General features: G+C 38.2%; 2 protein-coding genes across 2 annotated transcripts; both read left to right on the top strand.

The window, feature by feature from the left end:
- Nucleotides 1–9,472: 9,472 nt before the first annotated feature.
- LOC121949318 (tissue factor pathway inhibitor-like) lies at nt 9,473–60,713 on the top strand. The gene is made up of 7 exons (XM_042494980.2): nt 9,473–9,632; nt 38,435–38,635; nt 51,870–52,046; nt 52,957–53,031; nt 54,313–54,372; nt 58,193–58,381; nt 59,697–60,713. Exons 1-7 carry the CDS (start codon nt 9,545–9,547, stop codon nt 59,762–59,764), a joined length of 858 nt encoding a protein of 285 aa, XP_042350914.2. The 5' UTR covers nt 9,473–9,544; the 3' UTR covers nt 59,765–60,713.
- Nucleotides 60,714–62,804: 2,091 nt separating this feature from the next.
- Nucleotides 62,805–102,236, top strand: calcrla (calcitonin receptor-like a). Its single transcript, XM_042494572.2, has 13 exons — nt 62,805–62,974; nt 87,554–87,662; nt 88,316–88,469; nt 89,088–89,198; nt 90,221–90,333; nt 91,787–91,878; nt 91,969–92,095; nt 92,367–92,520; nt 92,829–92,889; nt 93,252–93,318; nt 94,874–95,092; nt 96,648–96,689; nt 98,535–102,236. The coding sequence occupies exons 2-13, from the start codon at nt 87,588–87,590 to the stop codon at nt 98,754–98,756; spliced, it is 1,437 nt and encodes a 478-aa protein (XP_042350506.2). The 5' UTR covers nt 62,805–62,974; nt 87,554–87,587; the 3' UTR covers nt 98,757–102,236.
- Nucleotides 102,237–109,613: the final 7,377 nt, after the last annotated feature.

Here is a 109,613-nt window from a genome sequence, read left to right on the forward strand (position 1 = left end):
CAGATTCCCAAACTACGCGACAATGCTGTAGGACAGCACGGACTCAATAAAACATCCTTAAAACAAGGTGATCATTTTGGTGCATACATGCAAAGAAATCATGTACTATCCATTATTTACTTTTTCTATCCAAAATCTAAGAGGAACTGGCCCTCATCTCTTTTACTAATGTAAAAGCCCACTCCAAACTTCCAGCAACCTGCTGATTCTCCACAAGGTAGAGCTGTTTGGTTGTCATGAGTCCAGTTTCTTCACCACCAGTTGAGAAGGAGTAAAAGAAGTAAAAGCAGCAGCAGTTCAGACCTCTAGATGTTGACATTTTGATGTCACCACCTAAATCACTGGTTCTACGCCATTTTGAATTCAATAGCCAAGCAGTCACAGGTTGCTCATGTCTACCTGGAGATTTCAAGCACCACCCAAAGTCAGTGGTGGATGAAGTACTGGAAAGCCACACTTGAGTAGAAGTACAGATTACTCAACAGAAAATGATAGGTAGAAGTGACAGTCACCTATGAGAATATTATTTGAGTAAAAGTCTTGAAGTGTCTGATAATTGCTGTACTCAAAAGTAATTCTATGAAATTAATAATACTTATCCATCTGGCCACTCATGCTGTTAGACATTAATGTTTGCCTGAATTTAGGTTGTGATGTCAGGTGACCAAATTTCAGTGTCAGGGCAACATCTAATGCCAGCGTCAATTGGCGTTGAATACTGAAAACAAATTATATTGTTAATTTTAAGTTGAATTTTAAGCTTTGACATTGTAAAGTGGGATAACATGGAAGCTACAAAGAAGATAGGCTGCATTATAATGCTAATAGCATTCAAACAGCTATTTCCAGTTTATTCATGATAACGACGAGCAAAGTAAACTAATAAGGTGATTTCAAAGATGTGTGTTTTAAATCACTAAAATATAACTCAAAAATAGCTTTACCTGACTTTTTATTGGGGTTTATGCTTAAAAAAAACATTTCTAACTAATCTAGGTCATTCTACATGGACAGCAGGTAACATTCAAACTATATTACACTACACAAAATATGTGAATTAATAAATATGTTTCTTACCTTTGCCGAAACATTGAATTTAGCCCACAGTGGATGTGCATTTATGATGTCACCTTGACAATTTATGTGATAAAATGATTTTTATCATTTATCAATTTATCAATTATTTTTCAACATGAGAAGCCGTTCATGTGAATTTTCCCAATGGGAGATACGTCATTCCAATTAGTCCAACATCACATGAACACAACACAAAAGTACACGTAAATGCTGGTAATAAATAAAGCAAGCACTCAGAATTCTGGGGTTTATAAAGTTTTTCCTCCTAACATGTACAACACTATAAAATGAAAGGACATTACACATGAAGACAAACAAGGTCTTATTCACAACTTAAAGGATTTAAAGAAAACATGACTATCCAGGGCTAGACCAGAGCAGTGAGTGGAGTTACCCATCACAAATCTGAATCCACTGGAATCTCCCTTTCTGCAGTGGGATCATGAAGTCAGTCTCATCATCAGGAAGGAATTCCACTCTCAAGCACAGGGTTTCCCAATACTCTCCTCTAGTACCACTTGCCCTGCATGTTTTAGCTGGCTTTGGCTTCTCCCTGCTTCAACACAGCTGATGTAAATGATCAGCTCATTATCAGCAGCTTTGGGAGTTCTTAATGAGCTGTTTATTTGAATCAGCTGTGTGGCAGCAGGGAGAAAGCAAAAACATGCAGGACAAGTGGAACCCGAGGAGAGGTTTGGGAAACACTGCTCCAGCATATAGCATCTACAAGTATACATATTATTTAGGAAATGTAGTGGAGTAAAACAGATTTGACAGAAATATAAGAACTCAAATAAAATGCAGATATTAAAAGCAAAAAAAAAACTTCAGTGCTGTTATGAAGTATTATAATGTTGTTACATTACATGACTGCCAAAAACTGGTGTTTCCCTCAAAGACAGTTATGTTTAATTTATTTTTAAACGGTCTGGTGGATGCTGAAACTCTTGTGCATTCCATAAGATAAAGCCAACATTGAAAAGCCAAAACAATAAACATAAAAGAAATACATTTTTGCAGTTTTTTTCTCCTTTTGTAATTGAAAATCATCTTCAGATTTATGTTGTGACCTCTTGAGGGGTCTGAACTCCTATGTTGGCAACCAGCTGCTGCATTTTAATAGTTGAGCCATCTGCAGGCAGTGAATATAAGTTTCAGTATGTTCTCTATAGATGAGTTTTCATGCATGTGTTTGCTATTTTAAATTTAACTACGACATTTCAATTTGGCACATTTTAAGAGGGATCACTTGCTGTTCATACAGGTTCTAGAATAAAGGTTTACAACAAAACAGTCTCATCACTTTTAATGGGTAAAAAAAGTGGCTACACTTAAAAATTATTAAACATGTAATTGATGTGGGAATATTAAAACTGTTAGAGTTAGGTGATCAAATAATGTTGGACTAGTGTCATCAAATTGTGTCAGAGTAAAATGATTTAAGTGTTTAATTTACTTTATTAAATTAAAAAAAAATGTCAATAACTTTGTATCAACACAAAGTATTAATGTTGATTTAACATGAAGAGTTGTGTTAATTAAACATAAGTCTGTAGATTGTTGTCAAGCCAAACAACCTGTGTGCAACCAGTGTTCACAATTGAATTAAATAAATCCAATGTGTTATTTTTTTCAGTGAAAAAAAAATATAATTAAATGATCATTTTCTTTTGATGTCTGCATTTCTAATATTTTTTCCCCCTGAAAGCAGATCAAATCAACGGCTTCCCTTCATCTCAGAAGTTTCTGGGAGGTCAGTCCTTGAGAACAGACTATGACATCATGTCATCTGCTACAAACCCAAGTGTCAGGAGTCCGCCCCTCCAACACATTATTTCAACTGGGGATTATTGGGGCCATGATATCGTGGGAAAATTAACACACAGGAAATTCCATCAGAGCTTTGCAGCAGATCTGACCATGTGACTTTTACTTTCTCTCACTCTAAGACTTTCCATGCAGAAGGTGGGGGACAACAGAGGCACAGTTTCCCTGAACAGTGTGAGTAATGACGCTTCACGATTAGTCTCACAGACAGGCACATTCTTGTCCACTGACATCCCACACATATGCGCAAATGTACAACCAAGCACAGACACACTGAGTGGCAAGGCCGTCGATTCGAGTGTTACAAGGGATTCTGGGTCATTGTCAGCCTCCCAGGCTCATTTTTCAAACAAGAACAAATCTGGTAATATGTTGAGTTAATTTAAGCTTGTTCTGTGTGTGGTTCATTTTCTTTCAGGGGTGTGAAAAAATGAGTCTTTTATCCTGAAAAAAGACAGAATGGCATTTGACTGCATATTTAATTACATTTTTTAATTCTTTCAGTGTAAATTTGTATATAAATGTACCACATTCGTACATCTTAAAACCAATTTGCCATTCATATCTTTTAATATATTACATATTTTAGTAAAAATAGCAAATAAAATAACTTTTGTACCTTCATAGTCAGGAAATAAAGGTGATCCAATAACCCACTAGTTGAGTTTTACTGAGTAGCCAAGCATCAGAGAGATTATGAGGGAAGTAAGTAATGCATTTTGGCGGAAATAGAATAATGGCTGGGTTGCATTATTCTTAACCCTATCAGACTGTTTTATTGAGATGTATACATCTGAAAAATGTACACTGCTAATGTTCTTGTCATGCCTTAAATAATGCACAGTGAATTAAAGTATGGTTAAAGATACTGAAATCACTTAATTATCTTAGGGTGAAGGAGACTATGATGAGATAAACCTGCATTAATTCCACTTGTGGCCACTTGGGGGCAGCGCAACAAGCTACCAACACAACATTTTTGTATTATTAATATATAAAGTTTTAACGTGTTAATAAAAGCTTGCAAATTTACCACAGACGGAGCTACCATAACATCACTCATTGGTTTAAGACTTGTATTATATTACTTGTATCCATTATTCTCTGTATTTCTTTAAACTCTGTTTTGGTGTCCACCAACTCTTGAGGCTAATGTCTACTTCTTTGCTAGTTGCTAACTGTGCATACTGTTTGGTGCTAAGCCAGTAATGCACAGTGGGGTTTTGGGAGCTTTTTGACCCCCCCCCCAAAAAAAAAAAAATTGTCACCACTGGAAACAAGGTTGGTAAGATCAGTGACAATAAAGGGGGAAAAAAGAGCTGAAAGATACTAAAACTAAATCCTATAATAGCACCACTGTTTCCAGTACACAAAGAAATTGTTGCCAACTCTTTTCCAATGAAAGCAGCAAGCTCTAGCTCCAAAAGTCACGTCTACACATTACAATATGATATGTTTCTGTCATTTTCTGACGTTGGGAGAAAATTACAAAACTGGCAACACTGATTTGGTTTGTATAATATAGAATATAATATAGTTAGGTGCAACTTTAATTAAATTAGAAAAAGATGTAAGGCAGGCCTGCCAAAATGGAAGGCAGGTATGTACACCACAACTCTACTTCCTTCACTGTCAATTAATGTTGCCATTATACCTAATTTGTTTTTTATGGAATAGCTGCAAAAGAACGTAATTCATAAGGCAATAGCTGCAGCTTGGAACCACTTGTGCTTTAAATGTATTCAAATACAGCAGACTGTTTGGACAATAAAGTATTTCTTTATGCTGCAAGTGTAGTGCTCGAGTTTTGTCCTCTTAAGATTTCCAATTTCCCCTCTCCATGTACCTTGGAAGTCGATGAAATTATGCCAGAAATCCCCACTCTGCTTTAACAATACAGCAGGCTGCACCTCAGAACATAACACCTCTATTAACGATGACACACTATTTGTCAGAATAACATTTCCTCAATCTGATGCTAACCCATGTAAAATGAAATAGTCACAGTTTACTCAGGGTGGGTTGATGTGATATAACTGAGTCATGCAGTCAATACAACACCTCCACGGGACTATCACCGTCAGTTCCTTAATGACATTTACAGAGATATAGCATGTTTTTATCTTTTTATTATTACATTTCCAAACCTTTATTTGCCCAAGGAAGTTGAAGTGAGCATCTTAATGCTTTTTCTGCTCTGCATCACAGTAGTAAACTTCTACACAGTCCCTCCTGGGAGCTGACCAGTATGACCACTTCTGCTGCTGGCTGTTTATGAGCTCCATGAGAGCAGTTGGGGTTTTAGGAGGCCGGCTTCATGGCACCTCAGCGTCCCTTCAGGGAGAGGAAACAAATATTAACTTTCCAAGCCTTCCCAGCTGTTGGGGGAAGTTGGGCCAGGACCCCATGTCTTGGTCTTGTCCAGAAAGACAGCTTGTCTTGGCAACAATGTGGCACCATCTGAGGACAAGACAAAAACATTCAAGTGTGGCCATCAGTTTTGGAGCAATCTTTCCCTTTCTTTGACAGCAGCTTGAGTTTATTAAGAATATAGAAACTAAAACCACTACAGATATTCAGTCAAACTTTTTAACTTAAAGTAGTCACATTTATCTAAAAGCCAAAGCTCTTTATCAAGATTATCATCTAAAAAACACCAGGCAGAAATGAAGTTAGTCCTTATGTGAGCTGCCATGTGATGTCCTTGGAAGGCTGTGGTTGTCGCTCTAAGTTGCAGTCGTTTGATTTTGTGGCTAAACTAAAAGTTGGGGATAGTTTATTTTTGGTAGTCAAACAATAAATAGAGTCCTGTGACTCCCGTGACATGTTGACTAATATTACAAGAATTTATTTCTGTTTAAAACACATAAATGTGCCCACCCGTCACAGAAAAACTTAATTATTGCTGTAAGCTACATTTTGCCACTGCTTGGTATGTTTTTGGTGTATGAGAACTATCAACAGTACAAATAATGGATGTAGTTACCATGATGTCACCCATTGGTTTGTGGACAACTCCCCAACTTCCCACGGTTGTTATGAGTGTTCAAAGTAGCTATAGAGACCAAAACTGTTCTAGCACCAGGTTGTAAATATATTTATTTCTGTGGTTAAGTTGGTCAGTCTAACATGGAGAGTTTATGGGGCTTCACTCTGTTTTAGAGCCAGCCTCAAGTGGCTGTTTGATGACCTGCAGTTTTTGGCACTTCTGCATTGGCCATTTTTCAGCCTCGGAGGTTACCACTTGATGACCTCTAGTTAGGCTTATATTATACAGACACAGTATTTGATATACTCAAAGAGCTGTGATGTTCATGTGCAAATGACTTATTGACACTGAATTCTTAAACTCTAACTCTACTGTATGATTGTTTTTACTGACCGAATCTGTGGCTTAATTCTTTTGGAGCTCTTCTTCCTTATACATTATGTTACTTCCTGGCTTGATTCTTTTTTTTTCTTCTTACTGGTAGAGAGACTTTTCTTTTTTTTTTTTATTTACACTTTTACATTTATACATAAAAAGTAAGATACACAAATCCAAACTACTACACACCCCTAAAGACAACAACAGAGAAAACATAACATGACATTAACTCGTTCATTGACAACATTTAACACAGAATGGGATGTATAGTTCATGCAATACCACAAACTAAAATAAATAAGTAAATATATTCCATTCATCATCATGAGGTTTACTTTATCTTGTACAGGGTCAACACAAGCCTCATAACAAAAACAAAAGCACTGGGCTTCTCACAACTGAAATTGATTACATTATTATTTTGGATGCTGAGACACACTCCCACACCTGGTTCCAATTGGCTTTGGTCTTAAGATTAGTGTCATTTAACATGTCAGCTATTTGCTCCATACCCAGAAGATTGAAATACTCAAGTAGCCATGTTTCTATTGAGAAACATTTTGGCTTGAGAGTTTTTCAATTTCATAAAATCCTACTTCCTGGCTAGAGACTTAAGGAAAAGCCATAGAAAAATAATGGTGTATTTACTTTGAGCAGACTGGTTGTTCCTAAGCTTTGAAGGTTTTTAACAGTGCTTATATCGGTCTAGTTTTGAACTGAACTGAACGAATTAAGTTTGAACTAGCAACAGTCTAAATTCATGACTGAACAGACAGCAGTCTTAATCTGTATATTCTCTTTCTTTCAAGGGTAAGATAGATCATAAAAAAGGCCACTTTGCTGCATGTAGCTACATGTTAAATGTAGTCTTGGTTGTTTTTAATGTCTCCCCAGTTTCGGTACATATTTCTGCTGGAATGTGCCCTGAAGATTTTGGTTTAGAAAATAATTATTGTTTTGTCCTGATAGATAGTGTTGCTGTACTCAGTTACAGTGATTTCCCGGCTTCAGTGATGGTGCAGAGACAATGATGCAGAAGCTGTTTAAATTGTGTTACATCTTACAAGCTTGTGGCCATGTGTTGTGTCCAACAACCAAAGCAACCCAGTTTACTGTGTGCCATTGCCTTTGCTTTTATGTTAAGACGAGCCAAGTCATTGTAAGCCCCCAAATCACATATTTGTATCAAAGTGGCTTTACAATCTGTTCAGTCGACAACAACCATTTTTAGACTGACTCACATACATAAAGTCCATCAAAGTGACTTGCATGATAGTGGAAGCTAGAGTGTTTACTCTGTGCGACCCGCAACTGTGAATCAAATCTCCAGCTTCAGCACTGGTGCATCCATCTGTACTTGTCTGTTATTGTACATTGCTGTGTGGTATTAAACTCAGTGTAATGAATTAATTCAAGTTATAAAAGTACTGGGTACAAAGGGGCTGGCAGACTATAATTTTTAGAGTATGTGTGCCAGCTTGAAGCTCAATTACGGTATGTGTCACTAGCAGAGGCCTGGAGGAGCTGAAAGGGGGTTCAAAACCTCTCCAAAGGCCATAACTCAGGTACGAATCTCCTGAATGAAACAGACAGCTCAGTCTGGGTAATGGGCTGCAGATGAGAAATTCTCATCACTGAGAGATGAATCGCAGAGGATTAAAGTGCCGTTGAGGGGTCGAAAAGATGCAACCTGGAGCTTGGCTCGCTACAGTTCATCAACTGCAAAATAGAGACAAAGAGAGAGAAAGACACACACACACACACAGAGTCTTAGACACACACACTCACATACCAACAGATAAAAACTGGAATTCATCTCCTCACAGCTCACACTTTGCTTTTTTTTTATTCTCTGCTCCATGGGTTTTGTTTTGATATGTATGATTTTGTATTAATATATTGTTGTTAGTTGTTTCCTTATTAACCCTAAACAATCTTACATTACTTATACAGAAGATCTATAATACACATGCAACATTTATATGTAAACATATATGGGATATATGAGATGTCTGTGTATATGTATGTTCATATATATGTTATTCTATTGTGTTAACTAATTTAATTACCTATTTTATTCTACTGACAAATATTGTTCTTCATGTGATCAGCTTTTACTTTCATTCACTGGCTTAAATTATAATTGTGGTTTTGCAACACATATTATTGTTGAACCAATAAAGCCTGTTGAAATTGACATTTAAGGGTGCCCAAGCTCACCTGGAAGAGTGGGGGTTAGGGTTAAGGTTAGGGTTAAACACAATCCATGCTGCAGCGGCTATGGTGCAACTCCAAACTGAACATTTTGTTGCATGTCATACAATCTCTCCTCCTTCCGCGCCTAATTTGCCCTATACATCATGAAGGCAAAAGTCGAAAAAATATCTTTAATGAACGAAATTGTAATTTAGACAGAGAGAGAGAGAGAGAGAGAGAGAGAGAGAGATTAAGTACACACACACACACACACAGTCTATAGATACACATGCACACAGCAATACATAACAATTCACAGCTCACAACCTCCCTTTATATTGACTCCTCTACTCCATGCTATGCTTATATTACTTATACAGCAGATCAATAATACAGACATCACGTTTATAGGCAGTCATATCTGATAAATGTAACATATGTTTGAATATATGTAATATGTATGTTTACTGTATATATTACTCGATTTTGTAAACTAGTGTGAATATTAATTCAATAATATTGTAACTCGTGATCAGTTTTCAATTTCATTTAACGGCTTTAGCTGTAATTGTGCTTTGGGAACACATATGATATTTCATGCTAATAAAGCCTATTTGAAAAAAACTGAAACTGGAATTACAAACGGAGAGAGAGAGAGAGAGAGAGAGAGAGAGAGAGCGAGAGAGAGATCCAGGGGGTCTTTTTTTTGCTTGCTGAGATGCCATTTTTAGTGCACAATCCCTTTATTATTAAAGCGTTTACGTCATGCTCCTAATGTGGCACAAATGATAAGACATGAAAACGTGTGATATAATAACATACTATAAATAATAAAACATATCTTCATTGGTTTTAATGTTAAGCCCTCGGTAAACGTTATGAGTCAAGGAGAATATTTTATTTCCCTAAATATCCCCCCAGGAAATTACTGAGAATTTCAATTTCATAGTGCCTGCAGACTGGCGTTATCAAACGGAAGTACGCACCCACACACACACTCACAACTTCAGTCCTACAACTTGATGAAGTTTTCCTCTAACTTAACATTCAGCGCGGAGCAGCCCCCCGTACAGCAGCATGGCTCCAAGCAACAAGTGGTGGATTTCGTGCGTCCTTTCGCTCTCTTGTCTTGCCCGTTTGGGATCTGGCAGAAGACACGGAGAAGGTAAGCTGACTGAAAAGAATTAGTATATGTGTGCAGATTTTTATTTTAAGTCTTCTGCGCGTTCAAAGTTCGTCGGAGCTGTTGGACACCGAAAGGGAAAGACTTCGTCACGAAAGTCGTGCGTAAAGAGGAGCTGAAGTTTGAAGCTATATATCGTCACTGCGTTAGTTTATTCTTTTTTGGACTTTGTTTTTAATATGTTATCTTGAGAAAAGTTTTAATGTCGATATAATATTAAGTTAAGATTATTTTTTTTGCTGTGATTTGGGCTTTCAAAATTAAAGCGTAAATAGTATTTATAAACAGAATACGCGCGCCTTAAAATGACATGTTTTGACCAACTGTAAAATGGACAGCTATATCAGTTTGTTTGTATCAGTTTTTCATAATGCCTCACACACTCAAAACAATTACATTTTATCCAGTGATTCGACTGAACTCCTGCACCGTATCCACGCCACATCTGACGCGCTACTGCGCTTGCTGTGCTGTTCTGAGAAGCCCCTTTCCGTCCTCAATAGTGAGGGGAGTTGTGGCGTCAGGCAGGGCCAAAGTCCACTGTGACGGCAGTTTCTCAGACCAGCCACGACCCACACCTGAACCGCCTGGCACTCCTCCTGTCCTGTCATGTCGCAACAACAGCCTTACAGGCAGTAATGAGGCTGTTGGGATTGGATGTCAAATACTCAACAAGCTGAGAAAGGTCTGAGTGGAGGCAGGTCTGGTCCAAAGTGCCTGAGAAACTGTAATACTCCTGCCTCTGCAACTCCTCCATCCCTGAGAGCAAATACTGAGCTGGCCTGGCCTCACTAATGAAAGCTATGTAGTTAAGAGGAAAGCCTAGAAAGGTCATTGGGAGAATGGTGGGAGATAGTGGCTGAAGGCAGCTGAGAGGTTTGGTGATGAACTTCGCTGACACTGTATGCCTTTAATGTCAGTGTCTGCCTTCTCTTATCTTTTAGTGACATACAGCAGCTTTTATTCATCATTTCCCTATATGGAAGAAACATTTACAATCTGTGAGCAGAACTTGCACCAAAGCATGACGGCTGAGAATCTTCTTATGGAGTGAAAATGTTACATTTAGTTGTCTGTAGAAACATTCTGCTAATAAATACAATTATTGTTCAATAAATGAACACACATTGTCCCCAATGTTAAAAACAGTTTAAAACATGTATACTAAGGCAAGTTTTGTGTATTAAGAACCTACAGTACTGGCAACTCTTTATGCTTGGTTACATTTTGGTCATCTTGGCCAGGGCCGGATTAGCCCTCTACTCAGCCGTGGGGCTAAATTGAACAGTGGGCCCCCTTTGACTCCCTGGTTCTTCTCACTCTCTCTACACAAAGTGTATGTGTATTCAGGTACAGTGCACACTGCAGACAACATGACAGTTTTTGTAGTATTTTTTCCCAGAAACCAACCACTACACATGGAATGCTGCCTACTATACTATTAATTAAAGTACCACAGAATAATTCCCATAGTCCTATACTGTAATGGCAGCAGGGAACTTTTAGTTTTGTTATTTTGCATGTGTTTCTATTGTATCATTCTGTGTCTCCTCTCTAGATTATGATGTTTTTGCAGGTCTATGAACGCAGCGCAGGGGGAACTCTTCCTGAGTTCTTTCTATCCTCAGTAGCAGATTGTTGAGTTTGGGTTGTGGGGTGAATAATTGGTCAGATTGCAGCTGATCAGACTAGACTGATGAATGAGAGGAGAAGCTGCTGCAGAAGTGAGTCAATGCAAACTTAGACCTTAATCAATCAACCTCAATTTCACGTTCACTGCACCTGGTATTCTGCTGCTAAGTCTGTGCCTAAAGTACACACAGTGTGGTGAAATGAATAAGCAAATGACATGTATTTATAGACAATTTAAAAAGTTACAGGATGTCACTCTACATTGTCATCATTTACACAGTTATGCACTGTGACCAGGTTCCCAGTATAAATAATAAGGCATCACATGTTTTACGTTAACTTGTTTTCAATCGTCAGTCTTTACAGGGTTGAATATTTCCATTGCCTTTTGTTAAACAAGCGTTCAACATATTTAGCATTTTTTCATCCGAGGCTCCAGATTCCCACAAGTCATCAGCTGACATGTATTGATGTTTCACATTTGTGAACACCACACGTTTTGCTTTTTGACCTTAAAGCACATGAGGACAAATACGGTTAGCTGTTTTAATATTCCAAAACAAAAACGGAGCCCCCAGGCACTATTACAAAAACGCATTACCATTAGGGAATTATAGTTCACATCCATCAGAGATATGAAGCTATAGGTAAATAAAGAGAGGCAGTGTGAGGGACTTCCATTACAGCGGCCTTCATCTGTGTTTTGTTCATAGAGGAACATTAGCTTTTACTATTTGCATATCATTTAGGTGCTCTTGAGAGGTGAAACAATAAGGGATTCACTGGGCTTCTTTGAAACTAAACATCAGGATCATCTGTGCACGGTCTTAGTAGCTTCACTAATCGTCTCATGGAGGAGTAAACATTGTGTCTCATTAATTTGTGAAGAAATTTAATTAGATGCTCACTTGCTGTTTGAAGTGGTCCTTTTATTAGGGAGCCTGAGGCCATAGGCAGAGAGGAAACTGTGCAGCATGTGCCATCTTAATTAGCATTTGCAATAAGGAGATGACTTCAGAAAAGTGCTCGCCTAAACTGTCACTAAAAACTATTTGGAGTCCATTAGGTGAACACACCTATAACTGGAAAGTGTAGACTCTTCTTTGTCTTGCCAATTAGGTGTTACCTAATGTTTTCAGCACTAACCAGTGTGCAGGCCTTTAGCTTTTTTTAATGAGAAAATGCTGCTGATTTGCCTCAACACGACTCTCACGTTGAAGGAATTTTACTGCAGCAGCAGCAGCTCTTTCTAGGGGCGACAGCAGCATAATAATACAGACTATTAATGAATCAAACAGTAGGAAATTTTCTCAGAAAGATGCAATTCACTACCTCTGTCAGTTCTGTTTGTACATGCACGCACCCACTCCCATTTTCTATTTAAGCTTAGTCTCTGCCTTCAGTGTGTGATATTTGTTGAGTGGTTTTTCCTGTTTTCATTTATATGTTTTGTTTGTTGTGGCAACCAATTTAATTATTTCTCAGTTGGGTATTATTATGACTAACTACTGCAGTCTTTGCTGTCCTCGACTAATCCATCCTAGTGTTTACATTTAATTACAGCTGTAGACTTGAGACTTGAGCATGAGTTGCAAAAATGAGGACTAGGACTTGTCTGCTGTGAGACTCGACTTAATTTGAGACTCGAATATAATAAGATAAGGAGATTTGACACGGTGACCCATAAATATTTAAAAATACTACTGAGTTTAGCTGTTTCTTTTGGAGCTCTTCCAAACTGTCATTAATCATTAATAACATAAGAAGGATGAGTCTTTGTAACCACTATACCAGTATACACTTGTAGTGACTCAAAATTCAGATTACGGACTGGGCAGCACTCCAAAGCACACTGTGAAAATATTAATACTAATTAATGACACTGTAAATACCAACTTGTTTCAACTTAAAAATATGAATGACCTGTCAACTATCAGATTTAAACTGAGCTAAACTATTGCTGAAAATTTGTAGGTGTACTCTTTAATAGGTTAGACAAACTGAAGTTGAGCTAAAAACTGTTAAACTATTTTTCAAAAGAGCTGCCAGTGAAGCTTGATATGCAGTTGTGTTTTTTTCTTCCCAGTAATAAAGCTAATATAATTACCTTGAAAAGCATTGATAGACTGTAAAATAAATCTTACTTTTCAACTAACAAGTTGCGTAAGTATGTAAGGACTTGAGCCTTGACTTGAACTTGCCCTCCAAAGACTTGAGACATAAGTTGGACTTTCGTCCTTTAAAGACTTGAGACTTTATTTGAACATGACCTATGTCATGTGTTAGACTTTAACTTCATAAGACTTGAGACTTGATTTAATATTGCCCTCTAAAGACTGGAGACATAACTTTGAATTTAGGCTCAAAAGCCTTGAGACATGAGTTGTACTTTCACCTCTAAAGACCTGAAACTTGACTTAGACTTTTGTCTCTCATGACTTGAGACATGAGTAGGATTTTTGCCTCTAACGATCTGATACATGACTTGGACTTTTTAAGACTTGAGACTTGGCTTTAACTTGTCCACCAAAGACCTGAGACATGACTTGGAGTTTCACCTTTAAAGCCCTGAGGCATGACTTTTCAACTCTAAAGACTTTTGACATGACTTGGACTTAAGCCTTTAAAAATTTCAGATAAAACTTGGACTTTTCACCTCTGAAGACTTGAGATATGACTTGACTTTTCTCAAAAACCACTTGAGACCTCACTTCAACATGCTCTCTAAGGACTTGAGGCAGGCCTCACCCCTTTGCCTCTAAATTACTTAAAACATGAGTTGGACTTTTATCTTTTAAATACCTAAAACATGACTTGGATTTTTTTCCTCTACAGACTCGAGACATGAAATTTTGGAATTTTGTTTTTAATCTCAAGAATTCACAGGAACCTGCTCTCAAAAGACCCAAGACATAACATTGATTTTTGCCTACAAAGAGTTGAGGCTTGACCTGGACCTGACCTCTAAAGACCTGAGGCTTGACCAACACTCACCATTGATCTACTTGTGACTTGACTTGGACTTCATCCAAAGGACTTAAAATAACTCTGAATTTAATCTAATGAAAACTTGGTATAGCACTTATTATCATCATACACTAAATAACCCCAGAACGTCTGTCTTTTGTTGAAGATTTCTAAAGAAGTTTGCTGTCTGTGCTGCACTATGCTGCATGGAATAAATAAAAATGTCCAGTAGTGGAAATGAGTTGTGTGAGTCATAATAACACCAAGAAATATATAATCTTTGCTGCAACCAAGCACATTTTGTTCCCATTAACAACAGCTGTCAAAAAGACTCTCCAATCTTAGTGAGGCTTATTTTCACCTTCCATAACAGGACTACTTGTACATCACCAAGAATCTGAGTATAGGATGTTGTTTTGAAAAGGAAACACAGACTTGACTGAATCCCACTGTGCCTGTGGCCCAGCATTGACATTCCCAGCTTGCTCCCCAACACAGCATCACTGTAAGTCACTGTACCTCTCAGGGGCAAAGGGCTGAATTCTGCTTAAGGGAACACTTTCAGCTAGTACGCCGGTTGTCTAGTTTTCATAGGTTTGTTGTACCTGTCTTTTCTTCCCACCATCTAAATAAACACAGAGTCTATTCCCATGTAGCTTATGTATAATATATGCACAGATATGCTACATGAAGGCACACCTGAATAAGGACATCCCACAGTGGAGTGGGACTCATGGACTCATTATGACAATCAAGTTATGTAATCTAAATGACTAAGAACAACTTTTTTCTTAAAAACCATAACATGTCACAGACTTTAGAGTTCAAAAGTCCTCGCTGAATCATCTGCTGCAGAGTATAAAATAATATGACAGCAGGGATCCATGTTTAGAGCACTAGTTGACTGTGTTTTTGGGCGTGAGTGGTTGTAATGGACCAAAGCCGAGAATTCATATGGTGAGTTAGTGAACTCCAAGCAATTTTTCATAACAGTGTAATGTAAATAGTAGTCTAAAACAACATTTCAACATGTAATCTATCGTACGTAGAACATAAATGTACAGGCGACTTTGAATTGACTTGACTTTGCTCCAGGGAAATTGGTTTTGAGCATCAAACCTATGAATCTAGTATCTTCCTTCCTGATAAAGGCTGACTACGTTGCATTATGGTGAAGGCATGTGTTGCTGTGTGAGAAAATGCCTGTCCTTTGGAGGTTGACAAGCAGGAGAGATGACAGATGTGTTCGGAGGAGCAAGGGCCACAGGTTAATATGTGTGTCCTGTGCACTGTCGCCTGTAGAGATTGGCAAAGGATACTTTTCCGGCTCTATATTTAGGGAGAAGGTACGGTCTCCTTGGTCATTTCTCCACTAACTTGACAAAATGGTTAAGTTCGCTTTTTCTCTCGCAGCTACAGCAGGGCATCCTCGATACTAAGGGCAGTTTGAGAGCAGACTCATTTCCCAAACCGACAACCGAGAAATCTCTCTGCCATCTTATTTGCTCACTGGCAAGAGGAGATAGGACAGCTCGCGGGCACTCGGCTGATCGTGATAAACCAGAGCGACTGCATACAAATGATGTAATGTTAAGATGTAATGTTAGTGTTGGAATTATATGGCTGCAAAACAAACCAATCGTTGTTATTTCTCTGCATGGAAAGTGTCTTAAACATTCATCCTTTCCATAGCTCCCATTAGTAGTATGCCAATATCATGAACTTTCCATTGAAATGTGAGCATTTAAGTAATCAAGGATGTAATTTACCGGTTAAAATGAAAAATTACACGACAGGTTTATGAATAGACTCATGCAATGTCTTTAAAACTCCTTCAGTTCTCTCATTGAATATTCCCAATATAAAACACCTGTTAGGTTATTTTGAAGTGAGAATTTTTGGCCACCTATGAATCAACATAATTTTGTACCATCTAGCCAGTCAATATAACATGATGTGAACATATTATGTTATTCAACTCAGTTTAAAGTTACATGGGCAGTGCACATTAACAGACATTTCTGTAAATGTGACAGACATTTCTGTAAATGTGACAGCAACTATAGTTAACTACAATACGAGATCGTTTGATACCAGCCGGCTATTTCACCCACCAGCGAAAGTTTGTACTGGTCTGATATGGTGCAGTGTATTCTGGTAGTTCTACGTTTTCTACCTTTTGAGCAAGAGTGTCCTTTTCTCTGTTTTCTCTGGTCATGCAGCACCAATTTCAGAAGTATTTGCTTCTTTCTGTGGGATAGTTTTATGAGGACCCTCTTTATATCTGTGAAATACTTCTATAATGACATTTAAAGACTTCCTTTGACTCTGGCTGGACTTATGCCCCTTCTTTCCTATAATTTAAAAGGCTAGCATTTGTCTTTATTAATAAAAGAAACAAAAGGTGTAATTGATTATTAGGGTTTTTTTTTTTGTTTTGTTTTTTAAATAATTGATCGTAGCCTTCCTGGTCATGTCATCCCCTGGAGCAAAGTTGAAGCATCAATATGGCATGCCATAGTGCCCCTGTTTTTGTTGATACAGTTTTTTTGTTCCATTGAGAAAGTAGTGCATTGTATAGCCCAAAAATGTATACAACAAAATCAGACTTTTAAATGAGATTTCAACAATAACTTCTGAAACACTGGCCACACACTACACTTCCCATGCTAGTCGTGCACCTGTTGTAGAAAAAACATAGGCTTTGACAATAAATGTTTCTTTAGTCTTTTTTATTCCTTTTGACTATGGTTTCTTTTGGTTTCTGTTTGAGTTGGAAGGATGGGGTGCTTTGGGATAATAATCCAGTGTTAACACAGATCGGGCTGATTATAGCTCTAAAACAGGACTGATTCAGCTTACGTGGATGGTGCCAAATGACGTTGTCTCAGAATTTTCCAGTTCAGATTACCTAAATGTGTGCAAGAATTAGGGTCTCATGTTCGTTTTGCAGGTCTTGATGATGCTTGTGGTTGGCTTAGACTGTGTGGTCACTCAGTGGCATGTGGAAATTAACTAATCAGTCTGTGAACTCTCCCTCTCTTGTTTTTTAGCAACCTAGCTAGCCAGGTTGAGGTTTTAAAATGTAAACATCAGTAAATATCAATGAAAAGATGGAAAAGAATGGGATCAAGCTTAACTAGCATCCTGCTAGAATTGTACAGGCTGAAAAATAACTAAGATGACCTTTGTACCGCATCAGTTTCCAATGAGTTATCCAGAACTATAATATTCTTTGATTGACCAATACTTGGCTAAAGAGAAGGAGAGGAGCCGTGTGCTTTATGGTGAATAAGGACTGGTGTGATGGTGGCAAAGTGAGGTGTTGTCGTGTTCGTGCTGTGAATCACTGTTATACGCCCTTCAGAGGCAGCTGCAGAGCGGAGTTGCTTCCCGTTTTCGGGAGAAGTGATGATGCGGCTGTCTTGTTGATGCCACGATGTGTGGAAGCTTAAAATTATTCCTCAGACAGAAACCATTGATTATCAGAACCATCATGAAGCAGCAGCCAATAATCAAAGAAGATAGAATTCAGTTGCACCTTGGTTAACTCCATGTGAGAAATAAATGATTGATTGATTGATGATTTTTGTTCTAAATCACTCTCATTGACCTGATGAGGATGTTGAATTTAAAGGTCAGACTTCTGTTAAGGAAGATTTTCTGCTTTTCCATGATTCTTACTTTGAAAAAACAAAAAGAAATGTGGTTATGTTGGTTTGTTAAAAAAAACAGCTCATGATGCCTGTGCAACTTATTACTTATTACAGTACTTTATGGTTTTGATGATGCTGCTCAATTATTTCAGGGGCAAAAATAGACAACAGTAAGCCTTTTGTTTAAATGTCTCTTCTTCTGCCTGTGTGCACAGTGTGTTGTGTCTGTCAGGGCCTCGTGTGGACAAAGGAGTCTGCAGCAGGGGATGCATTATTAGTGTCTCTCTGTAGCGTACATGACGCTTTAATCTCTCGAATGTCGACACATAATGGGATGAATATTTCGCATGTCGCACAGGGGGTGAATGACACCAACAGGGACGCTAATTAGGGATAGTCGTGTCCTATTCCTATGACTCATTTTCTTTGGTATGTTTACAAAGATAGTGGTATCTTTTCTGAGCCTGGAAAGTTCTTGCAACTGGCTGTATGCAGATGGATAAGGCTATGCTAGTGTTTCCTGTATGAGACATTCTGACGATAATTGTAAGCTTTATTTATGGGAGAGAGTTTCAGGAAGTGATGCATCTTACAGGATGCTGAACATGTGGGAGATAACAAGTGTAAGTCAATCGGAAATTAGAAATGTACAGATGCCAAAAATGTAAATGGAAATATGTCTTAAGATATTTAATGGTGCTCAGTTTCTTGTGATACTGTAAGAGGTGGGGCCAAGATGTTGTTATATAAGTCACAAGTAACTCTGAAGTCTTTGCACTCAAGTCCCAAGTCCTAAACTTTAAATATCAAGTTAGATAATGCCATTTTTACATCGGAGTAACAGAAGTTTGTTAAAACAAGTGCAGCTGAACGTAATCTAGTAGTAGTGCTGACATTGTATTGTCAAAGCATATAGTTCTATTAACCAGTACCACAACAGAAAAAAGATATTTTTCTGTCTTGTTGTGTATTATATGTTAATATTGTAATTTTCAAGCATTTTTAAGTCAAAAGGCTCAAGTTCAAGTGAAATCACAATTTGTTGTTAAAGTCCAATTGGAGTTGCAAGTCCTTTAAAGTTCTGTGAAGTCTAGTCTAAAGTTACTAAATTTGTGACTTGAGCCTAATTCAAATCCAAGTCATGTGACTCTCGTCCACACCTCTAATTATTGTGTCATTTTTTTTTTAAATGTATTGAGCAAGGAGTGTAAGATATTGCAAAGAAAATTTCAAGGTCAGCAAAATTAGCAAATTTTAGTAGTACTGCCACAAATATCAGGCCAATATGTCGTAATATAACAGAGCAGAAAGAAAACTACCCCTCACTGTGAGAAGGTTTGGAGACTAATTGTAAACTTTGCACTCAACCATGGCAGCTTATCCCAGTGGTGTGGACAAAAGGTTTTAAAGAAAGCAGGAAACTAAGTCTGAACTTGTTGAGGAAGCACTTGAATGAAATACATGATGAAAGAGTGATGACTTTCTCTTCACTCTATGCCAGTTCAGACAAGGCATTTGTGGACAGTGTGTGTGCTCTCCTTAAGTGCTTGGTGTTGATTGTCATTGAAGTTGAGACTACTTCACTTCTACACTCCAAAGCTGCTCAGAATAAGTGCAGGTAAGATTGAGATAATATCCACTTTACAGTGAAGGATAGAGATACCGGCTGTCGTGGCTGCGTGTAATGTGTTGGTATCAGCTTTTGTTTACTGTCAACTCTACAATGTATAACCTAAAGAACATGCAGGTGCAGAGCTGTGTCAGGTTCAATGCAAGTCCATCAAAATTAAACAAGGCTGCACAAGTCTTTCCCACAATGCTATGCTTTATTCACCAAATCTTTTCAGCTATCTTGCCCTCATAAGGGTGGTATTATTACCTGCACAACCTTTAAACAAACGAACATTAACAAGATTCAACAAAAGAAAACAGGAAAAATGAAAACCATGTCATTAAGTTCTTTCTCTGACAGTTTTCCAGCAGTTATACATAAAAATAGTGCTGCTGCCTTATAATTCAAAAGTGGTTATATGTATAACATTGTGTGACTCTCTGACCATGACCATTGGAGCATAAAAATAAAACATTTTATTATTGGAAATGCTGTACATTAAAATGCAAACTGAGATGTGCAAAAATGATAATTGGGTATGGGCATATTTAGGTTTCTGAGCAAGTGGAATCTTAAAATATCCCAAATAATGGAATGGAAATTTGTATCTGAACACCATGTTTTTTACAGAATGACACAATGCTGTATCATCTGTCTGCTACACAATAAAGTTCATCAGGGATGATGTTTTTTTTGTTTTTTTTTCTTTGGGCCAACAAGGATGTTAGCATCGCCATGGTTTACTTTTAAAAACGCCTGTTGGATTTCCCCATTGGATTCTGGATTATTGCAGAAAGTAAGCTTTGTGGCAGTACTCGGCCTACATGTTTTGTTCAACAAGATAATCTTCATAAATGAACACAACTTTTAGAATCTTTGAAGCCTAAATGCAATAACCAGAAGTAAAAAAGATAAGATCAGGCTATTAAAAAAAGCTACACCACCCTGTGACCTAACATGTTTTGCGTGATGACATTCTGAACTCTCATTTAGCCACTTCGGCAACCCACATTTTTTTAGACCTAAAACCTTAAACGTTCATGAGTGGAGCGGCCTATTTACTGACATATGTTATGTCATAGAATAAAACATAAAGGTCTCTTAAGCCTGTGTTAATCACAGACCTTATTTTTAGTATCTGACAGGCTTCAAAATGGGAGTCAACAAACCAACAAGTGACATCACAGTAATATCTTCCATTATTTTGCAGTCTATGCTTACATGCATGCTGACTACATGATGACCATGCTTATTATGGTCATCAAAACCATAACGTACTATATATAAGTTGCACAGGCATCATGAGCTGATTTTTTAATAAACCACCATAACCACATTTCTTTTCATTTTTTCAAAGTAAGTAAGTTAGCTACCAACACACTGTTTCTGCCTGTGTATTTTCCTTCAGGTTGGCCTTTACTGAACCTAGAACTCATACATTTCCAGGCCATTTCCACTTTCTTCTCTATATGTTTATGAAGGAAATTCATGAGTTGCAACATTTTCAACTGGTGCTGTTGCATCTTCTTGTCAATTCGTGCCATCCCAGGAGAATTCGTGTCTAATCATGGCTCTCCATAGACTCTATGTCACCCTCCCCCTGTGAGATTGGCTTTGTGTTCTTTCACAGTTTAGTAAATCAAGAAATGACTTCCAGTTTTAGGGTTAAAATGGCTGCTTGCGCCAGTTAAGAGTGCCATTTTCTTGTCTGTCCAACTGGTGACTTTTGAGAGAAATTGCAGACATACTTCAGTGAAATTTTTTGTTTTGAGGCATCGACAATAATGATAGGGACACAGTGATAAGATGCTTTCAAACTAAACTTTCAGTTAAAAATCACCAATTTCCAGTATGGGACACTTTCCCCTTTTCCCCCTTTTCTGTACCATTGGAATGATAACCTGCATTACAGGAAAAGACTGCTTTATTGATCCCCTCATCTAATCAAGAGTGCATCTACAGTACAATCAGTCGAGGATGACATTTGCACAGATGGGGAATGAGCCACTTGCTCTTGCTTTCTGTCTGTCCCATTGATTAAGCTGCTTAATCACATCCACATCAAAAGAGAGGAGGCATAGAAACAAACATTCATGGCTGCAGCCTGTAGAGTCCCTTGAAGGTTTGTTAGGTGCTTGACAAATAGCAGCTTCATTGTATGCAGAGTATCGAAGATGCATTTAGAAAAACAAGTTTTAGCTTGGCTACTCAAGCTGGACAAAATAGTAAATTACCAACCTGTGATGTGCAATACAACAGGTTATTATTTTCATGTGGTAAGAGCTCTTAGTGGTTGTTCGGCATCCTGCGGCGCGCTTTATGCTGTTGGAATTATCGACTTGCTCAAGTCTTTTTCTGATTTTCTGGGAGCAAAAAGCATGCTCTGAAAACACTGCTTCTACTCATCACAGGGTATAATAGTCAAGATCGGGAATCATCTTAAATTCATGATATTGCACTGGAATAACTCAATATCACAGTATTACACTGTACTGCATTGACCGCAATATGGATGTCTCAAAATTAAAGTTTCCAATGAATTGTGATCACAAAATAAAATCCTAAAGAAGACAAGATTATGCAGATGTGCGTCATTCAAAGACCAATGACCGAATTGCACCTTCCCATGTATGTTACGTCTCTTGTGGGTCAAAACTACAAAAGCTGTGAGTGGCAGGAAGGGAACTGTGTAGTATGAACAGTTACCTGCTGGTAAAACATTAATGGGCCCTGACTTTGAGCTAAGCAGCTATAATTTTTCATATATTGCTATGGTATGGGCCCATTACTTAGACCAAAAGATAATGTGCTGTTGGCCTCAGGGGTAGTGCGATATGTCTTTAATGCCACTTGAGAATGTACTTGTTTGAAGTGGCGGTTGATGTGTGTTTATAGGCTTATATACTCATTCATCATGCTTTTGTCAGTGTTATATGTTTACCTACATGGCTTCTAATTAGAACTCATCTACAGTTGCATGAGGCCAATAAAGGTTTCCCTCACAGGGGCAATAAATAGTGTGAGAGCCAGAATGATCGAGCGTAATTTTTACATTATGCACTGCAATAATGATTTTGCAATTAGACAATTATTTTCACTTAAGCTGAATTGTCTAACAGGCTCTTGTAACAGCAGGAACTACATTTAATAAACAGCAATTCACATTTATTTACATTAAATGCAAAAGACATGGGACTGGTTGTCACATAGCAAATAAATCAGTATGAACTTGTGGGTTTGCATGTTGCATGAGAAAAACCTGTGTGCTCCAACCTGCATCTGATCCCTGATGAGATACAAGGAGGAGAGCCACCTGCAATGCTTTAAGCTTGGCTGGTCCCTCGTTTTTTGGCCCTGTGTGTGAGACAAATGGTGATATTGGCAAGATGCCAGTTTATGTTCTTTGCCATTTTTAGCTGGGATTTTCTTCTCTCTTGTTTTCTACTGTGGTTTAGATGATCTAAACTCAGCTGTTTCCCTTGACAAGGAGATTAAAAGCATAGTTTCAATTTTTTGAAGTGGGCTTTATAGAAATACTTATCCATTGATAGTGTATTGGAAACAGTAGATGTCAGTTAGCATGCCTTCAGTTTGGAGAAGCAGGCTGAAGTCCGACATCAAAGCTCAGCAAACTATTTAAGATCTCCCAAAAAGGACACACCCAGAAAACTATCAACCACAAGATAATGCACGAGTTTTATCACAGCAACTCAGAGTGACCAAACAAAAACTATCCATTTCAAACAAAAAAGAAATCCCAACCAAGCTGCTGTGCAAAGTACAAACACTAGAAAAAAACAAGGTGTTGAGGCACCCCAACCCAGACCTGCTCACCAAGATAGCTAACTAATCTTCGTAGTGTTCAGTGGCCTGCTGAGGCAACGTTAAATGCTGAACTCAGTGCATCACTTAAGACCACAATTGTCGCAAGCCGTAAAACACTGAACAATGCCCCTACCACCACAAAACAAAGTGTCAGGTAGGATTGGACAGTATGTAGTATCTCATACCTTCCTGAAATTTCAACACCCCCCCACCACACACACACACACACACACACACACACACACACACTCCACCACTGACCCAAAATGATCATAAAAGACACTTTTAAAACTATCAAATCCATGGGATTTATTAACAAAAACATGAAAATAACACTACATATTCCAGGCAGATAGAAGGCAAGATCTGCAGTCCCAAGAAGCAGAGGCCTCTTTCTCCTCTGCTGCTGAAACAGGAGCTCTGAAGCGGCTCCTTCCCAGACCAGGTGCACCTCGTCAAGCAGTGTACCTCATTATGTGATGCAGCACACCTGAACAGAGCTGCAGGAGAGCAAAGGGACAACATCACAGAACACAGAAACAACCTGTTTAAATGTGTCCTATATTTAGGATATTTTCACAGCTTTACCTTAATCTTTACCTTAATGTCAGAGAGTGATTTCCAATCAAAAAATGAGGCCTTTGTGGCACTCTATTCAGAGCCAGACTCCATTAAGAGAAGTTATTTATTATTCAGTTGTTTAACATTGCTTAACACATGAGCTGGTCCACTGCTACCTTGAAAATGTATGTTGTTGTGTGACTTTGGCATTTAAAATGATTAGTTTGGATTTACCAAAGTCAAACAATAACACAAACTAATTGACCAAGGAGGTAGGCATGGGCAGTATCACGTTATTAAAAGCAGTATAATTTTAAATAGAATACGGACCCTCATTTTTCTATTAACTTCATACTGGAAAGGCGTTTTTGAGGATGCTTTGCATGCTGTGTGCATCACGTGCCACTGGGGGTCAGTGTGGTGCAAACAGGCAGCTGAGCTGACTATGAGTGTTGAAGAGAACAAGACCGGAAGCAGCTGGTGTCGCTGCAGAGAGAGAGAGCAGGGAAAACATCTTATTTTTCACATTTAACTCTGTGATTTAAGTGATTATTTTGACCAAACCAGAGTTGCTGATTGTTGAAACAGTATAACTAACCAAATGACTAACAGGACTGACCAACACGGTTTTGGTGAGTTTTATCTTGTTTATATCGAGTTTGAATGAAGTGTGTTTGAAGATTAAATGAGCTAACGAGGCAATTAAGCTAGCCTTAGTTTGGTAAAAGAGGGAAACGTGAATTCAGAAGGTGTCTGGTTGTCCTTTTCTGCTTAACAAGGAAAATAGGAGTAAGAATACTACCTTTTGTTGACATCTCATTGTATTGTGTGTTGAGTTGACTGGGGCGTATATACCATATACATCGGTGAAATTCCAGGAAGGTATGACCGTATGATAGTAAGTATGAAGTATGTCTAGATACTGCTCAAGCCTACAAGGCAGCAGCAGACCAGCAGTTCCAGTGTTAAGCGACCTAAAACTACTGTTTTTTGGGCTTTGACAAGAGCACAGATGGAAACTGAAGCACGTAACAGCCTCTCCTTCGAAATGGCTGTCTGATCGAACGGTAAAGTGGTGAAAACAGTCACAATATAGTGTTTCAGCGTTGGACTCCAGCCTGGGGGCAACTGACTGAATGTTTACTGCATGTAATTAACTGACTAATAACCCACTTCAAAACTTCTGAACTTTCCCTTTAAATCAAGTCTCACAAGCCCAACTATCTGAAACAATGAAATCATATTGGACATGAGAAAGGGAAAGAAACCTGAGAAGCAGTCTGCATATGAAAAGCGATCCGGATCCACTCACAAGTGGGTTTCATTGGGGCTTCGTAAACCTTGTGAGAAAACAAGTGAAACATTTCAGAAACTGTCATAGATTTGTACTGCCTAGGTGTTTAAGGAAGTTGTTACAAAATTCTGTCCCCCTTTACTTAACAGCCTTCCTGTCCAGGGACTGAATCACACTGTGACTCTTCTGTCTACTCTTTCATCTATTCCTTGTAACTCTCTTTTGTATCATTTAAATAGGTCTAGCTTTTGGGGGACCAGCGTTATGATAATATATTCAACTGGCCTACATTTCAGAATGTGCTAATTATTTTTTTACCACCAAAATGTACATGTTATTTAAAAAAATTATAATATACCAGAAAGAACTTGTTTCTGGTGTTAAAGTTCAAATTAGATCCTGGTATTGAATGCAGGGAGCTGTGTAGCCTTTAGCTTACCAATAGGCAGCTGCTCACAAATTGTTACTCTCCCATTGTGTGAGACTTAAATTACGTGGTTGCATTAAATTCCCATAACTAAAGGTGTTATGAGCTTCTGTTTCACTTTAGGCAGTTACAAAAATCTAATCTCATTCAAATATGCCTTTGTTCTCTGAATTGAAAGCCCTTAGATTTTTACAGTCTTGAACATTTCCACAGATTCCAACACCTCCATTCTTGTGAATCTGTTATTGCGAGTGATGTGATGAATAATTCACCGGGTGTTTTGTAATTGGGACTCCTTCAATTTGGCAGATGGTGCCTTGGTGCTTTCTCCCCTACAGGCTTGTGCAACTTATGGCAAACTTATGCCCACATCATTGTCCGCCATATGCTCCTTTTGGACTGAGAAGTGGCCAGACACCAGTTTTGCTCCGACAGATGCACGCTTGATTTCCTGCAAAGGCATGACCAGGTTTGAAGATGTCTGTCATCAACCTGCAGTAATCATATTCACACCCTCCCCCCATCAGAGCGCTACCCAGAAAACCCTATTTGTCCAATTGATTGGCTCAGAACCAGCTGAGACGGACTCTAATTGGCATTGGGCGGGATTGTTCAGTTCGGCAGACTTTGCAAATGTCAGAGCGCGGATTTGGCAGAATCACTGAAGCGAGAGGGATTTCTGGTTCCCACTATTGTTTTGTTATCGAGACCAAGTGGGAAACAGGTAGGGGCTCAACTTAGATATTGCCAGGAAAAGATAATGCCATTGCAGAGGGGGAGTGTGGAGATTTACACCACTGAGCTGACATTGGAGAAAAGTCGGTTGATAAAAACACAGGCTAGATATGTGGGAGAGGGTTAAAGCTACGAAAAGGCAGACAGAAAGTTTGATTTTTTTGCTTTGTTATCTGTCCAGAGTCCCCTGCTTGAAAGAGAGAGTAAAAAAAGAACACCTTCAGATATTGTGAGGTAGAAAAGGCAAGCTGAGATGAATGGTAAATCTGCTTGGCAGGGACAAATGGGTCTACAAAAGCTATCGAGTTGTGGAGCGACAATTAAGTAGCTCATTGCCTCTCTCCTCCCTCAACACCTGCTTTACCAACACACAGGCTCTGATTAAAAATGTATGGGTCTCACAAGCCTTTCGGATAATTAAGAAGGTTTCCCTGCAGTGCAGCTGGTAAGAACAAAGGAGAAAGCGTGGTTGCAATCTTTTAGCAACACCACATTCAATAACAGCAATAGCTTGCACAGAGTAAAAAGATTTTGCACAGTCTTTCATGTAACTGTACCATGAGTGCAAACTTTCCACTTGGGCGTCTCCAGCAACAATCAAATCACAGATCCTGGTGGAGTTTTTGTTGTGCTCTATGCACTGAGCTACACAGGACCAGGCCTGTTTGCTGCCCAAATACAAGTAGGTTCAATACTCACTCAGCCTCCAGGGTAGCCCCCAGTCTGTTTCCCCGACCACACAATGTGAGCTCTCAAAGCTTTTATTGTTCGAAGAAATGGAAACAGATTTCTCCTGGAGGCACGAACTTGTCCGTGTTTCAGTGGGATTCCTTTGATGTGCTGAATAAGTGCTTTGGAAGGTGCTTGAAGCCCACTTTGATCTCCCAACATGAAGCGCCATAGGAAGTGCTCTCACTGTCTGCAAGATCGCTGAAGGAATGAGGTGATCCCTCTATAGCTGCTCAAAGGCCAAAGTCTATGGCCTTAATGAGCTGCATTTGAAGTGATTTGCAGGATTATTGCCATTGTTTCAAGCTTTCCTGTACAACCTCTTTCTCATGTTCACTATTATTTTGCTGATCTTCTTTTTTTGCTCTTGGTAGCCTCATAGTCATGCTAATTAGATATCAATCTGCAGACTTGATTGAAATGTTGTGAGTGGAGCTCTGCTCATCCATTATGACAGACGTTCTCATCATAATATCAGAAGAGAACTTTTTAAAAGCAGTAGTGTAAAACATTGTGCAACACTGCCTTGCAACCAGGCCACTGCTTGCTTGAGCAGCGCATGATGGCAACCTCCCTGAACCGTTTCGGCTTGCACGCTTGTTGTGGCAGTGTTGCTGCTTTAGCGCTGCTGCACAGCCTGCCTGTTGTCATAACTACTCTATTTCCAAATTAAAAGCACATACTCCACTCATCTATGAAGCTGTGCAAGCTGTTGCATTGTCAACTATATGGTCATGCAAATGTTTCACAATAAAATGCCTTGTGTCAACAACTGAAAGGACTTGACAGAAATGTTGTGGGCTTTTACTTTTATATATTTTTTTATTTTAAAACAAAAACAGGACAGGTTGAGTAAAACAAATATAATTGTATTTCCTCATGTCTGTGATGGAAAAAGACATTGAAACAGTTGATATAGTGTCATTGGAACTATCAAAAGACCATTTTCACTCTCTTTTTGCTGAAAACCACATGGAAAAAATCAGCAAGAGTCTGTTTCTGTAGATGTGTCGCAGATGAGCACCAGCTTAGATTCACCTAAGCAGCACTGTTTATGATGGCACTGTGGTTGCTCTAACCAGTTAACACGCTTCAATAAAAAAAAAAAAAATAGATTTTATAATGCACACAGGCAGCGAGACCTGGGCATTGGTCAGCTGAGTGGTGCTAAGTGAGCTAGCAGTAGATAGGTAGCACGCTCTATTCTGTGCAGTGATACGGTTGGCCTCAAAACAAGGTCTGTTCAGTCTGTCATCAGTCTCAGACAGATAGCCAGCAGGTAGCTCAGCAGTGTAGGCTAAAGGGTTGGGAGGTAGGTTAGCATTTTCTGTCTGGTTATTGACAGCCTGTGGCGGACAGTAATGAAGTATATTTACTATTATTACTATTATTTATAGTTTTTAAGTTGTTTTTTTTTTAACTTATTTCTTTGACTCTACCACATTTTAAAGACAAATATTGAACTTTTGACTCCACCACATTTCTATGAAGGCTCTTGTTTCTTGTAACCGCAACTTACTCTTGTTGCATTGAGGTCAGCTAATGATTTCTTTTTCTTTTCTGAAGTGCATAAGTCCTGTTACCGTGACCAAGCATTTCTGCGTGTGATTTGTTTGTCAGACAGATGTTCCCATACCTCTACCTCGTGCATGTGGTACTTAGATTGGGCAGCTCATCTGTAGAGACAAGTAGAGGAGAAGTCATCAGCAGGCGGTTTTATTTGCATGCAGTGTTAGTAGCGGGTGCAGCAGCAGATGGAGATCCCCTTCCAGATCACCCATGGCCATAACTCAAGTCCATGTTTGAAGTTTTCTAAAGTGAAAAATGATTCGTATTTGCATTCATTTTAACCGATTGCTCTGTTCATCTTCATCACTTCATCACCGCCTGCAAGATTTTTCATTCTTCTGGTTCTACAAGCAAGTCATTGCATTCAGTGGGTTGTTAAAGAGTTATTATGTAAATGTATTGCAGCAGTATACAACAATGCATTGAAAATGAATGTTTTCTTCACAACTTTAACTCAAGCAATAATTTAACTTAACAACTTTCTCTTGTAATTGAGTAATATTTGACTAGTGTCTATACTTTGACTCAAGCACTAGAGTTGCAGGTTTTTGCGCTGTTGGCAGTGGTGGACAAAGTCAGCAAATAAATTTGCAAGCTTATTTCAAACTGGCCTTAGTTAGTCTTTCAAGTATTACAACAATCACCAATTCGGTCAAAATATAATACATTGTACCGCTGTCTCTGCCATTGCTCTGACTGCTGAGCATTATCATCATTCTTTGAAAGGCAGATCATTCAATTAGTAAAAAGAAATGCCAAAAGTTTAATCAAAAACTGCCCCCCAGAAAAAAAGACAATCTACTAACCCAATCACCAATCAATGTATCACACAATGGTTCGTATGATATCCTAAAGGTTATTGTCCCATAAAAAATGATATATCCTTAATGTAAAGTTATGTAATTGACATAAAGATACAGAGATTAGCTTTAGGCCAAGTTACTGTGGTTAGGCTCAGAAAAAGAAACATGGTGAGGCTTTATCTTAAAATGACTCAGAGTTCAGTCAAAGTTCGTACAATTCTGAACACCCGGCTCCGTCATTCAGTCTTGTCAGTCACATAATTGACACACTCTCCTGTCACACTTTTGGAAACAGTCAAGGAAATCAAGGGAAGATTTTCTCTGACAGTTCACATTTCTCAGACTTCCTTTGTGGCCTTGCCATCTTCTTACATGACACATGGTGACACCAGATTTTTTGGACACTTAACAGGTGAAAATATGTGCAGCAGAGACACTTGGTGGGATGTTTAATTTTCTCTGCTGTAACATTAACAAGCATAAAACTGGACGCACTTTGGTGTTGACTTATTCCAGCAGACACACAGTTGCGATATGAACAAATAAAAAGTAGTGGGCAACATTGAGGCTATAAATAACCCATAATGCAGCACTTTTTAAAATTGGCTCGCATTGTACTTTCTCCATTAAAAGAGAACATCTGAACACATAAATGTCGAGAGCTTGAATTTAATAAAAGCACCACTTTTCCAAACTTTACGTAAAAAACAAACAAAATGTTGTGTTCTTTGGGCCATTACAGTAAGCCCCAAAAAGAAAATGACAGCCCTGAAAGAAACATAAAACACATGCTCACACACAACGCGCAGAAACAAATATATATAATGAGAGGAGCATCATTTGTTCTGAGCTGAGCTGTAAAACGTTGGGACAGGCTGTGACTCACCCTCAGCCCTTTGTCCACTGGCCTCAGGGCACAGCTCTGATATACTCTGACAGCATTTCTTACATTACAGGCCTATCTGCTCTTGCACGGTTGATGCACCCTTTTTTGGGTCTCCGCCAAAGCACACGCACGCTGTGTTAAGCGAATGTTGCAATCCAACGTCTTTTTTATTTCACGGAATTTGTACTCGATGCTTCATGAACCGTTTAACGTAGTGACTCATTAAAGACATGAGTGTTCCAGTGGTGACTAACTTGACTGTTTATGTTTGCATTTTACACAGAGATAAATGAGGTTCATCTATTTTTGAAGCAATGTTCACTTCAGCTATTTTTCCAGTTTCAGTGACATAACCACATGCATATGCCTCTTGTGTCATGAGTCATGAGTGGCAATGGTAATCTTTTTACCTTATTTCACCCTTTGAAAATAACCGTGATGACCTCAGATGAACCTTTTGTTAAAGATTTGTTAAAAGAATTGTGATAAATTGTGAGATTGAACTTTTTTCTGTCTTTTTTTTTCTTGGTCCAACACACATAGACTGGACAAAATTTCCAATGCAACACTTGTTTTGCTCCTATTTTTCACCAGTCTAAGTTAAAGATCTAAAACTTTTTCATGCACTTAATATATATTTTTTCTCAAATTTTGGTGGCAAATTTGTTAAAATCCATGTCAGTGAGCACTTCTCCTTTTGCAAGTTAATCTATCAACTTGACAGGTGTGGCATATCAACATGCTGATTAAACAGTCATTACCACACAGGTGTGCCGTGGGATGGTCAGCTAAATTCTTAAGTTCATAAAACCTAAAAACCGCCAAGAGGTAAAAAATGCTACATGGCTTTTTAATTAGGAAGTTGCAGCATTCACTCAGTCATGAATTATAGCGCTATAAGCGTTGGACCTGCTGTTGTGCTCCAGCCGAAAAACTGCATATAAATAGATGTTAAAATAAAGTGACGTACACTTAGACACAGTCACGCAGCACAAGGGACCTGCTTTCTCTGGAACTGTACCTACTGATCAGCTTGGTAATACACATCAAGTGACTGTCACTGAATGCGCAGCCATCGGATACTATCAGGGCCAAGTCGCAGATAATGATAGTTTGTAAAATGTTTTGCAGGCACCAATTAATCGGCCAAACCAATAAATCTGCATAACCTAAAAACTGAAACCTACTTTAATGAGTACAGATCAGAATTTTGTATTCTTTTCAGATACTTGCACTGTTTTCTTCTCATTCCACTTCTGTTCTCATTATTTTCTCTTTATTGCTTCTGTTGATGCTGAAGTGTCTGAATGTGGTTGTTGTTTACACTTATTAAACTTTGTCAGCAAAGTTTTAAGCATACCTTGTACTTTTCCTGCTGTTTCTCACTAAGTTTCCTTCTTGACACTTTTCCATGCTGTGCAGTTGAGTTGGATACTGTTAAGAAAGCACTGAGACAACTTTCTCTCGTTGAGTGCAAAGTCATATATAGTTAGGGCTGCAGATGACAGAACCACTGGGAGCTGTCAAGACTTTGGCATTGCTCTGCTCTTTCTCAGTGTGTCTGTCTACATCAGTCTCACTTTCTCCAGCTGTTTTATTAGTACATCACACCTTCCTGTCGTCCTGTTAACAGTGTGTGCGCTTTGGTGTTTTATCTTTTGCTGAGTCATCAATAATGGGCTGTGTTTTGTTGTTTGCTACTGCATGGTTGCTGTACAGTTTGAACTCAAGTCCCCTTTGCTAAAATACCTAGATATGGAGATACACGATAATCCGCTGGTTTATTAAACAAGCTGGGACTGGGCCTCCAAGCGACTCAACCTGCCCATCTTGGGAATTACAGAGGTGCTTGGCACAGCGCACATGTTGAGCAACTCAGATCTTTATCCAAACGTGTGTGTGTGTGCAAATCTTGGCTGAGCTGAGCCCGCCGGCAATACCCAGAAGGCTAGCTGCCAACGGAAATTTGATGCATCTAAAATCTGTTTCCCTTTTCTGCATGGACTGTGTTTCAAGGAGCTGGCTGATTTTTTTTGGTCACCTTCCAAGGGTTTTGCTGATGCATTGTGCGAGTAGGACTATATTTATTTACCTTCTGTTCAACAACATGGAGGTTTCCTGATGACAGATCTGGAGCTTTGGATGGATTTGTGGATTGCTTGGAAAAGTTGTTTGCATTTAGAGCTGTTGCAAGCAGTGTGCAAATCTGTTTTTTTTGTTTTGTTTTTTTTTAAACCCAGTTTACTTTAAATGTTAATGTCTTGTCTGCAAACTGCTGTCTGCTGTCTGGTCTGCAAAAAGACTTGTTATTGCACAAGTGCTTCCTAAAGTCATTTTCTAACAAATGCTGGCCTGTAGTACAACTGTTCTGCATTAAATGGGGACAAACAAAAAACAGAAACTCACTAATTATTCATGCTTTTCATTCCTTTTGTTTTAATGGTTAATCATCATGTAGCCTTTAGCACTTCTATCTGTGTTACTATGAAACTGCATCATGCAACTCGAATTGGAAGTGGAACTATGTGTTTTAAAGCTAACATGATACAAAGGCTGCCACATTATCCAAAAATTCACTACAAAATCACGGTGTTTAAATAAAGCTGATCCTCAAATAATAGCTGGGGTGAGGCCAGCCAAAAACTTTTCCATATCTGATCTCAACCGTGTTTAGAGGTTGTTTGAAAAGGCTTGATCCCTATCAGATTTCTAAAAATGCCTCTTAATCTGAAAACTCTGGCAGCTCAAACCGGGTATCAAAGTGTCTTTGAACTTAACACACAAAGATAATGTCAAACTCAGTGACAGACATGTTGTGCAGATCAATACTGCTTCTAGAAGAGAGCTAAAGAGGACAACATGAAGAGCAAGTTTGTGGTAAAACGCCAAAATAAATAGTTTGGATGGTGCTGTGATAGACCTGTATTTCTCATGCTTCCATATTGGAAAGCTGCATCAAGCCTGCAACATTGCAGACAGATCAGTGATGTCTGGACATACAGATCTGATCTTAGTACTTTAATAACAGTATACTGGCTTCAGCAGGAACTGTCTTCAAAATCTGATTTGAGAAACAAGGCTGGTTTGCCTGCAGTTTGAACGTAGCGTAATTGAGGCTACAGTGAAAACATTATAGCTTGCATGGTTAATTTATTATGCTAAAATCTGCACTTCCACACCGTCCAGGCAAAAAGGCAAAATACTGATTGACATGGACATTGTACTTAATTTATCAAGTTAAAAGGATGACATGATGGACGTTTTAAGTTTGCATTAACTAGGCAGCAGGGGGTAATCAGAAATAAAGGCTTGTGTGTAATTATAAGTTATATGTTTACTCACCAAAACAACCAACTCACCACCATCCAGCAACAAAATCCACCATACCAAGTTAAATCAGTACCAAATAAAATGAAAAACAAAAACAAAAAACTTTTTGCACAATCCCCAGTTTGGTACTTTTGAATACAATTATAGCTACCATTTTAGGTTCACTCACAACAGCTGTAGAATGACCCGCGGTGCTGCTGATCGATCATTGCAAGTCTGTTCAGCTTCCTCCGTATTACATTTCATTAAAAACATCAGTATTTCAAAATATCTGATGGTTAATGGACAGAGGGCGCCTCACTTATAAAGTTTTTTGTGCACAGGTTTAACATGCACTCCTGGCTGTGGTTCACAAAGTGATACACAATGATGTACTCTATAACACTAGATGAAAGTACTGAGTGGTCAAAACCTGCAAGGGTGCCCTTAGGTGTCACTAAAAGTTTGAAATAGAGGAGCGAACACAGATTAAGCTCAAAGTTCCAAACTGGCTTTGACATTGTGTCTTTTCATCCATTAATGTTCACTAGGCAACATTACTATTCACAGGATGATTCTCCCATGGGTGCTCATAATTTTACATGGGTGTCTATGCTTGAGCAGCGATGCAGTCAGCACCTGTGTGTTGTGCTGTTGTTCTTGTGGTGGCTATATTTGAAATTTCACTGGAAATAAGATGTTTAGAGCCTACTGTATGTTCAACATTGACATCCTGAAATGAGGTCTAAAGTTTTATTTTTTTTAAAGATTTACTTTGTGCAAGCATGTTTGCACGTGTTCAAGGAGCATTTCTAGTTTTCTTGCAGAGAAAATGTTTGGTTTCTTAGGGACTGCCTTACAAAGCCTCTGTCTGGATATTGAAAAGGAGTGATTGAAGAACACACTGCTTATTTTGGCTTTGCTCTGTCTTAGACAGGAAGAGCAGAAATCAATCAAAGGACCCTGTTTTTTTCCCTCTCTTTGGGCGTCCAAAGTTTGGCTTATTGAACGCTCTTATTTTCAAGATTTACAAAAGACCAGTCTGCACCATGTTTGTGCTTTTCATTTAACCCAGAAGGGACCTCACTTGCTGGTAGCTTGAGGCAGCCAGGGAGTGAGGTTCAATGTGGTGTGTTAGCATAGCTACAGTGGGGTTTGGTACTAGACGTAGACCCAGATTCCCTGTGTTGCTATATAACTTCTCCCCTGCCAGATAACCCAATCTTCTACTTCTTATCAGACACGACAAGAAGAACGTAAATAAAAACTGCCACAAGTCTCTGCAGGGAGGCCCCGCTGCCCTCACCACATCTCCCACATGCAATAGCAATACCACAGTTGAGGCGGAAGGAAGGAAATTGGAAGTATTTCGTTGGTGTCCCCAATCCCTGGTAATAAATAAGAATTGGACGGGTGAGGGAAGAGGGCAGGTTGTAGTGGTGAGCTGCTGCATTAATTACGTCGCCTAGCAGAGGGACTGTTTGCTGACTGCTGTGCTGATAGGACAGGGCAGGGTGGTTCCCATCACATGATGTGTTTTGATAGAACTTTGCACCTTCCTGTAGAGAGAATTTTATCTTTGTTTTCCAACTTTGTAGTCACACCAGAAAAACAAACAGAATTGGATGATAATAAAACCAATAAAACACATTATTAGTTTGGTGTTTGTCAAAATCTCAGTCCAAAAAGTCAAACAGTCTGCAGCTATTCCAGCAGCTCTGTGAACCCCCTTTCCCACTGCACAAAAAAAACCAATAACTGCCTTTAACATCTGGATTTTGTTTGTAATGGGAACGGCTCCAATAGGCATTCACACTTGCATCAAATGACACTGCAGTAGGTACAGGTTTTATCGGCTCTTACTCTAATCGGCTTCAATTGAAATACAACATCTAGGTAAACGCGCTAATTTTACTGGTGAGATGCAATGATGCACCACCACAAAATGCTACCCGTCTGCACCCAAACAACACTGTTCCAAATTATTTTAGACCAAAATTTGAAAAAGAGACTGAACAAGTACGAAATATTAAAAGCATTTAAAAAAAAACCCGTAAAGGCATATTTGTCTGCTGAAGAGCTCTGTACACAGCTCTGATCTCCTGGCAATCGGAAAGCAGTCTATAGCCTATTTTAAGTGGGTATACCCGTGGTAAAAAACAAAACAAAAAAAAATGTGTACACATGATTATTCACTCTAATTAAAAAAAAAAACGAAATTAAAGAAACTAAAGAGGTCTGATCAAGATTATTTGTTTATAATGTGTCTTTGTTAACTACTGACAAAAAATAAACATCAGCTTAAAAAAACAGCATTGGTCGAACTAGGGAAAGTATAGCTCAGCCTCATGGAAATGTGATTTATTTTGTAGCATTTTTTCAAAATTGAAATTTTTGTCCTGAGATGAAAAGTCATGGGAAGTTATCATAGCCCTTTTCTTGGGTAAGATTTTGAAGTTATCCTTCTAATAGTTGTTGAGCCAGTTGCATTTTCAACCTTTCCTTTTTCCTCTTTTTAGGTCACTTGCCACTTCATGCTTTTATCATGAAAAATACAAAGACAATGACATTCATTGGAGGATCACATAACATCAAGATTATTGAATGTGCAATGTAGGAAGGCATTTTTTAAAAGTGTCACTCAAGCCCTGGCTATCTGCAAATCCTTTTGGACAGAGATCCCTCTCTTCTCAGTGGGATTCGAAGTAACTGCACTGCTACAGGCAGGCATAACAGAGACCTGACCTAAAAACAGCAGGGATGAGGGCTGAGGAAACCATTTCCCAACAGCACACTGAGATAGTGATTTAACATTGGCAGCAGTGGTTAGCAGAGCTCACAGGGTCTCATGTCCCCTCTTTTTATGGATCTGAATAAGCCAGCTTTTATGAATGATAATGACAGCAGAGAAGTGTGAGAGCTAATTCATTGTTCACAACTGTATCTGATCTGGACAATTATGAATAATGGGAATTTTGTCTTCGTCCAGCAGAATATTGGCCGTACATCAAACATGGTGTACGCAACATTATTTAAAACACAGTGTGATCATGCAGTCTCTCAAGCTGTGCAATACACTGCTTGATGTGCTGCAGTGCAAACTGTTGCTGTGTGCTGCATTCTGGGAAAATGTGTGCAGCTTTCACTCACTGTTCTCTTGCCAGCTGCCACCTGCCTGGATCTGCTTTCATGTACTGGGGGGGAGTTAGGTCCTCCCAGATGGTTCCTTAGTCTCAGAGCAAGTCTAAAACAAAACAAAAAAAAAACAAAAAACAGCAGGCTTGTGTCTCAATCAGAATAAGAAATAGCATATGAGTGACTTTATATTCAACATATCCTCATAGAACGATTTGTAGGATATACTATAGTTATGGGCATCTTATTTTTCATACTTTAATACCTTCCTGAAATTTCACCTTGGTAAACGGTATATGACAATATCAGTGCAGCGCTAAACCCCACCCCCACCCCTATGGACGGTGAATTCACTAATTGTGTCCTACTTTTCAATCAAACAAACAATAGAAATCCACAATGTACCAATATTACTTTTAAACCATGTTGATAAAAGTAATATTCTCTTACCTATTTTCCAAAAAAATATAATTGTACATCTTTTGAATTCAATTTTCTCTCAGTCATGGGAGACTGACAAGTATTTATTGCCTTGTTAACTCATCATTAAACAAACTTCATTCAAACTTGACAAAAACAAAATATAACTCACCCCAAACTTTTTACTTTTGATATTAATATAGTTTGTCAATGCACTGTTCCAACAATCACCAGCTCCATTTTGGTTGAAATAAATCCTTAATTTGTTAGATGTAAAAAAAAAACAAAAAAACATGACGTTATTCCCATGGTCTCTTTGCTGCCGGCTGTTTACAGTCCTGTAACCTATCCCTCCACCACTATTATCAGCTCAGCTGCCTGTTCCACTAGGAGGGATTGGAGACTGAGCTCTGGTGGTGCATGCTGTGCACTACATACAGTGAGTTCAATCAAAAGAGGAGCGCCTGTATTTATGATAATATTGAAAAACATACCTTCAGGATTTCTAAATACCCTGATATACCCGTATATACCCTGATATACCCTCATACCATGAAACTGCCCAGCCTTACATCTTTTGAATTAGCAACCCACAAATGCCATTGCGTCCTTAATGTAAAGTTACGTTTAGGCATGTTAAATTACTATGGTTCGGTTTAGGAAAAGAAACATGGCAAGGAAGTGCCTTGAGTTGACTCAAAGTTCACACTATTCAAAATACATGACTCCAGTTCCTGAGAAAAGTCACAATTTTTATGACCCATCCCTCAACCCAACCTACCACCTTATAAGAGCACATGGGACTGATTCTTTGTTTACTCACATCAGCGCATTGTTCATTTGATCGCCTTATGAAATACATGGTATAGCATTTGTACGAATTTGGGTGTATTAACAATTTGTAAGGATAGCCTGAATTATTGCATATTTTTAATGAGTCAGTCTAAAAGTTCAGGTCAGGTCACACAGCTCATCATGCTGTGCCGTTAACAAATCCTTCACAGAGTGAAGCCTCGCTCTATCTAAAAACAGTAAGCTGTCAAACCATATACTGAGGTCTTTTTTGGAAATTATACTGTCATGCAACTTTACCTTATCTCAAAGCCTGAGGTTAGGGTTTGATGCTGTGACCTAATTTCTTCCCAGACAACACGAAAAAACCTTTTCACAGAGCGCCACAAGAAGCAGAACGCTAAAAGTTGTCTTTCTTTCCCACCTCAACAGATGGAGTTCAGCCTGAACTCTTTATCTTCAATGAGCTGTGCGCCCTGAAGGATGAGCCGGGGCCCTGCAAGGCCATTAAGTACCGATTCTTCTTCAATGTCGACACGGGAAACTGCGAGCTGTTTGAATACGGAGGCTGTGGGGGAAACGCCAATAATTTCGAGACCCTGGAGGCATGTGAGGAAACTTGTGTTGTCTCAGGTGAGTTGGACCCTTGTGGCTGTTTTTGACATGTTTCCAATGATTCACCTTGATATTTCATTAACAAATATCCACTTAAAAGTGACCTCAACATCACTGACACAAAGAGATTCAAAAGGCTTATTTTTCATAATCACAGGACACAGGACATAGATGTATTGTAGCTTTGCATTGTTATTTTATAAGCAAATGATCAGTTTTGTTTTCAAGGACCGTTGTTCCTCATTAGACTTTATTGCCACCTTGGGCATAAAATCCTATTACAAAGTCATTTTGTTGGTATGCGGCGAAAATGGAACATTGCCAGCACATTAATTCTATTTTCCTGGAGGCATTTGGTTAATGAAAAATATGGGCACATTTAAGAGAGGCAGCCAGTATTCTATTATTTATGGGTTACACATACTAAACTGATGATAAATTGATGTTGATGTTTAATTGATTATAACTAATAACAGAGTCTTCAAACTATTTTGAGTCCCCAATTCTCACGTCTCAGTCTTTAAATGGATTTTTAAGTCCCCCTCCACTCAAAATGTCTGGGCTTTTTATGTTTATGTTCTTCAACAATGTTTGACCTTGATTCTACTGACTGTTATTTTGTGCAAAGTTTCTCACTAGAGAGGTGTTTTTAGATTGCAGTGTTACAGCATGCTTTCCCTTAATAACTTTTATTACCGGTATGTGGTAGGAAGCTAGTTAGTGAGACATGCTAATGTAAACACTGTCTTCTCTCAACATCACTTTTTATCCAGTCCTCTTTCGATACCAAGTACAACCGTGTCAACACGTTCTCAGTCCCGATTTGTCAAATATGGCAGGTGGTCAGTGGCCCAATGCTTCAATCTATAACGCTCTATGTACGCCTCAAGTGTCAGTTTTAGACTCTCATTTCTCATGTCAATTTTGACCAATTACACGTGATATATTATACACAATATTCTGTGAAAAAAAACCTGTTCCCCTGTCTCCCCTTCAGCCTTGTAGAACTTCAAATAACCTTACTGCATGCATATAAAATCATAGCCAACCGGCTTTGATTGGTTGTTTTCGATGTGCCATGGTCATTTTTGTAAGTGCCATTAGAAGCAGAGGGAAGGGGAGGAGGGATATAATCTGTCATATGTACTTCTTTCAGAATATAGTGACAGTACCAGTAAATGTGAGTAAAAGATTTCAACAGTAGCTTGAAATACAACAAAGTTTACAAAAAAAAACAAACAGTGGTCTTTTGGGTGAAAGTCCTGTGTTTATTTGAACCCATCCACCACCCCACTGTTCAGCCCTCATCAGACTTTCTCACTCTTTTTCACAATTTTTATTCTTTATGGGTTTAAGTTAGAGTTAGTGTATATCTAATACAGTCTAAAGGGTCTAAAGGTTGCCTTGTGCAGCGGAATCAGACACCAAAGGCCATGAACTAGGCTGCCGTACTTGATGCCCTGGAAATATGAATTGGCTAACCATGTCGAGAAGACTTCAAAACTTTCTATACCTGCTGCATGTAATTATTGGACAATCACCGTTATGGGAAGGAATGTAGAGAAGGTTCAATTGCTTTGAACAAAAAACAGTTTAATTCCCAAAATGTAAAGGCACTGAGGAAATCAAGGTGACAGGAATCTGCATCAACATATGGTCACCTTAAACAACCAGGTGGTAATCATTTAATTACTGTCAATAAAATATCTTATGAAGCAGCTAGATTAGATAAAGGCTGTAATTGGACAAAAAAAAATCACAGCAACCAAGTGCATAAACAAAGCAATAAATATCACCCAGGGCATAGAGCACATTGATGGCTGCACGTGTTCTACATCTGGAGTGTGTGCATCTTATCTATACTATATGTGTTTGTCTATATCAGAGACTGTTTGTGCTGCCTGTATGTAGGAAAGGGTGTGCATTCACCTCTTTGTAAAAGAATCTGATTCAGGTTGTTTTTATCGTTCAATTAGAGGGAAATGAAAAATGTAGCAAAAAATATATTTTCCCAACTGGATTCTGGGTGGATGGGGTGAGGAGCTATGGCAGTGTTCCCAGGTAAGAGTTGAGTTAAAAACATCCAGATATTTATAACATGGATTCGCTTTATTTCCTCTCACACTATCCTTAAATATTGGGGGTGCTATGCTATGCTATACATAGATTGGATTGCAATTAGATTGCATTCATTATCTCAGTGGTTGAAAGTTTTCAGTGGTGTTGCATCACTGAGGAAAATGGAAACCCACTCAAAAGGCGAATTTTGGATAAACACAACATTGAATTCTGAAGTTTTATAACTATGTAAGGGCAGCTGGGAATGACTGAAAGTAGAGGGTCAAAGGTCACTGCAATTGTGTGTATGTGTATTTGACTTAAAGATGGACAAAAAGTTGCACTAATAGATTCTGTTGATTGATTTTTACTGCATCAGTTGTCTTTAAGAGCATGATGATACCTGCTAAGTGCAGTCTCCCAGCACAGGGAGACATGCACTTAGTTTTTGTGAGATGTCAGTTTTATATATTAACTGCCGCTGCGCTTGAAAGCAATCAAAGCAGCATCAATTTGACCTTTGACCCCTGGGAGTCGGATTCATTCACAGTAGGACGATCTGTTCTGTGCTGGTTTTGGCTCAAAAGCACTTTTGGTTGAGTGGAACAGTGCTGAGATATGTGTCAGAAAACACAAAAGGAGAAGACATGCAGAAGACCCCTTTCTCTCTGACACAACAGCTTTATGTAATGGTATCTGTCATTTACAGCAGGAAAACAAAACACCTTTAATACTCGAGCTTGTCTGATCAACATGAAATATACCCTTGCATGACAGCAGTGACACATCTATCAAAGTATTTAGATGGCGTGTTATTCTGCGGTGTGACAAAGTGCTTTCTCCCCCTGGCAAAAAATAACCTTCACCTTCTTATTGCATGCCATGGGATACATAATGCAGTCAGACAAGAGGAGCATGAATTACTTTGCATCCTGCAGGCAATGCCATATGCAGTAGGTGCCCGCATGCGATGAACCATCGTCCGTCTCGACACAAACAAATTTGTACCTTAAAGATGGAGTTGTGGAGTTTCTGGCTCCAGCTGATCTTAAGGTGACATTAAATAAAAATGGCTTTGGCAGAAATATGAAGGTGACTGTCAGATATTAAAGCTGCTCTGAGTGTGCAGTCTTACTCATGAGTGAGAAACATGCTGCTTTTTGATCATAAAGAAAATGACACTGCATTAAACAGAGTAATAAAACTTGGATTTGTTCCGTGGCATTTAAAGGGCAGTTTCACAACAATTTTTATTAGTTCTTGGTTGAATAAGAAGGTCAGGTTGCAGCACATCTTAACACCTTGCAATGGTTCCTTTTATCTAAATTGAACACACTTCCATGTGTGTTTCAATTTTTACTGTGCTTGGTGGTGACTTTGGCTTCATAGCCAAAGTCAAAACTAGAATAGAAAGAAGTACACGGTGTCCAAATTCCAGCACTACATACTAATAGTTTTTCACTGTGTACTTTAGTGTGTTCACACTGAAGAAGTGTCACAGTTCTGCATTCCTGGCCACTTGCTCACTTCTGCTTGCCCAGTCATCCAGCTCACATTCAGATCTTTTCCACTCACCCTGATTTCCCGTGTCACAGCTTCAGTCACGTCAACCTCATAAAGGCAATTAAGTGTACCTGTTCCTTATTACACACAGCCAATAAATATACTCCAGTCTTACATATACTCTTTGCCAAATTGTTCTACGCCATTTCCATGAAAGACTCCCCAGCACTTTATTCAGGACTGATTTCCGATAAATGCGTCAGCCTTCTGTGCCTGACATAGCGATCTGCCTCTGTGTCTTTGGTTCTTGTTTGCCTCTGACTGCTTGGCTTGATCATCTGACGACAGTGCTACAGTGTGAGTGTTCCCATTTGCTTACCTGTGGTTTCCTTCAGTCCTAAACTTTTACCATGTCGCCACACTCACTTTGTGTTTGTGGGTACTTAATCCTCAATCCTCGTCCTAACTTAGACCTACCCTCTGCCTGCCCCGTACCGGGTCATCTGCTTGGACAGTGTATCTGGTTCTGGATCATCAACCTCTATGACTGCGTCCCCTGTCTGCCCATACATGGTACTGATGTTTGTTATTTAACTGAACTGTATAAGTGTGTGGAAAACTTGTCACTGGCTGCTTGCCAGTTTCGGCCTGCCAAACCAGCCGGGGCTGCCAAAGACTCTGTGAAAAGACTGCTGTGTTCAACTGTACTGTGTGCTGATTACCTGCCCAGTACTGTTCCTGCTGTGTTGTGGCATTAAGCATCATTACTAACTATCTCTGGTATCCAGTGTCCTGTGTTTTGGTCCTAATACGATCCCTTAAAAGAAGTGGATTTATGAGGAGGGGCCTGTTTTGTTAGTATCACACACACACAAAGACACGTGTTCATGCACGTGAGCATGGGGGCGACGCTTTTGGTTGCTATTGGTTTTCCACTGACCAACAAGCAGTGGAGGTAGTGTGCAAAGAAGAGTAGCAATAAGCAATGACAAATTGGTGACAAATTAAAACATAAACCTGAGTAAATGAGTGGAGAAACATAATAAGTAAAGGAATTAAGCTGTGGGGGGCATTTTACTGGCATAGTTTGTGTCCACTTGTCCTCATGTACCTCTTTTCCACCAACTAGGAAGTGGTTACGTTCAGGTTCGACCCAAAAATTGGTTCTCAGCTGGAACCAAAACATAGCAGGTTTTTTTGGACCTGAGGTGCAGCATCAGTAAGTGTGTCATATTCTACAGATTGGAAGGAGAAAATGGAGAAGGCAATAATGCAGAAGTCTAGTGAGACTGTTGGAAAAAAAATAGTGTGAATTGGTGTCATTAATAGCTGGCCAATGCACAATGCAAAAACAAACACCTCTAATAAAACAAAGGTTTGCAGGTAATTAATGCAATGTGCCACTTTGTTTCTGTTGTTTGCTCCCGTTGTGCACTGTGCAATACCATCCACTGATGACACATCATGATCATTATGGTTGTACTCAAACAGGTGAAATGTGGATTGGTTCACTAGATAGCACCAAGGTTCAAGGAATCCTGAATGGAACCATTTCAAGAACCAGCGCTTATTTGTTGGAAAAGAGCTATTAGAAGGAAGGGCCAATGATGGAACCTTTTTATCTTGGTAGAAGTGCTCTCCTGCAGGATGACAGTCACTGAATGGATTGATGAGTATGACAATGATGTGACACATATGCTGTGGCCTACACAGTCACCAGATCTCAACTCAATTGTTCAGCTATAGGAGATTTTAGACCTTCAAGAAATAGGAAAATATATTTTAGATGAATAGTGTTCATCCCTGCAATAGACCCCTACAGACTTGTAGATAGGCGAGGTGTGTGTCTAAGATGTTATGGCAGTATACAGTGGCCCATCCCCTTACTAAGATTGTAAATTTTTCTCACTTTGATTTGTCACCTATTAGGGTATATATAATGCATTTTAAAAAAGTATTTTCGTAAGAAACACTGATAGTTAATGGGAGTTTTGTTTGTTTAAAAGAAAACTTCATAGTGTACCCTTAAATAAGCTTGAAACAGTTAGAATGCATGCAGAAAACTGCTTTATTTTAACACTGAAACCCCAGTGACATCGTTTTGATCTGATGCCATTTAGTGGGACTCTAGTGAGCGTGCTCTATGTGCCCCATGAGCAAAATCATGACGAAGCCCGCGGCAGATTTTCATCACATGCATCCAATGAGCAACTTTCATGAAGTACATTTTATTTGTACATTATATTCTGATTAACGTAGCAGCTGGAGCTGTTTATGCAAATTTGCTTCTTTGTATCAAAATAGGATTTTTTGATGTTTTCCAGCAGTAGTGAACTTGTTGGACCTATAGGCTGTAAAAATAATGGATTTAGCTACAGTGAGGTTACCCATTGGTTTGGGAACACCCGTTTTGGAGCCTTAAGTTCAGCATTCTGGCTGTTGCCATCTTGGTATTTTGGAGCAGATTTGGGCAATAGGGTCGAACTGTGGAGGGGCTACGTGTCGATCTGACTGAACAGTCAAGGACACTATCTGCATCCATCCTGTCACTTTAAGTGTCCCTCACTTATTTATGCGCAAGTTTAAGCCTTAGTAGAAACAGGTGAAAAAAAAAGAAAAAAAACACCTCTGTATAGTTTTCATGAATTATATGTATGTAGTATACACACTGAGTGTGTAGTATGACAATGAACCACAGCTGTTTTTTATTTATTTATTTATTTATATTTTTTTTTACAAACAACAGACATAAGTGAGATTGATGCAAACAAATAAAACCATTAGTGAGAATATTAGTCAACCTTGAGCTCCACTGCAGTAAAATTAGTGCTACAGTAAAACTAATCTTGTCTGGCTTATTAAGTAATGCATTTGTAGATTAATTTTAAATTAATCTACATTAACAAAAACATATTTGCAATTATTGTGACACACTTTCTTTTTAAAAAAAACTTTGTACAATATGATGCTGAAAGTATGTTACATATAGTAACCACATGCAATAAATTATCACCTCTATGATTAACAAGAAGGTGAAGTGTTTTTCAAGAATGGTTTTATTCAACAGCAACATACATTTAGAAATGTCATCACACTTCTGCCTTAAAGAAATCAGATCTCAAGGGCCAATGCGCTGTGATATTACCCATCCTGCAGCGGGGCTGTTATCATCAAATCAGTGACATTTAAATTCCTACAAACAGTGCACACTACAAAAACTGCTAGTTCAATCTAAAATGAATGATTGTTCAAATAAGACTGTGTGTTAGTTGTACTTTCTCATGGGTCTTACACGTGACAACACGGCTTGCGACTGCTTAACAAGAATGTTCTTGTAAAGGTCACAAACCAATGTGAGGAATAATCTGTCTTTCTGCCTGGAAAACTTTCGTCTATCTTTGTAAAGGCTTTTGCTATCCACCCCCGATGTTCCACTGAAACCTCGATGAGTCATAACCATTGTGTCCCAAACTCTCCCTTTGGACTGCTGTCCCTTTTTCAGCTTTGCTTGAAGAGGTCAAAGACACAAACACAGTGTTTCTTTCTGACAGTTGCACTTTCTTTGTCCTGAGCTCAGGGCTGATGCTCAGTCTGTGAGCACAGACTTTGTTAAAAAGAAAGTAAGCAAAGGAAACGTGTCAGAACAGCACAAAGAGCGTGATGTTGTTGGAGGTGCAAAACTTAAGGAAATTTCCAGAGCTGAAACAATTAGTCAGTGAACTGACAGAAAATTGGTAAGCTACTTTGATAATTAACCATTAATACACAGTCACTAGAGTTTCACCATCTCTGTGTGAGATTTCATGTTTTTATACCTCCGTGCTGGCAACAACCGTGACCACAGGCACTATGTTTAAGGGTTATCCATCCATCCCACTCTCGCGGACTTTGGCAGAAAACATCCACTTGGACTCAAGCATGGACTGATTCAATTTTGGTGGCCAAAATTAAAGGTCACTGTGACCTTGTGTCCATCTCATTCTCATAAAGTCAATATCTCAAGGACACTTTAGGGTAATTTCTTCAAATTTGGCACAAACATCCACTTGGACTAAAAGATGAACGATTAACTTTTAGTGGCAAAGGTCAAGGTCACTATGACCTTGCATCCTTCTCTTACTTGTGTTAGTAGTAGCTTGAGCACCACTTGAGGAATTTTTTTCAAAATTGGCACAAACGTCCTCGCCTTTGATGGTTGAAGGTCAAAGTTCAAGGTCTATGTTACCTCACAAAACATATTTGTGGCCATAACAAAAGAATTTATATGCTAACAAGGGCAAAATTTCACACATATGAGCTTCTGACTTTTTATATTCATAAGATCAAAGGTTAACTTCATGTGTGACATGTGATATGTGACATCACAATGGTCTACTAAAACACTTTTCTTGCCATTACTTAACATTATAACTCATGAACAGAAAGGGAGACATTTGAACAGACACTGAATTAGTGACACAAAGTGTGCTGATTGTGTAACTCATTGAAGGACTTATAATAAACCAGCAATTTGGGGTTTTCAGCTGTTCATTGGACAAAATAAGTTTTTTTTTTATTAGATAAAACTCATATTTCTCTGCAAACATTGTGAAATTGGTGCTTCGGTCCCATCAGATCTTTACAATAAGCAAACAGTAACATAGAAACAAAGAAATTAGAAATGCAATAGCCATTTTTTATATGGATAGGTTGCTATTGCTGTTGAGGTTGGCGTCTTTCTATGTGATAAGATTATGTTCTTCTCCATCTAGTGTTTACTATTATTCTTACGCCTGAGTTCACTTACTTTGCTTTAATTTCTCTACTATTAGAGATCAGTGTCCTTTTCCTCCATGGGAGGCCTGCCAAGATGGTGTCAGCACTTTTAGGGGCAAAACAACTGAGCCCTTTAAAAAATATGTTTAAATGTACTGAAGAAAACTTAAGGAAAAAAGCAGTGAAAAATCAATGAAGCCAGTGAAGTGATAAGGAGGATTTGGGGTTTTTGGAGATGGGTTTTTTTAGTTTGTAATAGATGAATTGTGTTATGTCCTAAAACCTCATCTTTTTGGGTAGGACATTCCAAAATGTGCTAATATGAATATGTATTCTACATACACAAAGCAGGCTCCCTTTCAAATCATCTGAGCCTCTTTTAAATATTCTATGTTGCTAAAATATTGAGGTTCTCTTGGAGAGCAGCCAAAACTCCCTGAAACGACGGACCGTATGATTCACACCCAAACACCTAAAAAAAAAAGAGCTGACCGATAATTCTCCTCAAAACACAAATCACCTCTTCCACCTTCACAGCTCTGATAGGGAATTGTGTTTCTGAATTATTCATCACTGCCTTGCTCTGGAGAGAGCGGTAGAGTACCCTTTGACACATCTCTTTGCCCACACTTTCAAGTCAAAGTCACCTCGTAAAGTGTATTTGGATGTTACAACGATAGCCTTTTAATCATGGTCACCCTTCAGTGGAGTGTGGTTGTACAAAGACTTAACAGATAAACCAGATAGTGAGCGTGTAGCCAGTGTAAGACATCCTCTGGCAGCTGTTGGGGACACATTGTGTTAAGTCTCAGCAGAATTCTAATTTAGTTTCGAACAAGGGTGATTGATTTTGTGTTTTGTCAGCTTGTTAGCCAATAAATCTTGATGTCTGGTCAGCCAGTTGTTGTCTTGTTATAAACCCATGTTTGCTGCATGTCTTTTAGAATCTAGTAGATAACATTTACAGCTTAAAGCGAAAGTTTGACATTTTGGGGAGTTAGAGAATTTGTTGTGTAGAAAAATAGGGTAGATTCAGAATTATCCGTAGTGGGGTCACTCCTTCAAAGTCAGAGATTCAAGTTGTAAATCAGGGCCCCTCAGTTAACTGAGATCCAACATTGCAATCCAACATTGCAGAAGGAAAACAACCAATCAGAGCCTCTAACGCAGTGTCAGTCATTGCCTGTGCACAACAGCCATACAGTAAAGACAAATTAACAGAGAAGATCCAAAAATGATGACCTCCCACTTTCACCAGAGATGACCATCATGCAAACTTGTCTTCGCTGTGCATTCTGGACTTTTTAGACTTCTTAGCTCTGATTGGTTGTTTTTGTTCAGGTGGAATGGATGCTAGTAGCACTAGTAGGAGCCTGAGGAACCTGAATTGTTTCACAGGTTATATGTCTCATGTACCACTGTCAGGATGTGACAGTTTTAGCACTTATGAGACAAAGATTTTTTTTTTAATGAAAGTTAACAACTGTAGCTTTAGGAATTTTTTACACTCTCACATTAAATATCATATATTGTATCATGTTGCATCAGCTATTTATTGAAGCTATATGATGTTTTCACCTTGTGAAATACTATTCAAACCCATGTTTCAACTATGTTGTATGCATTGTGCAACATTTTTGATGCATTTCCCCAAAATACAGCCTGGGATTTATTTTTTTTTTTAACTTTTGGAAAGCTTCAAGCAAAGTTTTGTGGGTTTGATTGAAGTTTTGTTTGTACTGACGGGGCTTAAGAGGGTTTCTTATTTATTTCACCGTCTCAACATCCTTTGGATTATACATTCATAAAGTCAGATGCCTCATCAATGCTGTTTTTCATGTAAACATGAAGTATAACATTACCAAACTTTACACATTACAGACAAGGAGTGAACGCTTGTGAACATGATATCTCAAGAACGACATAAGGGAATTTAATTTCCAAACATCCACATAGACGCAATGAACTAATTAGATCTTTGTGGTCATAGGTCAAAGATCAAGGTCACTGTGACCTGGTCTGCCATTCTCGTGTACGCTATATCTCAAGCACACCTTGAGGGATTTTCTTCAAATTTAGCACAGAAATTCAGTTGGACTCAATGATGAAATGATTAGAATTTGGTGGTTGAAGAATTGGAGGGATGAACTGATCAGAATTTCAGGGTCAAAGCTCAAGGTCAGTGCAGCGTTTTGTACATTTCTCATGAATTTAATATCAACAAGAAGACCCTAATGAAGGGTTTTCCTGAAATTTAGCACAAGCCTCCACTTGGACAAAGGATAAAATGAAGAACTTTATAATCAAAGGTCAAAGTCACTCAGAAAGCATGTTTTTGGGCATAACTCAAGAATTCTTGCATTAATGAAGAAAAAAATTCAGACAATTGTCTAATAGGATATAATGATGAAATGCTGACACTTTATATCCCAAACTTCAAAAGTCAACTTCACTGTGAAATCATAATGTTCTGCAGAAATACTTTTCTGGCCATTGATCAATATCATATCTTATATATCATATAGGGGGAGACATTTGGTCAGAAACTGAATTGGTGACACTAATCTTAGGTGTCCACCCTTAAAACTGTGCTTATTGTAGAGATCTTCTGTGCTTCTGGGGGAAGATGTGTGTGAAGCATCCTTGTTTTCACAGACATCGATGTAAACTGTAAGTGCAGCTTGACTGGTGCACTGAGGCATTCAATCATGTGGTAGTTCTACTTTGATAATTAAATCATTATCCATCTGTGTAGGGACCATACTACCCTGTACTGTACACTTTCCATGGTGGGATACACACACACTCTGCTCTGTTGTTGAGAAATGTTGATCAACTGTAGTCACGGCTTGTCAGGTTGCACCTGTCTTGGTTGACAATCCCAATACAGTATCTTTGAGACTGAGCCAGTCCACTGGAAGTGATGCATTTCACACCGCAGTTGTTACAGACTCAAATCAAGCATGAGCCTGTCACTAGTTTGTAAATGTTTTAGATTTCTTGACGGCGTATTCAAATAAACAGCAGGGTTCCTGACAACCCCCCACAAAATCTCTACTGTCTTTACTGTCAAGCACTCTTCGCTGCAGAAAGTGAGAACATTTAAAGTTACAGATTTCAGATTTAAGAGACTCTGGATGCGGCTAGTATGACATATTTGATGTATAAATAATCTCTAGTTTTTATTATTTCCTTTCAAAAGCATAAAGGTTGGATTGCCAGATGATAACAATTGCCATCCAGTAAAGGCAGACAAACAGGAAGTAGAGATGCAGTATTACAACAATCTTACATCAACCTTACACAATGAAAAATGCAGAATTTAGATGAACATCAAACTATAGCTCAGAGCTGCAGTGCCCCAGTCCCAATACTCCGAGACCCGAGGGTGATAATATATGCAACGAGCTCTAAGAAGTGAAACATGGGGAGCGAGAGCTGAGGTAAGAGATATGACAGAAAAAAAAGCAGAGAAGGAAGACATGACAGAGGAGGTGATGTGGTTCACAGGGGAACATAGGGAAGTTCTTGCTGTGCGTGTTGACTTTTCAGCTTGTAGAGGAAGATTGGGACTGTATCTGAAACCTGACTGGAGTGGAAATGTCGCTGTACCGCTGGGGAGACAGGAAGTGGGCGAGCTGTGACCGAGCGGCCAGCGATTACAAAATGTGTCCTGGCCTGTGATTCATTTATAGGACCTTTTACCGTACACAGACTTTGAGTGGCTTTATCTTCCCTCCCAATTTATTATTACATCCATACCTTCCCTTGGCTGGGTTTTCCTTCCAATACATTTTTTTCCAGTGGACTGTCTTGGACTCTTGTTCTCTCATAAATCTGCCATTCACTGCTCTACCCCTTGAATCTTCCAGGGTTGTAAGTTTGTTTCACCTTTGGAGAAGACACATATCAAACAAAGGTTTGAGGGTCCAATGCCAGAAAATTCTGGGTAACACTGAATTTCCTACATTATAGTGAATTTTCAGCATCAAATTTGTGCCTTTTTTTGCTTCAAGTCATGGTGTAAATGTTTTAAATTTTTATTGTTAAAGTCCTCTGCTACTTTAATGTTTTATATCTGGGGGACAAATGTGCATGTTCTCAATATTGAGGTGGCTGTGTTCCGTGCATCTCTCCTGAAATCTACACATATGGCGTCATAAGTAAATAAATAAAACAGCTGTCACTATTAGACACTGAAAACTCAGTCAAGGCAATGACGAATGACACTTTATTTCCAGAACACTTCTGTCTTGGTCAAACAAACCTTAAAAGAAAGTTTGTCTTCATGAGTATGAAGCAAAACTGTGCTCTACGTTGCATCTTGATGTGCTTAGACAAACAAAGGGATTTTTCCACATTTACTACTTATTTATTAGAAAGGAAATGAAATCATTTGGGATACAGTTGGTAACTTTTATATGATAGCTTTTTTTTTTTCATATTTGCGAAAACTGTCACCATATCCTGACAGTAGTACATGAGGCAGCCACTCTCTTGAAAAATCATGTTCCTCGGCTTCAACGAATTGCTACTAATGGCACTGTCCCATGTGAACGAAAATAACAAATCAGAGCCAAGGAGTCTCAATTGCAGTGTCTTGGGCACAACAGTGTACACAGCAAACACTAAAAAAAGAAAACGATGTAGAAACACATTCACTTTTTCTTTCACAGCAGACTATCGCGTTTACTTGCCTTTGCCATACATTCAAGACTCATTGGCGTTGAATGGAAGTTTTTATTCAGCAGAGTGTATTTGTGCCACTGAAGCATTACAAGGATGTAGACGCAGATTTTCACAGATTATGTGCCTCATGTACTACTATCATAATATGAAGACATTTTCAGCAACTATGACAAAAAAATATTTTAACAAAAGTTCCCCACTGTCTTTTCTTACTTTCTTACGATTGTTCTGTTTCTCCCTTTCCTAGATGACAAGAACCCGTGCCATTTAGCTGAAGCTCCGGGTCCCTGTCGAGGGCTGGTGACGCGTTACTTCTTTGACAGCGAAAGCCAGCAGTGCAAGCACTTCTTTTATGGTGGCTGCTTTGGCAATGCCAACAATTTCAGGAGCATGGCGGAGTGCCAGGCGAAATGTCAGAACCCAGGTAGGCCAGCGGGATCTTTTGTCCTTTTACAGTAAAGACTGGGAAACTTACAAGCTGTCCAGACAGCAACGTTGTTAAGTTCTATTCAAAACCACTAATTAAGTCTATTGTGTTCAGCAGATGTGAAAGCTTCAAAGATGCTGTCATTTAGTGGAAAATGGACTATCTTTAAAAAAGAAACACGCTATTCTAAGGCCTTATCAGAGCCAACACCTCTGCCTTACAAGTCAGCCGTACATGAACCAAGATTTGTAAGCTCCTTAATTTGGCCAAATTACTTTTCCTGCCTTTACTCCAAAGCAGTATGCAACTTGTAATGTACTGTATACGTCTTGGTCCACTGACAGCCGAGGCTCAGCAGATCACAGCTGCTCCACAACACATGTAAACTCATTCCAGAGTGGTGACATAATCAAAATAGTTCCACCTTGGAAAATTAACTTTTTGATGAATTTTGGCTGACCATGAAATCACATTCCACCTTGATTTAGCATTTAAATCGTTTCAAAGTGACCAAAGCACACTCAATTATGCTAGACTTAGGCACGACTTAAAAGTCATTTAGATATTGAAATTGTCAAAGAAAATAACGAGTAAGTCGCTCGACTGTGACCAATTCTGCAGACAGCCTGTGTTGTACTGAAAATCAATTGGAAAAGCTTTTTTTTTTGCATAGCAGTTTCATATAGATGACTCTGTCTGGTTTCATTAGTATATCATATGAGTTTGCGGACCAACACCCCTTCTAGCCTTATACTAATGAAATTAAACTTGCTATAATTATGATTGATCACTGGGATTTAATGAGATCTGTTCTAAATATAGGCCTGAATTCCTCTCATTCATGTTCTGTAGATTGCCATGGTGACACGCCGTCTCTAATGCTGCTTTTTTTTGTCTGTCAATACAGCAAAATCCACTAAGGCACCAGAAGTCCACTCACATTCTGCTAGAAAATCGGTTGTGCAGCCCACCATAGTAACTGGTAAGACTAAATGTACATGGCACACTACTTCAAGTTTTGCTTTTTGTTGTTGTTTAAAGACAATTAACAAGTAGCAGATTACTGGTAAGATATTAAAATTGACAATTACATCAGCCTCTTTAAATAGGATAAAGCTTTAAATGTTCACTGAAATCACCAAAACATGCATTTAAATATGTTTTTAATTTTGGGCCATGTGTAATTCAGGTTTAAATGTGCATACATGTAGAATGTGCAGTCTGATTACTCTAAAGGAATGGTTCAACATTTTGGGAAACATACTTTTCTACTTTTTTTTCTGAGGGCAAGATGAGATGACTTACACCACTATTATCTGTGTTAAGCTTGGAATAATGCAATGAACATAGCTTAGTTAAAAAGTGGGTGGAGGAATCCGAGGGCAACGTCCACAGTTTGAAAATAAGAACAACAGCAGAACAGAGATGAGTTCCCACAGTTTTACTGTCACAATAACATTGCGGGATAAACTGATTTGTTAGAGTTAGTTAGTTAGTTAGTTACATCACAAAAGTCCACCCAAAAATTGACATTTTTACAAATTACGTGCATTATGTTTATTAGCAGTACTGGGAGTAATGCATTACATTGGAAGAGTTACAGAAGTAAATAGAAATGTAACTTATTACTTTTGCAAATTAACTAATTAACTAACTAACTAATTTATTATGCTTACTGGTTAGTTAAAGTTAAAGGGGTACGTTACTTATCACTTTTGTCTTGATCATAGCAAACAAGTGCAGTCTATTCCCTTAATTTTTTTGTTTTTAAAAGTAATGATCTAATATAACCCAATCTTATATGGTGCAATAAATTACATGAATCAATTAATCAGCAGTATGCTGCATTCACATGAATTCAGATGATGGCAGATGGACAACACCTTTTGGATGGTACAAAAAAACAATAAACAAGACAATATGTTGCCATGGTGATATCGTGTTGTTTACAAAGTAACAAAAGTTACTTTGTGCTACTTTGGAATTTACCATTTGTCAAAGTAATTAAATTACTTTTTAGGGAAGTAACTAGCAACTGTGACTGATGACCAATTTTAAGTTATTTGCACAACAAATAATTCAGAAGTTCAGATCCCCTGATTCTAGTCTTCATGCTAAGCTAGTTCTGTACCTAAGAGAGTAGGAGAGTTGTCAGAATCTTTTTATTTCACTCTGGGAAAGAAAGCAATTAACTGCATTGTCGAAGACATTTTTAACTATTCCCTTACAATGACCGATCCCCTCATATATGTATGTTTATTAGGGGAGATGGCTGTCAGTGAGCGTCGGATGCAAGCGAATGACACCAATCTGGCACCAAAAGGTAAGAGAGCATGACTCTGCATGTCATTATAATGTAAATGGAACAAACCACTCTTATGGTCGGGCATGAGTTACTACAATGGTTAGCATACACCTAACGTCTGTACAGTTGGTATGTTACATTGGCTGTGTGGTGCAGTTAAATGCGGACAGCAAAAATCAATCCTGAATCATGACACAACAGAGATCACCTTTCTGCGACACTGTTGATGTTTTTTAGTCCAAAAACTTAACCCATTACAAAAATTAATTTAGTTACAAAAACAAATGTTTCTATGTTATGTTTTATGTTTTTGGGTGAGGGAATTTCTTTACATTTTGACACTAATGTCCACCTTGACTTCAGGGAGGAACTTATTAAATTTTGGTGGTCATGGGTCAGAGGTCAAGGTCACAGTGACCTCTTCATTCTCATTCTTGTGAATGCACTATCTCAAGAACACATTATGGAAATTTCTTCAAATTTGGCGCAAACATCCCCTTCAACTCAATGATGAACTTGGTGATCATAGGTCAAGGTCACTGTGACCTTGTGTCTATTTTATTTATAGAAAATAAAATCTCAAGATCCTCAAATTTAGCGCAAACATCCATTTGGACTCAAAACTGAACTGATTAGAATTTGGTGCTTGAAGATTAGAGGTAAGGGTCATAAGTTAAGCATTCATACACACACTCACATAAATTCCAGTTCAGATGTAGTTATGAAGTGATTATATTATATATCCAAAGGTCAAATGTCAACTTCGCTATAGCATCTTAATGTTCCGCAAAAACACGTGTCACATGTGAAGCATCCATGTTTTCACAGAAATTATTTTTAACTGTAACTGCACAAGAATTAGATGAAAAACAACTCAGCAACTCTTCTTTGTCTCATCACATAGTGCAGACGGTAAGGCACGAAGCCAGAAGCAGTACATTCTGTTTTAATTTATTATAGAAATCCAAGAGTACCAGACATATGAGATAAATTCACTGTTGTAAAACATAATTAAATCAATCATCCTGTCTTCAGAGGAACAACCGGTCAACGCTGAATTCTGAAATATGCTTAAACCTCAAGATAAGCGTATGCAGTTCATTTATTTAACCAGCATATGCTGCCACTAACTTTACTGTGATAACATAAAAAAAGTTAAGGTGCAGTGATGCATACATGGCAGACAGCTTGCAAAATTGCTTCTGTTAGGTAAGCCAAAGGGCAGAAACAGAGTGCATCAGTGTCTCCTTCCCACAGCCTATTCGTCTCATGTTCCCACTTACTAATTTTCTGTGTATGAGGAGTGAGGGAGCATATATCAGGGTTGTCGTGTTCCAAGGCCCTTTTGTGCCGCAGCAGGAGAGCACAGGGAGACCCTGACCTGCCTCCCTCGACTCATTCAAAGAGTTATAATTTTAAGAATCCAATTTCACCCTTGTCAGAAAATATTGAGAGAAAAAGATTCAGGATGAGTTAACCTCAATACAGCCTCACTATCAATCTTTTTTTTTTCTTTTCTTTTCTTTTCTTTTTTAATGCGATGAGATCTCCAGCACATTACCAAAAAAATGTCTCTAAGAAACAATTCTGGCATGAAAGTCCTTGGAGCACCAATGAATTATTCAGACTGTAAATCAATCAGACAGATGTTAAGGATAATATTTGGTAATGAATCGTGCCAGTAATAAATAACAGGTGGCATCTGTTTTTACTACTCAATTTAAGAGGGGCCTTTGAATGTCAAAGTCACAAAAGCTGGAAAAGGAGCCTAATAGAATTGGTATACATCTTGAGGATTGTGTCTGTCTACCAACCATATATTGCTGATGGCTCGAAACCAAAGACTGACATCTTGTGGTGAGAACATGATGCACACTTTTAGTGTCAGTGGAAGAAACAACTAAACTAAGTCAAACCTTTGTTGGAATTATGTTTGCAGGCAGTGGGCCAAAAATACTATGCATAATACTATTACTAGTACTATAAATGCTGCATAATGGTTACTGGCATAAAATAAATAAATAAATAAAATCTGTATCCAGTACAGACTGAAGGCACTAAAGTAAGAATTGAGAAAAATTATTGTCTTTCTCAAATTTGATCTATAGATAGAGTTGACAAGTCATAGTCAACTCTGGTCAACTCTCTCTTAGGGTCCTGGTGAGGGTGTATATGGTGAGGTGAAAAGGTCCCATTCCCAACTTACACAAGATACACTTACATTTGCTATGGATTTGATTATTCAGACTTACCATAATGGCATTCCCCTTCAGCCATTAACACTATGATGTATTAAATTAGCATGTTTTAGTGAATTCAATGCACATTTCAAGTCAGTACTAACTTTAGCTTAATGCCCCTAGCCTATATTTTTATTTTGTGCTAATGTTGTTACTCAGGGATTTGCAGGTCCTGCAACTTCAACCCGTGGCTAAACAATCAGAAACTGTTTGAATAAAGCGTCCTTTTTATTTATCAAGAAACAGCCCCGACATCACCAGTGCCAAACCCACAAAACTCCTTTACATAAAGAGCAATTTTGGCGTGTATAGAGTCAACATATTTTCACATTAAATAAAGGGTTTATTTAAACCCAGCTAGAGATGGTGATTGCTGGAACAGTTGGAAGATGAACCAATTTGGATTTCTGAGTTGTTTTTTGTTTCTGTTGACTTTAGGCAAAGTAATTTTTACGATAATAAAACTTCTGTTTTTTCTTTTGTTGTTGTTTTTTAATGGAACCTTGTGGGTAGAACATTTGGGGCTGTCTCTGGTTAAACAACAAGGTTTATCGCTATAGGAATCTTTTCAGTCATATTATCGGACACATAATAAAAATCTGGGCCTGTTATTGGCAAAAACAAGCACTTGGGCATAAATTGACAGTATGGATGAGCCCTGAGTAGTTACAATGCAGCCTGGCTGCTGCTGGCTGCAGCAGTCTTACTCAGTACGTAGTAAACATGGTGAAATAAGGGCCAGGATGAATATTGGGGTTGGGGGGTTGGCATTAGAGTAAGGGTTATAGCACAAAAATAATGTTAACAAAACCGTTCATGTTTTAGACGATATCCTTAATGTTTGGTATCACATATTTCAAGAAACTGTTCTCCTTCAGATATCATGTCCATGGTTTTGTCTCAATTAAGAACTGTTAAACTGAAGAGCAGAGCAGTTAAAGGGGATGTCTTCTGGTATCACATCTCTCGTATAATATCTAGTAATATCTAATGCATTGTTACTGTCAATATTTATGGACAACTAAGGCGCAATTAATCCAGTCCTCAAATGCTCTAATTGGTCTAATTGACCCCAGCTGACTCCTACAAATTAAGTCGCAGTAATTTAATGCTGGTCCTTTGAAGTCATAGTGATTGCCTACAGTATAAAAATCCACGTCCTTCAGTTGTGGGAAGATCACTCGTGGCTGCTAACAAGCGTTCCTGTGTCTCTCCCCACGAAGAAAGCCGGGGAATAAATCAAAGAGGATAGCTTACACAGCCCTGTGGGGAGCCGTGATAACAACTCTCACTTTTTCAAATCTGTCAGTTTAAGTCTGAGAGCCTGCAGACACTGGACTTAATCTATTCCAAAGTCAGACTGCAGCTTCATGGCTCAGGATATGAGCCCATGTGGAGTTTCAAGCTAAGAGGATGTTTATGAGAAGTAAACAGGCGTCACTTGTCTTCAGGTGCTTTAGAGCCAAAACATCTTCCGCCCCCTCCTGAGCCTTTTATCAAGATATCACAGCTCAAGATGATATCCAAGAAGCTATATATGATTTTGTTTACCCCAATTTAAAACTATTTTTTTTCTGGCTCTTACTTTGGATGTACAGACTTGAAGCCTACCGAGGTGTGCTTCAGTCCCATTGACAGGGGAACATGTAACGATGTGGAGAGGAGGTTTGCCTACAACCCAAAGACCAAGAGATGCCACGTGTTTCACTACAGCGGCTGCGGAGGGAACGAGAACAACTTCAAGCACCGGAAAGACTGCATCAAGAAGTGCATTCGAAGCAGAAAGGGTATGATTGTTTCATTTATTATCAAATGCATATTTAAAAAAATGGAATTTATCACTGTTTATGCTGATTCAAGTAGAAATCTGTAAGATTTAGGGGGATTTTGTGGCGCCTAGTGGTAAATTGCAGATTGCAACAAGATAAAATGTCCTCCGGTTAAAATTTCTTCAGTCTTTCTTGTTCAGGAGGTTTTTATTAGAAGCTGAATCAACTGCAGAGGTCTCTTTTTCTCAAAAACAAAGAGACCTGGTGATTAAATCAGCTAAAAACACTGAATTAAGCATTTTTATGCTATAAATTAGTGTTACTCCTATGACGGTTGGCTCGCCCACCTCATGCTATTGTGTGCTAACCCCTTTTCTCTGATAAGTTAATGCGTGCTCACCTTTTTCTGATCCAGGTGTTTAGGGTTTTTTTTTCTTTCTTTGTTTGTTTGTTTTAACCAAATTATTTGCAGAGAGACTAGACTAGACTGACAAGACTAATGGTTTCCAAAAACAAACAGACCAGGTAATTCAAACATTTGAAAACAAGGAAGTAAGGATTTCAAGTCTCAAACTAATTTCCAACACTTAAGAATCAGAGCTTTAGGAAGTTTTCACTGGAAGATGAAATATTTGCACAGGTCTCTTCCTCTGCAAAACAGACCCAGTGATATAAACAGATAATAAAAAAAAAATAAAAAAACAGTAAAATCTGTTTCACATTACATGTCACGTGTTTCTGACGCTGTTTGGCATGCTGCTGCAGGTTGCATGTCCACCCCCTGCTAGTGTGTAGTCACCATTTTTTCCTCGATAACTTAAGATCCAGACATTTAAGAGGTTTACATCAGAAGCCGAATAATCCACAGAGGTCTCTTTATCTCCAAAACATTTGGAGTAGTCCAGTGCTGTTTGGGTCGTCATGGAGGGGCTGCTAACCATGGTGGCCAACATGAAAACGCACATGGCCCTTTCTAGAGTCAGTGTTTGGTTTGTCTGCGCTACTGCAAAAACATGGCAGTGCAACATGGCGATCTTAACAGAGGACCTGCTTCCTATGTAGATATAAATGGGTCATTCTAAGGTAACAAAAGCACATCAGTTATAATTTTCAGGTGACTAAGAACCAAAGAAAAAAACTTTTTACATTGCAATTCCATTTCTGGCAGTATATCCCTCGAAATCCCACACACTGTACATTAAATAGTAGGAAGTACATGTAACAACTGTAAAATTTTAATTCTAGATAAATATCTCCCAATGTCATTTTAGAAAAAAATACTGTCATATAAAATCATGGATTAAAATGATTCAATTTTGTTCTTTTGTTGCAGCTCATGGGAAGAGGATGATTCGAATAAGGAAGAAAAACATAAACAACATTGTGAATCGCTCAGTCTGAACACTTGGCTTTAGATCCTGCACTGCTGTGGAGCCACCTGTATTTATGTCTATATGTTACATTTAGCTTTACTCATATCTGTTGTTTTGTAATGCTGCAGTACTTGTATAAAAATCACTTTTAGTGTGTGGGAGTTAGTTTTTTAGTGACTGAATGCGATTATCATCATTATTCACATTATTTCGATATTTTCTTGACAAAAAACTGTTGTTTTGCTGATGTCGATTATAGTAGCTCTACACTGATGCTCTGAGTATCAATGCTTTTGTATAAACAATGTCTAATGTCTTTTTAATTTGACAGTTTCGGGGTTCTGTTATGATCATGTACATTTCACTGCGACTTTTATGGGAAACACCAAAGTTGCAGCAAGATTTTTGTTCATAACAAAATGAATGCTTATCCTTGTTTAATTACTGTCTGTACAGTAACTGATGCTTTTCTGTGGGGGTTTTGGTGTAGCTCCATCATTGTTAATCAATGTAAACAACAGCATTAGCAGATTAAACTGGTGGACACTCGTTTTTTATTTTTTTTGTAAGGATCAGTCACAACAATATATATAATGTCAAGCAAACACATGAATCAAGATGTCCTCACAGCTATAATTCAATGTGAACAAGGTAATGACTGCTTTATATTTGTCGGATTACACTTACACTCTCTCTCTCTCTCTTGCTCTCTCTCTCTCTCGCTCTCTCTGTCTCTCTCTTTTTAATCAATATGATGCAGTTTTGTAAATCACTATTCCAGTCCTGCTGGTTGTCGTTGTTGAGAAAAACCAGAAGGGAGCAGTGTTGTATTAAGTAAGTTTTCAGAGAGGTTGTCAATGCTGGTCCCTGCTGGCTGCACAAGATTTTCTTCACCGTCTCCTTTTATAACCATGGCTGTTATGTATTGGATTGGATTGGATTGAGTTTATATAATAAACTTGAACAATTTAACCATCTTTCTAATTTTACCTGCTTTGTTTCACATCATATGTTTCACAAAAATATATCTATATAAAATAATTTTTTAAAACATTCATTATAATAGAGATCCCTCAGATTTTATAGGCCGTATAAAGCCTTTTCACTAGAGAGACACAGTAAGGGCACAAATTCTTTTTTATGACTTCAACCATTTAAAGTCATAAAAAAACAAACTGAATTTTTGAAATGACAATTTAAAAAAATAGAGTCTGTATTTATTTATTTATTTATTTACTGTTACTAAATGGAATTCAGCCCTAAAGGTATTCTAGGCCTAATTGCTGTTTACTATTTGTAAACAGTATCACTAACAAAAGTGAAAGCCAGCCTCAGATAAACTCTCATTCTGGAACAAGCTTTGTCTGCTTGGCAGTTTTCCTTGCTATAGCTGCAATTTTATAGCACTGTTTCTTCAATGTTTGTAGCCTTGTCTTGCTTATGTGCTACCACTACTTTGTTTCTACATTTTTAATAATCCCACAGTCAGTGGCACAATGTGCACATAAATGTCTTATACACACCAAAATAATATAAAAATGAGAAAGTACAGGCAGTGGGCAGTCTCTGCAGATAAATACACCACCACACACAAGTTGGTCACAAGTGACGAGTGAGAGAGACTACTTTTGTATGAGTCTGTTTTTTGTTTGTTTAAGGAAAATCCTGCATAGTACACCTTTAACCCTTTGAATCCTGGAGAGAAATCACCTTTTTTAGTGCTTTTGGGTGCATTTCACTGTTATTACTACAAATTATAAGAACTCAGTAGAACTCATAAAATGTATTTGTTTAAAGTTTTGGAAAAATAATTTAAAAAGAATATATTTGTAATGATCACAGTGCCATATTTTAAATTATGTTACAAAAGCATTGGGATTTTTTAAGCCCATTTTCCAGGTATTTTTTAAAAAACTTTTTCAAAATTATTTTTGAATTTATGTATTTATTTTACAAATTGAAGTTTTGGGTAATTTCTTTCGTAACTTCTTCTTTTTTTTTTTTTTGCTCATTGCCTTCTTTCCCTGTTTTTGAAAGAAATAAAGCTCAGGTTATAAAGTGTTAAAAGAATGCTTCACTTCCAAATGATCATTTTTGTATCACTTACTCACCCTTTGTTACACTTTCTTGATAAATTGAAGTAATAGGGGTCCATGTTTAACAACGGCAAAACTAAACCAAAACATTTTTGTTCAACTTGTGCAGAATAACCCAAGAATCTTTTATGCAGCCATATACTCAATACTTCCCAAACAGACAACTTTTGGGCTTTCATTTGATTAACTCTTTAAAACTCTAAAGTTGCAAAAAAAAAAAACAACTCTCATGTTCAGCAAGGTAAAATTACTGTTTCTTTGTGAAAGGAGTGTGGCTTTGAGGAGAGCATAGATAAGTTTCACATTTAGTTCAGTCCCCTGTTGGAAAGGGCTGTCTGTTTGGGAAGTATTGAGCATAATATGATTGGATAAATGAGACTGAAATTATACTGCACAAGTTTTGTGAGCGTTTATAACTAGATGTTTTGACATAGTGTTGCTGCTGTTAAATGCAGAACCCTGTCACTTAAATCAATCAAGATTTTTCTCCTTTTTTGGATTCTTTGTTTACTGTGGAAGCATGTCAGAATTATTATTTTTTTATGTTTTTTACACAAATTTAGTGTAACAGGGGCTGAGTAATTGATATACAGTATGATTTGTCCTTTGGAGGGGATAAGTATTTCTTTAAGCTTACATGGTTTGGCCTATCTTCAGGGCACTGTGGTCATGCATATGTATATCTGTATTTTTGAGTCTTGGTAAATTCATATCTGAATTATTCAGTCCTATAAATACATACAAAAAGTAACCGATTCAGTATTATTCCTCTGTTGAATTCCTGGCAGTGTGGAGAAAGCTTAGCATTTAAATCTTGATGTTGACAAATAAAATGTACAATTGACAGCTGCTGGGGTAACATAAATCCCCTCTATCCAACATTTTCAGAAGAGTGTGGGAGTTTAGTGGCAAACCATCGTGCGCTCTCTCAGCTGTAGGCTCCGGTGTGATGTAACAGGAAGTAGTGGGTTGCCTTCCAACGTCAACCTGACAGCCGCCTCAGCTGCGCTCACTGAGCGCCGGAGATTCGCCGCGTTTGGTGCTCTGAGTCCGAAGCCGAACACAGAAGACACTTTACCGGATTGCCTCGAGAGTTTATTCCGGTTCAGACGCCTGCAGCTGCGGTTGGATTGTGTTCTCTGGTAAGAGCGCTGACACGGAGTGTGAATTGTGTGTCCATGTTTTGTGGCCAATGCGACTGGCCGTAACGTCGAGTAGAATGAATGCAGAGAGTTGACAATGCATTTTGTACATCGCTGAGTGTTTATCGAGGTCAGTTCAGATGGTATCTGCGTGGATTACAGAGTCGAGGCATGTGCATTAACAGCATGCTGAGATGTCCTCAATCCAGCAGAAAAGAGCGGAACACCAGTATGAGCATCAGTAACTGGATCCAGTTAAACTGCAGTGTCCCTCTGTCAAGAGAAATGTGAATCTTATTGAAGAATACAGTGAAACAGCAGTCTTTAGTGGATTTTGGGCACATTTAGGCCATCAGAGCGCACCATGCGTGATCACATACATAATGCATAGTGCCCGTAATACATCCGGACTCACCTTTATCGCTTTCTGTACATTGTATATATGATTGCACGTCGAATGGGGGTTTGCTCAGCTGTTGCCAACAGCACAGTCACGCTTTATGGAGACGCGTAAACACCGTTTGAAAGGAATGAAATTACGCAGCATTTACCAAACGCACAGATTAAATAGATATGCTTGGCACATTGCTAAACCATAATGATCAGTTTTAATATTTGCATTTGTGGCTGACTCAGCTGACTGTAGCTACAGCCACGGATTGCTCCTGCACAATCTCCCCAGACTTGACATCCACTCAATGGATTAAATCATCAGCATTAAAGTGTACGCAGGGATGAAATACACGCAGGCTTTTCAGTTTGATTGAACTGGAAAGCGACGGTGATTCAGCTCCATTCAGCAGTGAGGCTTTTGATGGGAGCGATGCTTGCTAAATCATCTGCATGGTTACATAAGCAGCAGATTTGGACATGCTGGAAGTTTGTGGGCTGGACAGTAAAAATGAAAAGGATGGTGGTGGTGGTGATGGTGATGATGATGTGTAGGAGGATATGATGACGGTGCTCTGTGCAGAGGAAAGATGCATGGTTATAAGGGAGGCGGCAGCAGCACATTGGTTGCAGCCAAGTTTGTGGACATGAGTGAACTTTTAGTGTCAACAGGTCAGATTTTATGCAGTTCTGCTGTTGCACAATGAACTGTAGACTCTTTACAGCTTGAAGTTTTAGGTTCTAAAAACGTTCAGAGAATGGTGCAACCACTGAATGTTTTAGTAACATTTTCAGTGGCAAGTTTTCATATGTTCCCAGAATGTTCTCATCAAACATAAAAATGTTATTTATTTAATTTTTTATTGTTAATATATCACATTACATTAAATTGAGAAAAACGTTCTGTAAGTTCAGTCCTCAACAACTTCTCTGACTCTCCCTTCTCAAGTAACATTGTAGGAATGTTTTATACAACCGCATTCTATGATCTGTCACTTCTCAGCATCATCAAAACATCCTCAGGATGCTGCAGTTCAAACGTTAGGTCTTAGTCAGCATTTAACCTTACAGGGACATTATCTGAAATGATAAGCGCCCTTTAATCGTTCTTTCCACATTAGATTAAAATGTTTTCTTTAGAACTTTATTGCAACTTGTAGGTAACATTAGTCAATGTTGTCAGAATGTTCCCTGCTAGCTGGGTTCATGGGTTTTGTAATAATGTAGTGTTTCCAGGAAGCTAGTTATGAGTATAACAATAATTTACTTTAACACTTCTGCACTGATGAATAGATAAACACAGTCATCATGACATCAAATTGTGTAAAATCACCATCAGTTTTCTTGTGCTGCACTCAGACGCCTTTCACAAGTCTTTGAACTCTGAGCAAACTGATTGCATTTCTTTCGAAAACATGCAGAGAGAAAAGCAATGAGCAACTTGGTAAGAAATGTCACGCAAATTGCAAGATATTAGCCGACTTGGGACATTTTCATGAAAGCTCATGACAACATCTCACCCTTGATACTACTGAGTAGTAAACAACAGAGACAGAAATATGGAAATGTGTCATGTGAAATACCCTAAAACTGCAGATTATTTGGTGTTCATGTGGACGTTCATCACTCATAGTAAGATGGTAATTGAGGAAATAGGTTTTTAAGGAAGCTGTGTCCACCTGTAACCTCCATCACTAGATATGTGTGTGAATGAGTTGTGAGCAGTTCAATCAGAATTTTTTTTTTAAAGATTCTCAGATTCTCTTGTGTTGCTTATTTCTTGATCTAAAGTGCTTGATTTCACCTTTAGTGATGTCAATATAATGACGGGGTAACATACGTTCTCATTTTACAGCTAAACATATCACTAAAATATGTTTCTATGTGATCTGCTTGATCAGTTGACAGACTGACCGTATTTTATAAGTCATGATTGATGTGAACACAGCTCTGTTAGAGACTCCTCAGCTCTGATTGGTTGTTTTTCTAATTCTTGCAAATGCTTTTAGGATCACTATGAGGAGGCACAGCAGTCTGATTTTTTTCTCAGATTTTCTGCCTCATGGACTACTGTCAGTTTAAAGTGAAAGTTGTAAAATATGCAAAAAAAGTTACCTACTGTTGCCCTAGGCATATTGTTAGTTGTTAGTTGTTCAGGGACCCAAATATTCAGAAATACCAAAGAATAAGACTAGTGAAACTGGGCTTTTACTTCACTGTCCATGCACGTCAGCCATCAGGACACTTTGGACGGTGAACGTGTTGAAGCTGCCAGTTGGCAGCGCCACCAGATGAGTCTGTGAGGCCTTTTTGCTCTGTCATCTTCCAATGGTCTGGGCCTACACTAAATACATGAGCTGATTGAGCAGTGGGAATGTCATACAACTCAACAGATTCCGCCCCCTAACTATCACGCTGTGTGTTGACTGCCTGAGTCCAGGAAACGGTTGTTAAATGTGGGCCAGACAAAGGTACTGGCTGCATAGCTCCCAAAGCCTTTGCGATCTCCATGGTATGGTGGATCTCTTTCTAAAGCAATGGCATTTAGGAGGTTGTGCCAGTGGAATCTCATTCACACAGTCGCTGATACTGTCATACAGTGGCTGCATGTGAGGTGCATTGGGGTTGAATTTAGGATATATTGTTTGAAGTAAAGCGGCAAACCCTGGTTTGGCATTTGATGTGAAATATAAATGGCTGTTGACACTGTCAGTATATCTACATACACAGTAAAGTTAAGTGTACAAACATTGGGAGAGAATCGATTTATTGACAGACGTTTGTCTGCGGTAGGTGGAAATATGCCCCCTTTCAGCTAGTTGCCATTGGACCTTCTTCTGACCTATTTCATCACATACCAAACAAGTTGGCAAGCGGCAAATAGGTTGCATGTCAAAATGATGAAAACATGGATAACTTTTTAGTAGGGCTGTCCTGATCAAGTTTTTTGTCCCAGATCCAAGTAATTTGTTTTTGATTTGTCGATACAGAGTTCTGATGATGCAGTACCTGAATTTACCTGGATAATAGAGCTGCACAATGCACACTTCAAGTACTTAAAAGTTATTCAAATCAATCCAGTGTATATGCCTGACAGTTTGATAGCTCCGCAATGCAATAAAAGAAAAAAAATGTCTGCATCCATACAGTTCCTAAGGGTTTTTTTTAATTTTAATTATACAAAGTAACAAGAGTAAACAAACTAAAATGTGGCTTCAGAAATTGCTGTCAAATATATATATGAAACCTTCAGCAATCACACAAGACAACATAAATAACATGAATCAGCAAGTCATAATAAAAATAGAAATAATAAAATACAATTTAAAAAAAAATAAATAAATAAATAATTTAAAAATTTAAAACATTTACTTAATGTAGCATTGTAAAAAAACAGAGTACTATAAATGACCAAAATAATCAAAATCCCACTTCAAAGTAGTGTTTTAACTGAACTTTAATATTCCCAGTCAAGAAAAATCAGTCACAGTTCTGCTCATTACAGCATTAGAGTAAAACTTGTTTGCTAAAAAAGAACAACAAAAATTATAAAGTGGTGCAGCAGCTTAAGTTAAACATGAAAAAAGAAATTCTACCTGTTGGAGGAGCAGCATTACAATAAAAACTGAATATCTGATGCAAATTGTTCTCTCCTTTTACGACACCTATTGGACGGCGGACATAAACAAAGGATCAGTTGCGGTGCGTGCTCAAAAAAATGATCTCGATCAACTAGAAAATGTGTTCGTCAGGCCTGATACTGATTAGAACACCATTGTGACATCCCTACTTTTCGGCATCTACTCTGCTACTTTCTGTTGATACCTTCGTCTTGTTTTGTTTTTCCTCCCTTCTTCCTCTTCTTCACTTTTTCCTGGTTTTCTTTTAAAACTTTATGCTGTTCGACATCCACCACAAAGCCCAGCATGGGAACTACAGCGCATGTGCAGAATGCCTAGGGCATTTATAGCCCGGTTGAGTCGTATAAATGAAAGAGTAAATCAACCCCCAACTGCATTATCAAGCTGTATTTGTCCAACTTTGAGAAATTTAATTTAGTATGATTGCAGTCAGGCTAACATGTTAACAAGTTCAGTTTTAGTCAGACTAACATGATGATTCGGCCTTTTCTAACATCATGTAAATGTACTGACTGCGGGCAATCTTACATTGATATGTGCATTTGCCTGATGCAGTTACAAGGGATCCAACTTCCTACAAACACTACTGGCAGCCAGCTTCGATGAGTGCAAAGGCCACTCGATTCACTGTCACAAAGGTAATGATCATTCTCGTGAAACTTAACCCCTCATAAATCATCGAGGCAAACTGGACTTCTGCAGCCTGTGCCTTATTGATCAACCTGCTGTGTTCCCTGCTCTCTTGTGGACACTGCAAGAGCTCTCATGTATATTTATTAACCCTTTGAAACCTGAGCAATTTAGCTTGATATCTTTCGAAAACATGGGAAGAAGGCAATTAGCAGTGGAAGAAGAAAGGAATTTAAACTTTGCAAGATATGAGTAAAAAGTACACGAAGGATACCTGAAAATTGGTTAAAAAATAAAAATAAAAATAAAAATAAAAATAAAAATAAACAGGTAAATAAATAAATAAATAATAAAGAAAGTTTAAAAAAACATGGAAATGACCTGGAAAAATTGTAAGATTTTAAGTAATGAAATGGATGGATGGATGGAATTGTAATTTTTCCCTATAGCTTTTTTCCCAATATTTTCTAATTTTCCCTAGACATCTTTCCTAGCTTTTTCTAATGAATAAAAAAAATAATTATTTTTAAATCTGATTTCTTGCAATTTCTGCTGCTCATTGCCTTTTCCACATACTTTTGAAAGGAATCTCACTAGTGTGCTCAGCACAAGAAGGGTGATGTCGCTCCAGGTTTCAAGGGGTTAAGGGATGTGACGACCAGTTTCATATCCTTCCTTCTTTTACTATCCGTCAAACTCATTGAAGTTGAACCTTCATTGTGTTTCAGCTGGGATCAAATCAACAACCTAAGTATACAATATATGTTGTCTCCTCACCCTGGGCCGCAGTTATCGTATTACACAAAAGCACATTGATGCACATATGCACCAGTCTCACAGCACTCCCCTCAGGTTCTGGATTCAGTTTCGGGGACGTGAAACCTTTTGAGGTAATTTTTCCACTCATACATTATGGAGGGTCATATTTTTTCCCTCCCCAGTTTAATTTCAGCACACAAGGTGCCTGATGAGAGCTGTCAGGGGCTAAAGTCTCCAGAGGCAGCATCTGGGGAGCTTTGTGTGTGTGTGTGTGTGCAGTGGCTGGCAGTGTGAGCTGCAATGCTTTGTGGAGGATAGGGGACAGTGGAAAGAGGCTGCGCGGTTTCTAAGGGTGTTCCGTGTTTGTGTGAGCTAAACAAACCATCAGTGACACAGGCTTCCTGATTTACTGCCTGGCAGGGGGCTTCTGGCGTAAAGGATAGAGGAAATAGTCTCTGCGCCCGTCCTTTTGTCTTCCAAAGGTGAGCCTGCAGTACTGTATAGTGTAGTGTTTTTTTCAGTTCTTTCTGCCTCCAAGATACACAGGAGTTTTCACACACTAACAAAGCACTTTTTTTTTTTCTTTGTAACACAACTTCCACTGCTCTGGACCTCTCTTCCACACTGCATTTTCTGCTGCTGTGAGCAAATGTCTGCAGCAAATATTTCTGTGGGATCTCCAATTAGCTAACTTACTCTACTGTGAAAATGTGACTGTTATTATTGTCAAACTCAGGCTGCTGTGACTCTGCCAAAAAGCCTTGCAGTTAGTTGGTTTCCAAGCTTAATAAAACTCCCGAATTACATTGTCCCCCTCTGTAAAAACCTCAGTGTATTATTGTGCGCACTCTTTACATCGGCCATTATCACAACCCATAGCGTGACTTGGATGAATACTAATTTTCGACTGCCTGGAGGGTCTCTCTTGTTATTTATGTTATACCACAAACCTCCAGCAGAAGGTACATTTTCCAGTTCTCTTGCAACATGTAATATCTTCTTGGATTTCTCTTTGAATAGGCAACATTGTCATTGCGTTCATTGCACTGCATCATCTGAGAAGGAAGAAAAGAGTCTATATTCACGTTATAAAGTCCAACTGAAATTGCATGTAAGCAGATATGTATATGTATCTGCTCTGTAAATCAGATTCAAGTAATCAATTCCTCAGCTCTCCTGAGGAAAAATCTGTACCCTAATAACAGACATTTATATTTCATATTTTTGGCTATCATGAAGGCGCCCCATGTTTTTGCATTTAAAAAAAGAGGGCTCCTGTTTCTCAGTGTGTTGTTTTTAAGTATAAATAAGAGCTGTATTTATATTAATGAAAAGCTAATACCAGTGCATTACGGCTTGCATGTCACTCATACTCTTAGCTACCCAAAATTAATTCCTGTGATTCAAGTATCTTTACTTCCTTCTCACACAGGCAACTACTTTGATTGTGTTTTGGGCTGTGCACTCTGCCAAAACACAGGTGACCTCAGTGCTTTGCCTGCCTGCATCCAGAATTAAACCAAGGACTGAAGCTCTGCTAACTTGCTACTTTCATTGCAACAGCAGACTGCAACCTGCTGCACAGCCCACAGACTTTAAACAGCCCATATTAGCTTTCCTGCTAATGTCTAATTCTAGTCTAACTTTCAATAATGATCACATCCTGCCCTGCACCTTAGCTTTTTGCTACTAGCTGCTGATGCACGTTTTCAGGCCATGTAGCTAATCATATGCATTTTTTCTTTTTTTTTCAAAAGGATAAATAACTAGATACAACACATTTTTTAAATCCCTTTGACCTAATGACGTTTTAGGATAACATAAGTTAACGATAAGTTTTCCTGAATAGTGGAAATTGAGTATTTCAAACATCTTAGCTTAGACTTTTGTTTAAATCTTGATAATCTCATTGCTCTTCTTAAATATGTGTTTGTGCCTATCATGGATGTATCATTAGATATGGATGACAGACCCCAAGATGGTGCCTATTCAGTCCAATGACATTTGCTCGCCTGACAAATACAACGAAAAAGTTTTTAGCTTCTACTTCCACAGCATGAAGCCCACTGAAAATGTGCAGTAGTGTTTCTCCCACTGACCCCACCCACAAGTTTCAACTCCACCCCCAAACTTTACATTTTGACATCACAGATTTTAAGGAAACTATTCAATTTTAAACTCCATGGATCAAAACTTAATATTAGAGTTATAATTTACCTTATTTGCAGTTCAAGGTGTCCTTATATAATGTCCATTTATAATGGTTTTCTATGGTGAGAGATTTTTTTGCTGCGAGTAGCCACTAAGAAAAATTAAAGCAAGACTGAGCAGCGTTCCTGGAGGCCTGGCACCTATTCATCAAGTATACTGCTGTTTTGTAGTCTTACCTACCCATAATTCCACCCACAAACTTTGTTTAACAAGCAGCCTTGTTTTATTGGCTGCTGTGAGTGGCTACACTTGTGCTTTTCTTGCGATTGTTTGCATTTGTGATTGTTATCAACAGTTTCCCCAGTTCAGATTTTTCCAAAACCCCTCATACAGTATTTCAGGCTATTTTCACAGTATCTTCTCCATGTAAGCAGTTAAGTGTTTTTGTAACCCAAACCCAAGGCACACAGAGCAACTTGAGCCTGTTAGTAATGACGTGAATCGCTCCCTTGGAGGTCAAGTCTAGGGCCCACATCGAGCACATGGAGGATATTCCTCGGCTTCCTCGGGGCCCTCTTAAAGCAGCAGTGAATTTGTCCGAGCCCCAGGGTTATTTTTGTCACAGCAATACCCGAAGGGAACCACTCACACAGCCCTGGAAGCCCACTGGGAAGAGTTCACTGATTGTGTGGTCAGGCTCCAGTGTGTGCTAAATATATATATATATATATATATATATATATATATATATATATATATATATATATATATATATATATATATATATATATATATATATATATATATATATATATATATATATACTATTCCATGTTTTTGCTTGTGTCCACGTGTTAAAGTATGCCCCATATTTTGGCTTGGGAATTTGAGAATTCCTTCCATGAGAATATGTGTGCTATGGGGCTGTGGGAATGTCCGGATGTATAGAATGACAGTGAACATGGGGAGGATTAGTGAGTGATGCTTGACTTGCATGCAGAGAGATCCATCCCAAAAGGCCATTTTTTTCTGGGTTTACAATGTTTCCACTGCCAGAGCAAGAGGTGGGGTGGGGTGGGGGTGGGGGGGTGATAACTGAACTGCAGCATCATTGATGAAACCCACTGATATGAAGAACCATTTCCTTATCCCCAAATAAAATCTGGGAGAACATGTAAACACCCATTAGACTCCCAGGGCAGTTTTTGGCCTGAAAATCCCTTTTCCGGCTGTGTGCCAGTTTAATGACTGTTAATCGCTGCAACAAACACAGCCATGAAACTAAAATCTGTCAGGAGCAATAGCCAGGATGCAGAAATGTCACACAGGAAAGAACAAAAACCAAGAAAGCTGAACTATTGTGTAAGCTGTCAGCCTGTCAGTGCACTTAGAGCACTCGACAAAGAAAATCTAGTGACCTGTGAAAATGCTCCTTGTAGTGGAAAGAATCGGTGGAATTAGCCATAGTTTCCCACCAGACTGTACAGTGTGCCTCAGGTGAAAGAGCGAGCTCATGCTTGGCAGGTTGAGCTATTTTAAATGTGGCCATAGCTGCATCATAACATTTACATTAACAGCGAAGAGTATTACTAGTAGCTATACAGGTGCAGTGCATGAGTGAGCCAGGTTTATTTTTAACCCGTTTATTTTTATCTTGGTATTTGTACTATTTTTTCCTTTGCGTAGACTAGAGGCCTCCGGAAGAGGATCCATCTCTATGATAAGACCTTTAGTACTCGTAACCTCCTTTTAAAAAAGTAACTGAAGACAACCGTGATGTTTGTCCTGTACACATAATGATGGCATGGTGTTGAAACTTACGCCATTTCAGATTCACAGGGCAAAGGCAACGTTATCTCTTCAGCAGCTAATGAATGGCATGCCTGTTGACACACAGCGGGCGTGTTCCTCACTGCTTGGTACTCTTATATTTTCCTGCCACGAGTTAGATAAAAAGATAAATACCACTCTTATATCTGTATGGTAAATATGTACAGCCTCGAGAGAGTAAATGGAGCAAAGCATTAAGCCTGAGAGCAGTAAATAACAGTTAGCCTGGCTCTATCCAAAGGTGCACAGTCATAATCGGAACCTTTAAAGCTCACCAATTAACATGTTACATTTTGCTGTTGAATCCCAAAAACTGAAGTGCAAAAATAATGAAATTATGGCTTTACGGAGTTATGTGCTGGACTTTAGGACTTTTTTTTTTAAATGCCTTTTGGTTTTTGTGTGGATTAATCAGACATAAATTGTTAATTAGTGAGCTTTAGAGGCCCTGGTATGCAATTTTGTCACCTTTGGGCAGCCAGGCAAAGGTACAGGCAAGTATGAATACTACAATGGAAAAAAATCCCAAAAACTCCATTACAAGTAAAAGTGCTGCAGTTAAGATCTTACTTAAAAAGTACACATTTTCAACTAAAGTTACTTACTTATTTACTGTAGCTGGACCAAGTGAAGTAAGTTTTAATTTCTTTATATACCACTCTGTAGTTTAGTTCAGTGGTTCTTAACTAGGGAGATCAGACCTCTCTAAAGGATCACAAAATCATTGGCGCATCGAGACATTTTTTATAGGGGTGACCAGATTGGACCACTAAAATTCTTGAGTAAGGGTCTGCCAATATTGATTTTTCAGGGCTGATACAATACAGGTTATTAGTAGTTAATGAGACCAATAACTGATATTTGGAACTGATATTCATTTACAATAAAAATGAAAATAGTTCTGTTGAAATTTAGAATTTGGAATATAACAAACTACAACACAAAACTTTGTTTCAATGCCTTTAGCAAATGTTTAATCAAAACTAAAGTGTTCAACATTGTATACAACATGAAGTAACTTTAATTTATAAAGTCATGTGAAGATTTAAATAAATGAATAAATAAAGACAGTTCTCTGAAGTTTTACAAAGTAAAAGTTTCTCCCATGCAGACACTTTCTTTGCATTTTCAAATTAATTAGTTTTATCGGCAATCATTAATATAAAATGCATAACAAATTATCTGCAAAGGGCCAAATATTGACCCTAGTCTTCGGCCAGACCGATAATCTGTCAACCTCCAATCTTGAGGTGGCACAGCAAAACCAAAAGCCACAGCTACATTTCTGGAATTTTATTATGCTGTTATGTGGGCTAGCTGAAAAGCATTATTCCAATATGGAGAGTTTAGGAATTGCATACTGATATACTTTAATTTATTCTATTTTGACAAATGTTGCATAGACTAATACTTACTACTACAGTTAACATTTTGATTTCCTGTTATGGATGTATAAAGATTTGTAAAAATGGTTGTCATTAAGTTTAGTGCTACTTTTACTTCCTGAGTTTTCCCGCCTTTTTTGATGACCTCATGAGTTTCACTTTTGTTTTGTTTCACACACCTGTGTATAGTTAGTAATCAGCCCTTGTGTATTTAAAGCTTAGTGTTTCCCCCATTCAGTTGCCAGATTGTCATTGTCGCCAAAGTGTGTTCATGCTCTCCAGCCTTTTCCTTGTGTTTGCTTACGTGGTTTTGACTCTGCTTGGATTTATGGACTTGTGTGATTTCCCTGAATGGATTTTTATACCTTCGCTAACTGCCTACACGTGTATGACACCCGGTAACCAAAGTAATAATTAGAATTTGATAAGCTGTTCTTGGTGTTTTGGTGTCTTGGTTTTTCTCTGCATCTGATCCCCACTATTTTGTCCCAAATCCTTACACAAAGTGGTATTTTGATAAAACCGTCGAGCAGTGTCATCAACTTTCAAGCAACAAGCTAGAAAAATACTCAGACAAAATAAAGAGCCTCAAAACTGTACAGTTCCTAAGCCAGAAACTTATGCTGCATTCTATTTACCCCGGAAGTTGTAGTTTGGAGTTGGGAATGATATTACACCAGAGTTGCTTGCGTTCCAGTACAAGTTGGAATACCAAGATATTAGCAATACCTGTCTGTTTGTTTGTTTGGTTATTAAAATACCCATTAGCTCCTGTTTAGTAGTTACTTTTCCTGGGGTCTCAATAGCCGATAAAATGAAATACCTGGAAACCATCAACTAAATCACAAGAAAAAAAATAGATGGATAGCTCAAAGCTTCAAAGCAAGTTAGCTCTTGTAAGCAAAACCAGTTGATATTTGGAAATCCTGACTGCAGTACAAATTAAATGCACCATTAGAAACCATCACTAGAGCCAGGCTAGCTTTTTTTCTCATTTCCAGATACTGAGCTAATCGTCTGTTGGCTCTAGCTACACTTTACTACACAGTGAGAGTTGTATCAATCCTCTCATGTTTCTTGGAAAGAAAGTGAGTACATGTATGTCCCCAAAATGTCAAAAAGTGAATAATTGGTTGAAACAGTCAATGAGCACATGGTTTAGCTTTTCAGGGGCTCCTGTTGATTATCTTTTTGGATAACAGAACAATTGTGAGGCAACAGTATTTGCCGCAGGTGTTAATTCTGTGTTCATTTTTTAGGGCAGTTTTGTTCAGCACAAGCAGTAATCTTGATAAAACAGCAGTGCATCTACCTCCATCAGTGAGCTGGGACTGGTGCCCACTGTGACTCTCTGATAATGTGTTTGGCAGTTTTTCACACTCTTCCCCTCACTACATGGAAAAGCTGTGGATCTCTTGTGACTCATGTACCTACTGTCGAGTACAGGCGCTGTGTATTTGGCATCATTGGGACTTTGTTAGGTGCTTTATTATGTTTTGAAAACCCACATTAAACTCACAGATCTTTTTTTTTTTTTAAGTTGAAACATACTTGACATCCAACAAGGTATGAATCACATGTGCTGCTTTCTTTTTTAGGGATGCTTGAAAGTGCAAATACGTGATATTTTTGCTCATCTTGTACATTCTGTAGGTGGTAATAAGGCTCTGAAACCATATCCTGTAGGATATAAATAAAACAACATAAGTACTGAAAAGCACTCAGTTCTTTTGTGGGGGATTTTAAGCTGTTTTGAACTATTTCAGAGCACCTTTTTCTCACATTTTCCCTATCACTACCAAACTTGGCGGTAATTTTCATAGTCCAACCTTTTGTTATAGTGATCATGTATGTTGTCAAATTGATCACTATAAGCGAATGATTAATAATCAATTTTATTTTTTTCCCTTTATTTCTCATGCAGATTACAATCTAATTGACCTTTGTATTACATAATTATAAAGCAATATTATTACAATACTTAAAATACAATATTATTGCAATTTTAAAGGTGTTGTATTGTAGTAACATATATTATTTATTGCAATTTGTTTATGAAGGCGGAGCACTCCATTACTTCTTTTTTTCCCTCCGCAACACTTTGTCCCCTGCGGGAAGGATAATTGATCTGTGGATCCTTTCTGAGCTGATCAAATCAATAGATCAATGGATGAGAGAAGCTGCTGTTTGTAAGTGAAAGCAAACTTCTTCTGTGCCCCAAGTGCACTATAAATAGCCGAAAGGTGTATATATTCCAGTAGTGCACCTAATAAACAGCTCAGCTTCAAAAATCAATTTGTGGCAGCAGATGTTTTAATTGCGGTGGCCCAATGCAAACACATTAATTTGTGGGAAACCCTGCATTTACTGTATTTTTCATACTTTAAGAGAAAAATCTCACATTACTTTAAGAGCAAGAAGAACTCCAACACCACCAACCTTCCCTCCACACATTTACTATGTGCCATGCTATAAAAAGAGCACACTGTGTTCTGCACTGGCGCTGAACACTGGCCGTGGAAGAAGATGGTGTGCGACAGAATCTTTCAATATTCATCATTCCTTGAAATACTGTGCTGCATCATCTGCCCTTTAACCATAAGGCTTGAGTGACCACCGTGCATGGTTGCATATCGCACATCTGACATCATCAAACAATATTTAGCAGCTGTATGAGCCTTTCTTCCCCCACAAGCCACATATTTGAATGCAGTCTTTTCCTCTTTTTCAACACCATAGTTGTAAGCAGATCCATGTGCTTGCCCTGAGAGCGTTGGCATGCTGGGAACGAGAGCGTGAATGTCATGAATACTTTGGCATCTGGGTTGTTGTCTGCAGTGCAACGGCTGGAACACAGACTCCCTCTCACCATGTTAATGCAAAGAATATTGCGTGCATCAGTCAGGGTGGGAGGAGAGTTGAGGAGGTTTGTCTATGAAACAAAGAGGTCTCCTCCCTCACATCTGTGTGGGATTGTTATTGTTTTCCCTGACATCTGGTGGTGCCCTTGGCAACATAGAGGCTTGCATGAGGCTTGCTCTCATCTCCTGGGCTTGCTTAGATCAATGGCTGAGATGTACAACTCTAATTCATTCACACGGGAGACATTATCTGAATGTACAGCTGATCCCATGGGAAAGGACCACCAGCTATATTTGGTCTTGTTGATTGAGAGAGGAAGCTCTCAGAAGGGGTCCGTGTTTCCACGTTCGTTCTTAAAGGCTTCTCCTCCTGTATCTTGCATTCACGTGCCTTGCATCCACTGCAGACTGAGTTTTTCTTAGAATTTCCTGTTTCATAGACCTTTTTTCTATCCACACTATTCAATCATCAGCTTACATTGTGCTCACAAAATGACAGAAAACAGTGGGGGACCGAGCTGGCTGGAAACTGAACCTGTTCCTTCCTCCCCGTCCATGTCAAGACTTCCTTTTCAGGATTACTGTTTTAAAAGAGATTATATACAGGTAGAATATCACAGTGAGTAAATATACATGCAAGGAAATACATTAGACCTTTATAACCTGAACAGACTGGCTTGGTTTCTTTAAGAAAACATTACAAGACAATGAGCACCTTAAGAAGAAATAACCCCAAAATTAGTAAGAAATTCATCTCAAGCAAGAAAGCAAGAAAGTCAACTATAAATAAAAAATCCTGGAAATTAGCAACAAAAAAGGGGAAAAAGGGAATAAAGAGAACAACAACAAAAAAGGAAAAGACCCTAAAATGTGATTTAAAAATAATAATTTTGAAACATAATATTAAATATGTAATTGTGATATTTTATAAATATACAATTCTGGACATTTTCCCTCAGCTTTTTAAAAATAAAAATAATTTTCTCAAACTAAAAAAATGTTCAAATTTCAGGATATGTCTTCCCAAGTAGCTTATTGCCTTTTTAACCATGTTTCCAAAGAAGAAATTAAACCAATTTGCTCAGGGTTCAAAAGTTTAACCCTTTGAAACCTGAACAAAGTGGCTTGATTTTTTTTTAAAACACATGAAGAAGGCAATGAGAAATGAACAAAGAAATTACCCAAAACTAGCAAAAATTAGTTAAAAGTACAAAAAAATAACCAGAAAATTACTTTACATAACAAACAAAACAAGGAAAAACCCTGGAGTGCTCAAAAATATAGTAATCATTTAACATGACCTGTAAAAAGGGCTAAAAAAATAATAATCCTGTGACATAATTTTAAATATATATTTAGGATAATTATATGTTACATGTGTTCCATAGCTTTTTTTCTGTTCCCCTTGCTTTTAAAAAAATAATTGTCTGAATCTAATTCCTTGCAAAATATAAACCATTTCTTCCCAAGTTGCTCATTGCCTTTTTTCCATGTTTTTGAAAGCATTTGCACTAATTTGCTGTACTTAACCATTTGCTAATGATTAAATATAGCACAAAATAGTGATGTCGCTTCAGGTTTCAAGGGGTTTAAAATTGTAGGAAACACAAAATTGAGAGAGAGGATAAAAATAGTTCTCTGTTATCTGCATCTTATTTTAATTGTAAACATATATGCACAGACAATTCGGGAGGATGCAGGGTATCGGCATGCTCATTAGGTTTAGGTAATGTACTAACAACTGTTATCCTCAAGCCGTTTCCTAACACAGTCTGATGTGAAGGTAACATAGCTGATAAAGACTCTGGACACGTGTTGCACGTGCTGCATGTAAAGCAAAACTGGGCTGTCTGAGTAAACACATCATGAGGGAGCACTTTCTCTCTGTTTCCAACATGGAATTGAACAAAACGAACACAAATAAATCCATATGATGGGAGGCAGCACACATGCAGGGAATGTTGAAATATCTCAGTGGGAGCATGTTGTGCTCATGCCAAAGGGGTGGTGTTCAATTTTACATCAGCCCATTTTATCCAGTTGATCATTGTCTTTTTCTTTCATACAAACTTGATATGTCACATCTTTCAGTAGCTGTATTTTTTAGAGATATATGTTGTGCTTGCACTTGGCCTTGGTTAGAATGTTACTCCCATCATGCTTCAGCTGAACTTGGCAACATGTTATTCCCCTTCCATTCATTCACCAGCTGCAGACCGCAGGTACTGGAAAAGCTCCCAGCTACTGAGCAGCTCAGTGTGAGAGCTGTCACTGTTTCTCACAGTCCAACCAATACTGGATATTTTAGTCAGATACTGATATTAGTATTTGATTTAAATTAAGATCTTTGGGAGTAATTTTTATCATCCATGCCAGTGATAGCCAGAGGCATTATGTCTTTCCCATTCTCGTGAATGCGATATCTCAAGAATGCCTCTAAGGAATTTCTTAAAATTTGGCACAAACATCCACTTGGACTCAAGGATGAACTTCGTAGAATTTGTTGGTCCAAGGTCAAGGTCACTGTGACCTTGTGTCCAACTCATTCTTGCGAACATGATATTTCCAAAACACTATCAGGGAATTAATTCAAAATTTGGCACAAACATCCAATTGAACCCAAGAATAAACTGATTAGGATTTAGTGGTCAAATGTCAAGGTCACTATTACGTCACAAAACATGTTTTCGGCCATAATTCAAGAATTCATACGTTAATTATGACAAAACTTTAGACAAATCTCTAATTTGATAAAATGAAGTGATTCAATTGTATAAAAGGTCAAAGGTAAACTTCACTGTGACATAATAACATTTTGCAAATGCACTTTTATGGCCATTACTTATCAGCATATCTCAGAAAAAGAAGGGGGGGCATTCTTTTCTGCTGCTGTGCAGAAGATGTGTGCATGTGTCCACATTTTCACAGACATGAATGTAAATTGTAACTGACAGCTTCGTGAAGGCATACAACCTTAAGGCTGAAATTCTATTTTTTGCAAACATTAACCCATAACCCATTTTCTTAATTGTAATTAGGAGGCAGTATTATGGTATTACAATATACCGGGGTATTTAGAATACTTGACACTCTGATTTTCTATACAATCAAAAACACAGCTCATCTTTCTAATAAACTGATATGGAAAGGCTATACTGAGGATATCTCAAGGGTCACCAGTTGTCAGTTTCTGCTGGTGGAGCAGGCAGCTGACCTGGCAAACATGGTGACTGCCATTGTTGAGCAGAACGTCACAGGACTGTTCTACTGGTCTACTTCTATTATTTTAAATTTTACATAGGAATGAAAGAAGGTGCAAGGTAGATTCATTTGTCATTTTTTTAAACTTAGTTGAAATGTAATAATAATGATAATACCTCTAATAATATGAATAGTAATAAAATATAATACCTTTGTAATTTTTATTCTTTTAGCCGTTTCCATTTCTTTCAGTAAGCGAGGGTATTGTTGCTCGCCTAGCTGATGCTAATTTTACGGCCCTCCCACTGTCTGAGAATTTCCTCTTATTTTTTTTTAGATGTTTGTAACTGGAAGAGAAGTTTTGGACCCATCAGAATGAATAGTGAAGTCTCACTTTCAGTGTGTCTGATGTTCAGAGGTGCAGTCTGCATGGTTAATATAAATGCTATATGCTATATACAGTATACAAAAGCAACAGTGCAGGCTATCTGAAATCAGATCCAGACAGCACAACTGCGCTATTTCCCGTGTTGGGTATTTTCTTGTTTATACAGCAAGCACAAGATACTTACCTCAGTGACCAGTTTTGTGTTTGGCTTTCAAAGACTGATAACAGAATCAAGCAAACATTACAGAGCAATAGTACAATGTTTATTTTTGCCTTCTCAGCAGATGCTGCTTTATGCATCAGAAGGCATGCAGTACCCATAGAGATTGTCTTAGCTTTTGGTAAAAAAAGGAATCGTTTGCTGAGTATTTGCACTGAAAAAATATCATTTTCAAGCGACTGTTACACTATTATGGACCAGTGAATTACTTGTCAAAATCCGTTAGGAATCAGAGTTACTTTATTTGCCATGCATGAGCAAAAATTACAGAGACACTGGGCTTATTCTCATATTGATGTCAGTGTCTTTGCATTAGAGGGCTTCATCAGTTCTCCTAGTGGCTCCCTTCTCGAGCTGAGACTGTATCCTGCAAAAGAAAATGATAGTACTGATATTAAAGGCCCTCACCAGCCTAATGGACATCCGAATGCCACCGAGCGGAACTTGGGAGTATGGGGCGCCAAACATCCTGTGAGGGTAGAAGGATGTTTACAGCACAGTTCAACATCTCTGCGGGGACAGAGGGAGTAGATAAGTACAGGCTGAGCTCTGGCACTGGCCGAGAAGACAACAGCTGTTATGCATAGACTGTTTTTCCAGGTATCTCTCCGCGTGCCGGCAGATGTAATAGGTGATGTCAGCTCTTGTGCAAAGTGTACATGACTAACCACTTCTGCGAAACACTCGGAGGTACTACAGATAATAGTGGACCACCCACAGTTTGCACTGGTTTGCGGCTGGATGAAGTTGACCCAAACAGATCAATAATCGAGTGTTTTGCCTCTGGAGAGTTTTCTCTCTTAGCTCTGAGCTGAATTTAGCAAAGAATATTCATGAAGTGTATGATTTTTTTTTTCAGGATTTTCACCGACCATCATTCATTTATCTGTTCATTCTTTCCTTGAAACGGACTCTGGCATATTCCTACTAAGATGCCTAGATCTGTGTAGTAGCAGGAACAGTCATGAGTTACAATTATAATGACCATGAGGTTGTGTGTGACCGCTTTAGCTATGACAAAACTTTGCACAAAACTTAACACAGATTGAACTGAATGCCAGTGCTGCTATAGACAACTGCTTACTGTTTACAATTTTATAAAAAAGATCATAACTACCACGACATCATGGTGACAACCAGCACTTGATTTCCATGGTGGAGACGTGTGACGTGTGAAATTGGCAAATATACAAACTTTGCTGTGCATATTTTATATACTGCGTTGCCTGGCTAGTGTCTTTGATAAACCAAATGTATCAGCATAAATGAGGCCGCAGGAGAACAAATTTTAGTCAATTACAAAGTCCTACCCAAAAAAAAGAACATCAGTTAATCAGCATGCCATATTTGGAATATTTTCTGAGCTTTACCTTACACACTAACCGATCTATGCCACAATAAAACAGCAACTCCTGTGTTCTGCAAAGTAAAATAGCTGTTTTTATCAGCTGACCTTGATGGCTTTGTAATCATGTCTTCAGTTTCCTGTTAAAAAGGGCTTTGTGGCGGCAAGGTAAAGCAATAAAAATATTCTAAGTATAGCGTACACCTCAATTAATATTAATTGGTCCAATGGCAATTTTTTTCAACCTTTAAGTTATTGTAAACACACATTGTGATTTGGTTTATATGCCTGACAGCTGGTTTTGGAGCTCTGATTCCCCTCTAGTGGAAAAAACACATTTTAATGTAGCTTTAAGGTAGAGAATTGTAATGATGATAGTGGTTATAATAATTTCTGTTCGATAACAGTTAACCATAAAATGTAAATGTTAGTCAGTTACAGGGCAATGAGCGCCGTTATTATAAATGAAGCAGTTCTGTATGGAAATGAGAAAAAAGCACTGCAACGCTTGTTACAATGAGTCAGTTCACATGGATTCACTGCATTACAAACTAAGCGAGTTACAAAGGTGAAATATAGTCCAGTACATTGTTGCTGCAGTGAAAGACTTTATCCTCTTTTCAGGACAGATGCTTTCTAATGATGTCTTGTTAGGGTCTGTTGAAAAGAGACATGTGATTGGTGCAGAGACTGCAGGGACTCTAGGCACTTTGTGTTCCGTGCGCATGTCGTGTGCAAGGCTTTGTACTGTGCAGGTGAATGGATGACCTTCTGAACAAATATTAAGGTCATGTGCGACTATGCAAGTACAGTATGATAATAGATAGACTGAGACTTTCCACTGCTTCCTGCACTGTAGCTTAATGTTGCCAATGACCGTAAATTGTTAGAATAATGAGTAGCATACTTTATCACTGCAGGAGACAAGGTTGGTTTAGGACATGTTGAATCGAAACCATATTCTCTTTGCAATACTCAGTGTCATTTGGTTCAAATAACCAATATGATCAATTCAAAGTTTTATCATTCACAAAGAGCTGGCCTGGAGCTGATCATGCTCTTCTTTGCTTATTTACTGTATCCTGCTAATCACTATGAAGCTACAGCATGTGTTTTGGGGTTTGACACTATTAGTAACGCTGACTGTTCGAAGCATGTTTTGTTTTTGTTTTTTCCCCATCATAAACAAGGTATTTATGGCAGAAGTGAGCGAAATGTTATGCTGGAAATTTCCACCATGACCAATGGATTCCATTTAGACGGGAGGGTTTTTCTTTCTTCACTACCACCTTTAGGATTAGTTAAATATGTACGACCACTATAAAAACAATAAAAACCAATGAAAATGGGATGGGAATGAGATCACAACTAGGTATAAGCAACATTAAGCAGCTATTGGGAAAGAAGACAGCATTGTCTGGTCAGAGTTGCCATCTGACAGGACATATCCTCCGTATCGCTCTGCTAATGTATGAAAAACAGCCTTTGCCAACAAACAGCTGGGGGAATTGGCAAAGCGGAGCGCTGTGTGTATCTGTCTGTGCATGCATGCGCCTTTTTGTGTATTTGCATGCATGTGTGACAGAGCAGCTGATCTTTTCCCGGCTGTTTCTAATTTGCACATCACCATAATGTTTTACAATCCCACTTTCAGTAAGCCCCTCCTCCCCCTCTCCCCATGGTAATGCAGTTTTAACTCTGAGCAGACTTGAGGAGGCACTGGGCCAGTCCCTCTGGTGACAAAGCTACAGGGAGACTTGTACGAATCAACTGGGTCAGATCTCTCGGTGATGTACTGTCTGACAGCCCCCTGCTTTGCCTCTTAGTCAGTGTGTTGAAAGACTGTACTAAATGTGTTTGTTTTGGCAACCAAACAGTGAATGTCCAAGGTTTTAGCAAAGTTCAAGCTGCATTATGCTGCATTATTTTCATCATAAGATGAATGGATGGATGGATAGATGGATAGATAGATGGATAGAAACTACTTATAGGTAAGTTTTTGTTTCAATATTTTTTAACATAAGAAAAAAGCTCTAAACCAGATAATGCAAATGTTAATTTGAAAATTAAATTACAAGAAAAATCTGTGGACATGTGTCCAGGTTTACAAGCATTGGACATACAAGGACAGGCGTATAGCAGTGGCTTAGAAAAGCGCATTGCTACAATGTCCTGATAGATGTCCAGTGTCCAGTTTACAGACATTTACAGAAACTGTTCATTTCTTTCAATTAGCCGCTATGCTAACAGCTGCTTTTTAAATTTCATGTGATGGGCCGTGCACATACATACCTTGTCTAAACGTCACACCCGTGCCGGCCAAGGTCATGTCTTTCCGGTTGCACTTTTTACACAGATCTTGTTTCAGGGGTGTTACTACCTCCGTTCCCAGCTCGGAGGCGAGACCACTTTGTCCCCCCTTTCCACGATAGTACATTTTATACATAACGGTGAGGCAGCATTAGTGTGACATTACCGCCTTGATGAGACAGTGTAAATGGAGCTATTATGTGTCTTTGATGAATCCAAACTAACCCTTTAAACACCAAAGTCTCATAACACAAAGGTGACACAACAAATGAGTATGTAGAGAATAATACATCAAACAACGCATACCAGATTTTTGTCACATCTGCTGTTGTCTTTTAGAAGTGTAGATACTTTTTATACAGTGTCAATACTAGGTTTTATTAACTTAAATGTATTAGTAACAGAGAATTATAAAAAGGGACCACACATTGTGTTTTTTTTTTTCCTCCAGAGAGTTCAGATGGCAAATTCTGCACTCTGAGTGCCGGGAAGTGTCTTTGAACATTTTCCACCCATAACCTTCATCCGTTTGATTCATTCAGTTTGCGGCGCAAAATCAACAGGTCAATTTATCATCAGTAATAGAAAACACATATTTGTATGATTAAAGTTCATGGCCCTGCATCTTGTGAATGCTCACCTCTTGAACATGTTTTACTCATTTGCTGTTGCAGAGTTTGTTTAGCTGTTCCACTCCACCAAATTTAATTTGACTTGAGATGTTGCACATGCAAGTGATGACCTAGTTCCTTTGGGGTATGAAAGACATTATTAAATGTTGCTTCTGAATGAGATGCAGTCCACTCCTGCAGGCCATGTACCTACATGTAAGTCATCCTGGGTTCCGGTTTTCTTTCTGCCTCTCCCATCCCTCCTGTCTCTCTCTCAGCTGCTGGAAGAAATAAAATGCTTGTTGCATACTTTCACACTGAAAGCAATGCAGCCGGTAGAAGCTATGATTTGTATCAGGCATTCTAACAATGCTAACAAGCTGTTTCTGGTTACCTCGGGTGCCACTATGGAACTCTTGGCTTGTGCTGTGAGACATTTATGGCAAAAATAACAAATAAAAACATTGAAAATACATTTTAAGATGTTACTGAGCAACCAGACAGACACCTGTATGAGCTTCAAACACAAACTAAAAGAAGTAACATGCTTTACTGTAGATATGAGTGGGAATCTTTAGACACTCGATTCAAATTCATGATTATTGATGCATGTGTTGATGCAACATGGAACAGGTTCCCAAATATAATTTTGAATTGTTCACAGCATTTTGATCTTAAATAAATTGGTTCAGAGAGAGTTGGACAGTTGGAAGTTGGTTCTCAGAGAGAAGATAAAAAGGAAACAAGAGAGTGCAACATTGTCAGAAAATAACAAGTGTGCAGGGTACTTATGTCTTATCAGTAGTTGGACCATGTATGTTTGTTTGGATGTATACAAACAAAAGCTTGCAGGTAACCAATGCCATCCACCATTGTGCTAGTGGTGTTTACTTTCATTGCATAACCTATTGTGCAGTGCCCTCAATTGATGACACCTCCCATATTACAAAGCTTTTACTCCAAACCTGAACTGGTTCACTATATAGCACCAAGGTTGCTAGAATCAGAACCAGCTTATTTGATGGGGAAAAAAGGGTGACAGAGCCTGCAGAGACGAAACAAAAAGAACCGGAGCAGTTGCAAACCTGTAACTCTTTGAACCTTAGCAGTAGCACGAAAGCTTAAACTATCTGAAGCTATCCGAGCATTAGTGCACCCACCGTTTTGCAAAGCAGATTTGTACAACCTGGGGGGATATGTCTCCATTTGCATTCTGTCTCATCTGCTATGCAGCAGCCGTGACATGAAATCCCAGTGGCCTGCAGCTTTGCCGCAAACATCTTTCTGGGATTCGGCTTTGATGAGACACCAGCGTCACCTTTACAAATGAAATGTGTAACACACCCACTAACCAATTTAATACTCTTGTCACATTGGATGATTTACGATTGAGTGCAAAGGAGATGTCATAACACACAGCGGCAATGAGAGCATGGCGTTTTTTAGTCTCAGCTGTGCTTACATGACTTTTGTCAGGGAACAGGAACTTTGGAAGATCGATGGGGTATTGTTAGGCTGATTCCAGCTGCTTATTGTGCCAGCTGCGTTCTTTGATCACCGAGCCAAAATACTACCATTGTGGGCACATTTAACTCTTGAACTGACTAACGTGTACAGTCAGTGGTAGCGTGCTTTGTTGCCTCTAAAGGACATGAGTGTATTACAGTTGTTAAGTCGGGATTATGACAGATAAGTTAGATCTATGTTGTCATGACTCTGGGACAGTTGCTGATGATGGAGATAAAACCTTACAGTTTGTTGTGGTTGAGGGTTGTCCACTTGCCGATCCAGTTGCTGCATGTTGTTGTTATTATTTTAAACATGATTTTTTTACCACTAGAATCTGGACCCTTTACATTACAGTTTTGAAAGACCTCTCCAAAAAATAGCAAAGGGGAAAACCAGTGTACAATGTAAATAAGTAATTATTTATCGACTGTTAAAGAGACAGTTCAACCCCAAATCAAAAATACATATTTTCCTTTAATCCGTAGCACTATTTATAAATTGAGATTGTTTTGTTGTGAGTTGCCGAGTTTTGGAGATATCGGCCATAGAGATGTCTGCCCTCTCTCCAATGTAATGGAGCTAGATGGCACTAGACTTATGCTGTTAAAACCGCCAAAAACATTAATTTGAGAAACTAAACAGTAATATCTCTCCTCAGAAATCACGATCTGTTCACTCAAAATAATCAACAGACCTTGTTGTGAGAAATTTTCTTTGGGAACTATTTTCTTTTTACTTTACTTCTTAATACATTTGCTGAATGCATCACAGCACAGAAGGAAGCATGCATCTATAAAGTCCCCAGGAACAGCGCTGGGCTGTAAAACCAATTTTACATAATGGCCAAATGGGGAATTACAACATGCGAGTCGGTTGAAATAAAATAGGTCCTACATGAAACTGCTTACAAAGAGGTCTGTGGATTAACTTGAGTAACTGTAATTGATATTGCTGTTGAGTTTTTGAAATCTATTTTTTTGGCACTTTGAGCACCACAAGCCGAGTGCCATTTAGTTCCATTATATTGGTGACACAGCAGGCGTCTCCAGCACTCTGCAACTCACACCAAAACAACATAAGCAGATAAATAGCAGCACAGGTAAGAGGAAAAATATGTATTTTTGACTTTGGGGTGAGCTGTCCCTTTAAATCTAGTTTTCAATAATGGTGCATTCTCAGCTTCATTGACTGTTATGGTGAATAAAGAAGCAACATAGTAGATTTAAGCCTGAGAGTGAATCATTTATCAACAGTGGGTGAGATAAGGGACACTGTGTAATGGCATTTATGAGGGGATTTTTTTATTTTGCTTTAATGACAGTGCTAAATTTTTTATTCTCCGTTCCAGATCTGCAGTCAGTAAATCATCAATCAATTTCAATATGGCCAAGAAGAAGATGGATAGCATCGGGCGGAGCGGGATGATGGCACTCTTGCTTCTGTGTAATCTGACAAAGGTAAGACAGCCTGCATGCAATCATAAAACAAGTTCATGTGTGAAAAGATCAAATGTGACTTAATAGCAGAAATTTACAGTGGAGTAGAAGTTTAGATCAATTATGTGTTCAGATCTGCAATTCTGAGAGGAAGCACAGTAGGTTGCAATTCGGCTGTGGCTTCATTTGACCTATTTAGACATTTTTTTTATGTCAGTTTCAGTTTATGTTGGGGATTTTTGAAGGATTAAAAAGCTGCTCGTTGGTATCTGCTGTGTAATAAATAAGCTGGACATATCTGGTTGGCAGTACATCTGCATAGATGTCATATTTTCCGTGGAGTGCAAATGGATTTAATGGAAGCTTGTGTATGTTAGACTCACTTTCACGGCGTTCTAAGTAGGATATAATGGACTGTCTTACTTTAACACGTCCCGAAAGAGTCAGAACACACAGCCAAAATTGAGTCCAGACATATGCTTGCACGCAAATACTTTTTTTAAGGAATGAAGCTCAGCAGCCACATCAAAATAAAAAGTTTTTCTCCTGTATGTGATCGCTTTGTAGTATTCATCCCCATGTCCTTGGTGAGACGGCAGCCAGGACCTGTTTGGACAAATCTCTTGTGATTAAATCTGAAAAGATTTATCCCCCCTGTCTCTCCTACGTTGTAGATTTTTGTAAAGGCGAGCCTGGAGGTCAATGAAACCCAGCAGCAGCATCCAACCAACGTCTACCATGATATGGGAGTCACCAGGAACAAGATAGTTACAGCGCAGTTTGAGTGCTATCAAAAGATAATGAAGGACGATCCCCAAAGCAGACAAGGTAGCTTGTTGTGTTTCATGTTTCTGCACTTTACAGCTGTCTTGGCTGAGTAGCTTGAACACACGCCAAGCAAGATCCTGTGCTTGTCATTTCTGTGATAAATAATTAGTAGGCTAAAAAATATTTTATAGTGACATTCATTAAGTATATATTTATTAACCCTTTGAGATCACTTCTTGAGCAAACTGATTTGATTTCTTCTTTGGAAAAATGGGGGAAAAAGTCAATGAGCAACTTGACAAGAAATGTCCCACAAATTGTAGAGTTTTGTAGATTTGCTTTTTTTTTTTAAACCTAAGGAAAAAATGTCTAGAAAATATATTACACATTTAAATTGTATATTTATAGTTATGGTTCAGAATCATTTTCTATTTTAAAGCACCTTTTTTTCAGGTCATTTCCCTTTTTTGTGTTTGTTCTTTACTTTTCTCTCTTTTTTGTGATAATTTTCAGGTCATTTTTTTGCAACTATATATTTTATATTATTATTTCTTGCTATTTTTATGGTCATTTTTTGAGGTGCTCATTGCCTTTTTCTCATGTTTTTGAAAGAAATCAAGCCACTTTATTCAAGGGTTTAAAGGACTATAGCTCCTAAAACCTTTTCTGTGTTTTTAGAGCCCATGTGTAATCGCACATGGGATGGCTGGCTGTGTTGGGATGACACCAAGGCAGGTGTGAGCTCAGAGCAGCACTGCCCCGACTACTTCCAGGATTTTGATCCTTCAGGTAAAAATCTGTAGCTCACAGCAGCTCTTACTTCAAATTTGGCTCAGAACTCATGAATGAACTGATTAGAATTTGCAAATCAAAGATCGAGGTCAACATGACCTGCTGAAAGATGTTTTTGGCCATAACTATAATGGTTAATTCTGATTTTAAAATCAGGGTTTTAGAAAAAAAAAAACAACAATATTGCAGACACACTGAAGGTTAACTACATATTGGAAAACCATAAAAGAGCAAGGCGAGTTGGGCAGAGTGGAACCATACCATGCAGTGGAAATATGGCATAAAGGTGTATTTGCACCAATCATGTTTTACTTCACATTAAAGTGGTACTCCAAGGATTTAGTATTGCACTTCTATAAAGTGTCTTACAAAAACAGATTTACCACGGCAAAAAATTTATCCTTATAATGAAATCAGATGGCCAGCTCAGAATGCTGTAATTCAAATCAAAACATATAAGCCAGCTAAAAAAATGACCACGAAACAAAAGGCCTCATAGCTAAAAGTAAATACAGACAGCAGCATTTCGTCTTTATGCATGAATATTCCTTGAAGTATCTTCAACATGTAATGACAAAGCTATTTCTATTTATTTTGCAAACATTTACAGAGATTTATTAATTAGATGTCCGTGTGTGCAGTGGTGTGTTTGCATGGATGTGTTCATAAGGGTAAATCATTTTAATCACTGGGAGATTCTGAGCCAACACTTGAGTAAAGCACATCCTTCAACAGGATATGCAGATGTATAATGAGATCTGCTCTCTCTAATCACTGCTCTCAGTAGTTTCATGTGTGTTAATGTCTGGTTGTGTGTTTAAGGGGAACTTCTTATTGATTTAGCGCCTAGTTTTTCCACTTGCTTTGCTGCAGATAAATAAAAACAAGAAATATCCTCTAAGACTGAGCCTACAGTATTGAAATGTAAAAAAAAAAAAAAAGAAAAAAAAAAAAGATTGTTAAACGGTATATTTAGATGGTGGTTTATCGTTAGGTCTTTGTCTCATTTTTACCTGCAGAGATGGTTACAAAGATTTGCACCGACAGTGGACAGTGGTTCCTGCATCCGGAGAGCAACCGGACGTGGACCAATTACACCCGCTGCAATGAACACACCAATGAAGGCAGAGTGGTAGGTCACTTAGCATAGAGAAAATAAAGAAGTGAGTCATGGTTAGCACTGACCTTTAAATAGATCTCAGGGCAGTTACTGTCTAATTTGCAGTGACGAGAGGATACTAAAAGGTCACTACTGGGCATATGCATGGTGGCAGTAGACAGTTATTTCCTACACATGTATTTAACTAAATAGTACAACTGTACACAAGTGTGATGCTCATGTTGGCTGGAATATACTGAAATGATTCTGTAGCGAGGCTAAAGTTGTGTTTGACCTGAGGGTGAGAGAAAAATGTGGTCATTAAAGCAATAAAACAAAATCCTCTGGGTTCCCTGAAATTTTAATGGCAATCTACTTATGATAACATTCAAGCGCTGTGGTAGAAATATTGGCCTAAAGGCGCTGCCAGCAGAAATGTCAGGGGGTTAAACAATGTTAAAACATCAGAATTCATCATCTAGAGATTATAATTACCCATAGCAAATGGATATTTGGTCATTGCTGTAAATACTGCACCCTGGTTCTGACTATAGACTGTATAAAATATTGGTCCCTAGAGCTTTAAAGCCTTGAGTTATGCATTTTGGCCTTTTGGAGCCAGAAGTGATCATATTTGGAAAAAAATGGTGGAGCTAACCTTAACACTGGCTGCTAGCTTAGTAAGCATAGTTCATTCTCAGCTATGTTTAACTGCAATAATGCTAGTTTTTGCAAGAGAAAAACAAGTTTTAAACCACTAAAATAAAATCAACCTACTGGAAAAACTTAGTATCTGACTCTTTCAAGGGTCTTTAATACAATCAAAAGTGGAGCAAGATATTTTTTAAGGGAATCAGAAGGTTAAATTTTACTTTCATGAACTGAAAAAACACTGAAATAGCGTCACCTACAGCTATGCCAACACTCTAGTTACCCTATGATTATGTTACCAAACCAACATTGTCGCAGTGGTAGCATCCGGCCTCAAGTTTAGGATTTCAGCAAATGCAATCTTATTTTAATTTAATTAATTAATATTTAACAAAAAAAAAATTTGCTCCAATTTTTGTTTTTAATTTTTGAATACCAGGCAGTAAATATATTACTGTGAAGTTAGGCATTTTAACATGGGGGTCTGTGGGGATTGACTCGCTTCTGGAGCCAGCCTCAAGTGGCCATTCAGAGAACTGCACTTTCTGGCACATAGCCTTTTCTTCATTTTTCACCCCCAGAAGTTGCCGCTTGGTAAAGTGTTCAGTTGTAAATGTTAGCCATGGATAAATGGTCAATGAAAGCTTTAGGAATCACCACAATCATTTCATTACATCAGTCTCTGATTTCAATTTCTTCCCTCCATAATTTAGGGACTTAATGTAGGAGGAAAGGATATGAGATGTCTTGAAGAGCATATTTATATTGTCCCGCAGCATGAGTAGTCATTAGGAGATCCAGATGATTTATTTGTGTCTCTTTTTTTCCCTTCCAGACGGCAATGAATCTTTTCTACTTAGCTCTCATAGGACATGGCCTATCACTCACCTCCCTCTTCATCTCCCTCGGAATATTTTTCCATTTCAAGTGAGTCAGCAGACTGTTACAAGCTCTACACACTGTTGAATGCATGAATTAAGATCACCGTGATGTAATGTCGCCTTTCTCTTCTTGCAGGAGTTTAAGTTGCCAAAGGATCACACTTCACAAAAACCTCTTCTTCTCTTTTGTTCTCAACTCTGTGATCACCATCATTTTGCTGACAGCAGTGGCAAACAACCAGGAGCTGGTGCAGAGGAATCCAGTGAGTAAAAATATTTATTTATAGTTTTTTACTATTAAGAATGGGAGTTATTGTTGAATTCATAACTGATTCATACCAATTCAGTGTGAGCGGTTGGTTTTGTGATCTCAGTGTCTGTATCGAAACATTAATCAGGGTAAAAGCTGGACCCTTAATTCATTTTTTTTAGTCATGTAATAGCTAGAATAATTTATGCTGTCAAAATACTGCACAGGAAATTGCAGAATCAGAGCCATCTTCCACATTCATTCTGTGTGTTTTTCCTCCTCAGACGAGCTGTAAAGTGTCTCAGTTCATTCATCTGTACCTGTTTGGCTGCAATTACTTCTGGATGCTGTGTGAGGGAATCTACCTGCACACTCTCATCGTGGTGGCTGTATTTGCTGAGAAGCAGCACCTGATGTGGTACTATCTTTTAGGCTGGGGTAAGTCAGGACCATCGACTTGGCTCTCTTTGCTGTAAAAAAATTATATTTCTTATCATCTGACATTGTCTCAGTCTCTTAATTTTGGTTTATTAAACAGAGAAACAGAGAAAACAAGATTTGGTGTACCTACTTATGGCTGACAAGTTATTGCTTATTTTAAACATCTGAATCAGTGTCGTTTCAGAAATTCACAATTGGTGCATCCCTTATTCGACTAGAATTGTGCTTCAGGAAGGAACTCTGATTGCAGGACTTAATATTGTGAACTGCAACTGCAATTAATTTTATTTTATTGTATTTTGCAGGCTTTCCTCTCATTCCAGCTTCCATCCATGCTGTTGCTCGGAGTTTTTACTACAACGACAAGTAAGAATTTAAGTGCATGTTCTATTACACTTCGTATAAACAACAATGATGAAAAAGAAAGAAAGAATAAAATCTTTGATAAGAAGTTAGTTCAAAACGATATATGCATATAATTTATCCTAAAGATCCCAATTATATTCTACAAATATGTCTAAAATTACGTACTGTTTGTTTGTTTGCACCGTACAGAGTTCGACACAGCATTAAACCTTGCTGATAGCTTTTTTATCAATTCCCACACTAAGCTGTTGATGCCAATTACTCTCTCACTAAGGCCATTGATCTGCATCAAGGGTCAGTCATGTGATGTGCTGATACTGTTGTGTAAATGTCTCTCTGCTCTCCTCTATTCTCTGCTGTAGCTGTTGGATTAGCTCCAAAACATCGCTACTCTACATCATCCACGGTCCTATCTGTGCTGCTCTTTTGGTAAGAAATTTCAGTCTTTTCCCAATCAAATGCAGCTATGTAAATCACAATAATAACTGATCTGTTCCATATTTCTCTTAGTTGCCTGTTTTTATTGTGCAATGAATAAAACAGAGTCTGCCCCAGCCTTCCTTTGAGTGGACACTGTGGGGGGCCTGAAAGCAGGGCACATAGTCTCATAGCATGCATAATTGTGTTTATCTTGTGAAATCAATGCATCTGGCCCTGTGGGGATCCACCCACTGGTCCCCATGTTGCATCCAAAGAATTCACCTAATCAGCACAGCCAGGCATGCTTCAGAGAAAAGCGGTCCCTTAAGACTGCAACAGGATAAAATGTTCAGGGCAAAAACCTTCACAAAGATTTTGTCAGTTTTCAGGCTCAGAAAAGGTTTTGGTGTTGATTTGCTCATAGTGGATTCTTTTTATGCCTCCCGCTGTCAATAGCTGTGGTCAGAGGCATAATGCTTTTGCTTCTGTCCATCCCATTCTTGTGAATACAATATCTCTAGAGCGCCTTGAGAGATTTTCGTCAAATTTGGCATAAATGTCCAGTTTGACTCAGAGATGAACTAGTTAGAATTTGGTGGTCAAAGGCTGAGTATTTCATGATCACTTTAAGGGATTAGATTAGATTAGATTAGATTAGATTAGATTAGATTAGATTTCACTATATTGTCAGAAATAATTCTGAAACCACATAAATACTTATAAATCCAAAAATGCAAACATTTAACCCAACAACAAAATAATAAAATAAATGCAACAAATCCCAAACGACATTATAAAAAGTCGATGCAGTGCAACATATTGCTTATCATTTACAGTCAGTGTTTGATTGAATTTATTTTTTATTTTTGGCACAGCCGCTTATAGTCATGAATAAACTGATCAGACTTAAAGTGATCAAAGATCACGATCACTGTGACCTTCTGTCTGTCAAATTTCTTGTGAATGCAAAATTTCAAAAACCGCCTCAGGGAATTTCCTTAAATTTGGCACAAATGGACACTTGGGCTCAAGAATCAACTGATTAGAATTTGGCAGTCAAAGGTCAAGCTCACCATGACCACACAAAATGTTTTTGGCCATTATTCATTTGGTAATAAGGACTCAATTTCACAATTTCAATGTCTAAAAGGATAAAATGATGAATTCATCATATTTTATATCCAAAAGGTCAACTCCAAGTGTGACATCATAATATTCTAAGAAAAAAAAACACATTGAACCCCCCTTTGAAACTGCAAACAGCTCAAACATGGCCAGGATGGATGGATCTGCTAGAGTAATGATTTAATTATACATGAATTTATTTATAGGGTCAAAGATATGATTTCCTACCAGTAACCATCATAAAATACCATCCAGTATATTCTCTCATGGGCTTTAAACGTCTGCCAGAGACTTATTTATAATACCTATTAGCACATATTTTTTTATGGTATTTATATGGTATTTTTATGGTATTATGGTCTTTAACCAGCTGACAGCAGTTAATAGCCAGAATATTATGTAGATTTACTGATGTCCTCTCTGTTGCCAACCTCTCTAGGTCAATCTGTTCTTCCTACTAAACATCGTGCGAGTGCTCATCACCAAACTGAAGGTGACCCATCAAGCGGAGTCTAGTCTCTACATGAAAGCCGTGAGAGCCACCCTCATCCTGGTGCCTCTTCTGGGAATTCAGTACGTCCTGCTTCCCTACAAGCCCGAGGGACGGGTCTCGTCCGAAATATATGACTACATCATGCACATACTAATGCATTACCAGGTGAGACGATGGTCAGTGTGAAGGTATCTTTTCCAGGATGCACATAGTGTTTTAGTTGTATCAGAATGATTATCACCAACTTTTTTCCATTTCCATAAACAGCTGTATATTATGTTATGCTTTGTAAATGCATGCATGAGCATATTTTTAGAATGCTATCCAGAGTTTACTGTCTGCTGCACTGCTGTGCACTATTTATGAAGCCCTGTTGTCCTTGTAGCATCATTTATTATGAAACTTACATGTTTGTGGCTCCCTCCTCCACTCCCAGAGACATTTATTTTACTAAAAGGAGCCGCTGCCTGGACATAAACCACATCTTAGCTTTTAGTAAAAGCCAAGCATTCCCATCGGCCTCCGTCAAGACTTTGTTTATGTTGTAGCGCGGGGAAGAACAGCAGGAAGGAAGGCATGAATTATGTGAGCTGAAAGGGGGCTGAAGATGTTGGCGAGGTGTTATCTGATCATTCTGAGCTGTCCCAGCACGGGCGGCACGGGGAGCTCAACATCTTGAGCAACAGGCTGAATCAGCTCTCTGAGTTTCTCGGCTTCACAGAACCGTAGACCTTAAAATATCTCAGACAAAACAACTAAGTGTTGATCCTTAAGACCAGAGGCCAGTTGCACACAGTCCTAGATAAGGTTTTCCTGTAATAAAATCAGTTGCACAAAACATCCTAAAGAATTTCTTAAAGAGTCAAGTATGATCCTTAATTATGAAACTAAAGGCTTGGTTTCTCCTTAGCAGAGGAACTTACTTAAGAGTGTTGTACTGAATATCTTACAAGGTTTACTTAGTCTCATACGATGAACTATATCAATTCCATTTTCCTATCAAATAAAATACTTTTAAAATCAAGTTGTGAGAAATTACTAAAATAATGAATAATAATAATTTCCCACATACTAATGTTAATGATATGCCTTCATTTTCTTTATTTATTGCATTAAACTCTGCCATGTTGTGTTTAAGATGGAGTAAGAGGAAGCATGTATTTTTTCCCTTACTTTGGTGGCTAAGGTCCTTTCAGCAACGGTTTTACAAAATTTAAAACCTTTTCTACATCAGTTTTCCTACGCTGCATTCAGACACCTCCAACAAAAAAGGTGATAGGTGATAAAGAAAATGACCTGAAAATTAGTTTTTAAAAAAGGGGGGCGTATTATTGGATAATATTAAAAATAATAATAATAATACAGCATATATATTATAATATATATTAGAATACAAAAAAAGAAAAACAATTTTTTTCAATTTTCTTTCTCTTTTTTATTTTTTTTTTAAATTTTTATTTAATTTTTTTTTGCACTTTTTTGGTCATTTTCTTGTTTTTACTTTTTAACTGTTCATTTCTTTGCTTAATTTCAGGTAATTTTCTTGAATTTGTTTTACAGATTCCATGTTTTTTGGGCCATGCATTTCTCCCCATGTTTTTGAAAGAATTAAAACCATTTTGCTCAGGTTTCAGAGGTTTAATGTGCTTTGTGCAACCAGTCCAAGATCTTTAAGTGTCAATCATCTGTCTTTCTCATGTCTTTCACTTTCTGATTTCAGGGTCTGCTGGTGGCCACCATCTTCTGCTTTTTCAATGGAGAAGTAAGTCAGGGTTATGGCCTCTCCCTGTGTTGTTTTTAGACCTGCATGCGCACATTCACACACTCATCCACACTTCCCCTTCATGATCAGAGATAGACTAACAGACTTCCTCTGCATGACACAGTGAGCTGGATGGTGAATTAGGGCGATGTCTTGACAAACTCAGTCCTCCAGGGCTTCACTGGGGACTAAAGAACGTTTACTGTTGGCAAGCTACCACCAATTGTACACCGAATGGTATCAATTATTCAGGTGAATAATTGAGGTGTTTGTCTTACAAGAGTCAGTGAATATATTCATGCTGTGAACACACAGTAAAGGTTTATTTCTATTTCACATCATTAGTATGAAACCTTTAATAATAATCCAGGGCTCATTATATGCTCAAAGAAGCAGAGACATTGTTATGTCTACACACAGAAATGCAGGGACATCAAAAGTATGTGTATGTATATGTATATTTGATCAAAACATGGTCAGCAAAAAATGTTCCAGACATCAAAAAGAAACATTAAAGATGTGATCAAAACCACATGGCAACAGCGGTCCAAAAGCTTCAAATGTATTCATGCATGGTTTATCATATGCAGTGCATCCACATTTAAAACATTTAAAAAGTGAACAAACAAGTAATCTTTTTTGCAGGAATAGTAAACATAATAATATCTTGTTTTCTTTTTTCTGAGAGAAAGATAAGAAGATTAAAATCAGTCTCATGTCTGCACAATAAGTAGCTTTGGCCTGATGCATGAAACTGTATGTGGATTCGCCAACTAAATCTGTGTGCACGCACAAAAATAGAAATATGCATTCTCTTGTCCAATTAATGAAGCTGCACATACTCCTGGTACTGTTTCATAAATATTGATTGTTATAAGACCAGGTGCATATGAATCATTCTTATTTCCACTCTCTTAAACATCCATTTGCTTATCGACATTTGTGCTCACGGCACAATTTATTACACCTTTACACAGTAAAGAATTATGCAGCATTAGGCCTTAATTGCAACAATATTTTATCTAAATTAAACGTAAAACATCCACTTTGAGTCAAAAACAAATTAAACATTGATGGTCATAGGTCAAAGGTTAAAGTTGCTGTGACTCTGCATCTGTTTCATTCCCGTGAATGCAATATCTCAAGAACACCTTAGAGGAATTTATTCAAATTTGGCACAAACATTAGACCCAACAGTGACTTCACAGAACATGTTTTTGAGTTAACAAAGTTATCAAAGTTTAAACATCAACTTCTCTGTGACATAATTTTCTGCAAAAAACATTATCTGGCCATTGCCCAATGCAGATAAGTCAGGAACAGAAGTGGAGACATTTGGTCAGATGCTGAATTGGTGACATTAATCTTCGGCGTAAACCTTCAAACTGTGCTGATTGTATAGATCCTCTGTGTTGCCGGGGGGGAAGATGTCTGTGAAGCATCCACTTACTGAGACTCTACGGGTTCAGGGAGGCGCACAGCCACAAAGCAGTAATTGTAGTTTACAATTCTGTTTAAATATGGATTAAAGGAAAGAGATTGTTAATGAGTCAACTCAGTATGCTTTTTTTTTTAACTTTGCACAGAGCCGGGCTATCTGTTCACCTCTGCTTAGAGTGTTTTAGCCACTCAAGGCTTATCTTGTCTCAGGTGTAGCTGCATCATTAACACACACACACACACACACACACACACACACACACACACACACAAAACTCATATTGATCTCTTCTAACTCTTAGAAATAAAGCATGTATTTCCCAAAATGTTGAGCTTTAATTTTTACACATTTCAAAGTATCATTAGTATTTCCATTCATTTGTGAAATTTGGTTTCTCTGTTTAGGTCCAAGCGGTTCTGAGGAGGCACTGGAACCAGTATCATATCCAGTTTGGCAGCAGCGTAGGAAACCACTCTGACGCGCTGCGTTCAGCCTCCTACACGGCTTCCTCCATCACAGAGGTACAGGGCTGCTACAGCATTGACAGCCACACAGAACACATGAACGGCAAGAGCTGCCTCGACGCTGACGCCTCCATCTTAAAGTCAGACAACCCCTTCGCCTGACGACCACACCTCTCCCAAGCCCTGCCTGCCCCGCCCCTTAAACCCGCAGCATGTTTGGAGCCCGGTGGCAAACAGGGATACTCACCTCTTCCTAAAGATACAATGTCGGAAGCTATGAGTGAGAAAAAGGATTGTACGCCCACCTGAAGGAAAACGTCACGACTTTCTTACACCAACACGGGCCCTTTAACAACAGTACTGTACGGTGAGCTCAATACAACTATTCCTGCGCTGTGTTTTGTCTACAATATGACACTGAACTGCTCCACTTGACCCAAGAAGCATTCTGATAATCACAAATATGGTTGCAATCTTTCTGCCTGACAAAATCGTTTTGAAATGGATGAATATTACCTGCCTGACTGTCTTTTTGCAGTCATGTTGTGCACAAAAAGCCTTTGGATACACTGTAAATTCTTTGAGATGGTTAGTGCCAAACCGAAAAATCCTTGCCTGCCTCATTTTTTTTTGTTTTTTAAATTTTCAGTACAGAATCAGAATGAAGATAGGGCATCTAACACTTGCATAATAATATATTAAAGCTATTATATCTTTCACATGTTAAACTTAATTTATCTGGACGTATTCTTGTTTATTAAGTGAAAATGAAATAAATACCGTATAGTATTTATTAATGTAGAGATGCTACTTTTTTTTTTTCAAAATTAGTCAAATATGACTTGTTGCCATGTAAACTTTCAGTGTATTACCTGTTTGTTGCAGTGTTTGTTTCTAAGTGTGCAGTTAATGCAGATGATTTGCAGAATCATACCGTTAGCTTGCAAGCTTCATTTTTTTTAGAGATTTCACCATGCTAATGTTTGAGCGTGTTGAAGTGATCCTTAGTGACCCGTGCATCCTGTAAACCACATGGTGGGTTGTAACGTGACTTGTTGACACGATATTATCAGCGAGAAGCCATTGTGAAATGGCATGTATTCCAATATCTACTCATTACACTCGAATGTAAACTGAAGACTGAAGACCTGGTTCTGAACATATATGTATCACATTCCCATTCACTGCTGTCTTTAGCCTTATCTGATGACTGCGATATAAGCATTAGTGGGTGTTCAGACTGAAAACGGCACTGTGTTAAAAATACAGAGGGCTAACAGTAAGACAATGTGACTGCGCCTTGAGTGGAAGAGTTCAAAATGTTTTAACTTTTATGCACGACTAAAAGCCGCCAGAAAAATGCATCACGCCGCAGCAAGACAGGAGTGTTAACAGGTGCGCTGCAAGGGAACCAGTGATTATGCTGGCGACGCTTTTCTTGCAATGAGTCTCAGTGTGATCGGCCCCTTAGGCACCAAAACTGCATGCTTACGTTTAGAAAAAAAGATCTTGGTTTAGGTTAAAATGAGAACATTTGTTATGTAATTATATTAACATAACTTCCATCAAGTAATAAACTCTCCTGAGTGAAAGTCCTGTGATTCTATAACTAAAAAGTTCTGGTGGAACTCATTTAGTCCTACATCTCGATGATTTTGTAGTTGTAGTAAGTAGTTGTAGTAATATTGTTATAGAGGTGTGCACTTACCTTTTTTGATTGGCTTGTGCAGTGCGTTTTCATGATAGCATTACAGCAAAATTTGACTCAGGTTGAACTCTTAGCAGGACGACCATGTGTTTTTTGCCGGAGTCTGCTGCAACAAAACAGCGACTTCACTCAAATGCATAAGGGTGATAATTTTCTTTTTTTTTTATATAGTGCTGAAGTCAGTCTGAACACAGCCTTATTCAGGAGTTATGACATTATCTCACTGTGCAAGAAAGGTTCCTGCAAAAAAAAAAACATTGTAAAGCATTTCGCTAAAGCAGGCTGTGTCTAAAGCAAGTCTGAAGTCATTTACAGTGATGTTGTCCTTTCATCCAAACAAACCCAAAACTTTCATGTACCTTTTCTTCATTTTACAACATTTTTTGTCCACAGTGCTGGGAACATAAGTCACTATCAGCTGATGTAAATATTTTTTTAACTCTAGCATTTCTGAAAAGAGGGCAAGTTGATCATGTGAGTGTGTGTGTGTGTGTGTGCGTGTGTGTGTGCGTGCGTGTGTGTGTGTGTGTCTGTGTGTGTCTGTGTGGGTGTGTGTGTGTGTGTGTGCATGATTTATATAGAAATATACAGTATTTATGAGTACATCATACTCAAACGCATTCAACCATGAAGCAACCGTCTTATGTGACAGTGTGTTGGACGTTGATAAAGTTGTTTGTTCTTTTGTGCTTTTAAAAGAGAGGGTGGGAAATGGGCTAGGGTTAAAGTGGGAGCTTGCAACAAGCTTCTGTATCTGTCTGCCCATATTATTTGCCATCACTCTTGGTGGAGTTCATCACCCTTCTATTTTGCCTGTATTTAAAGGTGAGGAAAGAAAAGTACCATTGTGTAAGTTATTCATGCCATATTACCAGAATGCAAATTTGCTATTCCTAGGATGGCCCGCTTTACCCTGCCTTACTCTGCCTCTGATTGGTTTACCATGACATTCTTACCTGAGCTAATCCCATTCCTCTTGCCTAAACCCTCAATAAATCCAACCCGGCGGGTCATTCCTTTGCTATCAGAGGATTTGCAAATTTGCTACCAGATCAGACATAAATATAATTACTGAAAAAAAATACCCAAAACAATATGTAAGTCTGATATTATGGCATGTTTTCTTTACTTTTACCATTTTAGCTGGGTTTTGAATACTAAAATGTACACACTTTTCAAGTTTTTTTTTCTCTCTTCTTTCCAATCAGTAACTTTAAATATTAAAATGACTTACAGTCATTGAATCCATACACAACAAGTAAAGAAAAGTATCTGTGAAAAAATATTCTTGGCTGCCAATATTTGAGGTGAAGGGTTAATGTAAGACACGGGAATATTTTCAAAGTATTTTAAGCGACAGGTATCAGTATCACACCACACATAAGTCTGTACTTTTTACGGTCTGCAGGACAGTTCCTCCCTTGAATCATAAATTACACGGCCTAACATTTATGACTGTCACAGATTCGATTTGCAGGGAGCAAGTCTTCATAAATATTTACTGTGTTGTGATACACCGTTATCTTTTATGAAGCTACAATAATTTAATCACACCCGTAGAAAAGGCTTTTGGCGGACATAGTTACTTCTATGTACCATAAAGTTGTGTTATTTATGTGTGAAATATTTTCAGATGAAGGGTTTGTGAAGTCCCCAGTGACACTTTGGTGACATGTTGTAAAGTATGACAAAAGCATTAAGGGCAATGTTTGTGGTTTTGTTTATACTGTACTGTATTTAACTTTGGTAGTCTTGACACGTTGACTCCACACTGCTGTTTGAATGTAACTGGTTGTGTTTTATTCTCTGTGAAAAACATATATATACATATATTTACGTACAATGTCTCTTTTTTTATCATTTCACTGAATTAGACAATGTTGCTATCTTGTGTGTATCTGCATACTACTAATACAGTATAGCACAGCACCAGCCACTGCAGTATTTTTATTTTTTGTCTTATTTGTGAGATTATACTGCTGCATATGCACTGTCAAAAATGTTGGTATGTTTCTCATTTGGGCTTTGTGTGAAGGTCGGTCAACGCCCAATGTGTTGTACTGTTAGTGGTCCATGTTCAAAATCTGTTTTGGGGGAAATCTGAGGGCTCTTTTATACTCTCATTATGTACAAAAATAGATGTGTCTGTTTCAAATGTTGCAAATGTCTCAATGTATCATCATAAAATGAGATACATGATATCCTATGAAATTATACACACAACAGTTTGTAACATATACCACGAATTAGTGCTTCATTGATAGAGTTATGTCATCAATTAAAGTTACAGAGTTTAAGTTTAGGCAATTAAAGTTACTGTGGTTAGGTTTAAGAAAAGAAACATGGTTGGCCGTCTTTAGATTTAGGCTAGTAAAGTTACTGTAAAGGAAAAGGAACACAGCAAGAACATACCTTCAAATGACTCAGAGTGCACTAAAAGCTCATATGGTTCAGAATACCTGACTCCAAGGGAAAGTCTGTGGGAAAGTGTTTTTGACCAGTCCACCACCCCAACCTGCCTACTCACAGTCTGCTCACAACTGCTTCCTTGTTTATATCCATCAGCGCATTGATCAAGCGATCAAATCCTTCTAAAATACGTGGAAAAGGTCTATGCCCGAATTACTGATCACGATTTCTTGGCAAAGGTACAAAAAACATATGAACAATGTATGATACCAGCTTAAATGTCACTGCCCACATACTTCCATGCATCCTTTATGATGACATAGATGCATCCAATAGATGGCACTAGAAAGTGGATCCAAAAGTTAAGCACAACAAAATGAGGTGATGATGGAGAATAATAATAATGTACCTTCAAACAGAGGCAAAGTTGTTGACGGTGGTGGTCTTTCACCTAATTATACATTTGATCCATTTCACTCTTTTATAAAATGCCTTTATGGTCTCCTACAGTCTTATCTCGTTTGACCTACGTTATTCCGCCCCCACAATCTCCACTGGTACTGCTCCGTTTTGTCCATATCTGAAAGCTTTTAGATAAGTGACCAAATACAGACGAAATGAACACGGTGTACAAACAAGGCCCCATCCATGTCTGTATATGTATCAAACATTGACCATAAATGAGTCTTAGCTGAATTAGTGATATACAAGATATACAGGTTATAATAGGTCCTGGCCCTCCTTAATCTTCAAAAGGCAATCAATTTAGCACAATTTCCATGACATTACAAATGTTTGTCTTACTGACTGCATACATTGAAATTTGGTGTCGAAGTCAAGTCTGTTAAATCTTTGAGAACACAGTGTAACAGATTTGACACCTCTGTGGCTCAGTGGTAGGGCGTTGTAATGAGAAACATCTGCTACACTGGCAAAGACTCCCCATGGTAATTGTCAAAAGGAACAAACAAGCTTTTTTCTTATGTCATTCAGGTCCCCAATCCCCTTTGTAGAAAGGAGTTTAAGAAAAGTCTATTAAAAATGTCTGATAGCAAGGGATTATGGCTGGCACCCTCTCAGTGCAAATGATCCAATTCCATTTGTGAGCATTGCATTTACAATACAGGACACTGTGAGGAGAAATGTTCAGCACAACAGCTCAGTTTATATATGTAGAGATTTATATTATTGTTTTGTATAGATTTATATAAGTGCAGTATATGTCTGGACACCCGATACAAATTCGAAAGTGAAATACAGGGTAGAGAGTAGAGAATTCCTAACATATAAGTACATATTTCACAAAAGAAACAGAGAAATATTATGTTGAGATAGTTAATTGCAAACGAATTATGAGGCGTTTTTTTTCTATGTCTACTTGAGGGCCCCACACCTGATTAGAATAGGTGCATTTTAAGCCTTTGAAGAGACATTACAATTTTGAGTTGTCCATCTGCCTCATGAATGCAATATCTCAAAAACACTTAGAGGGCATTTCTTCAAATTTGGCACAAACATCCACTTATACTCAGTGATTAACTGATCAGATTTTGGTGGTCAAAGGTCAAAGCCACTATGATCTTGTCTGTGTCAATCTTGTAAACGTGATGTCTGAAGAACACCTTGAAGATTTTTTTTTTCTTTCAAATTTGGCACGAACTTTCACTTGGACTCAGTAATGAAATGATTGAGATTTGAGTGGTCAAACATCAAGGTCACTGTGACCTTGCATTTATTACTGTCCAAGGTCACCCCTGACCCCATACTGTCTTAAGAACACCTTGAGGGAATTTCTCCAAATTTGGCACAAACATCCACTTGGACTCAACAATAAACTTGTCCACTAGGATGAACTTACATCTTTTTAATTTCTGAATATTTTCATAAATAGTGCAGTATACCTATGATGAAATATGCAAGTCATTTGTTGACAATTTGTCTACAGTTGACACAGGATAACACTCATGTAGCTCCCCTGAATGCCACACCTCATTGGATTTCCTCTCAGTGCACATAAATTTGGAATCTGCTAATAAAATCATACATTCAAAGGCAAGGCAATGTGGGGCTTAACATTTAAGAAAACATAACTGAGACTGTTACTGTAACAAATCCAGTGCTGCGCTGAACAGATACATTATTAATGAGGATTTCAATATGTGCAGTCCTGCAGGAATATTTAGTACTGTAATATCATTTATTAAATGAGATATATTGATGCAGGGTTGGTAGATTATGCATCAGTAAAACATTTGGTCATTGCTCATATTACCATCCCCAAGCTCCACAAACACATTCACAAAGAGATCTTAATGATTTGTTGTCACTGTCTTGTTTAGCCTTTAAACAAAGGCATCCACCAGCACAGTGGATGTCAGAGCTCCCATTTCAGGTTGAGCTGTCTCCCCGCAAGAATGCGCTCACACTGTCATTCCACAAGCTGGTCTCCGACGAGTTCAAAAGTTCATTCACAACTTGCTGTCCAACATTACAAAGCTAAAGACATGTTTCCACCACCAGCCCCCTCTGTGTCCCATTATGTCCAATTATTACTCCCTGTACCACTCATTTATTACTGCTCCACTGCCTCTGACCAGCTGACATACGGAATTTCTTATCACCCTCATCTAGCTTTTTGCATGTGGCGGCTTAGATCTAAACTACAAACATGCCACCTGCGCAAAAGATTTCCCCCTGTGATGAAAACGTTCAAGGCACACATATCCTCTGTGTGAACACACAGTTCTTTTTTTCTGCTGCTAGTGGCTTCTCTCTCTCTTCCGTGACCTGAATAAGTAAGGCTGCACACCACTGAATGCTAACTAGTGAGGAGAGGCTGCTTTAGGGTGCTGTCACCTGCACTTAGCGTCAAAAGTGGTGATACATTTGTTCACTGCAATATGAGGGTCTATTGCATTGTTCTCTTGTTAGCACTTGTTGACTGGCATGAGAGAGCATTGTTTTTCACATACAGATATATTCTAGATGAGGATTAGAGCACCAGGAATCAATGCAAATGTAACAAATACCATAACAACAGTTAAAAAAAACTGTTATTTTGCAATTTTGTTGAGTGTCTTCAGAAAAAAAACTTATCAAAACACTGCTGTCCCTTACATATGCTGTGTACAGCTATTTTGGCCAAGATATGTGTTTATATAACACACATATCTTGGCCAAAATAGCTTTAGACAGTGTGCCCCCTTCATACTGCTGTATTTATGTCATTGAACAAAAAGTGAAATTGTCATGATTCCAGGTTTGTTGTAGTTTATTTCCTGTTCTACTTTAAAAGTCAAGCTCCTCATGTGCCATGTCTTGTGTTACTTCCTGCCTTTGCCTGTTTTCTGTCACACCTGCCCTCCCTCAGTCTCATTAGTCATGCTATCGTCCCAGAATCTACTCTGCACACCTGAACTGCATTACTCTCCCACACCCTTGTTGTCAGCCAATCACTGTTTCTCTCCTTTTGCCTTTGTCCACCTTGTCCAGCTGCATCTTGCTCTTGTGATTAGTTTGCTGTGTATATATACACGCTTGTGTCTTTCCCCTTGTCCTTTGTCAGATCGTCTCTGTTTACCTCTGTGTTCATAGTGTCATTCCCTGCTCAGTCTATCATGTTCTGTTATGAATTTCTTCCCATATGTCAAACCTTTGTTTGTGCCATTTTGGATGGTTTTCAGTTTCATTTTCATTCATTTTCCTTTTAGTATTAAGACTCACTCTTAGTTAAACCGCGTGCCTGCCTGTTCTTCTGCGTTTAGGTCCTCATTTTGAACTCCAGCATAACAGAAAGTAAGCTTGTGTTAACCACAGACCAGTCAGGGGGTCCAGATTTCTCCTTAGTCATTAGTTCAAGGTCACAAATTCAACTTAGAAAAAAATCTGAACAACATGCTGACTTAGACTAGTGGCTCCTAACTGGTCTACACATTCAGTGAATTACCGTCCAATTATATTTTACAAAATATAAACATGTTGGCTTAAAACACAAGGCAACAAAACTTATTGCAAGAATAATGTGCAATTACTTAAAACTTAGAAAATAAATTGTACTGGAACCAGAAACAAAAGTTCATATTATTGCTTGAAGGTCAATGACATAAGAATGCTGCAAAGAAACAGCATGTTTATAGGCAAAATAATTTCAAGAACAGGTTAATAAAATAGAAGCTGAACTGGAGGAAACGGTACTTCAAAGTAAAAGCCTTGTGCCAGTTCAGAACAAAGTTGGTTTTTTGCAAATTTGACAAGATCACAAGTCACTTGCGGTCCAGAATGGACCCGAGATCCACGTGTTGGGAACCATTAGCTTAGAGCACAGAGAAATAAAACAGATTGTACGAATAAATAGATAAAGCACTTAAAAATAAAAGCTATATGCCAAAAAATTCAAAATGTGAAAAATGTAATTTAAAAAAAAAAGTTTTTTGCAAGTTTGACAAGATCACAAGTCACTTGTGGCCCATTGCAGACCACAACCCACAGGTTGGGAACCACTGATAAAAAGCATGCAAAAGGTGCATAGCAATAGAGGACATTTCCTCTTGGTGAGTATGCTTTTTTGGCCTGAATTACACTGATCTCTTAAATGAGTCAAGCAGATCAAAACTGCCACATTCATTCAGTGTCTGGCTTGAGGAAATGAGTGGGAATTCTATTTCAGACGAGGAAAAAACAGGACCTCATTAGACCAAAATGCACTGCAGCCACAAGAGCTGTTTGATTCCTCACAGTGCTTGTTTGCAGTATGCATGATATTCCAATTAAGGAAATACTCAGGAGTACATACCATTGTGTTGTATACAACAGTAAGAAGGGTATGATTCATTTTAGCACAACAATGTAGTCTCAAGTCTTCACCACACTGAAAGAGCTCCACAGGATGAGAAGGCGCCAATGAGTATGCCTGTCGCTATCTAATCACCCCCCGCCCTGCACCCCTCCATGACAGCAGAGGAAGTGGGGACGAAGGGAGGCCTTTAGCTGAATGAAAACATTTACCTTGTCTTGTGCTGATAACTGCAGTTGTGTATATGTGGAACAGCCGCCTGCACAAGACGCTGAGCAAGATTGTTTAACTTTGGGGAATCTTGGAAACTATTGCAAACAGGTCAGACAAGAGCGTTTTTAAAAGAATGTGACCCGAGCTCAGGGCAAGTGTGAGTCAGGGAACCAAGACTTACCGTAACCCAATGGACTTTTTTTTTTTTTTTTTAATTCTTTAAGCAATTCTTTCAAAAATGTGGGAAGAGGGCGGCAAACAACACAAGAAATGACTCAAGAATTTGAAAGAAATTAGTAAGAAGTCACAAGAAAATGACCTGAATGTAAGCAAGAAAAAAGAAAAGAAAAAAAGAGTTTTTTAAAAAAAAAAGCAAAATGAAAAACACAAAAACAATAAAATGACCATAATAACCTGATTTTTAATATAATTAAGATAATCATTATAAATATAGTGTTTTGGACATTTACCTATTTTTTTATCATATGTTATACCCCCCAAGTTAATTTTCAGATCATTTTTTTTCATCTCTCTTTTTTTTTTTTTTTTGCACTTTGTAGGACATTTCTTTACAAGTTTCTCATTATGTTTTTCCTGTGTTTCTGGAAGAAATCAAACCAATTTTCTCAGGTTGCAGAGGTTTAAATGCTAGTGGAAGGTGTCTGAATGCGGCACAAGAAAATATACATCTACTAATGTATTATCTAATAAAATAACAAAGTGCTCATTGCCTTTTCCCAATGTTTTCAAAAGATATCAAGCCAATTTTTTCAGCAGCACAAGAAAAGTTGATATCAACCCAGATTTCAAAGGGTTAAACCACTCAATTCAGCTGCATACATTTGTGCAGATTCTGCTTTAATCCACATGACACTGCAGTGACATCTTTTCAGTTTTTGCCTTTTGGTCTCCTTTTACATTTGACCACAACACTCAGTTGCCTTATAAAAATATTATTATCAACTATACATCTCCATCCATCTGTTCATTCATTCAGGCTTTTGAGTCACTCATCCTGGTCAGAGTCATGGCGACAACAGACCAGCAACCCAAACATCCTTTTCCCCAGCAGCTTCCTCCAAGTCGTTAGAAAGCATGGAGGGCGACGCCATACAACTGCACCCTGATTGAACCCTTTGATACTGGGATTGACAACATCTTCTTGTGTTACATTTAGACACCTTTAGCAACTGTTTCAACCTGGGCAAATTGGTTAGATTTCTTTTGAAAATTAGAGCAAAAAAGGCAATAAGTGCTTTGGCCAGAGATATCCTGCAAATTAAGAAAGAAATCAGGAAAAGCTGACAAGAAAATGAAATAAAACTTAGTTTAAAATAAAACAAATATATATTAGAAAATAATACTTTAATTGTAATTACATCTACATTGGGACTGTTTTTCCTGTTGTTGATTTTTTAACCATTTTTTTCACAGCGTTAGGTCCAGACATTCAAATTATTAGCATATTCTGCCAGTTGATTCACATAGGCAAAGGTGATACAGGGTTCCAACACATTTTAATGGGTAAAAATTTCAAAACATTTCAAAGACCCATAATATAGATTTTTATCTTCCCCACACTTTCCAATTTTTTCAAACATATCAAACTCTCTTAACACACAACTAGCTGGAATACATGAAGGGAGAGACAGAATGCAGAAAAAAGGAAATGCTTGTGATGGTGAACAAAATGTCACACATCAACGGAGCATATCAGAGCTACACTATGTCAACAGCCACAGAAATTCAATTTGCTGATATTTTACATTTCAAGCATTTTCCAGGCCTACAAAGGTGATAGTAAAACTTGGCTTGTGGCAATATCTGCTCTGTTCCTTATGTCAGCACTTGAGTTAATCTTTAAATTTGACAATTTCGTAACATCCGATGATTATTC

Source organism: Plectropomus leopardus, chromosome 10 (genome assembly GCF_026936395.1).
Source record: "Plectropomus leopardus strain MGB_pleo_1.0 chromosome 10, ASM2693639v1, whole genome shotgun sequence".
Classification (NCBI taxonomy): Eukaryota; Metazoa; Chordata; class Actinopteri; order Perciformes; family Serranidae; genus Plectropomus; species Plectropomus leopardus.

Bases quoted from the DNA above. Each gene is read 5' to 3' on its own strand.
- LOC121949318 (XM_042494980.2), top strand. From the start codon at position 9,545: ATGGCTCCAAGCAACAAGTGGTGGATTTCGTGCGTCCTTTCGCTCTCT. The intron at 38,636-51,869 runs GTGAGTTGGACC...TCCCTTTCCTAG, and splicing joins GGAAACTTGTGTTGTCTCAG to ATGACAAGAACCCGTGCCAT. The intron at 58,382-59,696 runs GTATGATTGTTT...CTTTTGTTGCAG, and splicing joins GTGCATTCGAAGCAGAAAGG to CTCATGGGAAGAGGATGATT.
- calcrla (XM_042494572.2), top strand. From the start codon at position 87,588: ATGGCCAAGAAGAAGATGGATAGCATCGGGCGGAGCGGGATGATGGCA. The intron at 91,879-91,968 runs GTGAGTCAGCAG...CTCTTCTTGCAG, and splicing joins GGAATATTTTTCCATTTCAA to GAGTTTAAGTTGCCAAAGGA. The intron at 92,890-93,251 runs GTAAGAATTTAA...TCTCTGCTGTAG, and splicing joins AGTTTTTACTACAACGACAA to CTGTTGGATTAGCTCCAAAA.